Source organism: Magallana gigas, chromosome 2 (genome assembly GCF_963853765.1).
Source record: "Magallana gigas chromosome 2, xbMagGiga1.1, whole genome shotgun sequence".
Taxonomy (NCBI): Eukaryota; Metazoa; Mollusca; class Bivalvia; order Ostreida; family Ostreidae; genus Magallana; species Magallana gigas.
Window position 1 is genome coordinate 60,060,374 of NC_088854.1, and position 121,154 is coordinate 60,181,527.

General features: G+C 32.6%; 9 protein-coding genes and 5 long non-coding RNA genes across 18 annotated transcripts; 2 read left to right on the plus strand and 12 right to left on the minus strand.

The window, feature by feature from the left end:
* The first annotated feature begins 8,273 nt into the window (after nt 1-8,273).
* Nucleotides 8,274-15,752, plus strand: LOC105330028 (uncharacterized). Its single transcript, XM_066077571.1, has 10 exons — nt 8,274-8,583; nt 8,905-8,959; nt 9,047-9,169; nt 9,504-9,607; nt 10,749-10,833; nt 11,064-11,209; nt 11,658-11,705; nt 12,307-12,436; nt 12,686-12,808; nt 13,142-15,752. The coding sequence occupies exons 1-10, from the start codon at nt 8,419-8,421 to the stop codon at nt 13,960-13,962; spliced, it is 1,800 nt and encodes a 599-aa protein (XP_065933643.1). The 5' UTR covers nt 8,274-8,418; the 3' UTR covers nt 13,963-15,752.
* Nucleotides 15,753-15,804: 52 nt separating this feature from the next.
* On the minus strand, nt 15,805-25,049 carry LOC105324162 (neurofascin). Of its 2 annotated transcripts, none has more exons than XM_020065489.3 (7): nt 24,715-25,049; nt 24,235-24,444; nt 23,883-24,149; nt 16,742-17,044; nt 16,373-16,468; nt 16,230-16,254; nt 15,805-16,090 (listed from the first exon to the last, which is right to left on the minus strand). In XM_020065489.3, exons 1-7 carry the CDS (start codon nt 24,803-24,805, stop codon nt 16,009-16,011), a joined length of 1,074 nt encoding a protein of 357 aa, XP_019921048.3. In that variant the 5' UTR covers nt 24,806-25,049; the 3' UTR covers nt 15,805-16,008. The 2 variants fall into 2 exon arrangements, with proteins under 2 accessions (XP_019921048.3, XP_011421516.3); XM_011423214.4 differs by having other exon boundaries at nt 24,235-24,498.
* Nucleotides 17,089-23,620, plus strand: LOC117687417 (uncharacterized). Of its 2 annotated transcripts, XM_034463890.2 has the most exons (5): nt 17,089-17,691; nt 20,166-20,962; nt 21,048-21,596; nt 21,770-22,007; nt 22,174-23,620. In XM_034463890.2, the coding sequence occupies exons 2-5, from the start codon at nt 20,471-20,473 to the stop codon at nt 22,665-22,667; spliced, it is 1,773 nt and encodes a 590-aa protein (XP_034319781.2). In that variant the 5' UTR covers nt 17,089-17,691; nt 20,166-20,470; the 3' UTR covers nt 22,668-23,620. The 2 variants fall into 2 exon arrangements, with proteins under 2 accessions (XP_034319781.2, XP_034319782.2); XM_034463891.2 differs by lacking the exon at nt 17,089-17,691 and having other exon boundaries at nt 20,110-20,962.
* An 11,933-nt stretch (nt 25,050-36,982) lies between the features above and the next one.
* Nucleotides 36,983-38,219, minus strand: LOC136273221 (uncharacterized). Its single transcript, XR_010711444.1, has 4 exons — nt 38,066-38,219; nt 37,606-37,941; nt 37,152-37,415; nt 36,983-37,063 (listed from the first exon to the last, which is right to left on the minus strand). It is a non-coding gene; the product is annotated as an uncharacterized lncRNA (long non-coding RNA).
* Nucleotides 38,220-44,183: 5,964 nt separating this feature from the next.
* Nucleotides 44,184-46,930, minus strand: LOC136273222 (uncharacterized). The gene is made up of 4 exons (XM_066077574.1): nt 46,132-46,930; nt 45,450-45,642; nt 45,200-45,334; nt 44,184-45,105 (listed from the first exon to the last, which is right to left on the minus strand). Exons 1-4 carry the CDS (start codon nt 46,918-46,920, stop codon nt 44,297-44,299), a joined length of 1,926 nt encoding a protein of 641 aa, XP_065933646.1. The 5' UTR covers nt 46,921-46,930; the 3' UTR covers nt 44,184-44,296.
* A 99-nt stretch (nt 46,931-47,029) lies between these two features.
* On the minus strand, nt 47,030-48,111 carry LOC117687097 (uncharacterized). Its single transcript, XR_010710564.1, has 3 exons — nt 47,533-48,111; nt 47,220-47,400; nt 47,030-47,091 (listed from the first exon to the last, which is right to left on the minus strand). It is a non-coding gene; the product is annotated as an uncharacterized lncRNA (long non-coding RNA).
* A 7,418-nt stretch (nt 48,112-55,529) lies between these two features.
* Nucleotides 55,530-61,514, minus strand: LOC136272571 (uncharacterized). Its single transcript, XR_010710565.1, has 7 exons — nt 61,322-61,514; nt 60,157-60,440; nt 59,865-60,054; nt 56,654-56,809; nt 56,476-56,561; nt 56,002-56,072; nt 55,530-55,894 (listed from the first exon to the last, which is right to left on the minus strand). It is a non-coding gene; the product is annotated as an uncharacterized lncRNA (long non-coding RNA).
* A 197-nt stretch (nt 61,515-61,711) lies between these two features.
* LOC136271786 (uncharacterized) lies at nt 61,712-63,418 on the minus strand. The gene is made up of 5 exons (XM_066072294.1): nt 63,293-63,418; nt 62,879-63,001; nt 62,195-62,305; nt 61,966-62,043; nt 61,712-61,881 (listed from the first exon to the last, which is right to left on the minus strand). The coding sequence occupies exons 1-5, from the start codon at nt 63,351-63,353 to the stop codon at nt 61,712-61,714; spliced, it is 543 nt and encodes a 180-aa protein (XP_065928366.1). The 5' UTR covers nt 63,354-63,418.
* Nucleotides 63,419-64,771: 1,353 nt separating this feature from the next.
* On the minus strand, nt 64,772-68,638 carry LOC105330031 (E3 ubiquitin-protein ligase Ufd4). Of its 3 annotated transcripts, none has more exons than XM_066077575.1 (8): nt 68,119-68,626; nt 67,222-67,314; nt 66,977-67,078; nt 66,580-66,769; nt 66,300-66,455; nt 65,812-65,897; nt 65,376-65,446; nt 64,772-65,263 (listed from the first exon to the last, which is right to left on the minus strand). In XM_066077575.1, exons 1-8 carry the CDS (start codon nt 68,224-68,226, stop codon nt 65,176-65,178), a joined length of 894 nt encoding a protein of 297 aa, XP_065933647.1. In that variant the 5' UTR covers nt 68,227-68,626; the 3' UTR covers nt 64,772-65,175. The 3 variants fall into 3 exon arrangements, with proteins under 3 accessions (XP_065933647.1, XP_065933649.1, XP_065933648.1); XM_066077577.1 differs by having other exon boundaries at nt 66,580-66,701; nt 68,119-68,226; XM_066077576.1 differs by lacking the exon at nt 66,300-66,455 and having other exon boundaries at nt 68,119-68,638.
* Nucleotides 68,639-68,993: 355 nt separating this feature from the next.
* LOC136269651 (uncharacterized) lies at nt 68,994-71,764 on the minus strand. Its single transcript, XM_066077578.1, has 5 exons — nt 71,599-71,764; nt 71,245-71,367; nt 70,512-70,622; nt 69,879-69,956; nt 68,994-69,468 (listed from the first exon to the last, which is right to left on the minus strand). The coding sequence occupies exons 1-5, from the start codon at nt 71,657-71,659 to the stop codon at nt 69,320-69,322; spliced, it is 522 nt and encodes a 173-aa protein (XP_065933650.1). The 5' UTR covers nt 71,660-71,764; the 3' UTR covers nt 68,994-69,319.
* A 3,071-nt stretch (nt 71,765-74,835) lies between these two features.
* On the minus strand, nt 74,836-76,547 carry LOC105330030 (uncharacterized). Its single transcript, XM_066077579.1, has 2 exons — nt 76,367-76,547; nt 74,836-76,074 (listed from the first exon to the last, which is right to left on the minus strand). The coding sequence occupies exon 2, from the start codon at nt 76,048-76,050 to the stop codon at nt 75,160-75,162; it is 891 nt and encodes a 296-aa protein (XP_065933651.1). The 5' UTR covers nt 76,051-76,074; nt 76,367-76,547; the 3' UTR covers nt 74,836-75,159.
* A 21,702-nt stretch (nt 76,548-98,249) lies between these two features.
* Nucleotides 98,250-99,456, minus strand: LOC136273223 (uncharacterized). The gene is made up of 3 exons (XR_010711446.1): nt 99,244-99,456; nt 98,611-98,697; nt 98,250-98,342 (listed from the first exon to the last, which is right to left on the minus strand). It is a non-coding gene; the product is annotated as an uncharacterized lncRNA (long non-coding RNA).
* Nucleotides 99,457-102,019: 2,563 nt separating this feature from the next.
* Nucleotides 102,020-103,214, minus strand: LOC117681251 (uncharacterized). The gene is made up of 3 exons (XR_010711447.1): nt 103,083-103,214; nt 102,737-102,859; nt 102,020-102,142 (listed from the first exon to the last, which is right to left on the minus strand). It is a non-coding gene; the product is annotated as an uncharacterized lncRNA (long non-coding RNA).
* A 4,227-nt stretch (nt 103,215-107,441) lies between these two features.
* LOC117681741 (uncharacterized) lies at nt 107,442-109,375 on the minus strand. The gene is made up of 2 exons (XM_034447513.2): nt 109,254-109,375; nt 107,442-108,571 (listed from the first exon to the last, which is right to left on the minus strand). The coding sequence occupies exon 2, from the start codon at nt 108,545-108,547 to the stop codon at nt 107,654-107,656; it is 894 nt and encodes a 297-aa protein (XP_034303404.1). The 5' UTR covers nt 108,548-108,571; nt 109,254-109,375; the 3' UTR covers nt 107,442-107,653.
* Between the last annotated feature and the right edge of the window lie 11,779 nt (nt 109,376-121,154).

Here is a 121,154-nt window from a genome sequence, read left to right on the forward strand (position 1 = left end):
AATTAACAAGTCAATATGCCGATGATCTACAGCATCTTTTCCCTCTTTACAGTGATTGTCTTGCGTCCGTGCTCCCGGACAATGGTTGTTGTCTTGATCGACTAGGTATATACAACTGGGTCTGTCTGAACAGCCTTATCTGCAACTTTGCACGGGGGGTCATTTGTCTTGTCATCCAGCCTCGGTGTCTTACAACGGTCAGGTGTATACACGGGCATGGGTTGAGTCCTCTTTCTAACAGTAGGGTCGACGGCTTTCTCACAGGGTGAAGGTCCACTGGTACCCGGTTCTTCGTCAATGGTTATGTCGGGTTCCTGTGAGAGCCACTCCTCTTCATCTGAAGACTCGTCCTCGTGGAGATCTCTAGATAAACTATCTTCACTGGATTTAATACCCTCTGCATTATCAGACTGTTGGCTGCCTTGACCTCTCTCAACTTCGTCTGGATGGTTTCTCTTAAGATGCCGTATGTAGTTGACTTTCTTATCTGTCGAATAATCACATCGTCTACAAATGTGTCTGGTTTCATAACACTCGGCCATGTGGTCTTTCCATTCCGAGTGACTTCTACTTTTAAAGGAACAGAATGGACATTTCTTCAGCTGTTCTGCACTGGTAGTCTTCGTCTTCGCCATTTCTCTACAACAGAAAAAAAACTTGTTGTAAAGACAATTTACCACTGGACATAATCTTGCAGCCATTTAGGCCGTCTTCTAATTCTAGAACCACCCGTTGCACCCAAGTTAACATCATTGTCAACCTCATCTGTTTCAGACCCTTCATCGCTTATAACATCCGCCTTGACGTTGCTTGTAGCAGATTGGTTAGTTTCTACCTGAGAACTAGCCTCTTCAACAACCTCTTCTCTTAATACCTGATCACGCTTTAGTCGTAACCTGTCAACATGCACGACCTGTGGTTTGCCACGTTGTCCACAATCAACCTTGTAGGTTAAGTCTGTCAGTTTTCTGAGTACTTTAAATGGACCTTGCCAGTAACTAGTGAACTTCGGGGATCTTCCGACCTTTCTGATAGGAAAGTAAACATAAACTTGATCGTCTGGCTTGAACTTTTGCCATGATAGTTTCTGGTCGTGGTACCTTTTCTGTCTCACCATAGCTGTGTTTATATTCTCTCTGACATACTTGTGAGCCTCCTCCATTGTCTCTTTGAGTTGCCATGCCCACTTGTTGCTTGGAATATATTTAACTTCCGTTGGCATCTCGTACATAATGTCCAGCGGTGTAGTCACCTCTCTACCAAGCATCATGAGGTTTGGTGTGAACCCTGTGGTCTCATGTAATGATGATCTGTATGCCATCATGACATAAGGTAAAAACCTATCCCAGTCAGAATGGTGATCATTTACGTAGGCACTAAGCATCGTCACAAGTGTCTTATTAAAACGTTCCACCATCCCATCACTTTGTGGGTGGTAAGGGGTGGTACGTGTCTTCTTTATATGTAAGACATGACACATCTCGGAGAACAGTTCGCTCTCGTACTGGCGACCCTGGTCAGAATGGATGATTGAGGGTGTTCCATATCGTACAACAACTTCCTCAACTATAATTCTAGCAACGGTTGCAGCTTCCATGTTTGGCATGGCAAAACTCTCCGTCCATTTAGTAAAATAGTCGGAAATGACTAGAATATATTTATTGCCGTTTTCAGTCAACGGAAGTTCACCCAAGATGTCAGTCGCAATTCTGTCCATGGTAATCCCACTTTTTACAAGTTTCATTGGTGCTCGCTTCCTCATTTGTGGACTCTTTCTCTTAGAGCACTTTTCACAGCCAGCTATGTAGGTTCTAGTGTCAGCTTGTAAACCTGGCCAATAGTATTTCTGTCGAACTCGGGCTAGTGTCTTGGTAACACCCAAATGTGCAGCAGTCTTCATATCATGGCAATATTGCAAAACAATTCTGCGTTCGCTTCGGGGTATAATTGCTTGTAGACAAGACGCTTTTCCATTTCCAGCATCATACCTCCGGTATAAGATACCATTTTCTACCACAAGGCTATCCCACTGAGACCAAAGAGATCTTAAAACATATCCAAGACCACTTATATCCTCGTATGCAGGTTTGCTTGTACTTTCCAACCAGCTCTTTACTTGCTTCAATTCATGGTCTTTATTTTGTACTTCCCTGATGTTGAGACATAAATCTTTGCTTTCAGAAGCTAACTTAACAACATTGACATGACTCTTCGGTGACTTATCTTGTGGTTTGTCTAAGACACTTTGCTTTTGCAATTGATTTGATGGATCATATCCACACTGTCTACATGGTAACCTACTTAATGCATCTGCATTTTTGTGCTGAAGCCCCGGCCTATGTTGTATCTTGAAATCAAAGGCACTTAATGTCTCTAGCCATCTGGCAAGCTGACCTTCGGGGTTTTTGAAGTTAAACAACCATCTTAGTGAACCATGGTCACTACGAACCAAAAACTCTTTTCCATACAAGTAGTGCTTGTAATGTTTTATAAAATGAACTACTGCCAAGAGTTCCTTTCGTGTGACACAGTATCTACGCTCGCATTTTGTCAGCGTTCTACTTGCATAGGCTATGACACATTCTTTCCCATCTATGTTCTGTGACAACACCGCTCCTATTGCTTGGTCACTTGCATCAGTATCAAGTATAAATGGGACTTTGAAATCTGGGTGAGCCAATATAGGGGAGTTAATCAAGTGGCTTTTTAACTTTTCAAATGCTTCTTGACATTCCTTTGTCCATGCAAATGATTTTCCTTTCTCAGTCAGGGAGTGAAGACATTTGGCAACAGCAGAGAAGTTTTTGATAAACCTGCGATAATAGCCACACAAACCCAAGAATGACCTTATCTCAGTGACGTTTGATGGTACGGGCCACTCTTTCACTGCAGCTATTTTGCTTGGATCTGTGGCGACACCTTTTTCAGAAATGACATGGCCAAGATAAGTAACTTCTTTGGCGAACAGGCAACACTTTTTGGCCTTCAATTTCAAATTGGCTTTCTGTAGCCTTTCAAAAACTTTACCCAGGTTTTCCAACATATTTTCGAAAGTCTTACCAGTGACAATGATATCGTCTAAGTAGACTAAACAAATGTCCCATTGTAAACCCGCTAACACGCTTTCCATGAGGCGTTCGAATGTAGCTGGAGCACAACTCAAGCCAAAAGGCATTACATTAAACTCAAAGAGACCTCGCCTCGTTGCAAATGCCGTTTTGGGTTTGTCTGCACTCTCCATTTCTACTTGCCAGTAGCCCGAACAAAGGTCAAGTGTAGAAAACCAAGTTGACCCAGACAACTGGTCTAAGGATTCATCGATCCTCGGGAGAGGATATGCATCTTGAACGGTGCAGCTGTTGAGGCGTCTATAGTCCACACAGAACCTATATGAGCCATCTTTCTTCTTAACCATGACAATAGGTGAGGACCATGGGCTATTGGATGGCTTGATGACGTCTCTCTCCAGCATATCATCTAATGTTTTATCTGCTTCCTCTGTCAAGTGAGCCGGTACCCTCCTTGGATGCTGTTTGATAGGACGACTATCACCAGTATTGATGTGATGCTTGACAACAGCTGTTCTGCCCAAGTCAAAATTGTTTTCTGCGAACAAAGAGGTGTACTGTAATAAAAATGCTTTTGCCTCTTTATGTTGTTCGGGAGTTAGAGTGTCTACTGTCTTCTGCAACATTTCTGCCAGATCCTTCCGCAGCATGGTTGCACTCTGGGGATCTTCATCTGACAACATATTCTGTACTGTATTCACTTCAGAAAGCTGTCCTACTGTGGTTCCTGAATAAATGATTTTTGATTCTTGTTCCGTATTCATGAGTCTTACGGGAACAGTTTCTCCAGGAGAAACAACTGACCTTGCAGTCAAAGCAACTTGCTTTCCAAAAATGTGGTCAACTGGTTCCACTATACTTTCACAAGATGGAATATGTGAACCTATTGGCACACAAACTTTGCCGGGTATTATGACCTCACTTCTTGGCGGAATGCTAACTGTTTTGGCAGCTGTTATCCTAAAACAGCCAAGGAACCCTTCTATCGCCATTTGCTTCTCATGCCCCTTGATGATGAGTGTCTCATTGTTGACATCAACTGAACACTTGTTTTTCTTCATAAAATCAAGGCCTAAAATACCGTCAATCTTGAGATTTGCAATTATAGCATCATTGTAGCATGTCACCTGGTCAACACAAATGTTGAACTCTGCTTTTCCATGCACGGAAAGTGGGGTACTATTAGCTGCCCATATTGTTTGAGATACTTCTCGCAAGTTAGGTCTTATTGCCACTGGTAACTTTTTGTATAGAGTTTCTGATACCAGTGTTACAGTAGCACCAGTGTCCACAAGAAACTTTGCCTTTTCTCCCTGTACCTGAACTTCTACATACAGTCCACATTCCTCAACTGATGAACCAAGGCCAACTGACACATTTGGTCTTCTCGCTGCATTCTTATCACCTTGTGCGTCATCTTTCTGGCCTTTATCAAGACTGTCATGTTGTTTCCGTCTTCTGCGTAGCTCAGGGCAATTACGTCTAAAATGTCCTGTCTGCTTGCATTCATAGCACCTGCGCTCTTGATTGTTGTTATTTGCACGGTCACTTCGAAACCATCTGTCATCATTATTCTTTTGCCTAGAGCTTCTTAATTCTTTCAGTTCTTCTGTAATGCACTTCATTCCTTCTTCTACTGACTTCATCCAGGTTTCCAGCTTGTTATCAACATTGATACCATTTAGCTGGGGTTGTTCATCTGCAATAGCTGTCCTCAAGTGTCCTCTGAGTTCTCTATCTCGTTTTTCAACTTTGTTATATGCCTCCAGTTCTACAGCAAGGCTAATGGCTTCATTCAGATTGGCAGGACGAGATTGCTTGATTCGAATACGAATGTCTGAATCAATTAAGGCATCAATAAATTGATCCTTAGCCAATGTTTCACGAACTTCGCCAGGTGCAGTTGGGTATGCCAAGTTAGTCAACCGCCTGATGGCCTGGCCTAATTCCGAAAGAGTCTCTAATGGTCTTTGTCTTCTTTCTTTAAGTTGCACTCTGTATAGATCGGTTTGGTTAGGAGGTGAAAACCTTTCTTGTAAAGACCTGACAAGTGTCTCATAGTGCTGTCCCCTGTCCTTTGGCAAGTCACGTAATACTGCTTGAGCTTGACCTCGTAGGGATAATGCCAAAAACAAGCCTTTCTTTTCTTCGTTCCAACCATTGACACTGGCACATGCTTCAAAGTGACACTTGTAATCTAGCCAGGAACTAGAGCCATCATATGTAGCTGGCTTAACTGTCAATTTGCTGTCCCTTTCGTCTCTATATGTTTCATTCAATGTTCTGTTGACATCAGATTTAAGGGAAGGCCGGTGTACATTGGATCTATAAGGCAAATTGTCTCTTGGCAAATAGTCCTTCTCCTTGTCAAACTGGTCTGTTTCAAAGCGAACTTTCGGTCTTGCACCTTGATATTGGTGGGGAGAGTTGGTTCCTTTGCCTTGGTAGATACGATCATACATAAAATCTGTCCCTCTGTCAGAATACCCATGTCTCCTACTATCTGTCAGGGTGATGTCTCTTGGTCCCCTTTCATAGTCATATGTATCATCTAATCGACCAGTGGCAAGACCACTGTCCCTTGATGACACTTTGTCATATTGGCTACCAATTGGCGTAGATTGATCAATGCGGTACCTCTTCAACTTTTCTTCCATTTTGTCAAGTGTTTCACGCAAACTGGTCTCAATGTCACCTGACTCCTTTTCTTTGTCCGTCATAATTCCCTACAAAATCCCACCGCTGCCACCAAATTTGTAACGTGTCGCGGCCTCGACCAGGCGTCTCGGTCCGTACCCGGTTCACCCGAGTTTTATAGGGAATGCAAACAAAGAGTAAAATGACACTTGCCAAGTGTCTCTATGATGAAAAGCTTTAATTCAAAATATACAGATATAGGTTAACCACTGCCTTGTGGTGTTTCTCAATATATACAGATATATATAAGCCACTGCCTTGTGGCTATTTCTATGTTTGTCAACCGCCCTTGCCACCTGGCAAGGCAACTTGTCGCTCAGCCACTTGGTAATGCAAGTTGGTCAATCAATCTGGCTATGCCACTTGGCCTATCAATTTGTCATTCGGAGAACCTGACTTAATCCACTTTAATTAACCAATATTTCCTACTTACAGAATTCACGGCTGTGAAACTCTACAACACAGTAATTCGCACTCAGGGATTACTTTACGTATGAGTCTTCTATACAGACTATACAACATCAACGAACACAACTAGCGACACCATCTGGCTCTTAAACCAATTGCGTTATGTCTAACACAAGTGTTTAAGGACATCCAAACATATTCTCTCGATTTATAAGTCTATCTGACTAATAAGAAACTACAATAACTGTTTTTGTTGTTTTGTTTTTATATAATAAAAATACTTGAATCACTCTTTTAATCATTTGACATTTTAATAACACTATTTACAATAATTACTGATAATAAAAAATACAAACAAGGGAAGATAACTCTTTCAACCGTTTCACTATATTGAACTCTGGCGTAGGAATACATACAACTACAAAAACAATTAAATTGTTCGCACTATATAAAATCTGACTATTTTCAAGGTATTTATAAATACGTTTCTTTTGAAAAACAATGGTTCAGCATACAGGACACCGAATTTATCTATTATTTTCAAGATCTACGTCTTGTCAGCGGTGATGATTTGTGCTTAGGTCCAAACACTGTTTCACTTTCGGTTTGCCAGAGTAACTGCATAGGAGAGTTGATTAAAATCAACTCCCAATAAAAGGAAATATTTTTGGGAGTTGATTTTAATCAACTCTCCTATGCAGTTACCAAAAATGAAACAATGTTTGGACCTAAGCACAAAACATCACCGCTGACAAGACGTATTTCTTGAAAAAAAAGAAGAAAAATTCGATGTAATATATGCTGGAGCATTGTTTTTCAAGGAAACTTATCTATAAACACTTTGAAAATAGTCAGATTTTATATAATATGCATATGAACAATTTAGATATTTTTGTAGTCTTATGTATTCCTACGCCTGAGTTTTATGAGTTTAATACAGTCTTGTTCAACCAAACGCTCGGCTGTCTCCGTAAATCTCCGACAAGCAGAGAGGCTCTCTTGCTTGTCTGAGATTAACGGAGAAAGCCGAGCGTATAGTTGAACGAGACTGTATTAAGAGTTCGATGTCAATAGTGCTTGGATCCATACAATTTTTAGAATTGTTTCGATTACTAATACATAGTTTGAAATCTATCTTTAAGTATTACACATGATTCATATGGGGTTTCTCGAAATTCTTGCCGAAAAAGTTTAATAATTTATATTATAAAAAAGTGCGTAATTCAAAACAGACTAGAAACTTTTAGTAATTGCCATGCAAGATAAGTTGATTTTTAAATAAATGATAATCGATAAAATCAACTCCAGTCAGTACTTCAGTACTTTGATTTTCCTTTGGCGTCTTAATTTGCTCTTCTCTATATCTTTTGAAACATGCTAAATAATCTTACTTTGGATTGTTTATAAGATTAGAAATAAAAATAACCATAGGCTGGGTATATAAATATTTCAATATAATGCCAAACAGCATAATAAAAATCAAGATTTTGTCAAAATCAGTCAAGGGGTGATTTTTAAAAAACGATTCTTTGAAAATATCAATTAAGTTTATGATTTGCCCATACGTATCTAACAGAATAATGATTGGAATAAGACGTGCATTCTTTTTTCTTTTCTTCTTTTTTTTGGGGGGGGGGGGGTGGATGGGGGTGGATATGAAAACAATGTGCGGTACCGATATGATTATAGAATTATAACCCGGAAGATTTTTACAATAAAATTTTATTAAATTTAAAAATCTGAAACATTTTTATTTAAATTGCGGTAATACTGCTGATATACAATACAATGCAATAGTGGTATAAGTGGTCATTTGCAAATAGTCCGTTATTCAAGCATACCAGTCACAGTTTAACTTTTCCATGTATCAAGATATAGAGAAATGAATTCAAGATGTTTTTTTTTTTAATTTTATTTCAAACTGATATCAACTTACATGTAATTTGTCACTACGAACCTATCTCGGCTTGACGTATATATCTTTCAAAGCGTATTACCCTCATTCCAGCGTTAATCCCCGACCTACAACGGTTCCTAACGTGTAAACAAAGTTCCCTTAAATATAGCTTTTTGATAACTTTTTTTTATATTTAATATACCTTCTACACGTACTTGTAAATTTAATCGAAGGTTATCGAGAACTCGTGATTCCAAAGAACCCATATATCCTCAAATCATCACTGCTTACGTCATAGTGGATTCAGAGTTTTAGGGGATTAGTGATTTATTGGACAAATAATCACACATGGCAATGCTTTGTCCAGTATTTAAACCAATCCGGCGAGAAATAGGGATACAGAGTGTGGAGTCATACATTACGATGAATTGGCGCCGGGTCTTGATCGTCTGGGAACTAATTTTAAGCCTCAGTGTCGTCTGTTACGGATGCCGGGTAAAGTTTGTGAACAAGGTGAGTACATTTTAACGTGTCAGATTTGGTCATTGCTTAGTCTTTTTCATCTCCTTTTTAAGAGAGTAACAAATAAAACATTCTTTCATGCAAAAATCCGCGACACAAATTTTACCACAACCCACCATGCGTTTTAAAGATGAATAGAATTTAGCAAAAGCATTGAAATGCATACACACACTTCTTTTTTGTTTCTTATATTTTCTCACAAGGGCATAGATTGTATACTAGTCATTCATGCAACACTCAATCCGTCACAAAAATGAACCATTCAAACACAAACCACATGCTGTTTCAAATGAATTACGAATTTTTTTTAAGGAGAAACCATCAGAATTCTGTGCAACATGCAATAAAGAAGCCTACGAAATTGGAGGTAAGCTGGGAATTCTTTGAGTTCACACATTGATGCTGAGACCTGTATGTGTACCTATGTATCTGTACATGATGTTTTCCTCTTCAGTTTGCGATAAGGCGACAGGACGTCCTCACCGGTTCCGTAACCTGACCGTATGGAGGTCAAAGGCCGTGGTACCGACCAACAATGTTGTAGACAACACGACAGAGATAGAGGTGGACATTTCCGGTAAGTTTATAGTCTAAGCCTAGTCATTAGTCAAATTTGCAGTCAGCATAATTCCGGCTAGGTGTGGTTAGCTGGGGTATTTGGACGACATTACCGCTTGCCCCATGTAGAGTACTAAACTTGTAACATGATTATACGTATATTTTGCTTTACGTGAAATTTCATGTAAGCATTGTCTAAATCCAAATATTGAATCAAACCGAATTCCACCGTCATCAACTTACCTAAAGTCAATTCTTTCTGAACTTTTCTTTAAAAGAATTAAATAGAGCACAGAGTTGAGGGACCGGAAGTTGCCTTGTCTCACATCGCTCTGTATAATATTTGATTTTAGGGGAATACAGTCCAATGGTTCGTGGCTACCTCTTGATCTTTATGCTGGACGATGGAAGGACGATGTGTAGATCTGTCATGTTTCCCGAATGCAAGAAGCCGTTGGTAGGGATTTTAATCAACTTAATTAATATATGAAAAATAGTCAGGTAGTCATATTGAATGTGAAATATGAATAATGCAACTTCTTAATTATACTTCATATGCCAATACACAATTACAACTCTTTTCCCGATAAAATTGCTTTGTAATGCTAGAGACGGATAAGACAAAGAAATCCAATCCAGTTTTCTATACAATGGCCCTACTAGTATAAAGTTTTAAGTTAACAGGATGAATCTCTGTCATTCAGTCAACTGAATGATAACTGAATGGTCTGGAAAGGTGATTGAATGGCATAACTATGCCATTCAGTCACCTTTCAGTCACTTTAATTTTAAATTTTCAGTTGACTGAATGGCACAGATTCATCCTGTGACGTTTGTAAAAATTAATGTTGTTCTTGGGGAGGAGGACGGTCAATTTTCTTATAACATTTTATAATTAGATAAATTAGCTTCTTTCTTTCTTCCTGTCATATATACATGTATTCCGATTTTTTTTTCTGTATGCTTTCTCAGAATTATCAGATTATAGTTGCTTTACGTTGTATAGTTTGACACGTTCATTCTTACCGGCTTCCTTTTCTCTGTCCGTCATTGGTGAACCTATCCCAACTCATCCACATTATTTTCATCCCTGTAGTAATTGTAAGTCACGGTTTTCAATAAGTCCCTTTATGATGAAGCAAAGTTGTCTATATCAATGTTCTTATGCAAAATATTTGCACCAGTCAATTTAAGCAATAAACAACTGTTTTATGTTATAATGTGTTTGAAGATTATGCACCACAATGCGTTTTTATACACTTTACAATTCAATCGTTTAATGGTGTTTGTTTCCTATGTGTTTACGGCTAGAGACGTTTCTTATTTAGCCTTGTCTCTGGATCTCTGTATGTATCATTATAGTGTCTAATCGAGAATAAAAGAGATACCACTGATGTTCACTGATAAATTCACTTTTACGCAAACCTTCATTCAATATTTTAAAATATGGCATTTAGACCGTAATTTATGAAATAGTCACTCATTCTTTAGATACTCTTTGATATAGAGCCCTTTTTCCTCTATCTTTCAATTTGAAATTCTTTCCGGTTTTGTAGTAGTCGTTCGTTGCATTTGGTTTAATGTAATCTCACTTGTAGGCCTCTTTCTCTCTGGCTATTGGCGGGATCTCTTCAATGGTCCCAGAGATGCACCAGCTAATGAGTGACCCGGCCGTAACACACGGTTGTATTTTAAACTACAGTAGTTTTTCAAGTTTTAAAATAATATTTTGCTTTCTGATATCCTGCATTGATTTCTCAAGCAAAATATGCTTAACAGGATACAAAATGTTCGAGATAAAACTTTAAATAAACAATTTTGTATGTTTATGCCTAATTTTGATATGACTTTATCTAATATGAATACCAATATGATATCCATGACTTATATTTGGTTATTACTTTGTTTTACAGATTGGATCAGTGACGTCATAATCAGTAGATCCAATTCGTCTTACCTGAAGGTCACATTTGACGTCAAAAGTCGAAATGTCACATGGTACGCTGTTGAACTGTGGGATAGCCTTAACAATTTAATAAAAAGCGAGAGAACGGGAAAGGTATGTATTGGGGACATTAGTCAAATCACTCAACGCAGATTTCTTTTGTTTAAACTAAGCGGACAATTGTTTCATGTTGATTGATTTTGTGCTAGAAATGAAAAATAAATGGTAACCACACATGCTTAAACATTCTTTGGTTCCTGGTCGTTCAAATATTGCACTTTGTATTTAATACAGAATAATTCATTTACATGAAGTGTTCATAAAACACACAGGATTGCAAATTAATTTGATAAAAATTCATCCAAAATCTGTCCAAATGCGTGTGTAACTAATATATTGCTTGATAGGGGACTGGTTTTTATTTATGCTATCTGAAAATTATTTGCTCAAGATAAAGAGATTTTGAATTAAAGGTAAACTGAGTGATCAGCATCGTAAATTAATATTATTTTACCTCTTAACGTCATTTGACTTCTGAGCGTAATGAATGATTTGCTTCCAGAATTACGTAATATTCAGGAACATAACAGCGGGGACCTATTACACCGTGGTATGTAGCAATTTCAAACCAAAGAATATCTAACAATCAGTGTAAGGCTGTAATCTGGCCAACCAGACACGATCGGAAACAGTTATGACGTTTTTTGAGGTTGTCACTATCGCAAAGAACGCACAAGTGGTCCCATAAATTTTAAACTATTAAATTCTGAAATTATACGGTTGAAGTTAAATTAATATTAATGTATTAGTATTTAAGCAGTACTGAACCTGAGATTATTGTTATAAATCTTCATATCTCTCTAAGTGTTCTCGGTCTTCAAACTAAGTACGTCCTCTAAATTTAATTAAAACTCTTCAGTTAATATGTTTGGTATTTGAATAGTGTATAAATTCAACACAGCTTTTACATCTTCTCAGTCATGTTCTGGTCCGTATACATGTATCTGTATCTGTTTGTTATTGATGTATGCAAATATCTTTTTAACTCGTTAATTGGTGATACCCTGCGTTCTATAAAATAGATATATAATTGTAATATTCTGCTTAACTAAAAGCGATTAGAATAATTTAAAGAAATGAAAATAGAAATTAGTAGAACAAGAAAAAAACTTTTCTTGATATAGTAGCCTCTTTATGCATTCGTGATGTAGGTTCGAATTCTTGAAATGGTGGAAGGGAGCCCGAGTCCATGTGGACGTGACGTCACAGATAGAAGGCAGCCAATCAGCTGTACCGATAAACGCTCCGAATTATTTGAATTTCCTCTGAGGAAAACGGCAGGTGAAAGAAAAGCATCAAATTCCTACACTTCAAAGTTCATGTAAAAGTTGCAAATATAAGTCTTTTAATAATGGAAGGTACATCCTCATTGCTTTGACGGATGAAGAAAGTCTCATTTCTCTTTTTGAATTACAGTATTTTTGATTGCATATAGCCGTGGCAAACTGATACCCTACATAAGCTCTAGTAAATATGTGTCCCCATTTTTCTTGTTTGCTTAAAACATTCCCTTTGTTTTTTCTGTTGAAGACATCAATCAAAACACATCAGATGACACATACCCGATCTTGTCTATTAGCCTTGCCTTTGGAGGAATTGTTGCTGTGATTGGGATTTCAGTTTTAGTCAATATCATTAGGAAGCGTGGATGCAGTATGTACAATGTTTTATATATATATATAACCAGTTTCATATCTCTACCACTGTAAATAATACATCTTTTCACATAACTTTCTGATTTCCTACTGCCGCAAGAAAAACTCTACAAATTTTGAAAAAGAACAACTCCTTTGTAACGAGGGCGGGGTTGTTTTGTTCTTAAATCTAATGAATGTTGAGCCACCATTCAAATCAGTTTCGTTTTAGAATTGATACGTCACAATTCATGTAGATTTAGAAAAATGATGTTTCTTCTTTTTCAGAGAATGTATGGGTAATCTTCATTTCAGGTGTGGGATTTTTAAAATTGTTATCCCTTATTTTCAGAGAGAATCTTACAAAGGAAACGATCGTCATCGGTTTCATTAACGATTATTGCAACAAAATGCTTTCTCTCCAAAACTATTAGAAAGTTAGAAAAAACAATCAGCGCAGAACTTAATATCAAATGCAAGAAATTATGCTTGTCACGACGGAACATTGTCCCAATTAACCAAATCTCAGCTGATATTGTGGTAGTGATTCTTTCAAGGAACAGTTTAGATCACATGTTAGCCCTCTTCGAGAAACCAGATAAATTTAGCGAGAAAATTATAGTTTTTGCTAACGCCGATAATACAGAATACAAAGCATCGGTATTGCCTAGATATCAAACATTCGACATCAGCTATGACTGTGATAGGCTCATTAAATATCTTTCAATTAGCATGACATCTAAGAACCACGCATGTATGAAAAAGGAAGATGTGCCATCTGAGTTGTACGGACCGTGGTCGAATCGAGGTACAAGTGATTTATCTTTCCCAGATAAGGACAGAGAAAAGTCGATCGATGTTAACTCCATATCATATGCAATCGAAAGTGTTTCCCAAACCATCCCTCCGATAACACTGGCTAGGACCCCAGTTCCCCGTTATTCTTACACCAGTCACTCTGACCTCGGCGACTCTGAGGTGTCCACCATATTTTCTGGTCGTTCCTGGTTTTTTCCTCCGGATAAGGACTCGGACGTGGACTCTGCTTACGTCACACAAAGTGAGTGCATGAAGCAAATTAATGATTCGTACGATGCCTCCAGGCGGACCAGGAGAAATAATCCCGGCTCACTAGATGTAGAAGCAGTGAGTCTGGGGGAACGCAGCGTGTAGGGATCTAACAAGGGATTCAACAAGAATCATATACAGATACATATAGACTTACAAATCACTTCGATATATCAGTTGTATTCGAGACATCAGTGTTCGAGATATCGAAGTTCAACTGTACAAGTATAAACAATATTATTGTTACTTGTCTTGTTTTTTTTGTGTGGTTTTTTTTGTGTGTTTGTTTTGTTTTGTTTTTGTTTTTGTTTTTTGTTTTATGGGGGATTTGTGGTAACTGTACATGAATTTGTTTATGAATAAGAATATATACGCATTGAGGTATATATAGGTCTGGAAGAGACAAAGGTATAAGGTATAAGGATTGAGGAAAAATACTTTTTATTGAGTCATTGGAAATCTTAAGGGCCTTATTTCGCCAAATTGCCAAAGTTCTGCATTTTGAACAATCTTATTTTTTCAGTTTTTGACATGATCACGTACATGAAATTTCGTTGACGATTTTAAGCTTGTAAAGGGTAACAAACCGTGCGTAATATATCTGATGTAAAGATTGTGGACATGATGAGGTTTGTAATTAGCTAGAGAGCATTTTCAATATTTTCATCAAAAATAATCTTGAAAATCTAGACAATCAATCTTTTTAAATACTAACTTTTATTTACTTTATTAATGGGGAATTTTTTCGGGTAATCTGTCATATGACAAATGCCTTTGTTTCTTTTCACTTTAGTAAATGTGCAAATAAATTGAGGAAAATATTATACTCTTTTTGCATAATTTACGATATTGATAATTAGATGTTCGTGTAACATGGTTTAACAATATTTGTGTTATTTTATTTGTCAGTTTATCAGTTCCTTGTTGTTTAAAATAGTTTTTGTATATATATTTTATTGTACAACAACTTTTTCAAAGAACTATTACAGCACTGTTTTCAAGTCCTTCTTTTTTGCAGTAATCTTTATATTAATCACTTTATTGATTCAGATAGTTTGTTTATTGTACATATATTAACTAAATCAAGGGATATAATATGGTGTTTAAAGTATGATTATATTAGGATAATAAGCATATTATACACATTAAGATTTTGTTATACGTTATTCAAAATGTTTTGATATACATTGTGTATATATGATATAAATTTATCATTTCTTTTGTGTAACTGTATAAACGGAACATTAAAATATGTCATCCAAGGTCGTTACGACCGACAGAAACCTACATAAATGGCATTCTGTAACTTTGCCAAAAAGGAAATAAATGTATCATTGTCAAATTTTAAGTTGAAATCATTGTATAAAGTCGAAAGTTTAATTACTTTATTTCGTAGGAAAGATAAGAAAGATAGGATCTATGTGTTACATTCATATATATTACATCATGTAAATGTAGTGTATGTGATTTTATAACTTCAATTTTGTCCATCAAATGGCTAGAAATATATAATGAACAAGAGTTCTTTTGATCATATTTAAAAGGGCTTGAAGTTCGTGGCCATTTTTAGTGTTTATTGATCTCCCTGAAAAGAAGAGGTCTTTATGAATATCTAAGAAAATGTTTAAAGTTCAAATAGTATGGAGTTTTCTTTGCTAAATAAAAGTTTATAGGTGAAAAAAGTATATCTAAAAATTTTGATTATATATGATGGTTAACATGTTGACCACCTAGCCTCAATAATTATCAATTGTTTAAAAAAATTTATTATCTTAATTTTTGAAATGAACAGTCTGTTAATAGCAGTAATGAAGATAACAATCAAACTTATATAATGATTAAATGTAATATGCCATGAATTTCTCATGACAATTTAGTTAAGTTTATTTTTCATTAAGTCTGTCATGACAAAAGTTATGCTATATAAAATTTGGTCATTCATATTTTGTGGGAAAATGTACATGTATAAGCAAGCTGATATTGAAGCAGAGGTCGTCTTGTCAAAAGTAAGATTGCAATTTACTCTTTTTTTCTGGTAAAATGAATTCAAGTCTTATCTATCATAAATTATGATGATACATTAATGATTATCATAACAGCACAGTTTGCAGTAACTGTTTGACCTATCAAATAATTCAACTCTTCTTGTTTCTAAGAAACTGTTATTTCCTGATATTGATGCACATCTGATAGCTTCATCGATTCGGCTTCATAGTTTGTGTCCTTCTTAGATCTAAAAAGTTCAATTATATACAAAAAGGGTAAACAAAGAGAAATTTGATCTTAGTTTTAAAACTCCTGACATTAATCGATACATACTATACTTATTATTGATTTTTTTAAAATAAAGATAAAATACAACAATTGCTTACCTGGATGACTTAGTTGTGTTACCATCTGCACAAATTTGAGTTAGATTTTTTTTTAGAAATCAATTAATCTTTCATACATATATAAGTGATAAACTTAATTGTTGAGAATAATTGAAAATGATTTAAATAAAAAACCTGTTCACCTTTTGTCTGTGATTGTCGATAAATCAAATAGATATTGGCAGCAACAGACAAAAATAGAAGGACACCGAAGGTTACCCCTAGGGCCACAGCTAGCCCTGATGAACCAAGAAAAAACAAAGTCCACCCATGGTTAAAACCAGTAAAATCATATACTCTTGAAATTTCATTAATATTTGTTGAATATCAATTTTCTGTGATTTCGTTATTTTGTTAATACACAAAAACGAAATGTTCATAGAAATAAAATGCATGTATTCAATACCATATAGCATTGATAGAATAGTTGGCCACGAAATTACGTTTCCTTGAAAGTGTCATTTTATCAATAATACCACAGAAGGTATAGCTTTCTCACTTTGACAACCTACCTCTCTTTTTGATTTGACACGAGACAGTCGTGGAGCTGACGGATCCGTACCGGTTCACAGACACCACTCGGAACAAGTACCTCCTGTCTGGGGACAAGTGGTTCACCCTCATCGAATACACGTCTTCCTCTGTCGTGTTCACAGCGTCTGTTGCTGCGTTATAGAAGGGCCCATTATTGGCATCTGAAGTCCATTGTACAAAGGATGTTTGCTCCACAGAACCAGACGTTGATGTTGCCCATATAATATCGGCATGGTCATAGCAGCAAACTGCTTTAATGAACTTTGGGGAAAGAGGCACAACTAGCAATTTAAATAAACATCTGTTTAAAGAACAAAGTACGGTTGTTACCTATATCGGCCTAGTAAATATGAAAAAAATAAACGCCGACATCAGCAGCTCTATAGTGCTCGTTTATTTTCTACACCTTTGGGTCTATCAAAATACGGTATTAAAATGGCGCCAAAACGTCACACATATACTACGTAGATTCCAAAACCTTACCATGTACCAATATTTTCTCTAAATATCGCAGTTTTTCGGAATTTGATCACAGTTTTTACTATGGTCGCATCGAACGCGATTCATGAAACTTATATATGTTATTTATTCAACTATAATGTTTTGATTTATAACCATCCCGTCAATCGCGTTTGCTGCGGCCATCGTTAAAAATCAAGTTTTGATTATTCCGGAATACACTATAACGCGTATGTTGTTCTTATTTCGAGAGTTTTATCGTCCTTATAGTTTTAGAAATGTATAAATATACAAATAATTTGTAAAATTTTAAATCATCAAAATACATTCCATTACAACAAGAACCTCGTTTCTCTTGAAAATTTAATTTCTTTTACGGGGTTTTCAATAACACCAGATTGGTTTCTTTTGCTATATACAAATGCGTCCGTGACAACAGATGATGGACTGTCTGCAAGGTGCACTTTAGGTAACTATTTAATTCATAATTACATAAATACATATAAAGCCTTTAACATAGCTATTCTTTTGTTCATGCTGCTAAGATTTCTTTATAGTAACATTTTTTGTCGCCTGATAAGTCTCACAATTGTACATAATATGTATCATATGACGTCATTGGATGTGAGAGTCACGTACGGGGAACAATGATATTCAAAATAAGTTAAACTAAACATCGACTGTAACTTTATTATTTGTTCACAGATATTTTAAGAGAATTTAGGTATATATAGAGTGAAATAAACTTAATTTCATTGGTTATCATAATTGACTGTAAAATTATATTTATACAGTGTGTATAGTAAGTGACTCGATAGCTGAGTGGTTAGCGATGTCATGTCAGTGTAATGTAGTGCTGGAGTCGTATGAATTAAAATTTTAAGAATTTTCTACAGAATGTGCTTACTTTTCTGAGCTAAGCAAAATGCTTTGTTTCTGTTGCATAATATTCTAAGCAACATGCTTCTATGGTAATACTGTAAAGCATACCGTAATCCACTTACACTGCATACCCTTTTTCACTTTTATGTAAACTTTTATTGGCATAATACTATATAATTTTCATGAAATTGAAAAGTGTTATGAACTAACAGAGGAAAATTGGATTAAATTTAATCATCATAAAACTTAAAGTCCAAAATTAAACCAGTGTCATCAAAGTGCCATCTCACATTTGATTATCTATGATAGCATACAATAAAATACATTAAATAATTCATCATTACCTTAATTGACCATTGGAAACAATTCACTTTGCACAGTAACTCCAGTGTTTACAACAGGGATTTGAGTTAGAATTATTTCCCCTTTTGTTTACAAAAGGGACAAGAGAGGTAACTCTAAAATCTTCTCTGTAATGCGCATTTTTATTTATTTATCTACATTGATATCATAAGTGTAATAATGAAGTTTTTGACTATTTAATTAAGACACATACAAAAATTACAAAACAAGTGACCCGATTTTGTAGAGTTTACAAACTAAGAGCAAATTTTATAACTTTAGACTGACCAATCGATAAACGGGGCATGTATATTTCAGTCTGGTTGTTTCTATAGAGCTATGAATTAACTATAAGTTTTCGTAAGATATAGAGGGAATAATACTTGGTAGATGTAAATATATCTTTATAATCTAAGCACGCTGTGTTGAATCCCCCCCCCCCTTTTAAAGCCATATCTAGATAAGTCAAGTGGTATTGCAGTTAGAATAGATTCCATCCGTGTCTGGATTTTTCGATTGGGTTCGAACCCTGAAAAATTTGATTTTTTTTAGTACATATATCTTTTAATCGCATGATAATGTACTGCATAAAGATAAATTTAAATTGGCAGATAAAAGTTATTTAAACGCTTGTTAATGTAATAATTTGCATGCGTGCTTAATTCTTTTTCAAAAGTACTTACTGTGTGATCTCTCCGTTATAAACTTGAATCATTAACATTTTCTTTTGAACAAGGGATTTTAAAACAATTTACGCATCAATGTAGAAAATTGATTTTTCCCTCTTTTTATGAAATAAGCGGGCATGCCGGTATGAATCGTTGATGAAGCAATAGGTTAATGAAAATATGTACGGATACATTTATTCCACCTTTTTATCCAGATAAGGCGTTTGTTTAGATACTAAAGAAACATGGGATAATCATAATTACAACTCAATTGAAGACCCCGGGATCGGATTTTTTCATGTAGCTCCAAAGAATGATATTTCAAACACGCCGGACAGTAGAAATCGTTAACATCAAAATACAGAATATATGGCCATCTTCAGAACTGTTTTTGTTGGTTGCCGTGTTTGATAGAAATTCGCGTAATATGTGTGTGTTTTGTCTACATACGGAACATGCCCACCAAGTAAATATAGTCGCCTACGTAATGTGTCTATATTTAGATATGACTTTTTTATAAAAGCTCCTTTCCTTCAGTTTTTTTTCAATTTTCGTCATTTTTTTTTTGTTAATTCAAGATCGTAATAATATATCATTAGTATTTATATTAATGTATCTTTAATATTATATACGACTTTCTTATACATTTATGTGTCAGTGCTCAAAAAATCAGAGAGACAGCAACAATGTAAAGAGAGAGAGAGAGAGAGAGAGAGAGAGAGAGAGAGAGAGAGAGAATAATTTGATAAAAAGATGAAAAGAAAAGCAGCCGATTAAAATTGTTTACTGGGAAAAGGGGTGGGAGGGGGGAGGGGAGGGGTGGGGGAGGGGTGGCAAATCATCTCTTATCTTACACATGCACGCACATATTTAAACTGTATATACGGTCGGTGTACATGTGATGGGGTGAAACAATATTTTCTGGTGGTGGTGGTGGTGATCGGTTTTAAGTTATTGTGGTTACTGCATTATATATATATATATATATATATATAATTAATTTAAAATGTTTTCTTTTGAAATTTAAAGTGTTTTTGTCTGATATATGCAGCATGCCAGGAACAGGACCAAAATCATATCCATGTGTTCTATGTAACAAAAGGACAACACCAAATGACAGATACAAAATTAAAAGTCAGCATGCTACAATAATAGAAAAAAAGTTTTTACAGAAGACAACAAATGAAGATGTTCTTTGCAGGAAATGCAGATATATCTGTGAAACTCAATCATTTGCAACGCAAGAAAGTAAATCTGATAACTCAGGTCCAAGTGAACCATGCAAGAGAATGAAAACATCCGGCTGTGCTAGTCCACCCTCTATTACACTAAGCATTCCTAGTACGTCGAAGAGTCATGCAAACTTTGTTATATGCAAAAAAACTTGGTCCAAAGCTCATTGTTGTGACTCAGTATGCCCGCGTCAGAGCCTTCATACGGAAAGAAATGTTTGTTCCTGCCGGTTCGAGGTGTTGCCCAAAACATATTGCAGACAATGAGTTTACTGTCGATGCTCTACAAAAGATGCAGCAAACTAACCCTGACACAAATATCAACAGAACAGCGACTGTGGGATTGCTTCAACAAACCAGAGACTTTGCTATACGGAATGAAAATACTAGACTTAACTTTGACAACCCAAATAGCATGGATAATGAAGACTATTATAACCTTACTGGGTTGACGAAGGACCAGTTTGAAGAATTACTCTCATACCTGAAAGATGTTGACATCAGAGCATCGAAGACCAGAAGTGCAAGGACTTGTATTGCAATTCTTTTAACAAAACTGCGTTGTGGAATAAGTAATCACTTACTCGGAACCCTCTTTGGCTTGCAGAAATGGCAGGTAAGTTCTTTTACATAAAATATCCATTGTTAACTAAGATATTTTGTTAAAGAACGACCATATATTACTGTATTATCTTTCATAGGTAAGGCGTGCGGTACTGACAGCAAAACATGCTCTAATGTCAAACTTTGTTCCCCATCATTTGGGATTTCCCCACATTGCTAGGGAAGACGTTAAAGAAAACCACACCCGTCCATTAGCTAAAGAACTACTCTGCAATGTAGCTGAAAATCCAGTAATTCTAGTACTTGATGGGACGTATATTTACCTGCAGAAAAGTGGCAATTTTACATTCTCAAGAAGATCATACAGTACTCATAAACATAGACCGTTGGTTAAACCCATGATAGTGGTCACAACATCGGGGTACATTGTTTCCGTACTGGGTCCATACCTGGCTGACTCTAAGAATTCGGATGCAAAGATTTTGACGCATATGATAGAAACGAACGTAGAAGAAATTAAGGACTGGATACAGGAAGACGACATATTCATAGTCGATAGAGGGTTTAGGGATGCAGAAGCTCTACTGAGTGATATTGGAATCCACATTGAAATGCCTTCCTTCTTAACACGTGGAGCAAAACAACACTCAACAGAAGAGTCTAATGCAACACGTCTAGTTACAAAAGTAAGATGACTGTTGAAAATTAGGATTGAAACATGTATGAACATGCATTTTAAGTGTAAATTTTAAAAAACAATATTTCAATTGTATTTTGACTAAACTTATGATAAGAATAATTTCCTAGTTAGTAAAAATTATTGTAAATCAATCAAAATCTACACTTTGAATTATTGTAGCTGCGATGGGTTGTGGAAAGTGTGAATGGTAGACTCAAGACCTGGAACTACTTAGATAGGACAATTCCTAATAGTCAGATTCCACACATCGGAGACTATGTTCGCATCATAAGCGCCATATGTAATAAATTCAGGCCTGATGTTAGTGTAGCAGTTGAGAGCGACCTATCCACTGCTGCAAAGATGCGTTTTCTTTCAAAGGAAGCAAATGTACTTAAAGAATATGTAGAAAGAAACGGTAATTTGCTAAAACTACTCGACATAAAATCATTACATTAGGGTCATTTTGTTTAGATTGTTACAACATCTGAAGAATATTTTTCTTTTGTCATACTTGATATGAGTTTATAAAATGATTACTATTAATTTTGATATATATGTTAACGTGGATTTTTAAACAATAGGTCTGGACAAACGGGAAATACGATGGCAGAAGATCGACGCCAGCGATGCAAGTATTGCATTTCCTCAACTTTCAGAAGAAGAAATACGAGAGTTAACGATGGGGGTATACCAGATAAAGCTAGCTAAGTCTTATGCCCAAGAACACGTTGATAAAGATGGAAACTATGAAATTCTTGTCAACAATGACCATGATGGTATCCTATGCGCCAAACTTCAAAGCAGACATGTCTCGGCAAAGAAATATATGTTGTGGATTGGTTTTGATGAGATGAGCATTAAGTCATGGTTCTGTAAGTGCAAAGTAGGATCTAGAGTTGTGGGTATGTGCGCCCACATCACAAGTGTTATATGGTTTTTGTCATATGCAAAATACAAAGACATTCAAAACCTTGGTGTACGCAATTGGTGCAGCTACGTTGATGACGCTGCAGCGTTGCCTGTGGATAATTCTGATAGTGAAGAAGACAGTCTTGTCGGAAATGAAGAGGAATAATATGAACAAAATGATTGTGTTTTATATTTGGTTCCATTTGAATTGAGAGAGAGAGAGAGAGAGAGAGAGAGAGAGAGAGAGAGAGAGAGAGTACTATAGTGTTTGAGAAGTTTTACGGAGAGAGTGTGAGGGAAAAAATATATAGCAACGTTCTTAGCAAAGTGTTTCCTTGACAGTATGTTTAAATATATTCGATGAGAAAGAGGGAGAGAGTTATTTTCATGTTGGTACTCTTTTTAATAGTAGGTAGTTACAGAGAAAAATTAAAATTATCATTTTAATTATACAAAAATTATGATTTCTTGATTCATAAATTCAATGACGTCGCCTACAATCTTAGGTATTATGACAATTGTATGTATTTATATACTGTACATGTATGTACATAAACATACATGTATATACCTAATATTTAAATATAATGAAGTAAAAGATAAACAGGTATAATTGTATTACATAATTGAATTGAGTGTCAGGTAAATCGAGAAGAACAATGTTTCCTATACATGTACCGGTAGATGTTTTACCAATTGCGTTTTGGTTGAACCGTTTTTCATTTGTCGGAATTTATCACCATGAAGACCCTATATAATACTAATATCAAATCAAAAGTTGATTATCAATTTATAAAGTAACTGAAAGGTTAAGAGTAGAACACATACATGTATAGAAAAAACACAATAGCGGCATAACATTGATTAATTAATCTACAATTTTTCACGCAGTACAGATGTTATTACATTGAAATCTGATAACGTCAAGTTGACGTCATGACGTCGTGAGCGTTGTTTTCGTCATCAGACATAATAATTTTAGTGAGTTGTATAAGGAGAATAGCTTGAGATATCTAAAAAATATAAACTGATTTAAAACAGGGAAATCCTAGACATTATTCACTAATATCTTCATTTGATTTCGGAACTGGGCCGATTTTGGTACAAAATGTACCTTGTTCTTTATTCCAATTTCGAATATTATGAATTATTTTGATTGAATAATTCATGAATCTATAAGATTATTTTAATGTAAGAAAAATACATAAAAGAATAAAAATATTATACATGTACATGTATATTATTTCAAAATAATTATGACTAGAGCGAAATCTACTTCACACTTCAAGCACCATATCATGAAGGAGATTCAAATGTATGCTTTTCAATTTCTAAAAATTAGAAATCGCCATACTATATGCATTTTAAATCTTGAACTCACAGAGAACATTGATGGCAACTGAAGCAGCATCCGACCACCCAACACTGTTTCTGGCGCTACACTGCAGAGTATTGTTGCCCCTCAGTGAAACTCTATCAATACTTAAATACGATTCTCTTCCAACAATTTCAGGATTTCCTGGCACCGACCAGAGGTATTCCAGAATTACTACAGGGTTTGCCTTTACAACTTCACAGATGACTTTTACTTTCCCGCCAATATTAACATTCAGGACTTTGGGAGATGCAATCCTGGTAACGGGTTTGTCTATTCGTGATTTAGAAAAAAAATTAATCTTTAAAAATTGTAATCGTGTAAATACATAAATTCAGCAACTTGGAATAAAACATACAGAGAATATTCAGGACTGTAGCTGTAGTGAGCGAGTTGTTATTGTTGGTCGCCCGGCAACGTAATATTTTTGCGTCATCATTTTTGTCAGCTATCAGTTCCAATTTTTGATTGGTCCCATTAACTTCAGTTTCTCCGATAAACCATTGGATGATGGGGGCGGGGTAGGCATCACTATTTACAGAGCACGTAACCAACGTCCTTGTGCCTTCTGCCAAGGTTAACGGATTTTTGTTTGGTGAAAGAGACAAGTTCCGAACAAATACTTAAATTGAAAAAAAAAATCAAAACTGCTGAAACTGTACCCATTCAAAATCACTGGAAATGTTATTGTTTATTTATGAAAACTTATGGATTTAACTGACTTAGATACATTACAAAATTTATGAAAGTTTTTATTTAAAAGGTTAGTCTTAGGTTTTCATATTCATTAATGCTTGTAGGAATTACCAGTCTCTAAAAAAAACTTTCATAAAATTACCTGCAATTTTGAGTTGTACAACCTTGCTTTTGTAACTTTCATCCCCGAAGTAACCACATCGCCAGTCTGAGCTTTCTTCGTATTTCGTCATGCTTGCAGGAGGAATTGAAAGAGAAAATACATTTTCGGAGACACAGTGAAGCTCATACCTTGAACTTTGAGGATTAGAAAGACATGTACCATCAGAATTCCATCCAACAGTTCCAACAAGGATATCGTTCCTTGTAAATTTAACAACAGTATACTTTTGGTCTACTGGTGTAAAAATGGAGCACGTCCACGAATATGCCTTTCCTAGTATTGCTGCTGGAAGTGAACCAGTTAAATTATATTGTCCTGGAATTAAAGTTTTATAAAAAAAAATATGAACTCTGCAAAGATAACTCTACTGTCGTCAGCAATGATTGAAATAACAAAATTGAGAAAATGGTTAGTTATTGTATGAACCATATCTTACCCAGAGAACTGTTGTAATTATTCAATAATATTAAGATTATAAAAAACAATCCGATGTTATCCATATTCGTATTTCAGAAAGATTAATTATTAAATAAATTTAACAATTTGTGATTCAACGCTTAAAAAACATGTCCTGTTCTGTCTAAGAGTTTAAGTGTCATAACTTCGAGTCAACCTTTACTCTTGATGCAATGTGTTACGGACGTCAGTATGATTATACATGAATCTCATTATGATAAAAAGTATATCCGCTCCAAGGGTAAAACACTCCAAGTCAAAGCAATTAACTCAGAGCCCACGATTAAATTCTACAATTTGAATGCTTTTCTTGGGACTTGAAATTAAAAAAAACCTGGAATATTTCAAAAAACAATTCAACAAGAAAACAGCTCTTTAACGACGGCTAGGTACATGTATTTGTGAATTAGAATTTAATATTTCCCTCAGATTAACTTAAATGTATCACATAGTACAGATACCCGTATTGTTTCTTTGTTCTTTCATGGTTTGATACTCTGTCGTTGTTTATCACTTAGACATGACGATATTGATGTTCATTGTAATTGTTTATTTCCCGTTCCGTTATGACGTTGTCAAAGGTTTTAAAATCGACAGGTGCATATTTTTTTTTTAAATTCATATTATACATCAATCAAAAATACTTTATTCATCTGAAAATAAATAACGGTTGAAAATGCCAAAAGTCAATTATTTGGTTTAATTGTAATAAAAAATAATCATTGCTTGTTTAGCTTTCTTATCGCTAGATATAAATTTTATCCCTGATTATCACACGAAAAGGCTTCAGCAGTGGTGATTATATTAACGCACATGTACTTAAAGTTGCACAAAAGCATACTTTACCAGTGTCACCATAAATCAGTGAACATAAAGTTTAAATAACCATCAATTCGAAACTTGATTTTAACAATAACAAATTATTGTAAAAAAAATACTACATTACCTTTTTACTTATCCAATCCACATGTGATATGTATCAACTCTTTTAAACTTCATAAAAAAGATTAAAAACACCCAGTATTTTAAACACCATTATGTCACTTGAATTTTAACTTTTATGTCATTATGCTTTATTTCAGAATAATAATTATAATTAAGAACACTGGATACCTTGTTCATTGGTTTTTCTGCTGCAAACCTGGACAGGAAAATAGTACATATAATAGCCTGTGTAGTTTCTTTTAATTGAATGTTAACTCCCGTGATGTTTGGGTGGTCTAGATGGGATGTACATCTGGGTCTTGATGTAACTGGGAACTGGACAGTAGGTCGGTGAACCGATTGTATATTTAACTGGGGACCCCATGTGGTCAGGGTTTATGTTGTTTCCATAAGTTCCCATCTCTTTAGACGCAACAAAGAAACCGTATCGGTGACTTTGTCCAGACTCTAGCAAGTGTGTATATTGAGCTGTAGAAGTCTTCGTCCGGGACTGTCATCCATGTAGCCAAGCTCTTCAAACATTGGTTTGACGTTGTCGAATCCGTTTTGGATCACGTTGTTGTGGTCTGTCACCAGTGCTCTTATTGCGTCCATCGGTAAGTTTAAGTCTCCACTTATCAAAACCTCAGTTTCCGTCTTCAGTGCTAGATACTGCGCCAACGCGGGTTATGTATTTTTTCTGCAATGTCGCTATCTTCATATCCCGAATGAATCACCAAAGAAAGCATTTTTAAAAATCATTTAAATAATTGACCACCGGTGAACCAAGTCTAGTGACAATGGTACTATTTTTTCAGTGGCCGGACGCATATAAGCGAGGTCATGTCAAAACTCAAAATTAAAATCATAATAAATTATTTTATAAAATGATGATGAAAGAATTTATATTAAATTTTAGCGAAAACTTGTATACAACCTGGTATAAAATAAGATATTGTGCCAAATAAAATAAGATTTATAATTTTCAATTATATGAGTTTATAATTATACTAGATATTATAATTATATGAAAAAGTTAAGATTCATTTTAATTGTAACAAAGTTAAGAAAAATTCAATCATATTTGATATGTATTTATGTACATGCATGCATATGTTTCAAATGAAATAATAAAGATAAGGGAGTGCTTCAAATTTACATTAATTATACACTGTCCCGAGTTTTTGCTTCCACCGTTTTTCGCTTGATATTTCGATAGCCATCAATGCCTTTTTGCTCAAACTACGTTCATCCACTAATATTATAAATGTTCAGATTATTTGTTTTGAAACGCCCCCTCTGCCGCTTCAGGTTTCAATACACATCCCAAAATAAAAAGTCTACAGGAATTTTGCATTGCATTAGCCATCAATAAGCCCGGATAACGTTGAACAATTGTGTGAGGTATTGCGAGTGACTTCCGAATGCCGAAAAGATGTAAACATTTCCCATTATAAATCTCCATAAGAACTATAAAACGCATTTGTTCTTTGTTTTTCATGTTTTTTGATACTGTATCATTGTTTATGACTTGGGCAATAAAAATATTGATGTCCATTATAATTGTTTATTTCTTGTTCCGTAATAACGTTGTCAAAATTAGTGCATGTTTTAAAATCTACAACTGCATAATTATATGATTATATTATTTAAACAATAAATTGCTTTCTTTGGTGATTCATTCGGGATATGAAGGTAGCGACATTGCAGAAAAAAGACATAACCCGCGTTAGCGGGTTATGTAATTTTTTTCTGCAATGATCGCTACCTTCATAACCCGCATTAATCATAAAAGAAAGCATTTTATTATTTATATTAACATCTTTCTTTAAACTAATAAATAAATTGATTATGAAAAGTTAGTAAAATTCACCAAATTATTGTTAATGTACATAAGTACTTTATCTAAAAGAAACAGCCAATTCGTCTCCTGTGAGACTTTGAGTCTGACATCATCATGATTATTTTGTGCAGTCCATGATTATTCTTAGGTTGCTGGTGGCTTCGACCAATCGATAAACAGGGCGTGTCCATTTTATTCCTGTCTGTGAGTTTCAGCCGTTGTAGATTTCGGCCAATCGATAAACGGGGCGTGTAGATTTCAGTGTGACTGTTTCTATAGAGCTATGAATTAACTATATGTTTCCGGAAGAAATAGAGGAAATAATACTTAGTAGATGTAAATATATGATTATATATCAATCAAAAATGCTTTAATTGTATATATACTTGTCAAAGAACTATTATAGACATTTATAGTATTGTTTTATATTAAGTCCTCATGATTTTCAGTTTAAATTACCACTTTATTATTTCAGAAAGTTTGTTTATTGTGCATGTATTTACTAAATCAAGGAATATATGATGTAGCTTATAACATGATTTTATTGAAAGATTCAGCATATTATACACATAAAGATTTTGTTATACGTTATTCTAAATGTTTTGATATACATTGTGTATATATAATAGAAATTGATCTTTTTATTTGTTTTAATGTATAAATGGCACATTAAGCGACAAACGGATACCTACATTATTAGCATTCTGTAGTTTTGTCAAAAAGGAAATAAATGAATTGTCAAATTTTAAGTTGTAATTGTTGTATAAAGTCGAAAGTTCATGACTTAATTAATAGGAAAGATGAGAATAATGGGAGCTATGTGTTGCATTCCTCTATTTCATCTTACAAAAGCAGTGCATTTTTATGTTGTATAATTTTGATATTTCAATTTTGTCCATAAAACATACATAATAAACAAGAGCTCTATTGATCATATTTAAGGGCTGGATGGTGGTGGCCATTTTTAGGGTATATTGATCTCCTTGAGAAGAAGAGCTCTTTTAAAGATCTAAGAAAATTTTAAAGTTAAAAAATTAGTACGGAGTTTTTCTTTAGTAAAAAAAAGTCTATGACTGAAAAAAGCATATCTAAATATTTTAATTACATCAGGTGATTAATTTGTTGATTACCTATCCTCAATTATCAATAGATTAAAAATTTAACATATTTTAATTCTTTAAATGAACAGTCGTCAATAGTATTAATTAAAATAATATATAAATTAAATGCATTTAATGGTAATTAAAGTAATATGCCATGATACCTTCACGAGAAGTCAGAAAATGTTATTACAAAATCATAATTTAACTTTGAGTCTCATATGACGAAACTAATGCTATATTCTGTCTGTCATGTTTTGTGGTAAAATGTATTAGGAGTCTGATATTGAAGCAGAGGTCGTATTGTACAAAAGTCAGTTTGCTATTACTAGCATTCCAATGCACAGACATCTTTCTCCTGGTACAAAGGTATTCAAATATTATCTATCTTAAATTGTTAAAGTACATTAAAAGTTATTAAAAGTAATATTGTAGTTTAGTTTCATTAATGTTTGTTGAATACCAACTTTCTGTGATTTCGTTATTTTGTTGATTCACAAACACTGAATGTTCAAAGAAGTTAAATACTCCATAACATATTCCATTGATAGAATATTTGACCAAAAAATAAAGTTTCCCTGAAATTGTCATTTTTATGAAATCCATGAAAATAAATGCCGTTCGATATTAATTAAACACAGAAGGTACACATTTCAATAGATAAAAGCTTTCTTACTTGGACAACCTACCTCTCATTTTGATTTGACACGAGACAGTCGTGGAGCTGACGGATCCGTACCGGTTCACAGACACCACTCGGAACAAGTACCTGCTGTCTGGGGACAAGTGGTTCACCCTCACTGAATATACGCCTTCCTCTGTCGTGTTCACGGCATCTGTTGAAGCTTTATAGAAGGGTCCATCATGAACATCTGAAGCCCATTGTACAAAGGATGTTTGCTCCACAGAACCAGACGTTGATGTTGCCCATATAATATCGGCATGGTCGTAGCAGCAAACTGCTTTGATGAATTTTGGGGAAACAGGCACAACTAGCAATTTAAATAAACATTGTTTAAATTTATTTCAATTTCGAATATTATGAATTATTTTAATTGAATAATTCATGAATCTATAAAAACATTTTAATGTAAGAAAAATACATAAAAGAATAAAAATATTATACATGTACATGTATATTATTTCAAAATAATTATTACTAGAGCGAAATCTACTTCACACTTCAAGCACCATGTCATGAAGGAGATTCAAATGTATGCTTTTCAATTTCTAAAAATTGGAAATCAACATACTATATGCATATTAAATCTTGAACTCACAGAGAACATTGATGGCAATTGAAGCAGCATCCGACCACCCAACACTGTTTCTGGCCCTACACTGCAGAGTATTGTTGCCCCACAGTAAAACTCTATCAATACTTAAATACGATTCTCTTCCAACAATTTCATGGTTTCCTGGCACCGACCAGAGGTATTCCAGAATTACTACAGGGTTTGCCTTTACAACTTCACAGATGACTTTTACTTTCCCGCCAATATTGACATTCAGGACTTTGGGATATGCAATCCTGGTAACGGGTTTGTCTATTCGTGATTGAGAAAAAACATTAATCTTTAAAAATTGTAATCGTGTAAATACATAAATTCAACAACTTGGAATAAAACATACAGAGAATATTCAGGACTGTAGCTGTAGTGAGCGAGTTGTTATTGTTGGTCGCCCGGCAACGTAAAATTTTTGCGTCATCATTCTTGTCAGCTATCAGTTCCAATTTTTGATTGGTCCCATTAACTTCAGTTTCTCCGATAAACCATTGGATGATGGGGGCGGGGTAGGCATCACTATTTACAGAGCACGTAACCAACGTCCTTGTGCCTTCTGCCAAGGTTAACGGATTTTTGTTTGGTGAAAGAGACAAGTTCCGAACAAATACTTAAAATGAAAACAAAAATTTCAAAACTGCTGAAACCGTACCCATTCAAAATCAATGGAAATGTTATTGTTTATTTATGAAAACTTATGGATTTAACTGACTTAGATATATTACAAAAATTATGAAAGTTTTTATTGAAAAGGTTATTCTTAATGCTTGTAGGAATTACCAGTCTCTAAAAAAAACTTTCATAAAATTACCTGCAATTTTGAGTTGTAAAACCTCGCTTTTGTAACTTTCACCCCCAAAGTAACCACATCGCCAGTCCGAGTTTTCTTCGTATTTTGTCATGCTTGCAGGAGGAATTGATAGAGAAAATACATTGTCGGAGACACAGTGAAGCTCATACCTTGAACTTTGGGGATTAGAAGGACATGTACCATCAGAATTCCATCCAACAGTTCCAACAAGAATATCGTTCCTTGTAAATTTAACAACAGTATACTTTTGGTCTACTGGTGTAAAAATGGAGCACGTCCACGAATATGCCTTTCCTAATATTGCTGCTGGAAGTGAACCAGTTAAATTATATTGTCCTGGAATTAAAGTTTTATAAAAAAAATATGAACTCTGCAAAGATACCTTTACTGTCGTCAGCAATGATTGAAATAACAAAATTGAGAAAATGGTTAGTTATTTTATGAACCATGTCTTACCTAGAGAACTGTTGTACTTATTCAATAATATTAAGATTATAAAAAACAATCCGATGTTATCCATATTCGTATTTCAGAAAGATATAAACATTATTAGATAAATTTAACGATTTGTGAATCAACGCTTTAAAAAAATGTCCTGTTCTGTCTAAGAGTTTAAGTGTCATAACTTCGATTCAACCTTTGCTCTTGATGAAATGTGTTACGGACGTCAGTGTGATTATAGATGAATTCCATTATGATAAAAGGTATATCCGCTCCAAGGGTAAAACACTCCAAGCCAAAGCAATCAACTCAGAGCCCACGATAAAATTCTACAATTTGAATGCTTTCCTTGGGACCTGAAATTTAAAAAAAAACCTGGAATATTTCATAAAACAATTCAATAAGAAAACAGCTCTTTTACGACGGCTAGGTATTTGTGAATTAGAATTTAATATTTTCCTCAGATTAACATAGACGTATTGATTCCCGTATTGATTCTTTGTTCTTTCATGGTTTGATACTCTAGCTGTCAATTTTTATCACTTAGGCATGACGATATTGATGTTTATTGTAATTGTTTATTTCCCGTTCCGTAATAACGTTGTCCAAGGTTTTAAAATCGACAGGTGCATATTTTTTATTCATTCATATTATATATCAATCAAAAATACTTTATTCATCTGAAAATAAATAACGGTTGAAAATGCCCAGTTCATTTATTTGGTTTAATTGTAACAAAAAATAACCATTCTTGTTTAGCTTTTTTATCGCTGGATATAAATTTTATCCCATGATTATCACACATCAGGCGCTATCAGAGGTGATTATATTAATGCACATATACTTTTAAGTTGCACAAAAGTATAACTTACCAGTGTCACCATAAATCAGTGAACATAAAGTTTAAATGACCATCAATTCGAAACTTAATTTTAACAATAACAAATTATTGTGAAAAAATATACTATATTCCTTTTTTATTTATTCAATTCACATGTGATATTTATCAGCTCTTTTAAACTTCATGAAAAATATCAAAAACATCCAAGTATGTCACTCAAGTTTATTGGAAACCTTTTCATGGAAATAAGTTACTTGTATTTTAAAAACCATTATGTCACTTGAGTTTTAACTTTCATAACATTATGCTTTATTTCAGAATAATCATTATTATTATAAATACTTGATACCTTGTTCATTGGTCTTTTTGCTGCAAACCCGGACAGGAAAATAGTACATATAATAGTCTGTATAATTTCTTTAAATTGAATGTTAACCCCCGTGATGTTTGGGTGGTCTAGATGGGATGTACATCTGGGTCTTGATGTAACTGGGAACTGGACAGTAGGTCGGTGAACCGATTGTATATTTAACTGGGGACACCATTTGGTCAGGGTTTCCAATTGAGTTTATGTTGTTTTCATAAGTTCCCATCTCTTTGGACGCAACGAAGAAACCAGCATCGGTGACTTTGTCCAGACTCTAGCAAGTGTGTATCTTGAGCCGTCGAAGTCTCCGGTTGGGACTATCATCCATGTAGCCAAGCTCTTCAAACATTGGTTTGACGTTGTCGATTTCGTTTTGGATCACGTAATTGTTGACTGTCACCAATGCTCTTTTTGCGTCCATCGGTAAGTTTAAGTCTCCACTAATCAAAACCCCAATTTTTTTCGTCTTCAGTGCTAGATACTGCGCCAACGCGGATTATGTATTTTTTCTGCAATGTCGCCATATCCCGAATGAATCACCAAAGAAAGCATTTTTAAAATTGTTTAAATAATGGACCACCGGTGAACCAAGTCTAGTGACAATGGTACTATTTTTTCAGTGGCCGGACGCATATAAGCGAGGTCATGTCAAAACTCAAAATTAAAATCATAATAAATTATTTTATAAAATGATGATGAGAGAATTTATATTAAATTTATATTAAATTTTAGCCAAAACTTGTATACAACCTGGTATAATTTAAAAAAAATAAGATTTTTAATTTTCAATTATATGAGTTTATAATTATATGATTATATAATTATACTGGATATTATAATTATATGAAAAGGTTAAGATATGTATTTATGTACATGCATGTATATGTTTCAAATGAAATAATAAAGATAAGGGAGTGCTTCAAATTTACATTAATTATACACTGTCCCGAGTTTTTGCTTCCACCGTTTTTCGCTTGATATATCGATAGCCATCATTACCTTTGTGCTCAAACTACGTTCATTCACTATTATTAAAAATGTTCAGATTATTTGTTTTGAAACGCCCCCTCTGCCGCTTCAGGTTTCAATACACTTCCCAAAATAAAGAGTCTACAGGAACTTTGCATTCCATTAGCCATCAATAAGCCCGGATAACGTTGAACAATTGTGTGAGGTATTGCGAGTGACTTCCGAATGCCGAAAAGATGTAAACATTTCCCATTATAAATCTCCATAAGAACTATAAAACGCATTTGTTCTTTGTTTTTTCATGTTTTTTGATACTGTATCATTGTTTATGACTAGGGCAATAAAAATATTGATGTCCATTATAATTGTTTATTTCCTGTTCCCCAATAAAGTTGTCAAAATTAGTGCATGTTTTAAAATCGACAACTGCATAATTATATGATTATTATATTATTTAAACAAAAAAATGCTTTCTTTGGTGATTCATTCGGGATATGAAGGTAGCGACATTGCTGAAAAAAGACATAGCCCCCGTTAGCGGGTTATGTATTTTTTTTCTGCAATGATCGCTACCTTCATAACCCGCATTAATCATAAAAGAAAGCATTTTATTATTTATATTAACATCTTTCTTTAAACTGATTAATAAATTGATTATGAAAAGTTAGTAAAATTCACTAAATTACTGTTAATGTACATAAGTACGTTAGCTAAAAGAAACAGCCAATTCGTCTCCTGTTAGTCTGACATCATCATGATTCTTTTGTGCAGTCCGTGATTATTCTTAGGTTGCTAGTGGTTTCGACCAAACGATAAACAGGGCGTGTCAATTCTATTCCTGTCAGTATTTTGTGAGTTTCAGCCGTTGTAGATTTCGACCAATTGATAAACGGGGCGTGTAGATTTCAGTGTGACTGTTTCTATAGAGCTATGAATTAACTATATGTTTCCGGAAGAAATAGAGGAAATAATACTTAGTAGATGTAAATATATGATTATATATCAATCAAAAATGCTTTAATTGTATATACTTGTCAAAGAACTATTATAGACATTTATAGTATTGTTTTATATTAAGTCCTCATGATTTTCAGTTTAAATTACCACTTTATTATTTCAGAAAGTTTGTTTATTGTGCAAGTATTTACTAAATCAAGGAATATATGATGTAGCTTATAACATGATTTTATTGAAAGATTCAGCATATTATACACATTAAGATTTTGTTATACGTTATTCTAAATGTTTTGATATACATTGTGTATATATAATAGAAATTGATCTTTTTATTTGTTTTAATGTATAAATGGCACATTGGGCGACAAACGGATAGCTACATAAATAGCATTCTGTACTTTTGTCAAAAAGGAAATAAACGAATTGTCAAATTTTAAGTTGTAATTGTTGTATAAAGTCGAAAGTTCATGACTTAATTAATAGGAAAGATGAGAATGATAGGAGCTATGTGTTGCATTCCTCTATTTCATCTTACAAAAGCAGTGCATTTTTATGTTGTATAATTTTGATATTTCAATTTTGTCCATAAACATAGATAATAAACAAGAGCTCTATTGATCATATTTAAGGGCTGAATGGTGATGGCCATTTTTAGGGTATATTGATCTCCTTGAGAAGAAGAGCTCTTTTAAAGATCTAAGAAAATTTTAAAGTTAAAAAAATTGTACGGAGTTTTTCTTTGGTAAAAAAAGTCTATGGCTGAAAAAAGCATATCTAAATATTTTAATTACATCAGATGATTAACTTGTTGATTACCTATCCTCAATTATCAATAGTTTAAAACTTTAACATATTTTAATTCTTTAAATGAACAGTCGTCAATAGTATTAATTAAAATAATATGTAAATTAAATGCATTTAATGGTAATTAAAGTAATATGCCATGATACCTTCACGAAAAGTCAGAAAATGTTATTACAAAAATCATATTTTTACTTTGAGTCTCACATGACGAAACTAATGCTATATAAAATTCTGTCTGTCATATTTTGTGGTAAAATGTGTTAGGAGTCTGATATTGAAGCAGAGGCCGTCTTGAACAAAAGTCAGTTTGCTATTACTAGTACTCCAATGCACAGACATCTTTCTTCTGGTAAAAAGGTATTCAAATATTATCTATCTTAAATTGTTAAAGTACATTAAAAGTTATTATAAGTAATATTGTAGTTTAGTTTCATTAATGTTTGTTGAATACCAACTTTCTGTGATTTTGTTGATTCACAAACAATGAATGTTCAAAGAAGTTAAATACTCCATAACATATTCCATTGATAGAATATTTGACCACAAAATAAAGTTTCCCTGAAATTGTCATTTTTATGAAATCCATGAAAATAAATGCCGTTCGATATTAATTAAACCACAGTAGGTACAGATTTCAATAGATAAAAGCTTTCTTACTTGGACAACCTACCTCTCTTTTTGATTTGACACGAGACAGTCGTGGAGCTGACGGATCCGTACCGGTTCACAGACACCACTCGGAACAAGTACCTGCTGTCTGGGGACAAGTGGTTCACCCTCACTGAATAAACGTCTTCCTCTGTCGTGTTCACAGTGTCTGTTGAAGCTTTATAAAAGGGTCCATCATGAACATCTGAAGCCCATTGTACAAAGGATGTTTGCTCCACAGAACCAGACGTTGATGTTGCCCATATAATATCGGCATGGTCGTAGCAGCAAACTGCTTTGATGAACTTTGGGGAAACAGGCACAACTAGCAATTTAAATAAACATCTATTTAAATTTATTTCAATTTCGAATATAATGAATAATTTTAATTGAATAATTCATGAATCTATAAAAACATTTTAATGTAAGAAAAATACATAAAAGAATAAAAATATTATACATGTACATGTATATTATTTCAAAATAATTATGACTAGAGGGAAATCTACTTCACACTCCAAGCACCATGTCATGAAGGAGATTCAAATGTATGCTTTTCAATTTCTAAAAATTAGAAATCACCATACTATATGCATTTTAAATCTTGAACTCACAGAGAACATTGATGGCAACTGAAGCAGCATCCGACCACCCAACACTGTTTCTGGCCCTACACTGCAGAGTATTGTTGCCCCACAGTAATTCTCTATCAATACTTAAATACGATTCTCTTCCAACAATTTCATGGTTTCCTGGCAGCAACCAGAGGTATTCCAGAATTACTACAGGGTTTGCCTTTACAACTTCACAGTTGACTTTTACTTTCCTGCCAATATTTTCATTCAGGACTTTGGGATATGCAATCCTGGTAACGGGTTTGTCTGTTCGTGATTGAGAAAAAAAAACATTAATCTTTAAAAATTGTAATCGTGTAAATACATAAATTCAGCAACTTGGAATAAAACATACAGAGAATATTCAGGACTGTAGCTGTAGTGAGCGAGTTGTTATTGTTGGTCGCCCGGCAACGTAATATTTTTGCGTCATCATTTTTGTCAGCTATCAGTTCCAATTTTTGATTGGTCCCATTAACTTCAGTTTCTCCGATAAACCATTGGATGATGGGGGCGGGGTAGGCATCACTATTTACAGAGCACGTAACCAACGTCCGTGTGCCTTCTGCCAAGGTTAACGGATTTTTGTTTGGTGAAAGAGACAAGTTCCGAACAAATACTTAAAATGAAAACAAAAATTTCAAAACTGCTGAAACCGTACCCATTCAAAATCAATGGAAATGTTATTGTTTATTTATGAAAACTTATGGATTTAACTGACATAGATATATTACAAAATTTATGAAAGTTCATATTCATTAATGCTTGTAGGAATTACCAGTCTCTAAAAAAAACTTTCATAAAATTACCTGCAATTTTGAGTTGTACAACCTCGCTTTTGTAACTTTCACCCCCGAAGTAACCACATCGCCAGTCTGAGCTTTCTTCGTATTTCGTCATGCTTGCAGGAGGAATTGATAGAGAAAATACATTTTCGGAGACACAGTGAAGCTCATACCTTGAACTTTGAGGATTAGAAAGACATGTACCATCAGAATTCCATCCAACAGTTCCAACAAGGATATCGTTCCTTGTAAATTTAACAACAGTATACTTTTGGTCTACTGGTGTAAAAATGGAGCACGTCCACGAATATGCCTTTCCTAGTATTGCTGCTGGAAGTGAACCAGTTAAATTATATTGTCCTGGAATTAAAGTTTTATAAAAAAAAAAAATATGAACTCTGCAAAAATGACTTTACTGTCGTCAGCAATGATTGAAATAATAAAATTGAGAAAATGGTTAGTTATTGTATGAACCATGTCTTACCTAGAGAACTGTTGTAATTATTCAATAATATTAAGATTATAAAAAACAATCCGATGTTATCCATATTCGTATTTCAGAAAGATATAAACATTATTAAATAAATTTTACAATTTGTGATTCAACGCTTTAAAAAAAATGTCCTGGTCTGTCTAAGAGTTTAAGTGTCATAACTTCGATTCAACCTTTGCTCTTGATGAAATTTGTTGCGGACGTCGGTATGATTATACATGAATCTCATTATGATAAAAGGTATATCCGCTCCAAGGGTAAAACACTCCAAGTGAAAGCAATTAACTTAGAGCCCACGATAAAATTCTACAATTTGAATGCTTTCCTTGGGACTTGAAATTGAAAATAAAATCTGGAATATTTCAAAAAACAATTCAATAAGAAAACAGCTCTTTAACGACGGCTAGGTATTTGTGACTTAGAATTTAATATTTGCCTAAGATTAACATAGATGTAGTGCATTGTACAGATACCTGTATTGATTCCTTGTTTTCATGGTTTGATACTCTGTAATTGTTTATGAATTAGACGATGAAGATATTGATGTTCATTGTAATTGTTTATTTCCCGTTCCGTTATGACGTTGTCAAAGGTTTTAAAATCGACAGGTGCATATATTTTTTTTTAATTCATATTATACATCAATCAAAAATACTTTATTCATCTGAAAATAAATAACGGTTGAAAATGCCAAAAGTCAATTATTTGGTTTAATTGTAATAAAAAATAATCATTGCTTGTTTAGCTTTCTTATCGCTAGATATAAATTTTATCCCTGATTATCACACGAAAATGCTTCAGCAGTGGTGATTATATTAACGCACATGTACTTAAAGTTGCACAAAAGTATAACTTACCAGTGTCACCATAAATCAGTGAACATAAAGTTTAAATAACCATCAATTCGAAACTTAATTTTAACAATTACACATTATTGTGAAAAAAAATACTACATTACTTTTTTACTTATTCAATTCACATGTTTCATATTTATCAACTCGTTTAAACTTCATGGAAAAGATTAAAAACACCCAGTATTTTAAACACCATTATGTCACTTGAATTTTAACTTTTATGTCATTATGCTTTATTTCAGAATAATAATTACAATTAAGAGCACTGGAAACCCTTTTCATTGGTCTTTTTGCTGCAAACCCGGAGAGGGAAATAGTACATATAACAGTCTGTATAATTTCTTTTAATTGAATGTTAACCCCCGTGATGTTTGGGTGGTCTGGATGGGATGTACATCTGGGTCTTGGTGTAGCTGGAAACTGGACAGTAAGTCGGTAAACCGATTGCTTTTTAACTGGTGACCCCATTGAGTCAGGGTTTCCAACTGAGTTTATAATGTTTCCTTAAGTACCCATCTCTTTGGACGCAACGAAGAAACCAGCATCGGTGACTTTGTCCTGACTCTAGCAAGTGTGTATCTTGAGCTGTCGAAGTATTCGGTTGGAACTGTCATACATCTAGCCAAGCTCTTCAAACATTGGTTTGACGTTGTCGATTTCGTTTTGGATCACGTTATTGTTGACTGTCACCAGTGCTCTTATTGCGTCCATCGGTAAGTTGAAGTGTCCACTAATCAAAACCCCAGTTTCCGTCTTCAGTGCTAGATACTGCGCCAACGAGGGTTATGTATTTTTTCTGCAATGTCGCTATCTTCATATCCCGAATGAATCACCAAAGAAAGCATTTTTAAAATTGTTTAAATAATGGACCACCGGTGAACCAAGTCTAGTGACAATGGTACTATTTTTTCAGTGGCCGGACGCATATAAGCGAGGTCATTTCAAAACTCAAAATTAAAATAATAATAAATTATATTATAAAATGATGATGAGAGAATTTATATCAAATTTTAGCCAAAACTTGTATACAACCTGGTATAATTTAATAAAATAAGATTTATAATTTTCAATTATATGAGTTTATAATTATATGATTATAAAATTATACTGGATATTATAATTATATGAAAAAGTTAAGATTCATTTTAATTGTAACAAAGTTAAGAAAAATTTGATATGTGTTTATGTACATGCATGTATATGTTTAAAATAAAATAATAAAGATAAAGGAGTGCTTCAAATTTACATTGATTATACACTGTCCCGAGTTTTTGCTTCCACCGTTTTTCGCTTGATATTTCGATAGCCATCAATACCTTTGTGCTCAAACTACGTTCATCCACTAATATTAAAAATGTTCAGATTATTTGTTTTGAAACGCTCCCTCTGCCGCTTCAGGTTTCAATACACATCCCAAAATAAAGGGTCTACAGGAACTTTGCATTGCATTAGTCATCAATAAGTCCGGATAACGTTGAAAAATTGTGCGAGGTATTGCGAGTGACTTCCGAATGGCGAAAAGTTGTAAACATTAACCATTATAAATCTCCTTAAGAACTATAAAACGCATTTGTTCTTAGGTTTTTTTTCAAGATTTTTTTATACTGTATCATTGTTTATGACTTGGCCAATGAAAATATTGATGTCCATTATAATTGTTTATTTCCTGTTCCGTAATAACGTTGTCAAAATTAGTGGATGTTTTAAAATCGACAACTGCATAATTATATGATTATATTATTTAAACAATAAAATGCTTTCTTTGGGGATTCATTCGGGATATGAAGGTAGCAACATTGCAGAAAAAATACATAACCCCCGCTAGCGGGTTTTGTAATTTTTTTCTGCAATGATCGCGACCTTCATAACCCGCATGAATCATAAAAGAAAGCATTTTATTATTTATATTAACATCTTTCTTTAAACTAACTAATGAATTAATTATGAAAAGTTAGTAAAATTCACTAAATTACTGTTAATAAATACGTTAGCTAAAAGAAGAGACTTTGAGTCAGACATCATCATGATTTTTTTATGCAGTCCGGGATTCTTAGGTTACTGGTGACTTCGACCAATCGATAAACAGGGCGTGTCCATTTTATTCCTGTCAGTATCTTGTCAGTTTCAGTCGTTGTAGATTTCGACCAATCGATAAACGGGGCGTGTAGATTTCAGTCTGGCTGTTTCTATAGAGCTATGAATTAGCTATATGTTTCCGTAAGAAATAGAGGAAATAATACTAAGTAAATGTTAATATATGATTATATATCAATCAAAAATGCTTTAATTGTATATATACTTGTCAAAGAACTATTATAGTACTGTTTTAAGTCCTCGTGATTTTCAGTTTAAATTACCAATTTATTATTTTAGAAAGTTTGTTTATTGTGCATGTATTTACTAAATCAAGGAATATATGATGTAGCTTATAACATGATCTTATTGAAAGATTCAGCATATTACGTACATTAAGATTTTGTTATACGTTATTCAAAATGTTTTGATATACATTGTGTATATATAATAAAATTGATTTTTTTCTTTGTTTTAATGTATAAATGTCACATTAAGCGACAAACGGATACCTACATAAATAGCATTCTGTTATTTTGTCAAAAAGGAAATAAATGAATTGTCAAATTTTAAGTTGTAATTGTTGTATAAAGTCGAAAGTTCATTACTTAATTAATAGGAAAGATGAAAATGATAGGAACTATGTGTTGCATTCCTCTATTTCATCATACAAATGCAGTGCATTTTTATGTTGTATAATTTTGATATTTCAATTTTGTCCATAAAACATAGATAATAAACAAGAGCTCTATTGATCATATCTAAGGGCTGGATGGTGTTGGCCATTTTTAGGGTATATTGATCTCCTTGAGAAGAAGAGCTCTTTTAGAGATCTAAGAAAATTTTAAAGTTAAAAAAATATATATAAATGCCGTTCGATATCAATTAAACCACAGTAGGTACAAAATTCAATAGATAAAAAGCTTTCTCACTTTGACAACCTACCTCTCTTTTTGATTTGACACGAGACAGTCGTGGAGCTGACGGATCCGTACCGGTTCACAGACACCACTCGGAACAAGTACCTGCTGTCTGGGGACAAGTGGTTCACCCTCACTGAATACACGTCTTCCTCTGTCGTGTTCACAGCGTCTGTTGATGAGTTATAGAAGGGTCCATTATCAGCACCTGAAGTCCATTGTACAAAAGATTCCTGCTTCACAGAACCAGACGTTGATGTTACCCATATGATATCAGCATGGTCATAGCAGCAAACTGCTTTGATGAACTTCGGCGGAAAAGGCACAGCTAGCAATTAAAATACATATCTGTATTTAAATTTGTTTCCATTTCGAATATTCTGAATTATTTTTAAATGAATAATTGATGAATCTACTGGAATGTTTTTCATAAGATAAGGAAAATACAGAAAGAACAAGAGGCCCATGGGGCCACATTGCTCACCTGAGCAACATTGGGCGTTCAAAAGATATTGTGCCATATGACCCTCGGTTAATTAACAAAAAAATAAATATTGTAAAGGATTCGAATTTTACACTTATTTTTGCATACACGTAATCTTTGACATTGTACCTTCATGAAATACTGTTTTTACACAGAATAAGAAAATCCTACGCAAGATATAGAACTAAATATTTGGTAGGGGTACACTGTTATATAACTTCTAATTCTCTGAATTTTCGTTCTGCCCCCCCCCCTCCCCCACTTAATAAAGCGATCAAAATATATGAGAGCATAAAGGTACATTTTCTTCCTCAACTACTTACTAGTTATTGCATATATTTTTTAAAAATATAATAGTTATTGTATTTTATCAAAAAAATCCTCCTACATGTATATATGTGAAGAAGAAAATTGCACCTCAATGCGCTCAATTTCTCAAATTAAAAATATTCAACAATTTAATTTGTCTTCTCCATTATAATGAAATGACTGTTGTTTACGTCGCGTAAACTCGTGACTTTTATAACTTTACTCACACTTGATTGATGAATACACTGGAATGAAAAATGTTGTCACGTGACAATTTAAAGAGCTATAAAAATCAATGTTACCGTATTGACAGGCACATCACTCTTATTTACTATGGCCCACCCATTATTTTTATTTTTATTAAAAAATAACAAATGGCTACAAACCAGGATAATTTTCCGCTGTAATATTTTCTTAGGAATAGCGATAATTCTTTTATCCCCGCAACGGAAATGTGTCAGAACTATGGAAACTGTTTTAACGATGTCGTTTTTATTTATTCACATTTCACATTATTCATTGTATAAAGAGGGGGCCCCAGAGAGTAGTTATATACAGCATATCATTCTTTAATTTTTTTGTGTACAAGTATTTAACATACTCTAATTCATATAGAATTTCTAATGATCAACCAAAATTTCAGCGTCAATCGTAGAATTATAAGCAAGATACACAGCTCAAAATTTTGCTAGGTTTGAGTCATATTTTGTTCACATGAGTTTATTAAATTCAGCTTAAGATTTTTAACTTTCCTATTCGGCATTTAAAATGGAAAAAAATGAATGGCCTCATATCTGTGTACAAACATAGAATTGTGAGCAAATCTCTGTATTTTGCTTATAATTCGAAGCTTAAGGTATTCAATGTATAACGACCTAAATCAGGTATAGACCTCTACTTTTCATTTTTACAATAAGCATATATCTCAGTACCATATTATAAAAAAGAATGAAAATTTACCTTGTTGTTTTCAAAATATTTGGAAAAGTATGCCATTGATATTTTCGGTGCTTCAGCACTAAATGTAATATTAAACCTCAGTTCATAATATCCAATAATTCAAAAAGAACTGTATGATAGATTCATATTATTTAGTTAAATATATAAGAAAGAGAATGCAATAAAAAACAAATCCAAGAATGAAGGTCTTATAATTTTTTTTTCACACAAACTGCAAACATGGCTTCCAAGAATGTGTTAGTGAAATACAGACAAGTGTACAATATGGCCCAAAATAAAAAAAAGTATGAAAGTGCACCAATATTTGGTATAACAATAATTTAAAGACATCTATAAGCAACAAATTCAGATACAAATTTTGTTTTTTTACCGTCAATTTTTTTAAAAATTCTAGTTTCTACTACCCCTCCCCCCAAAATGTAAAATCTGAGAAGTGCTAATCTGATATACATAAACATGCTTAATCAACTCAAGTGTTTGATATCTTCATTTGAAATGTTACAATCAGAATAGTGAATATATTTATATGTAAATGCATATACTTATATTACATAGATATACACACATATATAAATGGTTCTTCAAAATAAGCATGTTTTCCAGTACTTGACTTTACAATCATTTACAAAGCACTCATGAGTTTAGATACAACATCATCTAGTGTTTTCTTAGTGCAGCTTACTCTTGATTGTCCTTCTGTTTTAACAAGAAAAGTGTTTCTGAGTCCATCTTCACCATCACGATTCTTGATCGCCTTAAGATGTCCGAGAGTCAGCCCAGATCCGGCTATTTTTCCTGCCATACACTTTGAAAGAACAGCATTCTGCACAAGTGTTGCCAAGGAATTATAGTTTCTAGCTTTTTCACCATTGTAGATTAGTTGCTGGATTACTGCTTTGAGAGGAAATGTAAAGGAAAGGGTATCTATCTGTGATAGCAATGCATGCTGCACAAGCTTCCCTAGGGCCTTCACATCGTCTACCGCATTATGGGCACCGTATGTTTCGTTAAAAAGGGATCGGTAAAGACTTTCCTGCTTGTATGAATCTTGATTTTTAAAACACTTCTTAAACATTGCTAGACTGTCTACACAACCAGTCACAACACTGGAAAGCTGAGTGTCTTTCTGTATGTTTTTGAATGTCGAAACAAGTACAGGAAAATCAAAGCGCCGGCCATTGTGAGCTATTAAACACACATTCTTGAATTTTGTCAAATATCTGATAAATTTGTCTGCAGCAGAATGAATATTGTCGGACTTCACTGATTTACCTGCAACAGACACGCCACTAGAATTTGCAACAATACCAGTTACTAGTCGTGCGTTCTCAGTCTGAGGCATCTTGGGTCGAACATAGGTATTGAATGTTGCCTCACTTTTCAGCTCTACAGCAGCAATTTGCACAATATGGGGCATCTGCCTTCCTCGTACTGTAATATATTATTAGCAATTAAAATATCTTTGATAATATATTTAAACATTTTAAAAATGAAAACATGAAAAAAGATAACTTAGAAAACTCACTAAGGTCAGTGGTTTCAAGATCAAACATAACCAACGTAGGCTCTTCTGCTGATGGTAGAGTCACTGGTTTGAAGCAACCAGGAACAACTGGATCTGGTAATTTTTCAATATCAGGATGCTCATTGTGACCAATACCTGTTAAGATAAGTATACATTATGTGTATCGGTAAATATATATGTTAAAGCATGATGACAGTAAAGTATTTGTACATTTCTGTAGTGTACATAAAATATATCGGTCTTGACTTACCAGACTGATAGGAATCTCCCTCCAGTGCTTCCTGGGCTCCCTGAGTTACAGCTCTTTCTTGTTTCAGAACAAGACGTCTTAGCTTTGTTGAAGGGAGCTGAATTTTTTCCTGCACCTCCTTGCGTCTCTTCATCCTTTTCCCGGCATGTTCTTCGGTAAACTTTCCAGGAGAAACTCCGCTCTCTTCATGGGCCTGATATAAATAATTTTTTATTAATTATGCATAATGGATTTTTTTTTAGGGTAAAAAAGGCATTTCAATATATTTATTGATTTTTAGTATTTTATAAAAAAATAAATCTTCCATTTATTTTACACTTCATACATATTGATAGCAAGAAAATAATTAAGAACTTACTGAGTCTGGAAATTGTCTCCATACATTAGTATAAACTGGAAAAAAAACTAATATAAATAAAAGGTATTCAATGTTAGTCAAAATAAAATAAATAACAGAACATGAACTGAAGCCAAGGTAAAATATTTTCACCATACCTAGTGGAAATTTTCATATTTGGGTGGAAATTTAAAATATTTGAGAGGTTTCAATAACTTTTTCTATAAATTTCTGCATATGAAAATATTTTAATAGCTTCACCTCAAAACTCTAACACAAAATAACTTGCATTCAATTCAATTCTCAAAAGCAATAATACAATGCTTATATTTGCAACATATCTACCATTGAGATATATCTTCGTCCTTCATTGATAAAAGCTGCAGTAGCATGAACTTTAAAGTCGATGGACTCGGAGTTTCCATAATGGAGGGACTTCGGAGCTCTCAGTGTTACCTCACGATTAGCGTGCTCGCACTGCTGACTCGATCCAAGATCAATAAACTGTTCAGCATTGGCTATGATAGGTTTAAAAACTGCCTCTAATTGTTGTCGTAAATCTGTGTCTTTCAATGCTGATTTGTATGGCAAGCTTCTGTGTTGATATGTCTCTCCTTGTTTACGCAAAAACCCACAAAATCTTGGTTTGCAGTACTGGTGGTCCCCGAACTGGTGTGGAATAAGTCCTCTAAGATTTTCTTCTAATCCTTGTTTATTACCCTGATTTTTCGAAAAAGCATATTTCACGCACTTTTGTATATGCATAATAACAGTTTTACTTAGTTTTTTCCCCTTTAGAGAAAACAAACACTTCCCAATGTTTTTCACCACATGGTTTTTGTCAAAACGCTTCTTCATCTCCAAATTCAGCTCTGATCGTAAACGGGCAATTAACGTATTGTCCCCATCCCCTTCAATGTACTCCACAGGTGTTCCCTCATCAATCAGCTCCTTTACTCCTTTGAGACCAGTCGAACTCTCCATGCTTCTTGCACTACCATTATGGTTTTGAACACATCGATGTTTTCTAACTGGAATGCCAGGACGATTCCGTCTCCACCAGTGGCAAGTTCCACATGTCCTGTGACCAACTACTGTCTTTAGTACTTTCTTTCCGTATATTGACTTGCTCATAAAAAATGTATGTGCTATAACAAAAAAATATATTTTTTGTAAATTTTAATGTCATTTTGTTACTGTGAAAACTGAACCATCAATTTTTATACAATGATCTAATATTTCTTCAAATCCTCTAGCAATTCTACTCCTTGCAAAGCTTTAGTCGACTCTGCATCAGCAACTTCACTTTGAAAAAAAATAATACAACTGTTTATGATGGCTTGTCTACAATTTATTACAATTTAGAATAAAAAATAATCATATGATTTTTTTTGGTTCATCAGAACAGAAAAAGTAAACTGAATATAACTTACGACATTTCCACATGATAAGCTTCCTCAGCCGCCTTCTTTGTAGTAACCTTAGCTACAGCTTCCACACTTTCTCCTGCACGGCGCTCCATCACCATTAATGTCTTGTTGTTTATAGTAGGAATGTTTAAAGTTGACAGAAGGTTGTTGACTCTGTCTGGCCCCCCAAGACTGTCAATCATTGCTAAAAATATTTTTTTCATTATATAATATTAGAAAATTATGATGAAAATTGATGTGCACTAATATTTATTTGTTACTTGTTGTTTATACAAGTTATATTAAATTTGGTTTAAAATCATAAAAATTCACAAACCTGTTCCCAATTTTGTATTTACTACAAAACACGGCATCCCAGTTGTTTTCTTATTTCGGCGGTGCGTTTTACCATAGGGAACCATGTTCACTTCTCCGCACTCGGGATTCATACACATTATGTATAAATATCCCCCCAAACCCCTCCGTCTCTCTCCAACAATGTTCTCTTTATATAGAGGAATGGGACCCATCCGACAATGCGAACAAGATGATAAGTTTTCCAACAGCACCCCTAACTCCATCACCCGCCGTCCATCCATCCAATCACGACTGACATTTTTCCCAAGATTTTTTACGTTATTAAATAAAGGACATTTCTTGTACGTACACGAATCCCCAGGGCACTGATGTCCGCTTTGGTAATTATGTTCTGTAGTAACATAAGTCTTCTTAAATCGCACTCGTTTCGGAAGATTGCTCGTAAAGCGGCCTCGGCCATCCCTCTTGGCGCCCATTTTTGTTCGCTTCAAAACGATAACTCTTATCGACAAGACCGATAACTCTAGGGGAATCCCCCGATTCCGAGTTGTTACGGAAATGGGCGGGAAAATACGATCTCGTTATACATCGAATACCTTAACACTAAAATCTGGTAAGTAAATAGAAATTGTCAACAATAAAACACAAGAAATATGCACTATAACAAATAAAGAACAACATTTATTTTTCAAAATGAATCATATACATGTATATACCTACATATTTCCGTCAGCGATATTAAACTCTATTTAAGCTGAATAAACTCGAGAAAATGCCGAGCATCTCAACAAAACATATTGCATTATTCTACCATTACGCAAAAGAAAATACCGAATGACCGATAGCCTGAATGAATTGCATTTTAGTTTTTTCTTAATACATCAGATGTTGCTTAATTTGCGCAGGTAAACAGTAAACTGTTTGATTTACCGAAGTCTCTGTTTGATTTGATACGTAAAAATCAGGAAATACAAGCGACAGTTCCCAGGTTAACGCAAAGCATAAATGAAAACGAAACGAAAATCAACAAGCTGACACCACCGTCATATGTGAAAACTGTCAACGCATTGAAATATTTAGCCTCAATTTACTTCACAAAATCGGCACCAATGTATTTTGTTTCAAAGTTTCCCTTCGTACACGAACTGTTGCACAACAAACAAATTCATCATTGTCAGATCGACCCGTTTATCATATAGTGTCATGGCTGCTTTATACAAAGAACCACGTTTTAGAATTATGGAATACGAGTCTTGGTAAAACGGGTAAGCAAACCCGGGCCGGGGCAAAATAAAAGCCGGGGCAGATCGGCAATCGTTTATTCAAATTACGCATTATTGTGCAGCAATATTTTCAGCGAATACAAATATACTGGTCAATAAATATCTTGAAATTTTAATGAGATTGGCAGATTAATAACTGTCAATCTTTTGTTTTGCCCTGGCCCGGTCATGCCTACCCATTTTACCAAGACTCATGGATGCTATAAATTGCTTGAAACACGCCTTTTCTTTCTTATTATTTTCGTAATAACTCAGATTTGAAACAGAATAAGCCCATAATTTTTGTAATTTATATTCTCCTTCCCATAAGGATTATTCGTGCTAAATTACGTTGAATTTGCCTCAGTAGTTCTTGAGAAGAAGATTTTTTACAATGCACCCCCCCCCTTTTTTTTTTTTTTTTTTTTACAGTTTTGAGGTTTTCTCCGCTTTCAATGACAACTTTTCTTTCATTCTGCAATTAATATTCATCTTTCCATAAGAATGCTTTGAGCCAAATTTGGTTGAATTTGGTCAAGTGGTTTTAGAGAAGAAGTTCAAAATGTGAAAAGTTTACAGACGGACAGACGGACAGACAGACGGACGGACAGACAGACAGACGGACGACGGACAAAATGTGATCAGAATAGCTCACTTGAGCTTTCAGCTCAGGTGAGCTAATAAACCATAATCATATCAAAAAATTATCATTAGAACAAAATCTACTTCACACTTAAAGTGACATGTCATGAAGGAGATACAAATGTATGCTTCTCAATTTCTGGCAAATGGAAAACAACGTGTGATATGCAATTGAAATCTTGAACTCACAGACAACATTGATGACAACAGAAGCAGAATCTGACCACCCAACACTGTTTCTGGCGCTACACTGCAGAGTATTGTTGCCCCTCAGTGAAACTCTATCAATACTAAAATACGATTCTCTTCCAACAATTGCAGGATTTCCTGGCACCGTCCAGAGGAATTCCAGTATTACTACAGGGTTTGCCTTTACAACATCACAAAAAACTCATATTTTCCCGCCAATATTAACATTCAGGACATTGGGAGATGCAATACTGGTAACGGGTTTGTCTATTCATAAATTAGAGAAAAATATATTTCTAAGAATTTTAATCGTGTAAATACATAAATTCAGCAACTTGAAATAAAACATACAGAGAATATTCAGGACTGTAGCTGTATTGAGCGAGTTGTTATTGTTGGTCGCCCGACAGCGTAATATTTTTGCGTCATCATTCTTGTCAGCTATCAGTTTCAATTTTTGATTGGTTCCATTAACTTCAGTGTCCCAGATAAACCATTGGATAACAGGGACAGGGTAAGCATCACTATTTACAGAGCACGTAACTACCGTCATTGTGCCTTCTACCAAGGTTAACGGATTATCGTTTGGTGAAAGCGACAAGTTCCGAACAAATACTTAAAATTGAAAAAAATATTTTAAAACTTCTAAAACTGCTAAAACTGTACCCATTCAAAATCAATACCAATGTCATTGTTTTTTTTATGAAACTAACGGATTTAATTGACTTAGAAATATTACAAAATTTATGAAAGTTTATATTTAAAAGGTTATTCGTAGGTTTTCATATTCATAAATGCTTCAGGGAGTTAAAAAGGCTTTAATTTCTAAAAATAAAATTACCTGCAATTTTTAGTTTTACAACCTCGCTTTTGTAATTTTCATCCACAAAGTAATGACACTGCCAGTCTGATTTTTCTTCGTATTTTGTCATGCTCTCAGTAGGAATTGATAGTGAAAATACATTTTCGGAGACACAGTGAAGCTCATACCTTGAACTTTGAGTATTAGGAAGACATGTACCGTCAGAATTCCATCCAACAGTTCCAACAAGGATATCGTTCCTTGTGAATTCAACAACTGTATAATTTTGATCCACTGGTGTAAAAATGGAGCATGTCCACGAATATGCTTTTCCTAGTATTGCTGCTGGAAGTGAACCAGTTAAATTCTATTGTCCTGGAATTAAAGTTTTATGAAACATATTAAATTTGCAAAGATAACTTTACTGTCGTCAGCAATGATTGAAATAAGAAAATTGAGAAACTGGTTAGTTATTGTAAGAGCCATTTCTTACCTAAAGAGCTGCTGTAAACATTTAATAATATTAAGATTATAAAAAGCAATCCGATGTTATCCATATTCGTATTTCAAAAAGATTTGATTTTCAAAACTTTAAAAAACGTAATGGTCTGTCTAACACATGTGATCACACTTCGATCCAACCTTTACTATTACTGTGTTAAGGACTTTAGTAATATGTTTTACGGTGCTACCGTTCTGGCGAGCGCAGCATACCTTGCATCTTTGTCAACTTATAGTTTTTTTTAGGTATCAAGGAACTCAAAGAATTTTTGAGAGAGTATTGCTCTACAATAAGTATGCCAAAGGTACTAATTTTAATGGTTATGATACATACAGCGCAACCCCCTACCCAGAGAGAGAGAGAGAGAGAGAGAGAGAGAGAGAGAGAGAGAGAGAGCGGTACCTGTTTGTAGGTGTGTAATTTCCCACTTTTAAATTCAATAGTCTGACTATATGCAATATCTACATAATTTTTTTTACCTGTTTATTTTTTCATTTTATTCCTTTTTATTTAGTTCAAAATGTTCTATTGTTTATTTCCTCCCTTCTCATATATTTATAGTCTGTCCCAAGATATTTATGCAGCACATTTGGACGATTTTTAATAAAAATACACTTACCTGTGAAAGAATTGCAATTGAAATAGTTGAAAGGGATATTTTCCAAGATAATTTCAGTGACACATTATCATCTTTCACTTGGAAAAATTCACAGGAACGAAAAAAGATTCCTTACGGAGATTTATAATGGGGAATGTTTACATCTTTTCTCCATTCGGAATACACTCGGAATACATCGTGCAATATTTCAACGTTATCATCCGGGCTTACAGCAATACAAATTCTCCGTAGACATCACATTTTTTAGCATTGTATTGAAACCTGATAAGCTAACAGGGGCGTTTCGACTGAGAAATCTTGGAAATTTTTCATACTTTTGAATGAACATCGTTTGAATCCTGTGGTATCTATAAATATCAAGCAATTAAGCCAAATGTGAATCCAAAATATCTTGGGACAGAGTATACCTGCCTACTGTACCTGCATGCACAATTAGCTTAAAAATGGATCGATATTACAGTAGAGGATGGCTCTTGCTAGTTTATATATATATATATATATATATATATATATATATATATATATATATATATATATATATATATATAATCTCTATATTAAAAAAAGATTGAAAACAAATCATATGTCAATGAGGCAGGTATCGCAGTCTATACTGAAATAGCCAGTACACTCATTACAAATGTTTGATCCACCTTTAAATTTATCGCGGGAAATATAGCGCGAGTGCATTGTGACGTCATCCATGACTTTGTTCGTCTTTGTTTACGTTTCTCGACTCAATACGAAGGTATGGAAGCATGTAACAAATCTTTTGAGTCTCGCAAAAGCATATGCGGTACTCAAAACGTGTCTTCAAACTTTAAGTCACCGTAAATTACGAGTTGAAAGTCAGCCATTTTTGGCATAGAACCACGGGTGAAAACATTAGAGAGCATTATGGGACGTAGACAAAAAATTTTGTTTGATGAACTGTAGGTTTTGATCGTTCTTTTTCCCGCGCATACTGGTTCTTAGAGCTCGCTTCGCTCGCTGACGCTGCGCGCCGGCGAGCTGCGCTCGCTATAATTATTAATGAACTTTATCATGATAAAAAAAAGTATATCCGCTCCAAGGGTAAAACACTCCAAATCGAAACAATTAATTTAAAGCTCTCGATAATCATTGGTTTATGAAATTGGAACAAACCTGGAGTATTTCAAAATATTATTCAAAAGCAGATGTCTGTTATACAATGGCTACGTATTTGTGAATTAGCATTTTAATATTATGATTCTCTCAATTTAACAAAGAATCAGTACACAATACAGATATATATATATATATATATATATATATATATATATATATATATATATATATATATATATATATATATATAAGAATATATATAAGAAGCACTAAAAACCAACATCACTCGTTATCTTTGGTGTCGGATCAAAAGATACACGGTTCTAAGATGAGGTTTAGAATAGCACTTAAAATAGCAAACGACACGAACAATAACGTATAATATTTTCAAATTTTCGGAACAACCCGTCCTTTCTGCAGAACAACAAAATAAAAACTACATATGAAATGAGAAAACATCTACAAAACTAGCACTAAACTAAAATCTGAATGATAATTAAAATACCTAATTTGAACGTGGCAACTACATCTTTTTATTAAAGATCATAAGCTCGAGAGTTTTCTACCTGCAACTCATGTAAACAGGTTTTTTTCTCAAGCTTTGTGATCATGCACCAACAGCATGATTTGTCTCCTGTTTTCATATACTAGTAAGGCTTGTGAACCTCTTTCTACTGTCAGTTTCCAATGCCATGCTACGCAAAAGAACTTTTTGACGACCGAATTTGTAGGAGCTGGTGAATATACGTCTACCATTTGTGCTAGGACTTTCTCAAAATCACAGTGAGTTGAATGGTATTGATTGGACTTTCAGGCATATGGAGTCGTAACGAAGGACCGTCTCGTAGTGGGCGGGGTCCATTAGCTGCTGGTAGCTGGTCTGAGTGTATCTGGATCGGGGTTGTTTCCAGGGAGAAACATGACATCGGGTCTCTCATATTCCTCTATTTCTCGTAGACTGGAATTACGGAAATCCTTGTAGAACACACCATTCCGGTCCGACAAATTCATGCTTAGTATTCTTAAAATGTCTGTGTCGCGCCCCATGACTTATTTGTTTACTAAATTTTAAAAAGATTATTGAAAAGTAAGTTTTCTAGACGATTATCTCAACATGATATTAGCTTAAGATTACGTTTGCCAATATCTTATTTTTTTATTCTTTGTTTTTTCTTCATTATAAGCTAATTTAGGTTACATATTTGAGGATTCAAACTTTAAACTCTCTGAGATATACATGTTTTAATTAGTGTGGCTTTAGACATTTTGTGCTCACAAGTTTGATTTTGTTTTACTTTAAACGTCCGATTACAGGCAAATACACATCTAACAATTCTTTGTTACGTAAGTAAAGCTCTAGGCATGTATTGCGTACAAATAAATAGATGTGCTTTTTAAAAAAGTCAAAATATGAATCGATCAAAACAAATATTTATTATTTGTACCCCATTTCCGCATGAGTATAATGAAACTGTTAATAAAACTCAGAACATGCAGTGTATTTCGTTTATAACTCGACCTATGATATCAAAATTTTGGTATAAAAAGGGAGAAAAATCGAAATATTGAGCTCATATCGTGACCAGGTTCCTTTAAAACAAGAAGAATTTACATTTGCTATATTATTCTATTCAATATTAAATAAAATAAAATTCAAACTTAAAGTTAAACATACCTCTCTACCCTTGTTATGTAAATATTAACGTTTGTTGGGTAATGTTTTTTACAATGAATATTACATAAGATCATAACTACCCGTTAAAACTCTAGATAGATAATGGGGACATTCCTTTAATTAAATATACGGAATTTTATTGTTATCGACATAAATTCTGACACCTAATAGGTTTGTTTAAACATTACTAATTGACGTATATGTCGCACAAATGAATAAGTCTGGTGGTATCAACATATATTAATCAATACAGTGATTTTTTTTCTTACCATACAACCATTTTGTTTTTTTTGAATAAAGTTTATTTTTATTACCAAAAAGATTATTATATCTACCCGAAACCATAATATTTTTATAACACGTTTTTTTTTCTCAAAATAATGAATCGAAACTAGTTCGGTTTCAGTGTCGTTTTGTGTTACCTTACCAATTTTAGGTTCTGAGTATTTCGTTTGAATGGATTCAGTTTTAGTGTTTTATTACAGTGAGTAGACCGTATTACTATAGGTAAATCTGGTGGGTGCAATATTTGTTATCTTAGACTATAGGAGTTGCGAAATATGTATAAATATATTACTATTTATAGAATAAACGATCTTTACAAAATTTGAAGAATATGTCTAACATTTTTTTTAAAACCGGAAAAATTTATTGTTTGGAAATTACAATTTTCTAAATGTCCAATTGATTTATGGTTTTTATATATGATAGGATATTGTTTACTTTGTTTTATCATTATAAAAGGTAAGTGAGGTTAGTCTAGTGTCAACTCGTTAAAGCACAATTCAGTGGTTGAAAAACTATCTTAAGATGGCGATGAAGCACTGTAAGCAATTTTGTCCGAGATAAACACGTAATTATGTAAATACCATTAGAAGAGTTTTGAAAAGATTCAACTAAAATCTATTTAGTGAATATGCCCACTCATAAATCTGTCAAACATACCCATTCAAAAATGTCTTCGGACCGTTATGGTTACCATGGAATAATCAGAATGACCATAATTCTTAAATTATCCGATTTATCAACCACAACAAAATCCCACAAAATCATGTTCCAGAAAATACAGTTTTATAAATTTACTTGGAACATTTTAATATTAATAACCTAATTAAGATCAAATTTGTTTGATAAGATGCTTTTCGAAGAAGTTAATTGGTTTTGTAGCAGGTTATTAATTGGACTTCATTCAAAAGTCGGATGTTTTGAAACTATCATTGAAGACAAACACAAAGCATTGGTAACGCATATGGATGCACACTAAAATTTACAATTTTTTTAATACAGTCAGTTTAAATCTTGCATAAGGAAAACTTTACCAAGTTTTTAAAAAATAAATGAATGGATATTCTTATATAAAAGATATAATTTTCTTTTATGGAATGGTATCCTATTTCGGAAAGTATTTTGTGTTAATCTTTACAATCATTTTCTCGCAGCGACACGCCATTTAAAAAATATTTTTCTGAATTAAAACTGCTGTGAGGATGGCACACTTATGTTGAGTAAGTCCTCATTTTGCCGACTTCCAGTTATTTTCCTGCTTGTCAATTTCTAGTTGTAACTTGTAAGATGCCGCTACCCCTGGGTCACGTGGGTCACTATTAATGTTTATAAGAATAACCTTAAATAAATGGCAACTCAATTGTAATATAATAATTATCTTTTTCATATTGTATTTGCCTCATTTGTAATAAAGTAGCCTTACCACAAAATTAAATCATGTTTATCTTTGTATCCGAATCTGTAGTTGCTTTTGTTTCCATTTGGCCATCTCACCTGCTCACATAGACAATTGTAAAATATATTGATCATATCAACCTGGTTAATAGAAATATTACAAGTAACAAAACATAAATTGATACTTTATTGTCTGAATATTTAATAAAAGTAAAACTGATGTTAAATTACATAACATAATACATTAAATTTGTAAGTATTTAAATATCTTTAATCATTGCTCGCCTATTTTCATATAAATCTGTACTTCAATTTTAACCATAACAACATATTGCAGCTAAATCAAAATTGATGTCAATCATTATTCCAATTATAAACCAAAATGAGATGCCTCCCTGTTTTGATGTTAGAGTAGTTTTGTTCTCCAAACATTAAATCATGATTTAATAAGGAGCATAAACAATTATTAATCATTTATCAATATGTTTGTTTGAATTCTTACATATACTTCTCCTCTGGACTTTATCCGGTACACAGTTCCAATACTGTCTTCGCTTCCATTTTGATTGCCCCATTGCCAGTCAGGTCCTTGAGGAAAACAGAAAGCTTATTTTTGTATATTCAAGCAGTGAGAAAAATATGTTGAGTAAACTTGGGTTTGTGTTTGATTTCTCTATCACCTTTGCGAACAAGACAACCGACCGCTATTTCTTGGTTTTCTGGAACAATTCTCGGCTCATTACACACCTTGAGATCATATTTTTCTGTTAATCCATCGTTTCCGAAGCGATATGGAAATAGTTGACCATTGTCCCATTCAACATGTAACCATCCGACTAAAATAAACACCACTAAATTGAATGATTTGGTCATAAGGCAACTTTTTAAAAAAGTTAATATGATATTAAGTTTTCGTGTAGGGTAAATATTGTCCATCTTTTTAGTTTAAGAAAATAATAATTTGAATTAATATGAGCATTTTTTTTTTTAAATTAAACAAATAAACTACTGAAATACAACTAATACATTATATAGATAAAACAAAATTTGAAAAGAAAAGTCTTGGTTTTATTCATTTTTAAAGCAATAAACGCCAATTCAAAATCATGTATTTATAAACAAAACCGAAACATATGCCAAAAGGATCTGATCTTACATCCATATCATTAAAAATATTAATATTTATATACCAGTTCTTTGTATAAAAAAAACCCCCCAAAAAACCCATTTATTTTGAATTCGCCACTTATTGATGACATGCATATTTTGCATTTGTGAAGTTTGAATTCTGAACTGAGACATGTGTTGATGGATCACACAATTTATTTTCACTTAGTTTAGTTTGATTAATTGTTATGATTCTGCATCATGACTCTTCAAATGAAACTTTCGTTGTGATATTTATTAATCACTATTTGAGATTTGATTTGAAGTCTTTGAAGAAGGATGTTTTTGAAGGATTAACAATCTATATTATTATACCTCATATGTATATCCACTAGTTAAACAGAATTTGACTGGCTCATATGGTCACGTGACCATCGTGTTCGCCATGCGACAAATCATCGTGTCTCGCTTATTCGAATATTTCTTGTTTTACTTTCGGTTCGAGTTATAGGAAAAGACCAGAGAGTTCCGAGTGTCGAAGACGATAACAATCGAAAGTCAGTAAAGATGGCGAGGTTTCACCAGCCTAACAGTGAAGATTTTTCTGCATTATTAAATGAAAAAGACTCGGTGAACACGAAAATATCAATGAAAGTTGCGTTAAAATGTTTTCAGGACTTTTTAACAGAGCTTGAATTGCCTGCAAATTTTAAAGACTTGCCGATCGATGAGTTGAACAAATCTTTGAAATCATTTTACGTTGGTGCGAGGAAAACGTATGGGAATCTTTAAAGAGTAAAGGACTCGGGGGAACTGACCATCACCCTACCATTTCAGAGCATGATATGCAGTAATTTTACAGTAAGTCCACTCCGGTTTTTGATGTAAACCCTCCGTTTGGTCTACAGAGAGAAAGGTATGGTTTGAAACTACGCTTTATCTGTGCAGAAGAGGTGAAGAAAATTTGAGATCAATGACCAAAGACACATATGAGTAGCAAAAGATGATGGTGTGAGATTGTACATGTATGTATATCAGTTTGTTGTTATATGTTAAAATATATTTCATTATCATTACTTCTACATAGCTATTGTAATGATTATGGAGAACGAATTGTTTTCCTTATTTTTTTTTTCAGAAAACATAAACTGCCCTGTGCTTTCGAAGAGTATGTATCAAAGTTGAACCCAAACAAGGATGATTTGTGGCAGCGACCTAGGGGTTCCTTCTCCCTCAATGATGATGTGTGGTATGCAAATGCACCTTGGGTGGGGGGAATTCATTGTCTAGCTTTATGTCCGATATTTCAAATGTAGAGAAAATTTCTAAAGTATATAAGAATCATTCGGTATTGGATGTTGCGGGCATCACATTATGAAAGTTTCTGGACATAAATCGGAGACCTCCCTCAAGTTTTAAGGGACTTGAGGGAGGGAAATATAAGAAACTCTTAGTTACGCCACTGGATAGCAACCATCGACAACTAAAAATGAAGCTGGTACAGTGATTTTGGCTAGTGTGTTTGCAGACAACTTTGAACTTGACCTGCTTGATGATAAGAATCAATCAAATGAGCTAAAAAAGGTGTTGTGTGAGCTTAATCAAAGCAAATCAGTTACTAGTATGCAGAATCAGATGGACATATCTGCAGTGGGAATGGGAATGATAAACTTCTGAAATTGTGTTCAAATCAACGTTAGTTTTCCAAAGTAAACTTAAAGTTATTATTTACATATTTACTGTTTAACAATTTTCTCAGGTTAAATCAATCATTTATATCTTTTAGAATTAAATTAAATTAAAATGTTGTTATAAAATCTAATTGATAACTATTATATTGTATATTTATTTCATATATGATACAGTGTGTTATGATATCCGGAATGGGATATCTCACTTTTTTGTCATCTTTTTTGTGTTATTAATCTAAGCTGAATAGAAAAAAATATTAAAATTCTGAAAATTCAATTAATTTTTTGTTGAAATAAAATTATCAACTTATACATTTATTCAATCTGTGATACAGTCTGTTTTTCAGAATGTGATATCTCATTTTTTGTCATGTTTTATTTTGTGTTATTGATATTTGTTGAATAAAATTGTTTAGTTTGAATATCAATGAATTTATAATTGGGCTTGATTCGGTACAATAAACAATTTATTGCATGAATGTTCGGGAGACATGAAGATTTATTCACCCTTGAAAAAGTATATTCCCCGAGGGCGTTGCCCTCCGGGAATTTGATTTTTCACGGGTGAATAAATCTTCATGTCTTTCTCACCATCATGCAATAAATGTGTAATGATCAATTTGAAATCTTACATACATTGCGCAATTTGGAGGGTTCATTTTTTTCTGTTATAACTTTGATTCCCCTTTCTAACCGTGTCGATAGTTAAGAAGGTCTTTAGAAGTATTGATAGTACATGCTATCTTAATGTTTTGTTGTTGTTGTTGTTGTTTTTGGGTTTTTTTTAATTCGGTTGATTTTTAAAAAAAATGAAATCTATTCTATTTTTATTTTCTCCTAATATTCGTTGAAAAAAATCTTTCCTTGTTGTAAATCAAAATCAATCCAACTCAAAATTTTAATTTTGATGATTTCCTTCCCAACCAAATCAAGGATAAACTCACAGTACAAATGTTATTTGTACGATATGTTTAACAAGCATTTTAAGATAGGGAGAAGATTTTAACCACGCAATGCTTTTAATGAACAAATGCTAGCTAAATGAGGTTAATTGATATTTGTTACAAAAAAGAAAAGAAAATGCCAAATAAACCTTGTTCAGAATGTCCAATTACTGTTCCAACCCCGTAGCTATCCTGGTTTTCATAATGCCAATGTCTTCCTCTTCTTACTCTTGTACCAGCACATGGCAAATTTGAATATCGTTCTTTAAATATGTCTTCTGTAATGTCATCGTCATCTCCATATGCTTCTCTTTCATTCAAAATTTCACATACTTGATTCTAAAACAAAGAGTGATCTCAAAGGACCAGTCTTTTTATGCTCCATATAAAGCATTAGTTCAGTGGGTTATAATTTGTAAAACATATTTGCTTTAAACTTACAATATCATCTTCACTTCTGCCAAACCGTGAACATTCGCTTTTTACGATTGTTTCTGTGATCGTCTCGTTGGGAAACCTTCTGAGAAGTTTAGCAGCAACACGCTACAATAAAATGCACAACAAAGAAAGGTTTGTCTCTTTTTGAGAATTATAGATCGAGTTTTATTATATCACAAATTTCAATTTCTTACAAAACAGTGAGACAATCTCGCATATTGACGAGCATCCTTCCATCCAATGAGTCGACCCCCTCTTGAGGCTAAAGCTAATTCCCCTAGTAGGCACTTTTTATAAAAGGTTTAGATTAAGAAAAGGTAACATTGAAATACTGTAATCATTTAAATAAGAGGAGTTGTGTTAATTGCCCTTAATTAACAACACATCGAGATCGAAGAGGTTATCCTGCAACATTCACGAAAACAAGAACTTCTATTTCTATTTCTATTCTACTTTTAGCCCAGTATTTCTACAGATCGTTTCTCCTATAGAGAGACGATCTAGATCATTTTGACGGCTGTTCCGTGTAACCCCAACGGTTTTGTTAGTAATGTTTACATGTGTATCGATCAAAGGAATGACATGCAGATGACAGACTTTTTCTTTGGAGTTTTAATACTCTTCACTTATTTATAAAATATCTTTGAATCATATTCCTTATATTTTAAGGTAAATTTAATACGATTATAACTACTACACGTCATACATTTTATGTAAAAACACGCAGTAAAAATATACTAGGGAGGTCTTAGGAACAATTGCATTGTTTTTGACTGGAACTAACACGTGAAATTAACAAGATTTTAAAACTTTTACTGTTTAAAGTTGTACTTTCATGATCAGTGCGAGACAACAAATAGTTATTTCTGATCTGATAATTTACTGATGACGTTCGTGGTAAATTGGAGAATAATGTCCGTGGCTTCTCTTTAATCACGGGAATTACTGTAGTGTTTGTGTATATATATATATATATATATATATATATATATATATATATATATATATATATATATTTATATATATATATATATAGAAATTCTTGATCTTTTATTGCATTATGCTGTTTTAGCATCAACCTCAGCTTCTGATTCAAATATATTAAACATGACAATTTATTATAAATTGACAATCTTTAATGACTAATTTGAAATGCAACGTTCCTTACATAATTTGGAGTTTTCCCAACTGGAATGAATGTAAAAGGATTCATTTTCCCTTGATGTTCAACCAATCGCAAAAGTCTGTTAAAAGTCTAAATTGATGGAAACATTGTTAAACAAGCCCTATCAAGATCGAGCAATACTAATTTAATTTATAACCTTATTTTTCAAATAATTGTCGTTCTACCCTGAGCAGGAAGACATTGAAACACAAGACATAAAAGTATTTTATCCTCAACAACCAAATTTTGTTGTCGCAATCAACTTATTGTAATAAATGTAAGTTAATAAATTTGTTTTAAAAAACAATGTAAATCATAATCATTCTTGATTTGCAATATTTTCCAATAATTCATCTTATCTTCTATTCATTTGGGTTTTCTTAGTAGAAATGATTATTTAGATTTCCATTGATGATTTAATGTGCAAAATGCACATGCCTCAGAGTCTTTTGTTGTCTCTGAAGCGTCAGTAGGACTCGACATGTCTAAATCTGTGGGGTTCCCATCGGAAATCACCACTACTCTTGCTCGAATATGGAGATCACCCATTATTGCCGAATGTCCTAAAATAGCAGAAATATTTTTGAAGGAAATACTGCGCGAGATATTATACAAATGTGTTTCATTCAGTATGTTGTTTAAAATACCTCCTCCAAATTTTATGCATGAAAATGATAAAATGATTCCTGCTTCTAAAGGCGATGGTCCTTCATATTTGATGTTATCTATTTAAAGTCAAGAACAGAAATATAAATTAACGCCATAATTTTAAAGTAATGATGGATGTTATCCTTCAGTTTAAAGTTATACTATACATGTTTTATCATTACAATATAACTTATGCAAGTAAAAGCAATCCAAAAGGAAATAATTTACCTAGGCATTTCTTGATAGAATAATAATTGTTTGAATAATAATGAAGAAATTTCACTTCTTTTCCACATCCTATGACAGCAATGTTGTCATCTAAATGCAAGGACTCGTATTCTAAAGAGGACAAAATACCAGCAAAGTTACTCTTTAACATAATGAGTTGCAAAGCTCTTTATTATAGATACTAGTATTACTTGGTAGTATATTACTAAGTTTTGCCCTGATGGTTGTTCCCTAACAAAATACAAAAAATTGTAACTATGTGCTAGCAAAAAAAGTTTACTTTAAAAAGGCTAGAATACTGATTTACAGTGTTACCAGTATCATTAATATTTTATCATAATAATTATAATTTACTTATCAATAAGAAGTTAACATTTTAACTTTTGGTTCAATGACCTCAGGTTTGGGTCAAAGAACATCATCTAATCATCTAAAATATCTGTGCCATGTTTCAGCCTCTGGTACATTTTTATTTTAATTAAAATGACTTAACACAAATGTGGAGCGTACGGATAAAAGAGGAGACGAACATTTAAATCTTCGAAACTTTGTTTCGAAGATCATAGATTTCGTAAATCATAATTAACGCTTAAACATGAAAATAACATTTGTTTCTTTATCCAAAAGTATGTATGTTAAATATAAAAATACAGAGAAGAATTTAGCAGTTTAAGGATAGTTTACCGTTTAAGATGGCTGACATGGCCATTTTCATCTCTCGACCTCCTTCTCCCGCCATGCTTTCCGATGTATCCAGTATAAAAACGGAACAGATTCCTTTCCCATGTTGACGTCTTCTCTTGCTATCTTTATAACGATTTAACCAATTGTTTATCAAATCAGACCATAACGGCACTATTACTAATAATCATCCGTAAGGCGAGTTAGAGCTTAAACAATGACACCTCACTTTTTAAGAACTTGCAGAGAATATTCAGTTAAGTAAAGCACAGTCTTGCATAATTCCCTCAGAAAATGATTCAAAACTTGACCAATTATATATATATATATATATATATATATATATATATATATATATATATATATATATATATATATATATATATATATATATATATATATATATTCCATACGTACTTTCAGTTGTTTCCTCGTGGGCTTTCTTCATCCAAAAAGCCTCTGCCAGTCGAGTTTCCATGATTTGTGTCTTTTTAACGGTTTAGTAGAATTTTTTAAAAAAAATATCAGATTCATCAAGGGTCATGTTAGTGAGATAAATGAATTAAATAAATCTCTATCTCCGTATGCTATTTTAGGATTTGTATACAAATTTCCTGCATAGCTAATATTGAGGAAAGTAAATACAATAATAATATCAAAAAATAAAATATTTTCAGCTGAACGTAAATTTCCTTTTGACTTTTTTCATGTTTTGAATAGTCAGACTCATAAAAAATGTCAATTAACATTATATGGATTAGAGTAAATACATTAAGCCTACTTACAATCTATTTGCACGCTTTCGATCGTTTTTATTAGATTTTTTTTAAAAAAAACTACAGTACTGCTGATTATCTGTTTTGTTGCGCATATTGTTATAATAAACTTAAAAAACCAGACGTCTTAGTATTTTAAATTTATTTTTAAAAAAAAAATCCATGAAACCTTCCTAAGTATGGCAATCCTAATATTATTTTTCTTAGTTTACATTTTTGCAAACATGAAAATTGGACGAGTGTTAATGCCACGTTTTCTACTTTCAAAACACCTATAATTGCTACTGATGAGTTCATATATCAAAAGTTGTTAACTTAATATTGTTGACATTTGAATTTAAATCATTTCGATTGCTATTTATAAGCTATATACATGTATAACTGGTGGACAGTTACAACTTTTCGGATTACTCTTTGTAATATTTATAATAAATATGTTACACTGTAAGTGTTTAAAATGCATTATGATAAAATACGACGTTTGATTTAAATGTAGTGATGTGTTTATTTTTTAATTTCGAAAACAGTTTCTTCAACATAAAAAATCGAATATTTGAACATGATTTCAGAATCATCGAGCGGGAGTGCAACATTAATTATCTAAAACTGGGAATCAAAAGAACAAAATACAGTCACTGTGGTAGACATTACACACACAAAAACCCGGTAGTAAACTTGTGTATTCCCGAGTGGGTTTTATGACTTGTTATCTCATTAAATAATATCACAAGCCTTGTTTACCTTTAAAAATAATTATATTTACATTAACTATGTAGTTTCTGCTTTATTTCTTAACAAGACCGATTGTAATTCACATCGCTGGGGATACTGACAGGGCTAAAATCTACATGATCGAGTTGTAAGCAGTTTATAAGTTTGAAACCTTAAGCATTCTAACACAAATCACGCACTGCATGGAATAATCATGATTATGTCAGACTCAAATTCCCATGTATGACGATTTGGCTATTTTTTGTTTAAATCTAACATACTGATGTACATTATAAATCATCATCAATAATTTATTTACTTTTATAAATAAATTCATGATTAATCAAATAATATATCAAACAAAAAATGTAGATAAAAGCAATAAAATGATATCTCTTGCGGACTATGGAGGGAGCAATTATATTCTCAAGTAAATAAATTTTAATGAAACTAAAACATAGACAGTTGTACAAACTGAGTATTTTAAGGGCATACAAATGTCTCACATAACATACGAGTTCACATAAACACACATGTACACTTTGCTAAATTAAAATTTAATAGACAATCAACTGTTGACACCATGTGCTTAAATTTACAAATCGAGAAATTTACAGCGCTGGTCGAATATGAAACAGAGATCAAATTGCTAGTAATGTTTAAAATCGTAGAGTTTCTTTAATGTACAATATGTTATTTTAAGCAGTGCTCTTAAATTGTTCTTAAATGATTTACGTCACATTTTCAAATTCAATTTAGCAGTATCTTTTTAATGACCACCAAGTAGACTGTATTATTAACACGACTCATTTCTCATTTTGCCGACATTTTGGATTTTTCCTTCAGGTACGTTTCAAGCTGTAACTTGTAAGATGCTTTTACCTCTGGATCTCTTGGGTCACTATCGCCGGTTAAAACAAAAAAAGAGATATAATGTAATATCATTCGTCAATTTTAAAGTGAAAAAAAATCGCTATTATATCATATTTACTATTTAATGACAAATAGCCTACCACATTATTAAATCATATCTATCTTTGTATCCAAATCTGTAATTACTTTTTGTACCATTCGGCCATCTCACCTGCTCATAAAGATAAAATACAAGAGAAAAAGAATTAAATGCTTAGTTGGCGAGATAACGCCACATTAAAAGACACATATAGTGATATATTTGTTGACTGAATCAAATTGTTACAGCCAATATGTCTTTGTGCAACGTCACCTAACTGAGCAACGGTGGTTTTAGTGACGAAGATACAGTAAAATATTACCGGTAGCTTTATCACATAAAGTGCAGCCCAATCACATCAAACTAATCATGGTGGTCAAATGTAGTTAATACAAATAATGATATTATTTATTTCAAACTTGTGAAAACAGCATCAATAATTGTTTTTATATTGAACAAATAATGAGCGTGTTCGACACTCAGTTTTGAATTCTTACATAAACTTCTCCTCTGGATTTTATCCGGTACACAGTCCCAATACTGTCTTCGCTACCATTTTGATTACCCCATTGCCAGTGAGGTCCTGTAGAAAATACCAAATTATTCTTTTAAATATTCTCATGCAGTTATTTTTTAGAACTTTTTTGCTGTTAAAATCTGCTAGTATGATAAGTCTGCATATAACATAAACTCTCATGATAAATAGGATTTGAAAACATCATTAACTTTTGTCAAAGGAAATATGTCTCTTCTAAGGAATATATAGCAAATCAATTTTTGTACAGGATGACAATTATTCAATTTAGCTTCAACTAAGGCTTCTTAACGGCCTTTTCTAAAACAAATATGGCTAACAGAAATTCAAAAACCATGATAATTTTGTCATTTTAGTAGAAAAAAACATTATAGTATAAAAAAAACAACATGAAAAACGCAGCTCAGATTGCTTTAAGTAAACTTAGTTTGTGTCTGATTTCTTCACTACCTTTGCGAACAAGACACCCAATCGCTATTTCTTGGTTTTCTGGAATATTTCGTGGCTCATTACACACCTGGATATCATATTCTTCTAGATCTCCATCATATCCAAACTGATATGAAAACTGACGACCATTGTCCCATTCAACAAATAACCATCCGACTAGAATATTTTAAAACGATGGTTATCTTTAGACAGCTCTATATGAAAAATACTTGTTGGCGTATATAGATGTATAAAATAAGTTGTGAAACAAGATTGATTACATAGAGATAAATTGATACACCTCGTTTGCAATGTCCTATCACTGTTCCAACACCATAGCCATCCTGGTTTTCATAATTCCAGTGTCTACCTCTTCTTACTCTTGTGCCAGCACATGGCATATCCAAATATCGTTCTTCAAAACTGTCAAAAAAAATGTCATCGATATCTCCATATACTTCTTCTTCATTCAAAATTTCGCGTATTTGATTCTGAAACAAAGATTGATCAGGTAAAATATTTCTATGCTTCACATAAATCATTAGTTCAAAGGGTTATTATTTGTAAAATATTTCGCAAATTCTATTTTTAAAACGAAGTTAATGATATTGAAAAAAGTGTTTATGCTTAGCAATAATTAATGGTTGCATATTTTATATTTTTTGTTCATAATAATGGGTATGTTTGATTAAACTTACAATATCTTCCCCTCCCCCGCCATAACTTGAACATTCACGTCTCACAATTGCTTCTGTTATTTTTTCACTGGGAAACATTCTAAGAAGTTTACCTGCAACTTTCTACAATACAATGTAAAACACAAAATAAGATTTTAGCTTTTTTGTTTTAAAAGTTATCACACAGTCATTGTACATAATTTTAGAAATTATCTTTAAAATAAAAAGATTGTCTGTTCTTTTGGCAAGTTTGATTTATTTCTTACAAAATAGAGAGACAATCTTGCGTATTGGCGGGCATCCTTCCAACCAATAAGTCGACCCCCTCTTGCTGCCAAAGCTAGTTCTCCTAGTAGGCACTTGAATATCGTAGAGATACATGATTTTTTTTGTGTATTATATATTATTTTAAAGAGTTAATGATTTATACTTCCATACAGGCGTAGTAAAACGTCATCTTGACTACAAATATTGGATAAGTTAAAAAAAGTGTTCAAACTGTTTTATGTTCTTTATAACGTTATATCAAACTAATGAATCAATAGCGATCAATAGAGTTATTAGTATTTATGCTTCTTACAAAGGCTTCTAAGAAAAATAGCTATAGATTCTAATTCAAATTTATATACGATTTTAGACAATGGTTATGCTTAGTATGTGTATACGTATGATAATGGACATTGCAGTAGATTTCTCGTCGATTAAGTCATGAAAAATGATGTACAAATTTTTATTTACAAAACAAACGACATTAAAAATATTCCGTTATTTCGCCGTCGAGGCGAAGATAATTGTATCCTGACCTCGCATTTTTAATAGATATTAAATAGGAGTAATCTTCTGACAAACCAAATACATGTATAAACGTTGTTAACAATCGATGCATGACATGCGGGTGGAAGAAACCCAAATATTTGGGAGAAACTAAACGGTTACCTTTCCTAAACATTCCCATTACGCATTTTTTTTGCCCAGAAAGAAATAATTTTTATTTACTTTGAATATTTCTAACCTTTGAAGGTTCTGCATGTGTAAAGTTGCGAAAGTTTTTAATTATGTAAGATATTGGTTTGTATAGAGACTCATTTCATATTGTGATATCAAAAAATAGGACCATGCAGCTTTAACTTGATTAAGATGAGTTATTAGAAAATGCTACTCACATAATTTGGATCTTTACCAACAGGAATAAACGTAAAAGGATTTAATTGTCCTTGATTTTCAATAATACGCCGAAGTCTATGAAAAGTCTGTGATAAAGACATTGTCATTATATTGCAAAAATATTAGTATATCTCCAAAAGATGGATATTTCTTTTCTTAACGTTTGTCTTTAACATTAATATTGAATTAATATAATTGCATGATATTATTACTTAAAATGTTTGTTACTGACTGACTACAGAAATATATCGGGTTCATAAATCTCATAGACGACGAGGCGAAACCGGGCTGTTTCTGTAATTAGTCAGTAACAAACCTATTAAATGTTTTGTTTTTCCAGGTCTACCGGTATCAAGAGAGATATTTATTCACACAAAGCGACGACCTTCCGAAATCCATGTTAAAGTAAAAAAGGCCTTACAACTCGTCCTATTTTACACAATCAAACTCTTCATTTTCACTTTTCAAACACTCTTTGAAAATTTTCATTGCACCCTTATTTACAAACAATGTTTTGTTGTTTTTCAAATTTTGAATGTTATGTTTCTTTCCTCCGCAGATATTTGAAAAAATCTCGACGCAGCTATTTTAGTCTTCTCCAGACCCCGCCGTCACCAACTTTCCTTAAGTCAATACACAGCCTCAAGTCTGAGTCTTTACCTCAAGTCTATGCACTTTTCTTTTAAGGATTTGGGGTGAGGATTAAGTTGAGTGATTTGAAAATTTTGGTGGTGGTGGGGCCAAAAATGATAATGTGATGTCATTTCAAAGGGTAACTACACTCTTATTTTAAAGTAATTCTAAAAGACAACTACTTCAAATATTTTAATATCTTACAGATTACTGTTTCTGTATTAATTATAATGAAATGTGAAGATGAGTATGCAAAGCGTCAGCCATATTGCAGAATCCTTATATTAATCAGACGGACTGGGGCATTTAATTATGGGAAAACAAATATAAATGTTTTAAATCCGAAATGCTTTAACTTGACGCAACGCCACTTATTCCAATGGTACTTTATAATCAGTATTTGGTGAAAATTCCGACCATAAACACACAAAAGCAATTCTTTCGATCCAATATCATCTTATTATCTTAGTATTCCCCTACATTTTGGCAAATTCATTTTGTAACAAAAAGTCGCCTGTACCATATATCCATATTACAATATACAATACATTTGATGAATTCAGTGAATTATGAACTATTCAATGTGCTTGCCCCAGTATCAGTTGTCGTCTCTGATGTCTCAATGAAACTGGACATTTCTAGACCCGTGGGGTTACCATCAGAAATCACCACGACTCTTGCTCGAATGTGGAGAGGAGGTATAATTGCCGTGTGTCCTACAATAACAAGGATGTTTTACAACTAGATATTTTTTTTTGGTTGCAACACCTTATTTGATGGGCTTAAGAAATTAATTTATAATGTGTAACTTAACTTGCCTCACAAGACGACGCGTGTGTAGACATTAGTCTGCTTGAGGTTATATCTAACTTTTGCACAATTTTATGTCTTTTTTTAAATGCATTTATCTGAACATAACGTATGTAAAAAATTAAGACATAAGAAATAAATACAACGTGAACCTATGTTATAGCTCCAAAAGAAATACAGAAATCTTTTTGTTAAAATTGAAAAAATTGAGAAAATTAGTAGAAATAAAATCAATTCCCTAAATACAGATTTTAGATTTTATGTTTATATGATTAATAATGGATTAATAATGGATATTGTTTCCAGTTACATGTACCTCCTCCAAACTTAATGCATGAATATGATAGAATGATTCCTGCTTCTAAAGGTGATGGTCCTTCACAGTGGATCTTATCTGTTGATAAAAAATGTCATCATTTTCAAGTTGTATCATTTTAAAAGTTAAAACGAAGTTCCCATTCCATCTAAAGTTTTCAGTGGCATCTCACTTCAATTGCAATTGTTTAAAAAGAGCAACCTCAAATGGCGTTGTAACGATTTTAGTTGAAATTTGCCAAATTTTAGCTTCCCATTCTTGTTTTTTTACTATACTTTGTCATTGTGTTTCTAATAAATTCAAATTTGAGATTTGTTTGTTAGTTATTATTGAGGAACAAATTAAAGCTCATAATATATTGTCATGAAATCAAACCTCAGGTCATGTTGTAAATTATTTGAAAAGTGTTTCTTTAAATTTTAAGAAAACTATTGTTTACAAAAGGACTGCTGAATAAAAAATACTAAAAAACCAAACGTAACAAACATTAGAATATATTCATTCTTGTTCATATCGAACTAGGAAATATTGTCTTAATTAAGTATTAGGAATAACCCTGGATGCGTTGTAAATATTAAAAATTGAAAATTAAGTCAGATATATTCAGATAAAATTTTGACCTTCATGACATACCAAGGCATTTCTTGATAGAATAATAATTGTTTGAATAATAATGAAGAAATTTCACTTCTTTTCCACATCCTATCACAGCGATGTTGTCATCTAAATGCAAGGACTCGTATTCTAAAAAGAAAAATAAAGAGGTTATTTGTTAACATAATAAGGTGCAAAAAAATTACAAAGCTTTTGATTATACAAACTTTCCTGTACATTTAGGCTATTTAATTCCTTTCGCTCTTTTGATTGTGATGTATTAAAATCAATAAAATGATTTAGAAATATGTGATAGCAAATGTCAATATGTGTAACAAAATTAATTTTAACTACCTGTGTGTGTGTGTGTGTGTGTGTGTGTGTGTGTGTGTGTGTGTGTGTGTGTGTGTGTGTGATAAAACATTGATTGTATGACCTCAGCTTAAAGTCATGATCAATCTTAAAGTCATAAGAAACCCTTGTGCAAAGTTTAAGCCTCCTGTGTTTTTTCTTTCAAATATTTAGACTTAACAAGGTCAGACAGAATAAAAAAATCAGAGAGACGGACATAAAAATAAAGTGACACAATAAATTAATATACCCTCTTAGACTTAATTCTTGGAAAAAAGTTATTATCAACTAATGTATAAATATGTAAATTATTATCAAGGATCATTACACCAACATGAAATGAACAGGAAATATCTTGTTTTTTAACTAATCAGGAAATTATTTCTATAAAAATGGAATTTTTAGCTAAAAGATATCGTACCGTTTAAAATATCTAAAAAGGCTGTCTTCATTTGTCGGACTCCCTCCCCTGTCATGCTTTCCGATGTATCCAATATGAAGACTGAACAGATTCCATTTCCTTGTTGATATTTTCTTTTATTGTCTTCAAAGTATCAATTTCTCAAGATAAAAAAGGGAACATTTTTCATTTACATTAATGAATGAAAATTTGATGAAGATGCTAACACGAAGCGTTCCTTTTCAGTTAGACCTTAAAGTGACTTTTTAATGGAACAGACGTGAAATGCATAAATATCGTTATAGCCTTATATTGTAATTTCAACAAATTTTTTTTAACTTCATGATAATTATATTGAATAAGTTTAATACGCACTTTCATTGGCTTCCTCGTACGCTCTCTGTATCCAAATAGCCTCTGCAGGCCGAGTTTCCATATTTTCCAACCTTAACTGTTCATTCTAGTTTGCTTGGGTGAAACATTTAGAGTTTCGTGAAATACATATATGAATCATGGACAGAAATGAAACAAAAATATTTTAGTGTCCTTATGCCATGTGTGTCATTTCCTGCTTCGTCTATTTTGAGGATAGTCAATGTTTACAGATTAACATGATGTGAATATTGTTTATGGTAGAGAATTACAGTTTTCACTTTAATCTTATATTTGAAAAGTTACATAATGTTAATTCAATATGCATTATCATTACTAGGTTATATACTATAAAAATCAGAAATTGATAGAAAAACGTTAAACAATCCAAAGTAGCCAATACACTGTCAAAAGACTCAAAGTATAATACATTTGTTTTTACTATATCAATTTTACTGAAAACTCTGTGTATGTTTCAGCCACTATGTAATCTGTTTAAGAAACCAGCAAACCAGAAAATCGAAATCAACCTTAGCCATACTAGAATCAAATATTTTTTCTTCGTTTTAGAAATTCGTATATCATTTGCAGTGTAATGAGAAAAATGACAATTTGTACAAGCTATAACGTTAATTAGATTTCTGCCAGATGTTAATGATTTGTACTGGCTGATTACTGATGAAAAATCAATTTGCATAAAATTTCAGAAACTCTATAAAAACTAGTTCTTTTAAATTTCGAAAAAAGAGACTAAATAATGAAGGATTTAGATGTAATGACCACACGTTTTAAATGCATTTTTATTTCAGAGTTTGTTCCCTTTTGCTGCTACTTTCTACAAAACATTGTTCGAGGTTATTTACTGCTAAACTTATAAATCTTTTCAGCCAAAATTCTAAGATCAGATAATCCAATGCCATGAAACATTTGAAGACGATACTTGCCTTGTGGGTTTTTTTTATTAATAAATTTATTCACTTGAGCTTTTTTCAGTCGTTAATTTGATCTTAAAAAAGATAAAATAAAAACTGTTTCAACATGCTAACGTTTCATTCATCTTTTTTTATGTCATAAACATTAATATTTCTTCCGTTAAAATCCAAATATTTATTAAAATGCAAAGAAGTGCGTGACACTTTGAAACACGAAGATAAACGGCAGCAATAATTTTTGAATATTTTATATGTTTCTATATTTAAGTTCCAGTAATTAAAGGTGTAGTTGTGATGTTAAAACGTTCTACAAAGCTATTAATGTATCAGCAATTCGTTTAAAAGAAAATTAATTTAAACATGGGCAATGTTTCAATGGTTCGTACTACAATAATTGATATCATCAGATGTTATTATTCTTAAGTGTGGAAAAGCAAAACTTGATAGCGCCAAAAAACGTGCTGTTTGCAAGACTTTAGTGGGACCACTAGAAAATATTTTTTCTTCTTCACCCCATCGGTGGATATTCTCACAACCAAAGTTGATGCTAATATAGTTGTAAAAGGAAAATGTTGTAGTTATTTCCCCAATATATCAGTTGACCAACCTAATAAAAGTGGAGATACACGGTATGTTACCAATCAAGGTACAAGGACGGACTGAAAAAAAATCCAAAACAAAGCATACACATATTCTATATAAACAGCAAATGACGAAGATTTGTGCTCTTTAAAGTAAAATTGGAAATGCTTATGGGAATTGCTTACTATATTTTTATTTACATCCTTTGTAGGCACGTAGAATCGTTTTTGAAAGTGATGTGGGTCAGACTAACTAAATATCTGAGATAAGCATAAAAGAACACGGGGGAGGGGGAAGTTCCTTAAAAAGCTGGATGCTAAGTCTTGAAAATCGCATGATAGAAGGATATATTTCTCTTCTGTTGAAGAGGAAATGAATTTTTGATGAAAGTTCTTTTGTTTCGGAAAAAATCGTAAACTAGTACTTACATCTGTATTTAAATAAAACTGCGAGCTAATTAACTATTTTTAATTTTCTTTCAACTAAATGTTTAAAACTCATTAAGTCACCCATCGTTACCACTTTCATAACATCGCAAACCACGACCCAATATATCATTTATTATTATTGATTTGGTTGGTAACTGCATGCCCATCATTGAATAATTTTATTTCTTGAATATATCATCATTCAAAGATATGTAATTGGTTGGGTTTCTTTAAAAAAAAAAGGGATAATCTTCATTGGAGGCAAGAAATACGGTAAATGATCGCGTTGAATTCCAAATCCCTAAATTTACTTCTTCACCTGTCATAATTGTTTTTAAATGAATCTAGACTCGATGCCATGAACTTTAACGTTTTAATTTCATGTCCTCTTAAGAAAAAAGCTTAAGTTTGAATTTGTGCAATAAATTTTCAGCAATTAATTATCTTATCATTTCAGAATTTTGAATTTGACACTTCCAAAATTAAGTCTCTTTGTTTTATTCACTTTAGATCCTAGGTTGAATATAATCCATCAGCAGAAAAAATTTAAAGCTCGTGATAGAAGATATAACCCCCCCCCCCCTCCCCATCACAAAATGTTTGACCTAACTATATAACAGGGCCCAATAAGGATGCAGGTATCAGAAATTTGAAACATGTAGAGTTTTTTTTTAAATATATTTGTTCAATATACAGCTAGAGTACCATATAGCACAACATAATGTGATAATCAAAATGCAACGCATATGTGTCGGTATTTTTCTTTTGTTTCTATATGTTTCTTTTGTTGTCTAGATTTGTGATATGAAGGATTTAATAGGGCATGGCCAGATTTTGTATTTTGGAGATTTATTGAGGCATTTAAATAGTTCACCAAAATTTGAGTGTCGGTCGTCGAATTTTAAACGAGGTATAGAGCTCACAATAAGTTGCTGTAGGTAAGCAATTTTCAGGTGGTCATTGCTTACATTTTGAATGTCGAAACGAAAACTCTAGATTTAGACCTAAAAAAGAATGTCAAAAAACCCCACTAGAATCGTTTTATGTTCAAAACAAACTAGCATGTAGGAAAATGATTTTGGAAAAGAACTTTTACCGGTATATTGAACCAAAGTAAACAAAATATGGGACAAGCCTTGTCAATATAACAAAAATTTGTGAGAAATGTATCTTGCTTATAACTTTACGACTGTCACTGAAATTGTGGTTGATCATTTGAAACGCATTGTAAACATTAAAAATAGAAAAATATTATTTGACCGAAATCGTGATCTTTACATACAGGAGAAAACACAATAAAAAATTCATACTTTTTATTAGAAATCATCATGACAAACATAAAACATTGTATAAAAATAATTAAATAATTATCTTACAATCCGAAACAATGAAAGTGATGAAAACTGAAACTGGGAAACATTTCAAAAAGATAAAAACATTTAACAATAGTTTGATAATGAAGCCCATATCCTTTCTAAATACTAATGATAATCTCACGGATGTTTACTTTATTGTTCTTATATGTTATACAAAACCGCTATAATTGTATAGCAACTTTAAACACTGTATTGGGTATAAGCCTGTTACATAAAAATATTTACAATACTTATAGTTTTCGTTCTTTAACCCCCATGATTTTTTGGTGGTCTGGGTGGAATATACATTTCTGTTTTGGTGTAGGTGGGCTCCGGGCAGTAAGTCGGAGTGCTCGTGCTCGTTTTTAATTGGAGACCCGCAGATCGATAGGTCAAGTTTTCCAATTTGGCATATTTGGTTTCCCTCAGTTGCATCTCTTTTGAGGCCACAAAGAAGTTGCAGTCGCTGATTTTCTCCTGACACTTGCAAGTGTGTAATTTGAGCTGTCGAAGTCTTCGTACCGGTCTGTGTATGTTTTCGGTCATGCAATCCATGTAACCAAGTTGCTGAAACAATGGCTTGATGCTATCAATCCCTGCTTCAACCATTTTATTGTGCTCTGTTATCAGCCCCATAATCGTATCCATCGGTAAATTAAAGTCCCCTCCAATTAACACTTCAGTTCCAGTAAACCAAGCTAGGAATTGTGCATACATCATGAACTGCTTTCCGTTTTCATAGATGACCGGTGAACCTCTTTCTTTCATTGTCAATTCCCAATGCCAAGACACACAGATAAACTGTTTAACGATTTGGGATGCAGGCGCTGGTGAACAAACGTCGACCATAGGTGAGAGGACTTTGTCAAAATCGCAGTTTGGTATTTTGATACCTGGTCCTGTTGGTTGTTGGCGGATCCTCAGGCGCGTGGAGTCGTACAGAAGGACTGTTTCGTTGTTAGTCGGGTCCAGTAGCTGCTGGTAGCTGGTCTGAGTGAATGTGTCCCCAGGATTGTCTCCAGGAAGAAACATTATATCGGGCCTCTCGTTTTCAACGAGGTTGCGTAATTTATCTTTGCGGTAGTCATTGTACATTCTTCCTTTCCGGCCCGAGGCGTTCATGCTGATTATATTTAACACATCTGTGTCATACCCCATGTTTGGTTTTTTGTCCGTTAAACTCTAAAATTCAAGAAACGGTTGAATAAGTCTAAAATTATTCCTTATGATAAAAATACATGATAAATCTATTAATTTGATACTTTTGAATAAAACAGATTGATCAAAAAATATTCTAAAGACAAGAGGAAACGATCTTTAAAAGCTTCCTCAGAATTAGTTCTTTTAATACATACAGTTCCAAAATTCTAACTGTTCTTAATCATGATAAAATAAAAGTAAAAGTTATATTTGGGGAAACAATTACTGACGCAGAAAAATTTCATTAAATACTTCGTAGCTTTTATGCACTTACCTCTCTAATTTTTTAATCGAAGTGGTAATATCAGGGGTAGGGAGCTCTTTTATACACGGTGAAATAACCCCTAAAGTGTTAATATCAGGGGTAGGGAGCTCTTTTATACACGGTGAAATAAACCCTAAAGTGGTAATATCAGGGGTAGGGAGCTCTTTTATACACGGTGAAATAAACCCTAAAGTGGTAATATCAGGGGTAGGGAGCTCTTTTATACACGGTGAAATAACCCCTAAAGTGTTAATATTAGGGGTATGGAGCTCTTTTATACACGGGTGAAATTATATAAGCTCTAAAAATATAACTACCACATTTGTATAAATAGATATGGGAAAATGGCTTTATTAAAAATATAGAACATTTCATTGGAAGTTCAATGTTTGGGTAATTGAAATTAAGTCAATAAGTGTACGCTTCTATAATTTCATTATCTTTACAATACGTTTTCTTATTTTCATTTATTATTTTTTCATATATATTTCTATACAAAATGCTTCTGATTAATAAGCCGTTTTTCAAAAATTGCATTTTTCGTAGAAAATAAATCGAAACTATGTTTATCTATAGGTGCATTATCTGCATGTAGTGGCAATACAATGTTAACGTTTCTAATTTGTTGTTTAAATGGAAACTATGTTTCAATTCAGTAAGTACTGCATTATATATTTTTCCTTCTCTCACTGAATTAAATGAGGGAAGATATCCTTGTTTTGGGGGAAACAGATTTTGGCACAGATCCAGATTTAAGTGTTTGAGGGTCGATCATTTAAAAAATGTTGCAGGGTGTCTGGGGAATGCTTGACTTCCAAAGACTGTCAATTTGATACAAGAATATCTTAAATTCTTCCATTATTAAGAGGGCTGAAAAGTCGTATCAATTGTAAACTTTATCATAAAGCTAAAATAATAGAAATTCTGCTGTAAGCCTACTTAAATCAGTTTTGGTTTTGAAATAACCTTGTCAAAAGTTTTTTTTGATTGTTAATATTTTGACAAACGAGCTGCCTTAAGCCTTTATACCATTATCACAAATAGAAATGTATCGTAACAAAATGGTATTGAAAACTTTATTAATAATGAGTTTTAAATTGTTTTTTAAAGAAATTTTTAAGATAAGAGATTACATTACATCTTATTGCCATTCTCACTCCGACATTCAGCTGTTGCAAAGACGAGAAATTTTTGCATGCATTTATTATATGTAAAATTATACATATTTTCTTTCAGAAAGCAAACAAATCTAAACATGTTTATCCATTGTCCATTAAGTAGGCCAATGCATGTCCACGTATCTAAAATAAATACAACGCACTATTATAAATGCTATTAATAGATGGAGATTTCCCCGAGGAAATTCTGTTCTTTTTTTTTTGTTAGTGCATAGAAGATTCCAAAATAAACAAATCTTTAGGTATATCTACACTTATCATAGCTTGTTATCTGTTGAAACAGTTTGCAATCAGTTGGCTAACTTATTGCAAAGTTATTTATATCCATGATGCGCGTTTCTATGGTCGTCAAATTTATTCTATTCATCCGTCATCAAATCAGAATACGCGTATATTCATTTTGAATATTATTCGAAATCATATTCATTCATCAGCTCAATAAATTTTTTTAAACATTCATTTTTATTTATGAATTAGATTTCTTTTTCTTTTTTTTAGGGGGGGGGGGCGGTGGCTTGTATTGAACATACATGATGTTAAAAAGATTTGGCATGCATGTTGATAGCTCTGAATAGGCACCGGGCTTCTCGTGTTACTATTTTCTAGAATCAATAATCAATATTATCAAAATGTTTAGATATATATCTTCTTGAAACATAATCCATTTGAAGAATACGATGTTATTTTATTTTCAAAATAAAAAAAATGTTTTTTTGTAGAAATAAAACCGAAATTAATGTTTTTACACCTTATTTCTGTTTGAGTTGTGCAATTTTAATTTCTGTGATAAAAAAAAAAAACGTTTTAGTAATCTACGTGTAATGCAAGATTTAAATGAGGTTGCTATTGCATAACAAATAAAGTAGTGCAAGGCAAAATGCGTGCGCAAATTGTAAAATTTGCCGAATGCCTCATATGGACACAATAGTAATCGGCCGAACCGATCACTAAAAGGAATTTTTATTAACTGCACCCCACCCTCAAAACAATTATAAATGATTTTTTTCTTATATAGCACAAAAAACAAGGCATGAAATTTGTTGACATACCAAATAAATTAAGAACCATTTATCTTGCTTGTATAACTCGACAACTGATATCCAAATTTTGATCAGGAATTAGGTTCAGAATTATATACATTAGCAAGAGACCGATAGGCCTAAACGGTCACCTGAGAACCATTACCCATAAATGCATATAATGAAGTGTCATTCGTGAGAAGAAAAAAATGCTATCATAATAACGACCACATCCCTGCCAGAAATCTTTCAAAAAGAACTATGAAACGTTTTAGCAAAAGAAGATTATAATATAGTGCATGACCTGATATTGAAAAGGTGCTAGACTCTGATTGTAAATAATTGTCCTATATCTGTGAACTTTTAAGATATGTTTTAATGCTTATATGTTGTCATAGATAAACTAAAACAAGGTGGCTAGTACACGTATTTATTTTAAACCTTTCATTACCCATCACCAGGAGCAGACAGAAGTCTCCCTGCATTCGGCAAGGGAACTCTTTCCAAATGTTTTCACAATATCTTAACTTTGATAGAGAGTTTAATTTTTTCTCTTTTTTAAATATGTGATTTGACTCATTTTTTTTTCATTGAAATACCTGATCAGAATAAAATGATAAGACAATATATCACCCGCCCAGCCAAAACTCTTGCCTTAGATAGATAGATAGATAGATAGATAGATAGATAGATAGATAGATAGATAGATAGATATAGTGACATGAAATATTATGAATGATGAGAGCTTATTGGTTTTTTTTTCTAAATATGCAGTCAGTTTTTATTCTCTGTCCGTAGATTGTATTGAAAATTCATTTGTAAAATATAGACATATCATTATATATTTGTAAATTCAGTGCTTATTATGAAATATTCATTGTGCATGCCTCACTATCAGTCGTTGTCGATACAGTTTCCATGGAACCGAAGGGTTCCCATCAGAATCACCACTACCCTTGCTCGGATGTTGAGAGGATGAATACCTGCTGTATGACCTGCAATTATAAGAATAATTGACAAAGTAGATCAAAGGCCGCTCATGCTTAACATTTTTATATGGGTATTGTTTTATGATACCTCCTCCAAACTTAATGCATGAATATCACAGAATGATTCCTGCTTCTAAAGGGGATGGTCCTTTACAATAGATGTCATTAGTTTGAAGATAATGGAAAACTTAAAATTACATGGCTTCTTAAGTAAAGGCAAATGTAACCTTTCAATCCAAGTTCCACCAGTTATATCACATCTTTAAACAAGCATAATTGTTTACGAATAAACATTGTTAGGAATTGAGGGGAAATTGTCAAATTTAACGTATCATTTCTTATAATTTCATTGCTCCGTCAAGCTGTTTCGGGTGTTAACCAAAATTTGAGTGCCATTTATGGAGTTAAAATTGTCAAGCTACTGACAAACAAGTTGATAAAACAGGACTATCAACAGTCTCGTTTGAAGTCATCTTTCGTATGTTCTATGGTCGATACAACGACCTTGTCCATATTTCACTGGGTGGTATGCTGACTGACGTTTTTCATACTAATTGTTAGACCATAATTGATCACCTAATTGTCTACGGACTTTTTCGTTTTTCCCGATTTCGAAAAAGAGCACACTTCGGGTTTGACCGGTTAGCAGAGGATGCTTAATCCTCCTAGGCACCCGATCCTACCTCTATCTTTTTAGAGGTCTGTGTTGATCTGCTTTGAATTTGTATTTAGTTTAATGGATTTTTCATATGGTTGACAGTTTGTTATTGTCATTGTTCAGAAGAAAATTATTGAAACATGGGCAATTATCCATGGTTCGTATAACTTAAGATGTAAGTATTCTTAACTGTGACAAAACCTTTGTAGAGATAAAAAGGGAATCTGTTTTAAAGACAGAACCGTGAGTACTAGAAAGTGTTTCTCATTTTTTCATCGGTTGATTTCCACAGTACCAAAGCTGTTGGGTTGCTAAAATAGTTGTAAAGGGAATTCTTATATGTGTGGGTGTTGATTGTTTATCTTTTAAGTTTCTGAAAACAAAGTGTTTAAACTAATTAAATAACCCACTGTTACCAATTTTATTATATTGCAAACAATTAGATAATTATGTACCTTACATATATTATCATTGAAAGATATATTATCGGTGGGTATTCTTTCATTAAAAATGCAATCGTTCTTGGAGGCAGAAAACTATCACTTCGAATTCTAAAAACCTTAATTTGTCTTGGAACCATCTTAAAATTATCATCAAAACTGTATGAGTCAATTAATAATCTCAAGAGTTGGGACCATGTGTCCCCTGCATGCAAACCAATTTTAGCAAATTTAAAAATTCAATTCAATCATTTCAGAATCAAGAATTCCAAACTTTAAAAAAAATCTCTTTTTATCGTTTTGCTCAATCTATTGAGTATATAACGTACCACATCATCCTATGATAACAAAAAAAACCACAGATGTGTTGGTGATATTTCTGTTTGTTATCTATATATGTCATGTAAAACATTTCAGAAAAAAGAAAAATAAATTGCATAATTTTTATTAAAAGGAAGGAAACTTCACAACAAAACAAAAACATTTCATAACAATAACTTAGATGAAAAGTATCAAAAGAAAACCTTTGAAAGGATAAAACAAATAACGAAAAATTGATAATAAAACATATTTTTATAACAAATGATATTGATAATCTCATGGATCATTGTATTTTTACTTGGCTTCGTATTTAACCCCCATGATTTTTTGGTGGTCTTGGTGGGATGTACATCTGGGTCTTGGTGTAGGTGGGTTCTGGACAGTAGGTAGGAACTCGGGTACTTGTGTTTAATTGGAGACCTGCGGAGCGATAGGCCAGGTTTTCTAACTTGGTGTGCCTGGTTTCCATCAGTTGCATTTCTTTGGACGCCACGAAGAAGCTGATGTCGGTGTTCTTCTCCTGGTTGTTACAGGTGTGCAGTTTAAGCTGGCGAAGTCTGCGTTCTGGTCTGTGTATGTTTTCGGTCATGCACTCCATGTAACCAAATTTCTCAAAGTCGGGTTTGACGCTGTCAATCCCATCTTGAATAATTCTGTTGTGTTCTTTGATCAGTGTTTTAATCTCGTCTTTTTCTAAATTAAAGTCCCCACCGATCAAAACTTCAGTTCCGGTGAACCAGGCCAGAAATTGTGCAAACATCATGAACTGTTTTCCGTTTTCATAGATGACCTGTGAACCTCTGTCTATTGTTGTCAGTTCCCAATGCCAAGACACGCAGACGAACTTTTTTACAATTTGGGATGCAGGCGCTGGTGAACAAACGTCGACCATAGGTGAGAGGACTTTGTCAAAATCACAGTTTGGTATTTTGATATCTGGTCCTGTTGGTTGTTGGCGGATCCTCAGGCGTGTGGAGTCGTACAGAAGGACTGTTTCGTTGTTAGTCGGGTCCAGGAGCTGCTGGTAGCTGGTCTGAGTGAATGTGTCCCCAGGATTGTCTCCAGGAAGAAACATTATATCGGGCCTCTCGTTTTCAACGAGGTTGCGTAATTTATCTTTGCGGTAGTCATTGTACATTCTTCCTTTCCTGCCCGAGGCATTCATGCTGATTATATTTAACACATCTGTGTCATACCCCATGTTTGGTTTTTTCTGTTAAACTCTAAAATTTAAGAAATGCTTGAATAAATCTAAACTTATTCCTTATGATAAAAATACATGATAAATGTATTAATTTGATACTTTTAAAGAAAACAGATTGATCGAAAAATATTCTAAAGACAAGAGGAAACGATCTTTAAAAGCTTAGTTTTTTAATACATACAGTTCCAAAATTCTAACTGTTCTTAGTCATGATAAAATAAAAGTAAAAATTATATTTGGGGAAACAACTACTTACGCAGAAAAATGCCATTAAATACCTAGTGGCTTTTATGCACTTACCGCTCTGATTTTTTAATCCAAGTGGTAATATCAGGGGTAGGGAGCTCTTTTATACACGGTGAAATAAACCCTAAAGTGTTAATATCAGGGGTAGGGAGCTCTTTTATACACGGTGAAATAATATAAGCTCTAAAAATAAAACTACTTCATTTGTATAAATAGATATGGGAAAATGGCTTTATTAAAAATATAGAAAATTTCATTGGAAGTTCAATGTTTGGGTAGTTGAAATTAAGTCAATAAGTGTACGCTTCTATAATTTCACTATCTTTACAATACGTTTTCTTATTTTCATTTATTATTTTTTCATATATATTTCTATACAAAATGCTTCTGATTAATACGCCGTTTTTCAAAAATTGCATTTTTCGTAGAAATTAAATCGAAACTATGTTTATCTACAGGTACATTATCTGCATGTGGTGGCAATACAATGTTAACGTTTCTAATTTGTTGTTTAAATGGAAAACATGTTTCAATTCAGTAAGTACTGCATTTTATATATTTTTCCTTGTCTCACTAAATTAAATGAGGGGAGATATCCTTGTTTTGGGGGAAACAGATTTTGGCACAGATCCAGATTTAAGTGTTTGAGGGTCGATCATGTAGAAAATGTTGCAGGGTGTCTGGGGAATGCTTGACTTCCAAAGACTGTCAATTTGATACAAGAATATCTGAAATTCTTCCATTATTAAGAGGGCTGAAAAGTCGTATCAATTGTAAACTTTATCATAAAGCTAAAATAATAGACATTCTGCTGTAAGCCTACTTAAATCAGTTTTGGTTTTGAAATAACCTTGTCAAAAGTTTTTTTGATGGTTATTATTTTGACAAACCAGCCGTTTTAAGCCTTTATTCCATTATTACAAATAGAAATGTATCGTAACAAAATGATGTTGAAAACTTTATTAATAATGAGTTTAAATTTTTTTTTTAAAGATATTTTTAGATAAGAGATTTCATTACATCTTATTGTCATTCTCACTCCGACATTCAGCTGTTGCAAAGACGAAAATTTTTTGCATGCATTTATTATATGTAAAATTACACATATTTTCTTTCAGAAAGCAAACAAATCTAAACAAGTTTATCCATTGTCCAATAAGTAGGCCAATGCATGTCCACGTATCTAAAATAAATACAACGCACTATTATAAATGCTATTAATAGATGGAGAGTTCCCCGAGGAAATTTTGTTCTTTTTTTTGTTAGTGCATAGAAGATTCCAAAATAAACAAATCTTTATCTACACTTATAATAGCTTGTTATTTGTTGAAACAGTTCGCAATCAGTTGGCTAACTTATTGCAAAGTTATTTATATCCATGATGCGCATTTCTATGGTCAAATTTATTCTATTCATCCGTCATCAAATCAGAATACGTTTTTATTCATTTCGAATATTATTCAAAATCATATTCATTCATCAGCGCAATAATTTTTTAACATTCATTTTTATTTATGTATTACATTTCTTTTTCTTTTTTTGTTGGGGGGTGGCTTGTATTGAACCTACATGATGTTGTTAAAAAGATTTGGCATGCATGTTGATAGCTCTGAATGGGCAACGGGCTTCTCGTGTTACTATTTTCTATTAAGATCAATAATATCGCATATTGGAGCTTGTCTCAGATATGCGCATTTATCTCAGTAACTATTAGCCGAAAATTTTGAGTATGATCGGGTTGGGTTTTAACGGGTGTTTTTATATTAGTTACTTCCCTTCTAGAACAATCCCCTTTCTAAAACAATCGTGGATTAGGTAAGACGCGGTAAATTTGCTAAAATAATTTTTAACATAATCTTGCTTTTTTATGGCTGTTATAACAAAGCATTCAACTCATATTGGGTAATGTTGTACGCTGCCAGAAGTAATATAGATGGATGGTTTTAATTTATGAAGATTTTTGATTGATTGAATTATTTACATGGTTTTTATTTATGTTCGGCTGAAAACCACGTGAGGGTATGATAGTCAGAACGGAATGCAGATGTACTAAAAAACCGTCCATATTATTTACTATTTTTGCTAATTTTAATTATTTCTTATTATTCCGAGCAAAATGCCCAAAAACAAGAAAAACGGATTTGTCAGCGACGAGGAGCCAGCGTGGGGGCCGGAGACGACAGAGGCCCGAGAGGGCAGGGCGTGCAAGCAGCAGTACGGCAGCAGAACAGGTAGCGCAACCTCCGGTGCAAAATCAGATGGTGGCTTCCCATTCCCCTCAGCCCTCCACAGCACCCATGATGGTGGCGCCATCCGTCACTGGGGCAGGACCAACAGATGCTATTGGCTCAACCCAGCAAGAATCGACAGAAATGGCACAAGGTACTAACATTGGTGCTCAGTCTCAGTCTTTAATGTTTGGCAATAACTTTAGTCAACCTGTCATTAACAATTCAACCCAAGTAGATTTAGGTTACCATGTAGATAATGCAACCAAACAAAAAATTGTCAATGGGGAATACATTAATTTAGCCACCCTGCTGGTGCGTGATGCTAACAGGCTACAACTATCCACATTGTCAATGGACTCCCAAGGCCAAATTATAGCCCAGCCGAAACACAATCATGGTGGCAAGGCTATGGAGGTATGGTCCTTAGTCAGTTACTTCCCAAGCTGCGTGTGCTGCGAAGAATTGAGAATGACCCAGATGTATTAATTATACACTGCGGAGCAAATAGTCTAGGTCTCATTGAGTTAAAGTCACTGCTGGAAAAGCTCCAAGACACACTGGAACAAATAGTCAAGCTTTTCCCTCGTTCTAAACTGGTATGGTCAAACCTGCTCCCTAGATTCAATTGGAGGTATTCAGAGGACATTAGGGCCATGGAGGACTCAAGAAAAAGAGTCAATAGGGAAGCAATATTGTTAGTTACGTCTATGGGGGGGGGGGTTATTAAACATACTGAGTTTGACAGTAAGGACCCAACATTATTTCATGATGACGGTGTTCATTTGTCCAAAAAGGGAAATGATTCATTCCTAGAAAACATTGAAAAGGTTGTTACATCGTTACTTAAGGTTGAGGGAGAAGAAAATGAGCAAGCTCTGGCCGCTGGTGACCATCTGTGTTGAGGTACTGCCGCCGTCACTAATGGTCTTTGGTCCTCCCATTGTGGCGGTTGCAGTTCCATAAATGCCCGTAATAGATTTGCATCAGACAACAGGCATTTATGGCCCTTGCAAGTGGCGTATTTCGACCGCACCTCAACACAAATGGAAGAGTCGACACATATTCTACGCTCATGACGTCATATTGGACAGTTGATCCTATGCACATGTGAAAATTTTTGTCCCTTTACTTGTCATTCAAGGTTGCTTATATCATGTTTATGGCTTAAGTAAGGTTAAAATATTTAGTAGAACGTTAATGCACTTGCGTTTACCCAGTGCATGATTACGTCATATTTGCTTATTGATAATTGATAACGTCATATTTGCTTGTTAATGACGTCATAATTACGTCATAGTTGCTTATTGATTACATCATGTTTGCTTAATGCTTGTTGCTTTGCTTTTTGCTTGCTTGCTTGCTTTTGTTGGGGGCGGCCCTGCGGTAGCCCCCATAATTTCACCGCGGCCAGAAGCGCCAAATAAACTATTCTCAGATAACTTGGTTTTCATGTTATTCATTAGGTATCTGGGATAATATCGCATATTGGAGCTTGTCTCAGATATGCGCATTTATCTCAGTAACTATTAGCCGGAAATTTTGAGTATGATCGGGTTGGGTTTTAACGGGTGTTTTTATATTAGTTACTTCCCTTCTAGAACAATCCCCTTTCTAAAACAATCGTGGATTAGGTAAGACGCGGTAAATTTGCTAAAATAATTTTTAACATAATCTTGCTTTTTTATCCCACCCACCCACTACCCATACTTGTTAGAATGCACATGGTCTTTGTTCTTACTTGGCATGATTTACTTATTTACATATTACAAGATTTTATGTTCATGTGAATCTTTTTGAGCGTATACTGCTGTGGTTTTCCTTTTATTATATTGCAGCTGTACACTGGTTCACTGGATAACGTCGCGGTGAAAAAAAACATATGGCGTATTCGACCGCACCTCAACACAAATGGAAGAGTCGACACATATTCTACGCTCATGACGTCATATTGGACAGTTGATCCTATGCACATGTGAAAATTTTTGTCCATTTACTTGTCATTCAAGGTTGCTTATATCATGTATATGGCTTAAGTAAGGTTAAAATATTTAGTAGAACGTTAATGCACTTGCGTTTACCCAGTGCATGATTACGTCATATTTGCTTATTGATAATTGATAACGTCATATTTGCTTGTTGATGACGTCATAATTACGTCATAGTTGCTTATTGATTACATCATGTTTGCTTAATGCTTGTTGCTTTGCTTTTTGCTTGCTTGCTTGCTTTTGTTGGGGGCGGCCCTGCGGTAGCCCCCATAATTTCACCGCGGCCAGAAGCGCCAAATAAACTATTCTCAGATAACTTGGTTTTCATGTTATTCATTAGGTATCTGGGATAATCAATATTATCAAAATGTTTACATAAATGTCTTCTTGAAACATAATCTATTTGAAGAATACGATGTTATTTAATTTTCAAAAAAAAAAATAAAATGGTTTTTTGTAGAAATAAAACCGAAATTAATGTTTTACACCTTATTTCTGTTTGAGCTGTGCAATCTTAAATCTCCTATTTTTTTGTTTTAATGGAAGCCATATTTTCATCTTCAGTGAGTTCAATATAGACTAGTGTTTACCTTTCAATCCTCCCATTCAAATAAATGAATCAATATATAAAGCAAACAAAATCTGGCACAGATCCAGACCTTTAGAGTAGAATCATTCGATATTTTACGGGTGTCTAGGAACCACCTGCGTCTTGGGCAAACCGGGCAATTAATGGTTGTAGGTCCAGCCCAACAAATTTGACAGTAAATGAACGCCATGCTTGAAACTTTACCTGTATTGATGATTAATATGCTTCAACAATGAAAACACTCTGAATGAAGAAAACTATAAAAAAAAAAAAAAAGATAAAATCTCAAATCTGTTGTTTATGAGACAATTCAACTGATCATTTCATATTTGTTAAAATAAAAAAGATTTAATAAGAGTATTTATTTTCCGGTTTTTCTTCCACACAAAATACATTTTGTTATAAAGAAGATGGGGGAATAAGATGGCGCTAATGCCCGATCGGTTTAGTAGTGAAATACAATTTTGTATTTATTTTTCCCCAATTAAATCTATTCAAATATATTATAATACAACTTTGCAAAAGCAAAATTTCTAACTATAGTCAGTTTTTAATATATTTAACAAAAAATAAGAAAAGAAAATATTGTTGGAAATTTTGGTCGTATCTAACCCGTAACATAAAACCCTAGATATATAAGGTTAGCCTATGCCAGGTACTCTAACCACTGAGCCATTTCAGATACAACAAAGTGGGCTTTTTAAATATTATGTGTGACTAAGGCCACGAACTACCGACTTGTATTATATTTTCAAAACGTTCAATTGTTGGGATACAAAATTATATTTTTAATGTCTAGTGGGTCATCTCTCCACGTTTTTGTTGATTGAAATCGGTTTGTTTTTCAATAGACCTTGATTAGATTATGAGAAAAATATGGAGCACAGACCCACTCTATAAAAGAAAATGCCTTGAAGTTCTAAAAAATGACAGTATTTGCAGGTTTTGATACGTGTACGCCTGTTTGGGTCAACATATTCCAAGTATTGAACATACCTACAGGTTAAAAATCAATGATTCGTTAAATATATATTGTTTTAAATGATTTTAAAAAAACCCATCAGATCTATTGATACATTAATTTTTCAGTAGCCTGTCCGACCGCGTATGGGCATTTTACACGCCTTATCCACCCATCTTCTTTGTTTTGAACAAGGGATCTTTTAGGCATTACAATAGAAATGTAAGCGTGGTCATACATAAATAACACAGAGAATTACGTTATTCCTTTATATTTTTAATAAATGTCTTGACTATTCTGTGGTTTACATGTTGATATGATACATTGAAGATATCATGGATATTGCAAGCAATTTAAAGTGTTTAATGCAGATGTAGCAAATATCACAAATGTATCTATCAAATATTTTCCATTAAAAGCAGATATAATTGAATAAAATGTTATTTCAATATAGGCTAAAATATAATATTACATATCGATATAGCTTTAAATACAATAAGCACAACGTGTTATTTAAAGAGACATTAGAGCTAATTATCTTTATCTTGGTTAATTGCGTATTTTAAACACATGTACTGAGAGTTTACATTTTTTACTTCAATGATAAGCTCGCAATTTTTGTGTAGAAAAGTTTCCAGGATTCAAAGTTTATATCATATCGACTCGAACATTGAAATTTTATTTACATCACGTGATTTTGAATGACAGCAGTTGTCAATAGAATTGAAAGTCTATGAATTGACAAGATTTATACAAATAAACAGGTAGTGATAAAATGCATGGACAGGATCATGCACAAGGCAAATAAAGTGTCATAACTCTAAATGTCAAGAACTTCCTACACTTGATACGACCTCGGAACATGTTCAACGAGTCACCTGACAAAGAAGGGACATGGTTTAGATGTTAAAATATTCCTATAGCAAAATTATTTTCTCATGACACCTGTAGATTATTTTCTCTTTTAAGATATGTAGTTTGCACTTATGTTTTGTCTCAATCTCTTATGATCCATTTCTTGCCAATCTGTCGAAATTCGTGGTCTTTTCATCCTCTTGCTAAGAGTCACCCTGAAATTATTTAAAATCGATGCGCATGCGCTAATTTCTACAGGCTGAGCTAGCAATATTTACTGTATGGACCCTCTAAAATTCACAGTTTTAACGACAGAGTGATAATTTTTAGATTTTAAACAGCATAATCTTTGCAAAGTTCAGACTTTTAATTTTACAGCAAGACTCATTAAAGTTATGGAAAAATTATTACTTTATGGTATTTGCGAAAAATGTGCTGTAGTGACTCTTTAAAAACTAACAAATAATGGGTATAAATTAAATTGAAATTAAAAAGTTTTATCAAGTTCTATACAAAAACTATGATGATCAAATAGAAGACATAGATCTTAATGACCTTTTCACACAATATAAAATACATATACCAAAAGCTAATGAAATGGAACAACAACTCCTTGAAAATAACATTACCTTATCTGAAATCTTGTGTTCTCTTAAGAACATGAAAAACGATAAAACCCATGGAGCTGATGGTTTCACGACTGAATTTTCTTAATTCTTCTGGATAGACCAGAATAAATTTATATTAAAATCCTATCAATGTAGTTTTAAGAAAGGATATTTATCAATAAGTCAAACCCAAGGAATTATTTCTATTATTCCAAAAGGAAATAAACCAAGAGAACAATTAAAAAATTGGCGACCAATTTCACTACTAAATACATCATATAAAATTTTATCTGCTGTTCTAGCTAATAGAATGAAACCTCTCCTTTCTTCTCATATACATGAAAATCAAAAAGGTTTATGGAAAGGGAGATACATTGGTGAAAACTCAAGACTCATAAATGATGTTATTCATTATTGCAACGAGAATAAGGTCCCAGGACTTGTCCTTCTTATAGATTTTGAAAAAGCTTTTGATTCAGTTTCATGGAGTTTTATGTTTAAAGTACTTCATTTTTTCATTTTGGGGAAATATTTATAAAATGGGTCAAAATATTATTTTCAAAAGCAAGTCTTTGTGTTATTCAAAATGGGTTTTTTCTGACTTTTTTGAGATTGGAAGGGGATGTAGGCAGGGTGTTCCAATTTCACCATACTTGTTTGTTCTATGTGCCGAAATAATGGGTATATTGATCCGAAATAATCTCAATATTAAAGGTATAGTTATAACAGGGAAGGAATATAAACTACTACAATACGCAGATGATGCTGTTTTACTATTAGATGGTTAAAAAAAATCATTAAAAAATGCCTTATCTCTTATTGATCAGTTTGCAAAATACTCAGGTTTAAAACCCAATTATGATAAAACATGATGTGTTAAAATAGGTTCACTATCAAATTGCAAGCAAAATATACTCCCAGAGGTTAATATAAGATGGTCCCAGGAGCCGTTTACAGTTCTTGGTATAACCTACTGCATAGACTTAAACCATAAAGCCATGCATGAATTGAATTTTTTACCTAAACTATGTGAAATGAAAAAACTTGTTGCTTCTTGGTCGAAACGTCTGTTAAGCCCAGCTGGAAAAATAACTGTAATAAAATCTATTATTTTGACAAAAATTATCCACTTAATTGTCAACAATATTAAAATGTTAAAACTGCCTTACGATGTAAATACAATTATGTTCAATAATCCATATTATCCAGTTTTCTTAAAGCCAATTCTCAAAAACATATAAAGGGTTCAAAAGAGATATATGATATAATCACAGCTACATCCTGGGAAAAACCAAAATATGAAACTAAATGGGAAAATGAACTTAACCTTGATGTAGACAGATTTTGGTGGAAATTACATAACCGTGCAATTTTAAGATATCCACAGATGTACAAATTCAATGGTTTCAATACAGAATTGTTCACAGAATTTTAACTACAAATTATTTTTGAAAAGAATTGGAATTGTGCAATCTGATTTATGCTCTTTTTGTGACCTTTATCCTGAAAACTTGTCCCATATATTCTGGGAGTGTACTTATGTTAAAGAACTATGGAATTCTTTTTTTGAGTGGATTAATGATCAAACTAAAACGATGATTGATGCCAATATTGTTGATATTTTGTTTGGTAAACTGTCAAAGCAGAAAAATATAATCAATCTTTTGATCATCTTAGTAAAACGCCATATTTATAAGAAAAAAATTACAAAATGTTACCTTCTTTCGAAGGCTTAAAGAGAGAAATACTGTATTATAGAAATTTAGAACATTATATGTATAAAAAAAATAACAATGAAGACAATTTTTATAAACGATGGGATATTTTCTCTTCCCTTCAATAAGTGTCCTCTGTTTTGATTTACACTTGGGATACTCTATTTTTTCCAACTTCCGCTTTCTTTTTTTCTTATTTTTAAACTTGAACAATCTTAGTATATATAGTTACTCTGTGTACACAACCATAAACACTGGATGAATGTGTGTGTATATGCAAAAAATGTCCTATGTACAGCTTTTTTCACAAAAATATTGTAAATTTGATGACTTCAGGGCCTCCCGACCCTGACATCAAATAAATGTTCAAGTTGTCTGGGACAACAAAATATTTAAATTAAAAAAAAAAAATTATGGGTATAAATGTTAGAATATATTTTTGATATTGATATATTTCTTAGTTGTAAAGTTGAAGATGCAAAACGATTATAAACTACTCATTTTTTCTTTTACAAAATCCATAGAAAATAAAATCAAACAAACAACATGCATATTGATCATATCATTTTAGATTTCAAAACAATTGTTGTTTTAGTGGTGGTTTTTTTCGCTACCTGCTAGCAAAAACAATGATTCATTAGGACACATGCTAACTGACGTTTTACAAACTTGTTAGACCATTATTTATACACCGGACTGACTACAGTTTCTTCCGTTTTTCATGATCTTGACAATGAGCACACGGCGGGTTCGACCGGTCGGCAGGGGATAATTACTCCTCCTAGGCACTTGATCTCACCTCTAATTTTGTAGAGATCCGTGTTGCTCTGCTTCAAATTCGTACTTCGCTTTATGGAATTTTGAGGTGCTTAACAGTTTGATATTGTCATTTCTCATAAAAAATACCATTAAATATTCACGTTAACGACATCAGTGCAACAGTTGCTTCCTAAAACTATTACAATTATATAATAGTAACGGTAAAAATAAAAATAGAAATGTAATTCTTTTTTTTAAGATAGTCTATTTTCACAAAATTAAAGATTTTACTTTCCATCTGTGCCATCCATTTATCTATTCCCTAATACAATATTGTTTAAAGTTATAATTCAAAAAGCAAGCCAGCTTGCCCTTAAAATTAAGGAAATCCTCCTTTTGCCGACTGCTTGTGAATTTTAAGTTGTAACCTGTAAGATGCAGCTACCTCTGGATCACGTGGGTCACTATTAATGTTTTAAACAAGAACTATAAGTGAATTTTATCAAATATATAGAAATATTATTTATCTTTTTCAAAGAATAGTTGCCTTTAATTTAAAAAAAAAAAAGCCTTACCACATAATCAAATCATAACTATCTTTGTATCCAAATCTGTAGTTGCTTTTATTACCATTCGGCCATCTCACCTGTTCACAAAGACAGACAATAAAACATAACGACCAAAGCGAAATGATTTATAAGGCATGTTACAAGACATTAAGCCTAAACTGATACTCTGTTGATTGAATTTTGAATTAGAAAGAAATTCATGTAAAATTTTACATGGAAAGTGTTTTGCTATTTTCTGAAAAGGCATCTACTTTTTATTCTTAAATCTAAGAAATAAAATTTCAAATTCAATAGAACGCCAAAATTTACTTCAAATTTGTTAACTATTAGTTTGATGAATAAGTTTCTTTATCATCTTAAAGAGACGTGGTGTTGCACAAACCCACACTACCAAATATCAAATTTTTCACGATTTCCACATATTTTATATATCATATCAAATTTCAGTTTTCAAAAGTAAATAAATCAAATTAAAAAGAGAAAAATAGAATTAAGTTTTACGCTAACAAAAATATCAAGTTTCCCTTCCATGCCATGGCCACGCCAGCGCAGGGGACTATAAATGCTGCAGCGTGGCATATATCATGAACCAGTGGTCTCTCTGAAAAACCCGATGTCTTTCATGATGTCAATTAAGATGCAATTTCTATAAAATCATTTTTTTTACTTCTGGCATGAAATAACTTCAAAGTATAACTCATTTCTATGTGTGTCAATTCCACTGTAACTATTTTTAGACAACAATGGCAGTCACATGACACTCTAATAAATGTCCAAAAACAACTAGATTTGTTTAAAAGTGTAATATCAGAATGAGTTTGAAAGACTTATAAACTGATATGCGATGACGTACAATGCTTGAAACCTTCCGTATAATAAAATTTCGTATATATCTTATTTCCGATGTCATTATCGAAACATCGTTTTTGAGTCACTGAATCACTTTAAACTTTAATATGATGCTTTTGAAAAACGGTATGCATTTTCTTAAACATCCTTCGACGGGTTAGATTTTGTTATATTTTGCCTTCTTACATAAACTTCTCCCGTTGGTATTATTCGATAAACAGTTCCAATGCTGTCTTCGCTACCATTTTGATTGCCCCATCGCCAATCAGGTCCTATAATGATAGTAAATATGTATTGACAAATCGAAGTAGAAAAAAATGTATTATTTACACGTCGAGTATCGTTACCTTTGCGAACAAGACACCCGTTTGCTATTTGTTGGTTTTCTGGAATATGTCTTGGTTCATCACAAACCCGGATATCATATTTTTCCTTGATTCCATCGTGTCCAAATTGATGTAAAATTCGACTACCATTGTCCCACTCAACATGCAACCAACCGACTAAAATTAATACATTTAAAATAAACAGTTTCAGTTCTAAATTATTATGGACCACTATTACATTTAATGATTAATAACGTTATTTTTTTTCTTTTCCGATGATTTTTCCCCAAGGCCAAATGATATGATATAAAATGTAAAAGTTATTAAAGAAGTGTTTTTGCTGCGTTTTAAAATGCAGGAATTGTTATTTTCACACATAGTTTTCTTTTGGTGTTAACGTATTGTTAAAAAGACTTTTCAAAGTTTTATTTAAAAATTTTAAAACAATGAGACTATTTGACTGACTTTGTTCCGAATGTCCTATTACAGTTCCAACACCAAGATTATCCTGATTTTCATAATTCCAATGACAGCCTCTTCTTACTCTTGTACCAACACATGGCATATCTGAATATCGTTCTTTGTAGTTGTGTTCGGCAAAGTCGACCTCATCTCTATATACTTCTCTTTCATTCAAAATTTCACAAACTTGATTCTTTAAAAAAGTTTTTTCGCATGATTCTCTTTATCTTAAATAAATGTAATTCGTAATTATTTGGGGTTTTTAAGACAAAAAAAAAACAGGTTATAAACTTACAACAGTTTCCTCACGTCCAATGTCATAATCTAAATATTCACGTCTAACAACTGATTCTGTGATTGGCTCGTTGGGAAATCTTTCAAGGAGGTTACTGGCGACATTCTACAATAAAATACAAAACAATTGAGTGGGAATTTTAAAAAGGTGACGTTCACATTCTATTCAAACAAAGAAGATTTAATACTTATAGATTTTGAAAAGGCTTTTGATTCTATGTCGTGGTCATTTATATACCAAGTCCTTAAATATTTCGGCTTTCGAGAAAATATTATTAAGTGGATTAAGATTTTAAATACAAACTTCCATGCTGCTATTTTACAGTGCGGCCATTTATGACAACAGTTTGTTGTACAAAGGGGATGCAGGCAAGGAGACCCTGTCGCTCCATATTTATTCATCATTTGTGCAGAAATTTTAGCAATAATGATTAAACAATACAAAGATATTAAAGGTATTTTTATTAATGATATTGAACATAATATATCACAATATGCAGATGACACTTCACTAGTCCTTGATGGTTCACCAAAATCGCTTTTTTGCAGCTCTTGAAACCATAGAACGTTTTTCAAGTTTTTCTGGTCTTAAAATAAATACATAAAAGACAAAGATTATTTGGATTGGATCAAAAAAAAATTCAGATCAGGTTTATCATCACAAAAGATGGAAATTGGAGGGTCAACAACATTCAACCTTTTAGGATATGTTCTCAGTAAATCTTCATAATATTGCCGATATGAATTGTAATTTAAAAATTCCAAAAATTATAGCTCTGGTAGAGCAATGGAAACGACGACTTCTTACTCCCATTGGTAGAATTACTGTTATTAAAAGTTTGTTCATACCGAAACTAAATCATTTATTCATTTCACTACCAAATCCAAAGAAAGAAGCAATTTCATACCTTAATAAAAAAAATTGAATTTCTGTGGAAATCTAAGATTGATAAAGTTAAGAGGTCAGTCATTACACAGGACTATTCATCAGGAGGGTTGAAAATGGTTGACATTAACAATTTTATAATATCTCTCAAATGTTCATGGATCAAAAGCCTTACAAAATCACACAAACCATGGATGGGTTTTTTAATTACCATTTATGGAAATGAGTTTTTTTACAGAATTTGTTTGATTTTGGTGATAGTTTTGTAATTGAATGTTTACACAAGGTAAACAATGATTTTTGGAAAGATGTGTTAAATTCATGGTTATGTTTTATTATTACCTATATTGATCACCCAAAGGCAAAAGATAATCTTTTAAATTCTCCGGTGTGGTACAATTCAAAAATACTCATAGCAAATAAATATGTTTTCATAAAAACCTGGTACAAGAATGGTGTAAAGGTCATACAAGATTTTTATGATGAAAATTGTAATTTTTTAAGTTATGAAGAATTTAAATGTAAATACAATCTCAAGAATATATGTATAATGCAATACAACAGTGTTAAATCAGCAATTTTTAAGTTTTTTATAATGTCTAACATTGACAGGACTTCTGTTCAAAGAAATCCTAATCCATGTATACCATTTTTTTTCCAAACAATCATACTCCATGAAAAGTGTACAAAAATTATTTACAATGTTTTGAATGAAAATGTGGTTGTTCCAATTGCTGTAACCAGATGGAAAACAGATCTAACATATTATAATGTTGAAGATCTTACTGTATATGATATTTTTAAGATTTGTTTTAAAACTACCAAAGATTCTTCTGTACAATGGCTTCAATTTAGAATTTTACACAAAATTCTTCCAGTTAGATACTACCTTTAAAAAATCAATATTAAAAATACCGACGCGTGTGGGTTTTGTAAAAACAATGTGGAAACAATAATACATGTTTTTATTTCCTGTAAGAAAATACATTCCCTGTGGAGTGAACTTAGTTTATACATTTATAGAAAAACCTCTGAAAGAATTAGATTTAATATGTCTAATATTATACATGGCCAACTTCCATTGTCATTTCATAACAAAGTAATTAATTTTATAATTCTGTCTATGAAACAATATATTTTTTGTTGCCTTATGTCAAATAAGACTCCATGTTTGATTGGTTTTCTTTGTCACTTAAAACTAAAATACAATATTGAAAGATATGCTGCAATACAAGCTAAAACTTATGGGATAGTTGGAAAGATATCTTGGCTGCTGATATCTGATTAATTTTTATTACACTGTATCATGAATATTTTTTTTTCTATACTTAATTTTTTTCCCATGTAAGCAAGTAACCACACAATAATAAATTTCAGTGTTTATTCATAAGTGTGTGTGTGTATGTATGATTGAATGTCTGTTTTGCATATCTGTTTCTTTGAAAAAGAAATAAATTATTAAAAAAAAAAGAAGATGGGGGATAATATAACGCATATACCCAATTGATTTCGTCGTAAAATAAATTTCACATGTAATATTTTCCAAATCTATATTCTTGATAATGTTATAATACAAAATTACAAAACGACTATTTCTAGCTATGTTCAATTTTGAATATTTTAACAAACGATAAGAAAAAAATAAATTCTTAAGTTTTGGGGGTATTGAACCAACAACCTAAAAACCCTAGCTCTATAATATTACCTAATATCTAGTGCCCTAGCCACTGAGCCATTTCAGTCACAACAAACTATCGTTAAAATGATATATGCGACTTCGACCAGGAATTTACTTTTTTTTAATCGTTCAATTGTTAAGATCCAAAATAAATATAGTGGGTCATCTATCCACTTTTTTGTTGGTTAAATCTGCTTTAACTTCTTGTAAACCTTATGTAGACTATGACAAAAATATGGAGCTCAGACCCACTCTAAAAAAAAAGGCATTGAAATTCTAAAAGCGACACTATATTTGGAGGTTTTGACACGCATACGCCAGTTTAAATAAACCCATTTAAAGTATCTAACATATTTAAGGGCTATCTATAAATCGGTGTTATGATAATAAGGACCCCGCTCTGCGGGCGCCCTTTAGTGATCAGTCTGTTCGTCCGTCCGTCCGTCTGTCTGACTCTCCGTCTTTCAGTCCGTCTGCCTTTGATTATAGTGTACGCAGTGACCTTTAAATTATGTTTGTAGATTAAGTGTCAAGGTCAAAGCAAATCAAACGAAATCCTTTTTAAGAGCATATATATATATATATATATATATATATATATATATATATATATATATATATATATATATATATATATATATATATCCACTTAGTTCTTTTTGGCTTATATTTTACTTAAAGAGAGCTTTTTGATTAATGGCGTGTCAATCTCTTTTGAATCAGTTTTAGGCATAGATTATTTACCATTTGGTTAATCTGTTCAGAACAAAAATGCCTGTATGTAAGTTGTAATTAGTTTGAATTAGGTGTTTGAGGCCAGGTGGAGAATTTCGAAGTTATAGGTGAAGATCAAAGCAAAATTCTCTGAAATTCTTTTCATCATATTGTCCACTATGCAAGCGGGGCCCTTTGAGATGGTCATCATCTCAATGTTGTCTAGTTATACTTTCGTTTTCGAATATTTAGAAAAAAATATCAGATTTGTTGATATTCTGATTTTAAAGTATCTGTCCTCATATAGGCATTTAACACGCCTTATTCACATGTCTTCTTTATAAATTTCTTACAAAATATAAAGACAATCTTGCGTATTGCCGGGCATCTGTCCATCCAATCATACGGCCTCCTCTTGTTGCAACGGCGAGTTCTCCTAATAAGCCCTTTGATACAAAAGAATAATTATGACTGTTTATCTTGCTAAATAGATTCTGACGTTAAACGTTCCTTTTCAAAATATTTGATGCATGAATTGATAAATCAAAAAAAAAATTCCTCTTTAATATGTAATTGAAATCAAACTGAACATCACAATTCTACAGCCTAAATATCAAGCTGATGTTATAAAATCATTATCATTAATAGGTTTTTCTCCTCAATTATAAATCAGCTATCAAATCGTTGAGTTTGTTGTAATTTAATGTTTCTTACATAATTTGGAGCATTTCCAACCGGAATGAATGTAAAAGGGTTTATTTTTCCCTCACGTTCAACTAATCGTCGAAGTCTACGAAAAGTCTGTGATTAAAAAAACATTGTTAAAGTAAGCCAAGGTTTTTAAGGTTCAAGAAAAAACTATTTAATATATCTTTATAATGTATGTTCATATCGCGAATAATTTCTACCCAACCAGAACATGTATACGTACACAAAACTTAAATCTTGAAATGACACTTCATGTTGCAACAATGCATTTATTGAATTGGTAAATTGTACTTGGTAAAAACGATAAAATCTCCATATCATTTTATCAACATTATATTCAATATCAAACGTTGAATAGCTTTAATTTCGAAGTTTAGTTTTAACATTTACTGAAAAATAAATAGATAATAAATAGAAATGAAATATGGTGAAAACGAACAGTGTTTAAAATCAAATTCGACCTTACGGAAGATTGTATTTGCGGACAAGGTCCTTGTATTAACCATATAATTTATGAAATGATGACTTAAATCGATAATGATGATAATCTTGTTTTATCAACATGGATGTTAGTAGCCTGCCTCGGTAGGTAAATAATAAAAGTACTAATAAACAACAAACTGTCCAAGATGTTCATACTTCAGTATCAGTTGTCGTCTCTGAAGTCTCCATGAAACTTGACATATCTAGACCTGTCGGGTTCCCGTCGGAAATCACCACTACTCTTGCCCGAATATAGAGAGGGTGTATAACTGCCGTATGCCCTACGATGATAAAGATATTGGACAGGATATCACAAAAAGAATAACAATATGTAGTTTTATAATTTTATTGTTATGGATTTTATTTTAAGATACCTCCTCCTAACTGTAGGCATGAATATGATAGTATGATTCCTGCTTCTAAGGGTGTTGGCCCTTCACAATGGATGTTATCTGTTTGAAATATAAAAAATAATCTTAAATTTTTTTGTGTGCGAATATCCTTATCCAAAGGACAAGTGCACTTATGGGCCCCGGTAAAAAGGGAAAAAATGAAGATTCAAATTAAGCATATTTTTTCCCTTACATCACCTATTGATATCTATTCCATAAGAATTAACAAATTTTAGCATTGAATTTATTGTATATAAAAGCACGAATCTTTACAACATAGTAGGGGTCAGCTGACATTGGTGATTTTGTATAGTAAATCGAGGACGGGCATTCGTTTCAAAGCCTTTGTTTACTGTCAGCCTAACCGAGTACAAACTTGTGGAAAAGACATAAAATATTTAGAAAACTCATGTGAAAATAAGAAGTTAGTACTAAATAAGAGTGGAACCTAAAAAAATGAAAAATATGAAAATATCAAGGTTTTTCCTATAGCTATTATCTGCGTGACCCATGTTTGAACCCACGCATGGAATAAATTATTTCAAACAATCACGTGGGTTCTATCCAGATAGACGTTTGTCAAATGTCACCCCTGCGAATGTTATTGTCATTTAAATTTTAGACCACGTGGTTTTATTTGACCCTTTCAGTTTAGCAGTAAAAATCGTGCCTCGTGTTTATAGTCTAGTTCATAGAATCTATAGGTACTATAGTAGTCAAATATTAAATCTAGAGGTTTATTGATTTTAAACTTTATCTTCATTAATTGGTAAATAGAATGTGTTCTAGAAATAAATGTGACAATACAAAAAATAGTTTTTGTCAGCTGTTGCAACAATTAACATGCTAAGTAGAGATCCCCCCTGAGGATTAATTTTCGATCCGCGCCTGACCTAGTAATAGCATCAATAGTGAAACAGACTATACAATTTTCTGCAAAATGTTCCTTGAAAATGACTCGATATACTAAGTTTTTATGCAAAACAGACATCCATTATTTTTTTTAAAACATGGTATTGCACACCACAAGCATCAAACATGGATATCATTTTATTAAGCCACGCAATGTTTATATTTTCAACCACTCAACACGTAGTTGAACACGAACGATAACTCTGTTCTGAATATTATCGTTTAATATAAAAAAAACCGCTAAATGGTGAAATAAGACAAACTTATTAAAAGAATTTCATGTTTTAACATAAACCAAAGTAGGATACGATATGAAAAACAACCAGTACTTACGTATTTTGAGAATATTATCCGAACACTTATACTTCCGCTCGAAATTTCACAGGAACTGAACAAATCTCGGTGAAGTCTCGTGAACTTTCATTCGAGCACCTCTGGATTGATTACATACTTAGCAACGATAAAGAAAACATTCCGAACACATTCGCAGGGGTGAATGTGCTCGCTGTAAAACATTGACACGTTTTAAATCACTATCCATCAACTTTGTATGGTCAGGAATTTTTGTTTGATCACTATGATAATATGCAACTTAAAAGCTTTATTCGCTTTTTTCAGATGAAAAATACATAAGCAAACGCTCCAATCGATTCACCAACAGAACAAAGTTGATTTAAATGTCTCCTCCCTCTGAGTTAAATAGACACAATTAAAGTAGGTTCGGTTCGATTTTTCCGGATTTAGATTATTTATAGGCATTTAAAAATCCTCAATTTTTTAAACTGTATGCTACTTTTGGTAAATTTAAGCATGCATATAAATCAGAAGTATCCATCATTGCTTAACTACTACAAGAAAAAAGCAATTTGTTGATATTTTCTACATAAAAACAGCACTGAAAAAGGGCCAATTCTCTATAGCTTAAGTGCACTTGTTCTTTCTAAATAGTACTTCATTACAATTTAGTCGCTTAAGTGATGTCATGTATGTGTCTATAAATAGAATATATGGTATATAATATCAGACCCTCTATATATGTATGCAGACAACGAAATGTTAAGGTTGTTTATGGTTAGTAAACATTGCAAAAAATCCCAATTTCTGTCCAATAAACAAATTATATTTTCATTGCTATTAACAAAGCTATTTCCCCGCAGAGCCGATCAATTTTCTGCAATTTCATTTATGTCTTCCACTTATACTTACATTAAATATGTCACGATATGAGTTGATTTTTTTAATGCAAATTTCATAAAGAAAAAGCAATAACAAAAATAAAACTGATAAAAAATGTTTCCTTTTGAAAAACTGTAATTATCATATATAAGACACTTATTGGGAAGCTATCTTTTTATATTTAGAACTTTCATCGCCATCTCAGTTATCTTGATATAGTTGTCTTCTTCTGTCTTTTTTCTGTATTCTTAATTTTTTCCCTTCGTCATACAAATTGCTATTACATACACCACAACCTTACAAAACTACAGCATTAGATTTCTAAAGGGCAATATCTATTAACTGTTACTTATAAACTTGTTTGCTATGTTAACTCTGAAATGCAAAAGTCCATTAAAGTTAAATTGAATGTTTGAATTTGTAATTATCAAATAAAATCTTGACCTTGAGATGCGTGAAGTTACCTAGGCATTTCTTGATGGATGAATAATTGTTTGAAAAGTAGTGGAGAAATTTGACTTCTTTTCCACATCCTATGACGGCGATGTTGTCATCTAAATGCAAGGACTCGTATTCTATAAGCATTGAGAAAAGACACATTACGTTATTTCTTACTAGTATGAGTCAGGAAAAACGAAGTTACATCGTATATAGCAATCTTTATGAATTAATTGTTTTGCCATGTAAATTCTACCCTAGCAAAACTAACAACGACATAAACATATATTGTGCAAGCACACGGTAACCTATGTAAATTATCATAAACATTGACTGTAAATTGTTCTCTGTAAGGTTTACTTCAAAACTAATTTCTCTCTGTGCAAAGAGTAGTGTGCAAACTCGTCAAAAGTATCCGTCAGATTTCATCATTGAATTTAAAGATTGTTTTTATTTATTTTTTTATTTTTATTTTTTTTTAGTTATGAAGCTTTGAAAATAACAACTTTAAAACTTAAAAAGTTCATAAGTTCTCTTGGGAATTCTTTTAAATACTTTTCATGTTAACAGTTAAATAAGAGATATAAATTTAAATCATATTCAAAAATTAATAAACCAACACAAAATGAACAGGAAATATCTTGTTGTTTTTTTTTGTAATCTAAATTTAAAACAAAAATACAATGACGAAAGTTTGTCAAAAGGATAGCATACTGTAAAGGATAGCATACCGTTTAAAATATCTAAAAAGGCTGTCTTCAATTGTCGGACTCCCTCCCCCGCCATGCTTTCCGATGTATCAAGTATGAAAACGGAACAGATTCCTGTTCCATGCTGATGCTTTCTTTGAATGTCTACAAAGCATTTGTTCACAAAAAAGGTTGAGATTTTTCATTTAAAATACTGAATGAAAACTAAATTAAAGTGCTAACAATGTATCTGCTCTTCAGTCAGAACACGAGAGAATATTCAGTGAAATCAATTGCACTAAATGGCATTATAATTTCTTTAAGAACAATTCAAACAATCCATTTTAAGCTTTATGATAAATAGCATTAAACATAGTTTAAAACGCACTTTCCTTAGCTTCTTCGTAAGCTCTCTGTATCCAATGGGCCTCTGCAGATTGAATTTCCATACTTTTATCTACTTTTAACTGTTCATTCTATTACCTTTAGAAGAAATTTAAAGTTTCCCGAGCTACTTGTATCATGGACATAAATGAAACAAAAATATTTTAATTTCCTTATGTTATATTTGGATTTGTGTCCCATTTCCTGCTCAGTTTATACTGAGAATAGTCAATGCTTAAAAATTTATTATTTGAATAATGTTTGCGCTAAAAAACGTTTTCGGTTTTATGAAAAAAAGAAACCGTAGGAGTAAAGTCGAAATGGACTCAATATCGAGAATACGTTTTTTTCATTTAGATGTCCTTTAATGTAACAAGAGGCCTACTGGTCTTGACGGTCATTTGAGTACCAGAGTCCATAGATTGACCAGGCAAGAAGTCTAATGTTTCAATTTTCAGCTTCATTTTCAGCTTTATCACTACTGTAGATTCCTAATTAATCGCGAGGAATTAATATCTACGTAAAATCGCGAGAATCACTCTTCGTGGATATGAGAAATAAGGAGAAAAGATCGATGTTCGCGATTTTATAATACTCGCGATTGATGCAAAACAGCGGGATCGTGGAATTAAGTACTCGCGTAATATAAGGAACTTACAGTATCCAAGACTCCCCTGACTGTTGTTTTCGTTTTGATTCGTCAATGTTTTGTTAGCAAACAACGATTCATAAACGGGAAAGCAAGAGTCGGAAAAATCTTAGATTATCTATACCATAATTCCAGGGGCAAAAATGTTTACCAAATCTTTTGTAAAAAGAGAAATTCAGGCCTTTACTGGTCAATATTTCATAATCACACTTTTTTCATAATACAAACAACATTCATACAGTTTTTTTCTACTCACATACAATGCACAGAAAATCAAACCACATGTAGATATCATAAAATAGAACACAAATTTATTATCATGTGGTCAGTTGTCAATTCACCATCTAGTTTTCAAGATGAAGTTAAAAATGTAAAATTGTTAACGGACGGCGCACGAGCGCCTGCAATATGCTATCCGAGTGACTTTAAGAACCTACAAAGTACATGCTTACTATTTGGCATAATTTGTCACACCTTTCCCACAAATAAAAGCCTCAACCCCTTTCCCACATTTTACATTCAAATAAGGGGACATTATGGCCAGATTAACAATACAATCAGGTATCTCCTGCTACTGTGATTATTAATATCATATATAAAATCTTGTATATTGTCATTATGTAGCCATATTTACCTTACTAAAGGACATCAACCCCTGATGCATGAGCCATAAATTTCATAATTTAAGAAGAATGCTTCATGGCTTTCATTGTCAGAAATTTAGAGGGGGTGGACAAATAATAAAAAAAAGTAAAGAAGATTTTCTAACATCTGATGTATTTTGACTATTTAGCCATATTGGTACGACCTCTAAAGCCTAAACCCCTGATCCAGGGGTCATGAATTTCACACTTTATGTAGAGGGCTTCATGGATATCATAACCATGTATTTAGGTCTTTCAAATATTTATAAAATATATATAACACTAGAGCAAAGCTCGTTGCAAAGCAACGAGTGGGTCTTCCGTTAATGTCGAGAGTAAAGCTAGATGTTCCTGTAAGAACCATTAACAAGGGTAACTAAACAAAAACAAAAAAATCTAATTATTCTTGGTACGACTTAACAAAATCCGAATGATTCTGAGAACGAATTAACAAAAACCTTAACAATTTTAAGAACGACTTAACAAAAAAAGTCCGAACGTGTCAAAGTGAGACTTAACAAAAATCAAATTATTTTGGTACGATTTAATTTCACTTTGAAATTTACGCTATTTTTTAAACCTTGAACGTGGAATCAAAATTCTCGGAAAAATCGATTTTCAATCCCAAATATCTCTGCAATGCATCGTCTGATTTTAAAACGGATTTCAGATTTGTTGTATTGTCTTTTTTTGTTCCAAAAATGAAAATTTCCAAAAATTGGAACTACTATAAAATTTTAAATCCCCCAGTACACCATAGCATTGATATATCTATCATCAGTAAAATTTTCATGTTTATGGAGATTTCCTCCGAAAAAAATCACTTTTTATGAAAATGGCCGTCAAATTCAAACGGAAGTGACATCAATGCTAAAACTTAAACATCGTTGAGGCACGGTTACTTTACAAAAGCTCTGAAAATTGAAATCGAATGAAAACTTTTTAAGATATGAAGCCGAGAAGGAGTCAGGAAAAATAATAATAACTAGAGCAAAGCTCGTTGCAAAGCAACGAGTTGGTCTTCCGTTAATGTCGAGAGTAAAGCTAGATGTTCCTGTAAGAAGCAGAGTTCTTAAACCAATTACAATAGTAACTCAAACAAAAAAATATAAAAATTCGAATAATTCTTGGTACGACTTAACAAAACCCGAATTATTCTGATTAACAAAAACCTTTACGATATCACGAACCACTTAACAAAAGAAATCCGAATGTGTCAAAGCAAGATTTAACAAAAATCGAATTATTTTTGGTAAGAGTTAATATCACTTTGTACTTAACGCTATTTTTTAACCTACAACGCGAAATCTAAATTTCCGAAAAAATCGATTTTTAATCACAAATATCTCTGCAATGCATCGTCCGATTTTTAAACAGATTTCAGATTTTAGTTCACCATGGCAAATTCTATAGTACTGTAGTATATATTATTTTGTTTTAAAAAAATGAAAATTTCCAAAAATCGAACTCCTTCCGGTTTTGAGCAAAATTGATGAATAAAATTTTAAACCCCCCAGTACACCATAGAATTGATACATCTATCATCAGTAAAAATTTCAAAGCTATATCTTTAAAGTTTACGGAGATTTCTTCCGGACAAAATCACTTTTATAAAATTAAAAACGGCCGCCAAATTTGAACAGAACTGACGTAAACGCTGAAACTTTAGCATCATTCAGGCATGCTAACTTTACAAACGCTCTGACAATTTCATTGAAATCGAATGAAAACTTTTTGAGATATAAAGCCGAGAAGAAGTCAGAAAAAAAATTAAAAATAAAATCTCTACTCCTATATTAAGATAATAGACTCGAATATTTTGCCTTTAATACCGAGAAATTGGAAGAATACTGTCTTTTGTTTTATATATTTTAAATATCATTGGTAATTGAAGATAACCAATTTGTATTTATTTTTCCAAGTTAAGCTTCGCTAATTAATAATCAACGAAAATTCCTCAAAAAATCCCGGAAATCACCTGGATTTTTTGGTTTTTACAATCCAATCTTGCGCTTGCGAAATACATTCACGCTAAAGGGATCTTTATTTTATGTTTCTACAATATCACATCTGCATGAATAAGCTCAGAAATGATAATACAAATACGGGTAAATTTTCATTGGACTTTTGCTATATATTCTGTTCTCATAAATATTAATGATTTCTTATGAGAGAAAGTTTAAAATAATAAATATACATTTCAACTAAGTACTTACTTATGTCTTCGTGATGACAAAAAATATTTGATTACATGTAAAAAAAAGTTACATTATATTTGTTAAGAGAGTGAAGATAGAGTATGTTTTATAGTTGGAAACGGAAGACCCTAATAAAGAGCAAGAGGGTCTTTTGTTGGAAACGGAAGACCCTAATAAGACAAAGGAAATGTAGAATTTAATACACTTTCACAGTATGGCATTAGGCATTATCTGCCCCCTTCAAGTAGGACGTGAACCCCTGATCCGAAGGGGGAAAATAATTTCAAAAGTTTGGAAGAAGGCTGCCAGGACATCTAAACCATGCATTTAGGTATTTTAACATGTGTAGAGTAGAACAAAAAATTCCTTTCTTAATTTTTCAATTTTCATCATATTGACCCTGTAAATGGGGACTTTAGAGGAGACTAAGTCATTAATTTCACATTCTACATTCCTCTTATCCTAGAAATGTTTCACACCCAAAATAGTTATAATTGTCTTAAGTTTGTAGTTTTCAAATAGTTTTAATGTCAATTTTGAACACACGACGGTCGATAATGGACGACGACGCACGAATATCAAATGGCAAAATAATCTATAGTCTTAATTTGTTTAAAATCGAAATATATTCAGCATAATCGAATTAGTTTATTAGTAATCTTATAATTTTAGAATTTGGAATTCGTCAATTTCATATTTGTTTGGTTTTTATTGATTTTGCATTCTAGGTTTCATATAATTTTTAGGGAAAACGGTTTTATTAGAAATATATTGTCATTCTATGACAACCAAAGAAGCAACACATATGTGTTGGTGATATTTCTGTCTGTAATCGAGATATGTCATGTAAAACATTTCAGACAAAAACCAAAAAAATTGCATACATTTTATTAAACAGAAGGGATCCTCACAACAAAACAAAAACAAACAATAACTTAATGATTAACTTGCAATCTAAAACAATGAAAGTGATGAAATTATAAAAGGGAAACGTTTTTAATGTAAAAATAACAACTAACAACAGATTAATAATAAAACATTTCATAACAAATGATCTCAATTTGTATTTTCTTTGGCTTCGTATTTAACCCCCATGATTTTTTGGAGGTCTTGGTGGGATGTACATCTGGGTCTTGGTGTAGGTGGGTTCTGGACAGTAGGTAGGAACTCGGGTACTTGTGTTTAATTGGAGACCTGCGGAGCGATAGGCCAGGCTTTCTAACTTGGTGTGCCTGGTTTCCATCAGTTGCATTTCTTTGGACGCCACGAAGAAGCTGATGTCGGTGTTCTTCTCCTGGTTGTTACAGGTGTGCAGTTTAAGCTGGCGAAGTCTGCGTTCTGGTCTGTGTATGTTTTCGGTCATGCACTCCATGTAACCAAATTTCTCAAAGTCGGGTTTGACGCTGTCAATCCCATCTTGAATAATTCTGTTGTGTTCATTGATCAGTGTTTTAATCTCGTCTTTTTCTAAATTAAAGTCCCCACCAATCAAAACTTCAGTTCCGGTGAACCAGGCCAGAAATTGTGCAAACATCATGAACTGTTTTCCGTTTTCATAGATGACCTGTGAACCTCTGTCTATTGTTGTCAGTTCCCAATGCCAAGACACGCAGACGAACTTTTTTACAATTTGGGATGCAGGTGCTGGTGAACAAATGTCAACCATAGGTGATAGGACTTTGTCAAGATCACAGTTCGGTATTTTGAACTGTGAATCTGTTGGTTGCTGGTGAATCTTCAGGCGTGTGGAGTCGTACAGAAGGACTGTTTCGTTGTTAGTCGGGTCCAGTAGCTGCTGGTAGCTGGTCTGAGTGAACGTGTTTGGACTAGGGTTGTCTCCGGGTAGAAACATGATATCAGGTCTTTCGTTTTCCACAAGGTTGCGTAAATTATCTCTCCGAAAGTCATTGTACATTCTACCCTTCCGGCCCGAGGCATTCATGCTGATTATTCTTAACACATCTGTGTCGTACCCCATGATTGTTTTATTTTTCGTTGAACTCTGAAAAAAATACAGAAATTTCTAACATAGTTTTAATTCATTCCATGTTATACGAATACTTCATACATTTATCAATTGGAATTTTTTTTTACAAAATTGCTTGATCCAAAGTTATTCAAAAAACAAAAGACAAATAGGAAACGATCTTTTTAAAAATAACTTTCACATTTAAAATGTAAAGCAATTTCTTAAATCTAATTTTAAAGAAAGTCAATAACTTTTTTTATTTATTCTCTAATTATTTACATTATTTGATTGTATCAATAATCAATAAAACATTATATATATAAGAGCCACTGAGTCTGTGATGTTATTTACTTCATTAGAATGTTTTTATCCTAATGCAATATTTCATAACAAAGTAAAGAAAGTAAACAGTATGGAGATTGCATTACCAAAATATCAAATTTTTATTTGAAGAATACTTTTAGCTTACTAGATGATTTAGATTAAATCATTGCAAAATCTATGTTAAAACAATTAATTTTTTCTCGTAGAAAGTAATACGCTTATATATACATGTAATATATTTTACCTACTGGTTTATTTCATTTAGGTTAACCAAATACTATGATTATTTGAGTAATTGAAAATTAATATTTGGGGTAACAACAACTAAAGAAATTCAACTAGTATTGCAGATAAAAAAACTATGAAAAGCGATTGGCGTTAGTGCACTTACCTCTCTAATTCTTAATCCAAAAGTGTCGATATCAGGTAGGCGGGAGCTCTTTTTATAATAACGTGTGAAATTACGTGGGATACAAAAATAAAACTCCTAATAATAGAAGTGGAAAATCTCTTTTTTAAAAATATAATGAATTTCATTGGTCAAACAATGTTTGAGATGTTGGGACTTTTTATATCAATAGTATTAAGTTAGTGAATATACGGTAAAATTACGTGGGATTCCAAAATAAAACTGCTAATTATAGATATGGAAAATTTCTTAGTCAAATTAAAATGCATTTCTTCAATAGTTTAATGTTTGGGAATGTAAGACTTTTTGTACATATAATATCAAGTTTGAGAATATGTGCAATTAAAAAAATTGCATTTATAGACCGCATTTTTTAAGATAAGTTCATGCTTTTATAAACTCCCTGTTTAAACTACGTTTTCTCAATTGTATGTATCCTTTTATATTATATAAAGCCATTTATTCAATACGACGTTTTTCAAAAATTGCATTTTTCGTAGAAATTAAATCGAAACTAGATATATCTGCTTGACAGGACCATGCTTACGTTTCCTATATGTTGTTTAAATGGACAGCAAATTTATGTTTCACTTTAGTGAGTACGGCATAATTATATATATTCGTTGATTCTTCCATAGAAATAAATGAATTGGTTATATATTTGTTTTTATCTGCTTAAAAACAAAATATTTAGGTTAAAGATAACTAATAATATCAGAATAGTTAGAGTACAACGTACACAAAATCTGTCATAGGAATTTCTGTGGCAATCATGCAGTCCCAGAGACGGTTGGGGTCCTCCCCGGGGTCATAAACCTTTGATAAGCACATTTTGGATTTAAAATTCCATATTACAATTTAAAAATATGTAAAAAAGAAAAGAGAGACAGAGACTCTCAAATTTGGCAGTCAGAGAACGTCAGATAAATAGAAAAAGTTTGCTATATTCCTATTATTTATCACAGTACAGCTCTAACGAACAAAACTATATATCTTTTGTTAAGAGTGAATTAAAAATTACAGTAATTTTCAAATGTAAATGATGTTAATGATGGAAGTTTTTACTTACTTCTCTTTAAAATATGTTTGCTTTTATTGGGAATATTTATAAAATTAACCACCTTTGAAAATGTTAACACAACCTATCAAAAATTACATATATTTTGTTTTTAGATATGAACAATATCCTTCCTTCATTAGTAAAGGCAATAATATTCACTTTTATAATGCATATGCATCACAATAAAAAATGTATTTATAAATACGGAGTTGTTCCCGGGAATTCTTATTTATATTTTGACTTTTGAAAGATAGTAGAGTAAACAAAAACTAACCATAAATACATTCCGCATAAAATGTTGTGTAAATACCCTTATTTAATAATAGGTTATTGTTTGTTGCTCAATTTGGTAATACATAACTCAGGGTTTTTTTTCCAATAAGGCATCTCTATTTCTACATCAGTATATAATTATTTAATGACAAAATGGTAAGTAAAACAGGACTACCAACAGTATCGAATTAACTCATCATTTCGTAAGTTCCATGGTCGATACAACAACCTTGTCAACCAATACAATCTTCCACTGGGTCGCATGTTGACTGACGTTTTTTATACTTATTGTTAATTAAACTGTAGTTAATCACCTATTTGTAAACAATCGTTTCCGTTTTCCCGATTACGACGAAGAGCACACAGCGGGTGTGTCTGGTCGGCAGAGGATGCTCACCCCTCCAAAATAGTTGATCTTACCTCTAATTATTTATAGGTCCTTGTTTACTCTGGTTCTGTTTTGATTTTTTTTCTTTGGATTTTGGTTTTGAACACTGTTCGTTATCAGCACATGTCATTTTTAACTGAACTATTTTATTTATCAAAAATATACAAAATTGATATTTTTATGTCCAAGTCCAATCATAACTCTTTTTTTTTTTTTATAGTTTTTGTCCGCTTTAAACAAATTGCCTTTTAAATGCATGGCATAGCATACATAAACCTAAATATAAGATGCTAGAATGTCTGAAAGCAATATGATTCTTATTTTTGGATATATATGTATGCTTCAAAAAAGGTATTTTGTTAGTAACGACGTTATTCAATTTTTAAAACATTAAAATTTTCGTTGAAACTAATTCAAAACTATTCATTTAAACACACCATTTGTGTCGGCTGTGCAAGTTAAACGTTTCTACTTTGTTTTAAATGAAAAAAAAAATTTTTGTGTTCTCCTTTAGTGAAAACGACACATAGTTTATCTAATAATTCTCTAGAACAAGAGTCTTCCTGCCTCGACAGTCACCTGAGTACCATACCCCGACAGAGGGTTTTAATTCTGCATTTTAACTTCATTTTGGGGTCTATACCCTTACCTGACACTCCTCTGACTTTAATCCCAGTTTTTTATGTATAAAAGGGGAAGGGAGGGGGGATGAAAGAATATTGGATTATTTATACCCTATTTCCAGAGACCAAACATTGTAAACATTTGGTAAAAAGTGACCTGCAGGCCTTTCATGGTCGATCGTTCATAATATTCAGTTTCATTTATAATGCACACAACATACATACACTTTATTCTACAAGCTACAATGCACAATAAATTAAAGTAGTTTGATTTCGTAAAATTGAACAGATATTCAATCAGATATGGCCAAGTGACTATTTACCTTTTGGTTTTCAAGTAAAAAAGTAAATTTGTTAATGGACTAAAACCCTAGACCCTGAACCCCTGACTAAGGGACCATGCATTTCACAACCGGATGGGGTATAGACTGTCTCAGGTCTTCATGGACATCTCGAATTTATATATATTTCAAAAATTTGAGAAAAAGTAAAAAATGTAACATTGTTAAAAAACGACGCATGACGACGGACAAAGACCAACTATAATATGTCACCTGAGTGACTCAATGAATTTAAAAATCAATAATAGTTAATATACAAAGCAAAAAAAAAACGGGCATAGATTAAAACTTTTACGTCTAAGACAAGATCCAGAGGTTGTGAATAGATTTGAGATTTGAGATTTGATTTGAACATATCAAATCATAGATTTGAGGTCTTGAAATTGCCGGTGTAACGAATAAGAAGAGTATTGTCTCGTATTGTGGACCAAATCCAATAGACTCTGCAATTCAAGGACGTTATTTTCATATTGGACTGCTAAATGCTTTTCCTATAATAAATAAATTGTTGGGTCAATATTACAATTAAAATTGAATATTACTGAATTAGGAATAATAAATAATAGGACAGGACATAATATTTCACTCAAAATAGTGTATTGTGGGGGGTTTTTTCTTGGGGGGGGGGGGACAGTTTACAATATGTTGATTACCTAATTTCATGTTATTTTTCTTTTAGAAAGAATTTTGTTCTATCTACTTAACAAAGGGTAGAAATCGGCCAATTCTGAAGTGATGAACTCTTACATTTTATTCCATATACTAATTCATCTGAACAAAATAAAAACCTCTAATTTAATACCGTGTCACAAGGTTGTAATGAAACGGTCAAAATGGAGACCGTTTATCACATCAGAATAATTCAGAGAAGGATTTATTACATTTCACAATCTTTTTTTTCGAGAATAGTACATGATACTAGTACTTTGGGGGCAATGATTTGAGAAACATATTAAAACACTTCTGATACTTGATCAAAACATAACTTTTAAACCATAACAACATATATTTAGGCAAGAAGGAATATGACTATATGCATATGCCATTAAGGAAACTAAATTCATTTTTAAGTTTCAGAAATCCAAAGACTAGTATTCTAAAAGGGGTCTTTTTTTAACTTGGAAATAATTTCATGAAGATATTATGCACTTAAAAAGATGCATTGGGAATACATGTAGTAAATTTATTATGTTATTTGAATAAAAATTGGACATTGTAAACTTTATACTCTTTTATTCTTGTGTGGTTATATCCCTCCTGTTTGTCTATATTCTTAAATGCTTTGTCCATGTTTTGATACGGTAATAATGAAACTAATGGCATGTTACATTTTAGCACACCTGAGTATTTGGATGAGCCAAAGACTTGTTCTTAAAACATATAAATCACCAGCAAACTTTCAGAAAATGTTACATTTCTGTGCAATAAAAAGGAAAATGTAGTACATGACACGGTTTTGATAAAAAAAACATTCTGCGAAAGTAAAAATACAGAATACAATGGATTTGTTTACATTGTTTACAAGCTTAGGCTTTTGTTCAAAATGCATATGTCAGTTGAGCTCTGGTGGGGGAAAAGTATTCAAAGTTGTAATTTTAGTACTGTTGACATGATGTACTTCAGATATCCTATCATCAACAACTTTCTAAAAATACATCGATGGATATTGGAGACTTATGTCCTTGATGATTCATTATCTTCTCTGCAACTTACATGTTTAAAGTTGCATAGTAGGTCCCAAATAATCAAAGACATTAGTTTTGAACATATCCATCAGTTTAATACTTCATGTTGGAATTTCTTAATCATATAAAGAGCAGCATGAGAATTACAGTTATGCCAAGCACCAAAAAGCATCGGATTCATACAAGTTAAATTATATAATATTATATAATACAAATTCAAAGTTCATAACAATACTTTATCTGTTATTTCATGAATTTATTCATTTGAAGGATATAAATGAAATCTATTTATAAACCTGGAATTTCTGGGATTTTATTTTTATAACCTGGATTTGGTTTTCATTTTATTGTTTTTCAGGAAACAGGTTTTTCCTCTTATCTTAATAAATCTAGCACATTCCGAGCTAGCTTTTACTCAGACTTCATAGATTTAGAACAATTTGCAACCCCCTCCAAAAATAAACCATTTACCTAGATTATTTTAAGCAGGTGCTATTTTTAAAGAATGAAATGTTATTACATAAAACTACGGCCATACAATCAACAAGTTGGTTAGAAAATCAAATGAAATGAAACAGATAAAACTCTTTTATAAAGTACAAACGCAATTAAAGCACTTTTCAGTAGCATCTAATTTTTTTGTAATTTTTGCACATAAAAAATATTTCATACATTGTCCTCGAGCGCATCACTTGCAATGTGCTTACTATATGCACTGTTATAAGTCGTGGTCAGAAACTTAAATGAATGCTGTTAATGTAAATTATTTCGTAATGCTTATGTTATGTATCCAAAAAATAAAAATGTAACGGGATACCTAGCTTCATTTATTTTTAATAAACGGCACAATATTATATGATTTAGATGCCACGCTTATGTATGGCATTGAATTTTCACAAAATTGTAAATTTTGTTCAATGATAAGTCAGCAACATACATGTACGTATTGGGATCTAACTCCATTTATTCTGCTAAAATATACATATTTTTTTCCAAAGTATAACCTATACCGTGAAACTCAAAGTAAAGATAAATAATGTCCATAAAATGGCTTACTATGTAATCCGGACGGAGTGAAAAAAAACCCCCATAAAATCTGCTAATTCCTTTGTATAGACATATCTACGATAGTACTGCATGGAATTATCAATTGTGCAATTATAAAATGTCTATATAATCACCATGATTCAAAAATACAAACAAACATGAACATGTACACATTATTTATATAATGTATTATCACTAACAATATTATCACAGGTAATATATTGTATAAAAGTGTTGACAAAAAAAAACAAAAACAAAACAAACACACAACAAATAGTCAATGAGTAGTGTAAATAATTGAAAAAATTCCTGAAAAAATCCTAAATATACGTCACTAAATTAAAGCAATGGTGATGGGGTGAAGTTATCTACTACCGGATATGTACCACAGCTTCCCCGTCACTGTAACTGAATCACCTGACCTACTTTCAAAGAGACAGGTACACAGACTACGTGGAGTCCTCGACTTCCTCCGCCATCTGTCTAGATGATGTTCCGAGTAGGTTGAATTATTGGGACATATCAATTCAAGAATAAAATGCATTAAAAGACATCGAGAATTGATACTATTATGTAATTAAAAGAATATGTAAAATTAGATCATTTTTGTTATCAACATACTTTTGGATACAGAATATAAACAACAAAACCATTTTTTTTTTCAAATCTTGCCATGAATTTTTATGTAAGTAAACAAGGATTTGAGTTTTTCTACTTTTCTGTTAGTGATATATCTAAATGCTATAATTTTTCTAATGTAAACAATTTTTTCTTTTTTTTAATTAATTTTAATTTTCTGGCATAGTAAGCAATAAAATTAAAATTTTCAAAAGTCCGATGTTTTCTTATCTTTCATGAAACTTGGTTAATATTGATATCATATTTTACCGCGTTAACAATATTGTTGCAGCAATTTTAAGCATAATATCTAATAATTCAAAATTTACGCCGAAGTTCAATTTAGATTTTTTTTTCTACATCGAACGATTGAAACAATTAAGCCATTATGTGTCTACCAGTTCCCAGGCTATCTCAATCGTGTAGAAACATCTATAAATAATATGTGTTCTCTGTACAGAAGAGTCTACAGTATAAGGGAGTTGTTGTCCCCCTCTACACAGAAGAGTCTCAAAGCCGTGACAACTGCCCGTGGGAGGGGAGTTGTCTGCCACTCTAAGTGTACAGACACTCACAGCATGGTGTTGGCCTCCTGAAGTTCGTGGATTTTATTCTCTGTCTTCTCCATCCACTCTTTGTACTTTTCTCCCCATTGCTTGTTCAGCTGTTAAAGTTTTCATAACATGCATGTAATTCCATACTTTACAGTAATACTACATAAACTTATTCGACAAGGAAATAATATTTATTGTTGAGGCCTCTTTATTTAACAAGGAAATAATATTCATTGCTGTCAAACCCCACCTCTTCTATTTGAAAATGAAATATGTTATATTTATTGCTAAAACCTCTTCTTACAATTCTTTTAGAAGAAAGACTGCAGTATTTTGACGTTAAGTTTGTACATTTCCTCCAAAGCAGTACAAGAAGTTTGCATAAAGTGGTAATAAAGCAGAAATCCATTATTCTCTTTATGTTCTCCCTTCTCAAACGTTTCATTTCCAAATTAATCTTGAAAAACTAATTCCTTGTGTTAAAAACATTATTTATTTTTTTACAATATAAATTAACGTTTGCAAATGATTAATTATTCCAGGTAAATAAAAAAAATTGTCAGATATTTTCTTAATTTATGTGACATAATGTATCCATAGTATGTTAATTCTGTCACGCATCATGCCTCTTCCTCGTTCGATGACAACTATAAATAAAACCAAACTACACCTCATAACTGGAGTGTTGTTGCCATAGAAAGCACTAGTGCAACCCTAATTCAAAGAATGAACCTTATGAACTCTAAAGGCAAACTCAAAACCTTTGTAAACTAATTCAATGAACACACGGGCCAACACCCAACTATTGCCTATGGCGTCACCTGCACTTCATATTTTTAAGATTAAACTCAAGAGACTAATATTTTTATATTACCTACATCTCTGCTGGTCAACAATTTTTACGTTAAGAATATTTCATAGGGATAAAGTTCAGTCTTCAACATCAAAGACATTAAATTTAATAGTGCAAATTGAAAATGATTTTTTTCTGTCATATCTCTTCCCTTAAACCATTGGTGTACTCTTATATCTACTAGTATATTTTGAGGCATTGAACTGGAGCATCGATTTTAAACAAATGATTACGATGGTTTCATATTGTTTGTCCGACATTTTAATGTAGACTTTCTAAAGACTATCTAGAAAAAAAAACCAAATGTTGATGGTTCAAAGAATGTTTTGAACATTTGTATATGTCAACAACAAATACAATTACAACTCTTTTTAATCGTACATGTATATGGAAACACAGAAAAGTGTAACACTATGTAATTAGTATTTACAAATTAAAACTTATGCTTCATTATAGTGTGTTGGTATATGCTCTGCTTTTCTCTATGTATTCATTCGTTTTTTCGTTTTTAGCTCACCTTAGCCAAAGGCTCAAGAGTGATTTTCTGATCACAATTTGTCGATTGTCTGTCGTTGTCGTCGTTGTCGGCGTTGTCGTCGTTGTCGTCGTCGTCGTTGTAAACGTTTCACATTTTCATCTTCTTCTCAAGACCCACTGGGCAGATTTTAACCAAATTTGACACAAAGCACAACTAAGTGAGGGGATTCAAGTTTGTTCAAATTAAGGGCCACGCCCACTTTAAAGGGGAGATAATTGAGAAATATTGAAAATTTGTTGGTATTTTTAAAAAATCTTCTTCTCAAAAACTATTCGGCCTGAAAAGCTTAAACTTGTATGGAGGCATCTTCAGGTAGTGTAGATTCAAGTTTGTTTAAATCATGGTCCCCGGGGGTAGGGTGGGGCCATAATCAGGGGATCATGTTTTACATAGGAATATATAGAGAAAATTTTTAAAAATCTTCTTCTCAAAATTTATTAGGCCAGAAAAGCTCATTTGATTTGAAGCATCCTCAGGTAGTGTAGATTCAAGTTTGTTCAAATCATAGTCCCTGGCGGTAGGGTGGGGCGACAATAGGGAGAACAAGTTTTGCATAGGAATATATAGATCAAATCTGTAAAAATCTTCTTCACAAAAACTATTAGGCCAGGAAAACTCAAATTAGATTGGAAGCATCCTCAGATAGTGTAGATTCAAGTTTGTTCAAATCATGGTTCCCGGGAGTAGGGTGGGGCCATAATTAGGGGATCAAGTTTTACATAGGAATATATAGAAAAAATCTTTTAAAATCTTCTTCTCAAAAACTATTAGGCCAGGAAAGCTCAAATTTGAGTGGAAGCATCCTCAGATAGTGTAGATTCAAGTTTGTTCAAATCATGGTTCCCGGGGATAGGGTGGGACTACAATTGGGGGATCAAGTTTTACATAGAAATATATAGAAAAAATCTTTAAAAATCTTCTTCTCACAAACTATTAGGCCAGGAAAGCTCAAATTTGATTGGAAGCATCCTCAGATAGTGTAGATTCAAGTTTGTTCAAATCATGGTCCCCGGGAATTGAATGGGGCCACAATTGGGGGATAAATTTTTATACAGGAATATATAGAGAAAATCTTTTTTAAAAATTCTTTTAAAAACTATTTGGCCAAGAAAGCTCAAATTGGCATGTAACTATCCTCAGATAATGTAGATTCAAGTTTTTTCAAATCATGGTCCGTGTGGGTAGGGCGGGGCCACAATGGGGGATAAATTTTTATATAGAGAGAAAATCTTTAAAAATCTTCTTCTCAAAACTATTAGGCCAGGAAAGCCCAAATTTGAGTAGAAGCATCCCTAGATCGTATAGATTCATGTTTGTTTAAATAATAGTCTAGGGGTAGGGTGAGGCCACAATGGGGGATGAATTTTTACGTAGGAATATATAGAGAAAATCTTTTAAAATCTTCTTTTTAAAGACTTTTTGGCCAGAAAAGCTTAAACCTGTGTAGAGGCATCCTCGGGTAGTGTAAATTCAAGTTTGCAAAATCATAGTCCCTAGTGGTAGGGCGGGGCCGTGGTGGCGGTTTGAATGTTTACATAGGATTATATAGAGAAAATCTTTAAAAATATTCTGGGAAAGTTTTCGGTCCTAAACTCAGTACTTAGTGTGAAAGCACAGGTTATGCAGTTTGAGTTTGATGAAACCATGACTCCCTAGAGAAAAGTGGGGCCACGAAATGGGGGGGGGGGTATATTTGAATAGAGAAAAATCTTTACAAAAAAAATTGATCGCCCTATTGTAGCCCCACCCTACCTATAGGGACCATGATTTGAACAAACTTGAATCTACACTACCTGAGGATGCTTCAATCTAATTTCAGCTTTCCTGCCCTAATAGTTTTTGAGAAGAAGATTTTAAAAGATTTTCTCTATATATTCCTATCTAAAAACTTGATCCCCCCATTGTGGCCCCACCCTACCCACAGGGACACTGATTTGAACAAATTTGAATTTACACTACCTGAGGATGCTTCCATTTTAATTTGAGCTTTCCTGGCCTAATAGTTTTTGAGAAGAAGATTTTTAAAGATTTTCTCTATATATTCCTATGTAAAACTTGATCCTCCCATTGTGGCTCCACCCTACCCCGGGGACTATGATTTGAACAAACTTGAATCTACACTATCTGAGGATGCTTCCATTGTCACGTCCATTAATTAGGGCAATACATACTTATCATGTGTCCATTTATCTAAAGCTACACAATAGAATGCTATTAATAAGTATGGGGGTTTTGATGAAATTCCATTCTATTTTTGACTTTTTGAATGCAATCCAACTCATAAAAATTTAGTAATATTTGAATACTTTACATATTACTAGTATTCACTCAAAATAGTTTGTTTGTTGCAACAGTTTGCAATACGTTTATGACCTTATTTTTCTTTTGTAAGAGTTTTTTTATAAGTTAATCTGTGCTGTTTACTTAACAAAAAATTTGAAATGAGTCACATACACTGTAATAACATAATCTACTCTAAAATTGATAAACTCTTCCATTTTATTCTATATATTAATTTTTTCTGAACAAAATAAAAAAAACTTTAATTTCACACCGTGACATGACTTTGTCAAAATTTATCACAGCAGCATAATTTAGGGAAGGATTTATATATTACATTTCACAAAAAAATCGAGAAATGTTCCTAGTACTAGTATTCTAAAAGCAATAATTTGAGAAACATATTAAAACACTTGTGATACTTGATCAAAATATAAATTTTAAACCAAAACAATATGAAGAATGTTTCTGACCGAAGGAATATTAGAATATGCATATATGCCAAAAAGGGATTAAAATTTATTTTATTAAAACAGAAATCCAAAGACTAATATTCTAAAAGGTTTTTTTTTTTTTGTTTTTTTTGTTGACATTTTTAATATTTGGAAATAATTTTACGAAGGTATTATTCACTTATAAAGATGCATTTTTAGAATTTTGAAATAACTTCACGAATGTATTAAGCACTTATAAAGATGCATTCGGAATACATGTAGTAAATCTATTAAGTAATTAGAATAAAAATTTGACATAGAAAGCTTTACAATCTTATATTCTTGTATGGTTATATTCCTCTTGTTTATCTATTTACTTAAATGTTTTGTCCATGTTTTGATACGGTAATAATGAACCCAATGGCAGGTTACATTTTAGCTCACCTGAATATTTGGAGAAGAGCCAAAGACGACTTGTTCTATTAAACATACAAATTTCCAGCAAACTTTCAGAAAATGTTTTATTTCTGTGCAATAAAAAGGAGAATGTAGTACATGATACAAAAAAACATTCTGGGAATTCTTCTTTCGTTTTTCAATTCGAAAGCTAGAATACAGAATACAGTGGATTTGTTCATGAATGTTTATACATGCTAGTCTTATATACAAATGTGATTAGGCTTATTTCAGAATCCATATGTCAGATGAGATCTGGGGAAAAAGTATTTCAAAGTATTGACATAAGGTATTTCAGATATCCCATCATCAACAACTTTCTAAGAATTCACCGATGAATATTAAAGACTTATGTCCCTGATCATTCATTATCTTCTCTGCAACTTACATGTTTAAAGATGCATAGCAGGTTCCAAATAATCGAAGCCATTATAGTTTCGAATATATCCATCAGTTTAATACTGGGTGTTGGAATTTTTTAATCATATCAAGAGCAGCAAGAGAATTTAGGTTATGCCAAGCATCATAAAACATCGGATTCATACAGGTTAAATTATATAATATCATATAATACAAAGATCATAAAATTGCAGTATCTGTCATTGCATGAATTTATTCATTTGAAGGAGATAACAAAAAATCTATTTATAAACGTGGAATTTCTGGGATTTTATTTTTATAACCTGAATTTGGTTTTTCAGGAAACATGTGTTCTTATCTTGATAGATCTAGA

Coding starts and splice junctions, on each gene's coding strand:
- LOC105330028 (XM_066077571.1), top strand. CDS start 8,419: ATGGCAATGCTTTGTCCAGTATTTAAACCAATCCGGCGAGAAATAGGG. Junction 9,608..10,748: donor CCGAATGCAAGAAGCCGTTG/GTAGGGATTTTA, acceptor TCTCACTTGTAG/GCCTCTTTCTCTCTGGCTAT. Junction 12,437..12,685: donor TCCTCTGAGGAAAACGGCAG/GTGAAAGAAAAG, acceptor TTTCTGTTGAAG/ACATCAATCAAAACACATCA.
- LOC117687417 (XM_034463890.2), top strand. CDS start 20,471: ATGCAAACTTTGTTATATGCAAAAAAACTTGGTCCAAAGCTCATTGTT. Junction 20,963..21,047: donor TTGGCTTGCAGAAATGGCAG/GTAAGTTCTTTT, acceptor TATCTTTCATAG/GTAAGGCGTGCGGTACTGAC. Junction 21,597..21,769: donor CAACACGTCTAGTTACAAAA/GTAAGATGACTG, acceptor GAATTATTGTAG/CTGCGATGGGTTGTGGAAAG.
- LOC105324162 (XM_011423214.4), bottom strand. CDS start 24,805: ATGACGAAATACGAAGAAAGCTCAGACTGGCGATGTGGTTACTTCGGG. Junction 24,150..24,234: donor TACAGTCCTGAATATTCTCT/GTATGTTTTATT, acceptor AATCACGAATAG/ACAAACCCGTTACCAGGATT. Junction 16,255..16,372: donor TCGACAATCACAGACAAAAG/GTGAACAGGTTT, acceptor AAATTTGTGCAG/ATGGTAACACAACTAAGTCA.
- LOC136273222 (XM_066077574.1), bottom strand. CDS start 46,920: ATGAGCAAGTCAATATACGGAAAGAAAGTACTAAAGACAGTAGTTGGT. Junction 45,643..46,131: donor GACGAAGATATATCTCAATG/GTAGATATGTTG, acceptor TATTTATATCAG/GCCCATGAAGAGAGCGGAGT. Junction 45,106..45,199: donor TCTTGAAACCACTGACCTTA/GTGAGTTTTCTA, acceptor AATATATTACAG/TACGAGGAAGGCAGATGCCC.
- LOC136271786 (XM_066072294.1), bottom strand. CDS start 63,353: ATGGAAACTCGACTGGCAGAGGCTTTTTGGATGAAGAAAGCCCACGAG. Junction 62,306..62,878: donor CATGTCAGCCATCTTAAACG/GTAAACTATCCT, acceptor TGTCCTCTTTAG/AATACGAGTCCTTGCATTTA. Junction 61,882..61,965: donor ATGCATAAAATTTGGAGGAG/GTATTTTAAACA, acceptor CTGCTATTTTAG/GACATTCGGCAATAATGGGT.
- LOC105330031 (XM_066077575.1), bottom strand. CDS start 68,226: ATGACAATGTCTTTATCACAGACTTTTCATAGACTTCGGCGTATTATT. Junction 66,770..66,976: donor GCGGGGGAGGGGAAGATATT/GTAAGTTTAATC, acceptor TCTTTGTTTCAG/AATCAAATACGCGAAATTTT. Junction 66,456..66,579: donor GATAGGACATTGCAAACGAG/GTGTATCAATTT, acceptor AAAATATTCTAG/TCGGATGGTTATTTGTTGAA.
- LOC136269651 (XM_066077578.1), bottom strand. CDS start 71,659: ATGGAAACTCGGCCTGCAGAGGCTATTTGGATACAGAGAGCGTACGAG. Junction 69,957..70,511: donor TTCTATCAAGAAATGCCTTG/GTATGTCATGAA, acceptor TTTTATCAACAG/ATAAGATCCACTGTGAAGGA. Junction 69,469..69,878: donor ATGCATTAAGTTTGGAGGAG/GTACATGTAACT, acceptor TTGTTATTGTAG/GACACACGGCAATTATACCT.
- LOC105330030 (XM_066077579.1), bottom strand. CDS start 76,050: ATGGGGTATGACACAGATGTGTTAAATATAATCAGCATGAACGCCTCG.
- LOC117681741 (XM_034447513.2), bottom strand. CDS start 108,547: ATGGGGTACGACACAGATGTGTTAAGAATAATCAGCATGAATGCCTCG.